At 46.2% G+C, this 116,161-nt stretch overlaps 4 protein-coding genes across 18 annotated transcripts; 3 read left to right on the top strand and 1 right to left on the bottom strand.

Annotated features, from left to right (window-relative positions):
- The first annotated feature begins 7,530 nt into the window (after positions 1-7,530).
- Positions 7,531-12,247, top strand: LOC139322273 (glutathione S-transferase theta-1-like). Its single transcript, XM_070951325.1, has 6 exons — positions 7,531-7,732; positions 8,009-8,071; positions 9,492-9,567; positions 10,110-10,260; positions 11,057-11,233; positions 12,030-12,247. Exons 1-6 carry the CDS (start codon positions 7,621-7,623, stop codon positions 12,228-12,230), a joined length of 780 nt encoding a protein of 259 aa, XP_070807426.1. The 5' UTR covers positions 7,531-7,620; the 3' UTR covers positions 12,231-12,247.
- A 6-nt stretch (positions 12,248-12,253) lies between these two features.
- Positions 12,254-20,227, top strand: LOC139322272 (glutathione S-transferase theta-1-like). Of its 3 annotated transcripts, XM_070951323.1 has the most exons (6): positions 12,256-13,148; positions 14,487-14,572; positions 17,204-17,291; positions 18,566-18,716; positions 19,351-19,527; positions 19,616-20,227. In XM_070951323.1, the coding sequence occupies exons 1-6, from the start codon at positions 13,027-13,029 to the stop codon at positions 19,814-19,816; spliced, it is 825 nt and encodes a 274-aa protein (XP_070807424.1). In that variant the 5' UTR covers positions 12,256-13,026; the 3' UTR covers positions 19,817-20,227. The 3 variants fall into 3 exon arrangements, with proteins under 3 accessions (XP_070807423.1, XP_070807424.1, XP_070807425.1); XM_070951322.1 differs by having other exon boundaries at positions 12,254-13,148; positions 19,351-20,227; XM_070951324.1 differs by lacking the exons at positions 12,256-13,148; positions 14,487-14,572 and adding an exon at positions 14,686-16,549.
- Positions 20,228-21,206: 979 nt separating this feature from the next.
- On the bottom strand, positions 21,207-23,810 carry LOC139322157 (D-dopachrome decarboxylase-like). Of its 4 annotated transcripts, none has more exons than XM_070951148.1 (4): positions 23,435-23,810; positions 23,166-23,341; positions 23,046-23,082; positions 21,207-21,773 (listed from the first exon to the last, which is right to left on the bottom strand). In XM_070951148.1, exons 1-4 carry the CDS (start codon positions 23,540-23,542, stop codon positions 21,741-21,743), a joined length of 354 nt encoding a protein of 117 aa, XP_070807249.1. In that variant the 5' UTR covers positions 23,543-23,810; the 3' UTR covers positions 21,207-21,740. The 4 variants fall into 4 exon arrangements, with proteins under 4 accessions (XP_070807249.1, XP_070807247.1, XP_070807246.1 ...); XM_070951146.1 differs by having other exon boundaries at positions 21,207-21,770; positions 23,014-23,082; XM_070951145.1 differs by having other exon boundaries at positions 23,014-23,082.
- Positions 23,811-23,834: 24 nt separating this feature from the next.
- On the top strand, positions 23,835-114,761 carry CABIN1 (calcineurin binding protein 1). Of its 10 annotated transcripts, XM_070951135.1 has the most exons (37): positions 23,835-23,919; positions 24,007-24,099; positions 27,641-27,754; positions 28,909-29,043; positions 29,284-29,464; positions 30,211-30,340; positions 31,614-31,763; positions 36,476-36,753; positions 37,651-37,819; positions 38,007-38,140; positions 51,196-51,413; positions 52,998-53,076; positions 53,323-53,513; positions 53,758-53,907; positions 54,500-54,694; positions 57,507-57,743; positions 68,141-68,303; positions 69,316-69,437; positions 71,642-71,803; positions 72,303-72,509; positions 73,798-73,943; positions 76,139-76,400; positions 76,477-76,737; positions 79,530-79,681; positions 82,236-82,414; positions 86,103-86,147; positions 92,904-93,086; positions 93,298-93,599; positions 94,976-95,089; positions 102,143-102,306; positions 103,235-103,331; positions 103,405-104,052; positions 104,581-104,655; positions 106,344-106,665; positions 113,013-113,168; positions 113,396-113,622; positions 113,895-114,761. In XM_070951135.1, the coding sequence occupies exons 1-37, from the start codon at positions 23,917-23,919 to the stop codon at positions 114,063-114,065; spliced, it is 6,615 nt and encodes a 2,204-aa protein (XP_070807236.1). In that variant the 5' UTR covers positions 23,835-23,916; the 3' UTR covers positions 114,066-114,761. The 10 variants fall into 10 exon arrangements, with proteins under 10 accessions (XP_070807236.1, XP_070807238.1, XP_070807239.1 ...); XM_070951137.1 differs by lacking the exon at positions 86,103-86,147 and having other exon boundaries at positions 23,836-23,919; XM_070951138.1 differs by lacking the exons at positions 23,835-23,919; positions 24,007-24,099 and adding an exon at positions 24,159-24,336.
- Positions 114,762-116,161: the final 1,400 nt, after the last annotated feature.

Here is a 116,161-nt window from a genome sequence, read left to right on the forward strand (position 1 = left end):
ACAAATGCCCAGATTATGCAGAGAGCATGCATGTGACATTTCTATTACTTAATTTATTAAACCTCCTGCTTAAAGTGAAGGATGAGCCTTAATAAAGGAGGACTGTAAGGCCTGGCCTCTCCCCCTTATTCAAGAAAGTAAAACACTCTTGAAACTTGGTATTTCAGAAGGAACCTTTTATTGAATAGAGGTGATAGGGTGAAAGAGAAAGCAGGCTCTCGAGGGCCCTCAGGCCATGCAGTTAGAATAAAGGAATTAGAAACCCCTCCCAACAGTCTGATGTGGATTCAGCCAATCCACAGATGCGAAGATGTTATTGTACCAGCTGCTCTGAGAAAGTGATAAGGGAACTTTTTCAGGGTTATCTTTCCGCCGGCTCTCAAACAATGGAATCCACATGGCACACCCTCCCCTTATAAAACATCTTAAATATTGTTCTAGCATGCCATTAGTCTGTTCAACCCCCCCCCATTTGTCTGGGGGTGATGGGAGGAGCTTAGGCCCTGGGTGGTGCCTAATAAGTTCAAAAAAGCCTGCCAAAATCTTGAAGTGAATTGAACTCCCCTGTCAGAAATAATCCTCTGGGAAGCTCCATGGAGGCGGTAGATATGAACCAGGAACATTTTTGCTAATGCCTTAGCTGTTGGGATTTTTGGGCAGGGGATAAAATGGACCTGTTTGGAGAACAGGTCTGTTATTACCCAAATAACTATTTCCAGCGCTTTCAGGCAGTTTGAGAATGAAGTCCGTAGAGATCTCTCTCCAGGGTGCTGAAGGCTCAGCTACTATCTGCAAAAGTCTGGGGGATTTTCCTTGCCAGCTGCAGCAGAAACAGGGCAGCTGGCCATGTAGCTTTCTATGTCCTTTTTCAGGGATGGCCACCTCTTTTGATGAGGTGCAGAGTTTTTACAAACCCAAAATGTCCTGCTAGTCTGGAATTGTGGCATTTTTTCCATAAGGTCCAGGTGTTGGGTTGCTGGAACATACAGTTTTCCTCCTACCCAAGCTAAGTCATCTTTAATCAAGCTGTTGTTTTTGTGGGTTTTGAACCATTCATCATGCAAATGGCTTTCTTGAATGCCTGGGTGGTGGCATTGTCAGTGGGTTGGTCTTGTTTGGCCTGTGCTCTTTAATTGCCAACAGGGTTTGGAGCAGAGGTTTTATTACCTCGGCTTTTGTACTATTTTATTGGGGTTTCCTGGAGAGGTGTCTGCCAGGAAGTTTTTCCCCCCTGGGAAATATTTACGGGTGAAGTCAAACCGCTTAAAGCAGTGGTTCTCAACCTGTGGGTCGGGACCCCTTTGGGGGTCGAACGATCCTTTCACAGGGGTCGCCTAAGACCATTGGAAAACACATATTTTCAATGTTTTTAGGAATAATTTTATGGTTGGGGGTCACCACAACATGAGGAACTGTATTAAAAGGTCGCAGCATTAGGAAGGTTGAGAACCACTGGCTTAAAGTATTGCGCCCAGCATACTTGTTTGGGGTAAAATTTTCTTGGGGTTTTGAGGGCTTCTAGATTTTTGTGATCAGTCCAGACTTCGGGATTTTATTCCCCTCCAGGAAATGTCTCCAGGTAAGGAGAGCCCAGCGTAGTGTAAGCTTCCTTCTCCCAGATGGCCCACCTCTGTTCCATTGCAGTTAATTTTTTGGAAGTGTAAGCACATGATTGCCGCTGATCCTGTTCATTCTTTTGGAGCAAAACGGCCCCTACGGCTACATCGCTGGCATCAGCTTGTATGACAAATGGTTTATCTGGATCTGGGTGTTCTAATACAGGCTCAGCTGAGAAAAGTTGTTTAATTTTTTTGAATGCCGCTTGGCATTCCATTGTCCAGTTTAGTGATTGCCTGGGTTTTGGTTTGTCCTCCCATTTTGTTTCAAGCAGGTTAGTAATGGGGAGGGCAATTTTTGCAAAAGCCAGGATAAATTGGCAGTAAAAGTTTGCGAATCCCAAGAAGCTTTGTAACTGTTTGCGTGTGCGAGGTGGCTCCTAGTCAACCATGGCTTGCACTTTTTGCGGGTCCATCTCTATCCCTTCGTGGGATATTCGGTACCCTAAATAGTCTATCTTTTCCTGGTGGAATTTGCATTTGGAGAGTTTTGCATACAGCTTTGGGGAGCAGATTTTGTTTAGGACCGCTCAGACCAATTTTACGTGCTCCACTTTAGTTTCAGTGTATATTAGAATGTCATCAAGGTAAACCAAAACTCCTTTATATAAATGTTTGTGAAGCATCTCGTTAATTAGTTGCATGAAAATGACTGGGGTGTAATCCGAATGGGAGTATTTTAAATTGGTAACAACGCAGTGGGGTATTGTGTGCTGTGTTCCATTCATCCCCTACCCTTATTCTGATGCGGTAATACATCTCCCATAGGTCCAGTTTAGAGAAGATTTTTCCTTTTGAGAGGTGTGCCAGCATGTCCTTCATAAGGGGGAGGGGGTACACATTTTCTATGCTCGCCGTGTTCAAATTTCTGTAGTCTATGCAAAGGCGTAAAATGCCATCCTTTTTTTCACAGAACAGTACTGTTCCAGAAACTACGTGATTTTTGGTCGTGTAAGATCGATAAATCCCCTCACCAGGTTTTTTGTCAATGAATATCCTCAGTTCTCAAGGGGACATGCTGTACATTTTTGGCTTGGAAAGTTTGGCCCCTAGTAAAATTTCAATGGCACAGTCTGTGGCACGTTGGGGTGGGAGTTTGTTGGACCCTTCCTCGTTGAATACCTTGGCTAGGTCCCTGTATTCCTTTGAAATCCCCTGCGTTGGCATGGCCCAGCCAGGCATTGCTGTCTCTTTGTTCTCCCCCCTTTTGGCTTTATCCTCTTTTTCGTCTGCAAATATCACGTGCTTTTGGAATTTTACGGTCTCTTGTTTCCAGTTTATTTTAAGGTTTTATTTTTTTCAGCCACATGAGACCCAAAACTAGTGACCATTCCATTCCCGGGGCTACTATAAACGTTAGGGTTTCACCATGGTCTCCCAGGTTTATTTGCACAGGTTCTGTGGTAAAAACGGCAGGCTCCCCTCTCCCCCCTGTCGGCTACTGTCCTGTCCAGCTGGCAGAAAGCGATGGGGGTTTTTAACTTTCTTAAATGGATCCCCAGTCTCTCTACTGACTGCAAAGGAAATCTCAACATCAAAACTATGTGTGGTGATCAAGAGTAGCAAAGCTTGCTTGCTTTGTATTGCGTCCACCGAGAGCGCCCCATTCGTTATTTAACCCTTTAGTGGAAGTCTAAGGTGGTCTGCTGGTCATTGTGGTGAGCTTGTGTATCCTTTGCAGAATAAAATAACTCACATTTGCTGAATTGGATGTCTGCTGGTCAGGTTCAGGTGGAGTTTGTTTGTTTTTTAATTCCTTTGTTTAATGGAACAGAACAAAAAGAAAATAATATATAGCCAAAAAAAGAAAACAAAGTAATACTAAAAATTATCTATATGGGCTTTCCATACAGGTATATTAAATTTTACATATGAAATGTGTTTGAATATTAGTGGCTCGGTTTGGTAGTTAGGCTGTTGGTTTGAGCTCCGAGCTCTGCAATTTGGTTGCAAATGTTTCGTCACTATTCGAGGACACATCGTCAGTGCGTTTTGAGTCAGAACACAGGTCTTTAAATACCTTTTTATGAAGAAATCAGACCACGTCTCAGTAACAACAGCCAGCCAATCAAACAGTTTGAAATCAGACCATGACTCAGAACTATCCAAACAAACAATGTTCAGACTAATTTGCATCTCACAAAAAGTTATTTAAAGACCTGACAGTTGAGCACAATTCTAAACACACTGACAATGTCTCCTCGAATGGTGACGAAACGTTTGCTACCAAATTGCCAAGCTCGGAGCTCAAACCAACAGCCTAATTTTCCATATATAGTCATCTATTTCCTCAGTCTCTCAAAACCTGGACAGCGACAGTAAAATAGTCAGACCAGATAAAAATAGCAAAACACAAAATGAACCTGGCCATGCAGATATTCAACAAAAAGCAACTCATCCCAACTGAGCAGTGCCAAATTCTGGGCAGCAATGCCACCTCAGACAACAGAGGCCATAAAGCAGGCATGCTTCTTGGGACACTGATGGTAGATGTCATTGTTTCAAAGAGGAGCCGGCTTCCTGTTGCAGGTCTTCCAGGGCAGAGAAAAGTAACCAGCTTTATGCCCCAAAGGTCTGTATAGGTTCCCAAATATGTTGAATTGCACCCAGAAGCTCATCAGTCGTGAATGCAATTTGCACCACAGGGGTGTCCTGTGGGATCTGCTGCAATCTCTAATCTTCAACTTGGCTAGAGCATGTTGCAGTTCTCCAAATAGAATCCAGGTCTCAGGAAGGGGGCAATGGTACCCCAGGCAAATCTGGGCAGAAGCCATCCCAACTTTAGCTGCTACCCATACAGTCTTTGTTTTAGGGCTCCTGATATTAGGAGAGCTGAAATCCCACAACCCCTCTTTTTTTTTAATTAAATATTTATGCTGCCCATCCTCCCTATAAGGCAACTTTGAGTGGTTTACAGATTATAAAAAATAGAGAAGTAATTAAAATATTCAAAATTTAAAACTGCAAAAATCAGGACTGAGGGACAGCATAGGAATGAGGTCTTATCTTGTCAATTACCTCCAGCCATGAGTTCCCTCCCTCTGGGCCCTCTTATTGCGGTAGGCTTCAAGCCGGTTCTTCCCATCCAGATCTTCCCAGCCTCCAGGCAAAGGCAATAGCACTTAGACTTATATACCGCTTCACGGTGCTTTTACAGCCCTCTAAGTGGTTTACAGAGTCAACCTTTTGCCCCCAACAATCTGGGTCCTCATTTTACCAACCTTGGAAGGATGGAAGGCTGAATCAACCTTGAGCAGGTTAGAATTGAAGTGGAGTGAGCTGTGAGTTAGCCCTGCAGTACTGCATTGTAACCACTGTGCCCACCACGGCTCTTAACATCACAAGTTTGTTTTTTGTGCTTTTTTGAACTATATATACAGTCAGGTCCAGAAATATTGGGACATCGACACAATTCTAACATCTTTGGCTCTATACACCACCACAATGGAGTTGGAATGAAACAAACACAATGTGCGTTAACTGCAGAATGTCAGCTTTAATTTGAGGGTATGTACATCCAACTCAGGTGAACAGTGTAGGACTTACAGCAGTTTGCATATGTGCCTCCCACTTGTTAAGGGACCAAAAGTAATGGGACAATTGGCTTCTCAGTTGTTCCATGGCCAGGTGTGTGATATTCCCTCAATACCCCAATTACAATGTGCAGATAAAAGGCCCAGAGTTCATTTCAAGTGTGCTATTTGCATTTGGAATCTGTTGCTGTCAACTCTCAAGATGAGATCCAAAGAGCTGTCACTATCAGTGAAGCAAGCCATCATTAGGCTGAAGAAACAAACCCATCAGAGAGATAGCAAGAACATTAGGCGTGGCCAAAACAACTGTTTGAAACATTCTCCAAAAGAAGGAATGCACCGGTGAGCTCAGCAACACCAAAAGACCTGGGAGACCACGGAAAACAAGTGTGGTGGATGACCGAAGAATTATTTCCCTGGTGAAGAAAACACCCTTCACAACAGTTGGCCAGATCAAGAACACTCTCCAGGAGGTAGGTGTATGTGTGTCGAAGTCAACAATCAAGAGAAGACTTCACCAGAGTGAATACAGAGGGTTCACCACAAGATGTAAACCATTGGTGGGCCTCAAAAACAGGAAGGCCAGATTAGAGTGTGCCAAACAACATCTAACAAAGCCTTCACAGTTCTGGAACAAGATCCTATGGACAGATGAGACCAAGATCAACTTGTACCAGAGTGATAGGAAGAGAAGAGTATGGAGAAGGAAAGGAATTGCTCATGATCCTAAGCATACCACCTCATCAGTGAAGCATGGTGGTGGTAGTGTCATGGCGTGGGCATGTATGGCTGCCAATGGAACTGGTTCTCTTGTATTTATTGATGATGTGACTGCTGACAAAAGCAGCAGGATGAATTCTGAAGTGTTTTGGGCAATATTATCTGCTCACATTCAGCCAAATGCTGCAGAACTCATTGGACGGCACTTCACAGTGCAGATGGACAATGACCCAAAGCATACTGCAAAAGCAACCAAAGAGTTTTTGAAGGGACAGAAGTGGAATGTTATGCAATGGCCAAGTCAGTCACCTGACCTGAATCCCATTGAGCATGCATTTCGCTTGCTGAAGACAAAACTGAAGGGAAAATGCCCCAAGAACAAGCAGGAACTAAAGACAGTTGCAGTAGAGGCCTGGCAGAGCATCACCAGGGATGAAACCCAGCGTCTGGTGATGTCTATGCATTCCAGACTTCAGGCTGTGATTGACTGCAAAGGATTTGCAACCAAGTATTAAGAAGGGAAAGTTTGATTTTTGATTATTATTCTGTCCCATTACTTTTGGTCCCTTAACAAGTGGGAGGCACATATGCAAACTGCTGTAAGTCCTACACCGTTCACCTGAGTTGGATGTACATACCCTCAAATTAAAGCTGACAGTCTGCAGTTAACGCACATTGTGTTTGTTTCATTCCAACTCCATTGTGGTGGTGTATAGAGCCAAAGATGTTAGAATTGTGTTGATGTCCCAATATTTCTGGACCTGACTGTATATATTTTAAATTTGATTTATATGCCACCCTTCTCCGGAGACTCAGGGAGGCTTACAATGCGTTAAGCAATAGCCTTCATACTTTTGTATATTTATACAAAGTCAGCTTATTGCCCCCACAAACTTGGGGCAATATAATCTTATTGATCCAAAGTCAATAAAAATACAAGACGCCAGAAACTGGGACATTTGGTTTCTGTTTGGACCCTTGTCTCCCAGAGACTAAACTCACCAAAGCCTGCCATCTTGTGATCTCATGAAAAGCAGCCATCTGGAGCACTCAGTTCCTCTCCTTGTCTGGCATCCCTTCTCTTTTTTTTCTCTGTTTTCTTTATTATATTCTAATGTGTCTTTTTCTTTGCTATTTTTCTCCATCTTTTTTTAATTTATATTAGTTTTTAGGCTTGTAAATTGTAATCTTTAATAAATTTATCATTCCCATCTAACAATTTTTCACCTTTTTTCCACTTCAAGAAATTTGCCAAGATCTTACTAAGTCTTCCATTTGATTTAAGCATATTAAATCAAAATCCAGTACTGTGTGATGAGAAATACTCATTTCTTGTTTATTTTATTGTAACATCCATTGTGAATTGGGGCTTCAAGTAAGGCCAACTAAGCGCTGGCACTTCCAAACAGCAGGTGATATTTGCCACAACCAAGAAATCTCATAATGCCCCCTAGAGATGACACGCACACCCTCCTAACCTCACAGCAGGTCATTGTGGGCTGCTTTCCCCAGACTCCCTTCCCCTCGGCCCGCCCTGTTGCTACTCCCTCGTCTCCACAAGAGTTTTGGTTTTCCTTTTTCAAAAAAGTTCCTGCCTGCCCCTGAGGGCGGAACCTGGTCTGGCCTGGCTCCCAGTTTTCTGCTCTTTGCCCTGTTCTCCCTTCTGGGAGAGCCTTTCGCGGAACTAGGCATGTGAGAACCAGCCTCCCTTCCTAGGACTCGACCACTCTGTCCATCCAGCTGGCAGAAGAATGGGGCTGGAGCTCTACCTGGACCTTCTGTCCCAGCCCTGCCGGGCGGTCTACATCTTTGCCAAGAAGAACCACATCCCCTTTGAGCTGAGAAATGTGGAGCTGTTCAAAGGTGAGGAGAGCCCCACAAGGGCGCACATAGGGGGGAGGGACTTTTCTCAGCTGGGGGGGATGGAGATGAAGCCTCCTTCAGGGGGACCCCTTGGCTCTCTGGGCAACAGTTGGGTGGGCCTTGCCTTGTTCGATAGATTTCATGGGGCCCATCAGAAACAGGAGGGGACTCTCCCACATGGCGATAGGAGAGTAGCCTGAGCAGGTGGGGGTGCAAACTGGAGGGAAGGTCTTGCACTGAAAACCCTCCGTTATGCTGGTGCCTTCCTCTTGCCAGATTCTATCCTGGGGACCAAGGTGCCTGGAGCAGAGGCGGAAGGGGGGGCAATACCCCCATCAGGTAAGAGGAGCTCAGGCTTTATATGAATGGAAAACCGAAGTATGGTCTGCATGGGCAGAGGGGGGGGGTGTCCTGTAATTTGGCATTCTCTGATTACTTTTTCCCAAATGGGTGGAATCAATTTCAGTTCGGCTCCAGGCAGAACTGTGAACTAGGACACCTCTTGGCACCTCAGCAGAGGAGAGGAGAACACAAGGGCTGTTTACTTTCAGAGTAACAGTTGAGCACCTGCTCACAAAGTGTGATATTGTCAGGGATCTCTTCTTGCTGAGTTGCCTTAACTATCAGGAATCTGGCAGGATCTTCCCACCAGCAGCTGTTGGAAATGCCTGCCACCATTTTCCTCCTTCGGAGCTTCAGGTGCGCATGGCGTGTTCTAACAAAGCCAGGATGACGCACTGGGGAAAGGAGGGGGATGTAAATAAGTGCCTGCCCCCAACAATTTCACTCAAATCTCTCATGCAGTGGTGCCAAGTTCCCTGTTTGCTATGCAAATACAACTTGAAAGGGTCCAAAGGGCCATTTGAGGTTGCAAAAAGAGCATTTTTCTGCACCCAAACTGGACGGGGTTCTTCCTCCAATAAGATAAGTGACCTGGTTCTTGTACTTTGCCTCTGTGGCTGCTCAAAGCACCTTTCAGTGTCTTATTCAGCCCAGTCTTTCTGGAAGTAATCCCAGTCCAGGGCACTCTGGATCTCTTGTGACCTGGCAGCTCATAAAAGGATCTTTATCATATTTGCATTGCTACTGTTGTTTCTGGAGAGATTAGAGATGCTCAGAAATAAATAAATCCCAACAGTCATTATTCACTTTCCAAAATAAACCTTCAGTGGTTTCCTCATTCCTATCTTGCTTACCTGCCCTCCCAAAGTCAGCTTGGGTTCCAAAAAAAACCTGAGGCAGGACAGCCCCTCCATACCTGGACATTGTTCTATGTGGTGGTTTCGGTATCCCTCCCTGTCCCGCAATTTCCAACAAGTTTGATGGGCCCCAGAGTGAGCCCTCTTCTCATCCCGGTTCCCATGGAATTTCTCTTATGGAGCCTTTATGCTGGTGTTTTCCCACATGCTGCCATCCCCAGAACAAACCTTCCTGTTTGAGTAAGCCGTGAAAAGTGTGAGTCTGTGGGTAGCTACGAAGTCTGGAATACAATGCTCCACTCACATTTGTAATTTAAAAGTTGTGACTGACAGTATCCACAATTTTCTAGTCAATTTCAACTGCAGAAAGCAGAGTTCAGGCAGTTCTCACTTTACAATCTCAAAGGGACACTTGTGCAACTTATTAGCAATCCATCTTTTAGCTGTAATTCAGAGAAGACTTGGGTGGAAGGAGATGTCTGCTCTCCACTCCAGACAGACGTAGCCAGGAACTTAGCCTCCCTCAGGCCTCATGGTGGCATATCTGCTTTGACTTCAAGGGTCGCTGTGCAAGGAGGGCACAAGAGTGAAGAAAGTCCCTGTCTTGAAGGATGAGACCTTCATCTTGGCAGAAGGGTAAGGAGAGTTTCCCCCACCCCCGTTTCTCCTTGTCTAAAGCCATGTTTGGAGACCAGTGGGAACATCTGCAGGTTTGGGATCGGGACACAATGGAGTTACAGCTAAAGACATTAATTCTGGAAGTTTCTTTTTATTTATCCCAGATAACAAGGTATTCATTCCTGAGTTTGATTGGACAGTGGGAGGGTCAGAAATTGAGCAGAACCGGCGTACCTCTCTGTGGTACCTTATTTTACATGAGACATCTGGAAATGTTCTGGAGAACTTCAGTAGACCAGATGGACAATTGAAAGCCCAGAATGTCAAGTTTCGAGGTCGTCTCAAATAAATTGCATTTCAAACAAAGTCTTTGATGACACAGAATATTTTTGCTTGTCTCAGTTGTTTCACCTTGGACAATCCACATTCTGCTTTGATTAAGCCAGATGCTCAGTTGTGTTTTGCTCACGAGCTCCTCCTCTGCAGAAACTAACTCCTGCCTTCCTTTTGTGATCCTTTTGTGAACCTGTCCTCCTCAATTTCCATGAATCCGTGGTCAGCACAGCCATCCTTTTGTATTTGAGTCGCAAGTACAACACCCCAGACCACTGGTACCCATCTGACCTACAGAAACGAGCAAAGGTGGATGAATACCTATCATGGCATCAGGCTAACATCAGATCCAATGCTCCCAAAACAATGTGGATTAAGGTGAGAATTTGAAGAGTTTTATATATATATATATATTTGTTTGTTTTTTTGTTTGTTTGTTTGTTTGTTTGTTTGTTTGTTTGTTTGTTTGATTTATATGCCGCCCTTCTCCGGAGACTCAGGGCGGCTTACAATGTGCTCAGCAATAGCCTTCATCCTTTTGTATATTTATACAAAGTCAGCTTATTGCCCCCAAAACTGGGTCCTCAATTTACCTACCTTAGAAAGGATGGAAGGCTGAGTCAACCTTGAGCCTTGGCGAGATTTGAACCTGCAGTAATTGCAGGCAGCTGGTCTTAATAACCAGCTTAATAACAGGGTGCCTTAGACCACTGTACTACCAAGGATCTTGAAGAATCTGGAGGTTTGGGAAGCCTCAGCTTGACCCAGAAGATTTAAGATCTGTTTCTAATAGTTGAAACAGATTAAGATGACAAAATGGCAAATGCTACAGGCGGTTGAATAGGTTCTCTCCCCACATTCCCCCCTCCTCCCATCTCTATCCTTACTATAAGCTGCCATGTGGTTCAAGGTCAAATATCAGCATTCGCAAGCACAGTAGTTTCTCATCCAAAGGAGGGACCTCAGTAGTTCCTTCCCTGGAACCCACTATGTTGAAAAGGGAGCAGGCCTTTTGTTGACCATCCATCTATCCATCCGCTTTCAGAGGAACACCACAGTTTGTGACCTCAGCGGCATGAAGTGGCCACTGCTAAGAACCTGACCCCAATCTTCATCTTCCCAGGTGGGCCTGGGCTGCTTTTTGGTAGGGATGACCAGTCTCCTCCTGGTGCAGGTGCTGATCCCCCTGTTCACGGGCCAGCCACTCCCGGCAGAGAAACTGCAAGAGGTGATGGACGGGCTGGCCACAGCGCTGGATCAGTTTGAAGGGTTGTTTCTCCAGGACAAGCCCTTCCTGGTGGGCAGCGAAGTCTCTCTTGCGGACCTGGTGGCCATTGTGGACCTCATGCAGGTGACCTCGAGGGTGCTGGGCTCTCATCCTCCCCTGTGCCTGATTGCCCTTCAGCGGCAGAGGGCCAAAGTGCCAAGCTCCTCAGGAAAGGAAACTCACTAACAAAGCAATGGAAAGACCCGAAGAGGGGTGGGCATGGGCAGGGGGAAGAACAGCCAATGAGCTACAGGCTAATGAAGAGGGGGCTCTGATGATCGGTTGCTGGGTCCTTCCTCTCAAAGGTGGAATGGGGCTTTCCCAGGTGCACATTGCCTGCCCTTCCAGCTAGACCAGACTAGGAAATCCAAGGCCTGCCTGCTAAAACCACTTTTATTATAAAGTCAGAGGGGCAGGATTTGGCAAGTCTGAATGAGCTTCCCACTCCCTCCCTTTGTCTTCATAACATCCAGGAAGGGTCTCGTCTGAGACTCTTACTCGGATTATAATCTTAGTCTGGACTAGACAGATTTCTCCTCTCTGGCCATTTATTCCTCTTCCTCTGCCCGCTGCACTCCTTGACATGAAAGGGCATCACTAGCTGCCCGCAAAAGGAGTCCCCTCCCTTCCCCACTGCAGAAGCAGTCTCCAGGCAGGGAGATCTGCATCAGAGCACGGCCAGCTCAGCTGGGGCAAGAAGGGAGGAGAGCAGGCACCCTGGGGGACCAGAGACAGGTTGTGGGGCCTGGGGGTCTGAGCAGGTTCGGTGGCACAGGCTAGAGAACCGACAGACCTCTCTGTGCGGAGGGCCCTGATCTTCTGCCAGCTGACCTGATGTTACCATTTGCCAGCCTCCCCATTTCCTTCCCTGTTTCTGCAGCCTGTGGGCGTCGGATGTGACATTTTCAAAGACAGGCCCAGACTGGCAGAATGGCGCAAAAGGACAGAAGACGTGATTGGAAAGGAGCTCTTCCTGCAAGCACATGAATTGATCCTGAACATTAGTAAACTGAGCACCATACAGATCGATCCACAGCTGAAGGAGCAACTGGCCCCCGTTTTGTTAAAGATGATGAGATGAGTAAAGGGATTTCAAAAGAGAGGATAGTGTGACTATCTCTGGGTTTGTTAACTTTTCATTTAGAATTACGTCTATAAGAGGCTATCCTGGCAAAAGCCCCGTCAGGCGTCCAGTAGCCCCATCAGGCGTCCAGTAGCCATCGCATGAGCTCCACTGTTATGCTTGAGTCTTCCTGATCCCTGGAGACTGGAGACAAGCTGCAAAGTCCCCAGACCCTCTGCCAATCCTCTCTTCTGCCCAGACTAGGGGTCTGGGTGTTCCCACAGAAAACACCAGGAGCCACAAAACCTGGATGGCGTGACCAACTCAACGTCACTCCCTCCCACCCAGTCTTTCTTTCTTTTTCTTTCTTTCTCTTTCCCCCTTCTCTCATTTATTTCCCTCTCCCATTCTCTCCCTCCAGCTCTCTCATTTCTCTCCCTCTCTCCCTTCTCTCTCTCTCTCATTTGTTTCTTTTTCCTCTCTCTTTCTCTCCCTACATTATTTTCCCATTTCTCTCTCTCTTTTTCTCATTTCTCTCTCCCTCATTTGTTTTTTTCTTTTTCCTCTCCCTCCCTCCTTTTCTTTCTTTCTCTTCCTTCTCTCTCTCATTTGTTTCTCTCTTTCCTCTCTCTCATTCTCTCCCTCCATCATTTTCTCATTTCCCTCTCTCGCCCTAGCGCCCCTGGGGTTTTCCCTGCATTGTCCACAACCGGCTGCTTTTTGCTATTCTGTGTCCTTCACAGGCTTCTCAGTGCCAGCCGCGGTCCCCTTCGTGTCAGCTCAGGAAGGGAGGAGCAGCTGCCACCACCACCAAATGCAGGGAGGGAAGAGCTCTGGCTCTCCTGCACAGCGCAGCCGGCTACTCACCTGTATATGCAGTGGCAGCAGTGAGAGGAGGAATCGCCATTGCTGCCACCGTGATCCTGGGCCAGTAGGGTATCCTGCTTTTGTGTGTGTGTGTGTGTGTGTGTGTGTGTGTGTGTGTGTGTGTGTGTGCGCGCGTGCGCACGCGCGAGAAAGAGAGATGAGAGAGAGAACGTGGAAGAATTCTCATCTCTCCCCTTCTCCTTTATGCAGCGGGAGGGCTGCCTTGAGTGCAAATGTGGCACGAAGGCAAGTAAGTACAGGGCTGCTTCGCTCCTGCACGAAAGCTCCGGCCATTGCCTTGCCATGTCCCCTCTTCATGCATTGCCTTGCCATGTCCGCCTCCCCCCCCCCCCCCCGCAACTCTTCAGCCAAGTGCAGTGGACACAAGCTCCAGCCCGAAGTGGCGGGAGGCGAGGGCTGCCTTGAATGCAAATGTGGTGCCAAGGAAAGTATAGGGCCGCTTCGCTGCTGCACTAAGGCTCCAGCAACCCTCCTCCTCCTCATGACACCCTGGCCATTTATGGCAAGGCCAGGAGGGTGCGCAAGAGCTTGGCCAAAGCACAGCAAAGGCATGTGCAGGGCAGGCAGGCACTTGCTTGAGGAGGGTCCCTACACTTGTGTGTACCCTCCCGACCTTGCCACAGCTGGCCAGGGGGTCGCCCCACACACACACATACACACACACGGCTTTCATTGAAAAGCATCCTCCGGGCGGCGAAAGTCCCCCCTGCACGTTTTAAAGCCGCAGCTGGGCGCTGCAGGCCTGTCCCCTTTCTGCTGTTCCGTCCTACCAGATCCCATTCCCACCCTGCCAGCTCTTGTGTTAGCGAGGCCGGTGTCAGTCACAGCCAGGTTGGGCCGGTGTCTTGGGGCAGAGAGCAGGTTGTGCGTCTCCCCAAGCTACGCCCGGCACCAAGGGCTGGAAGAAGCTCCAGCAAGAGTGAGGCACCAGAGAATCAGCTCCATTCACTTCTCCATCTCCCACCATCGCCCTTACCTTCTCAGGCCAGGCGAGAGCGACTGGGAAGGGAGGGGGAGGGGAGGGGCCAGCAGTGGTGGTATCACCCACAGGGAGCCACAGCAGAGGGCCCAAAGAGCTGCAAGCAGCTCCGGAGCCGCAGGTTGCTGACCCCCGGCCCAGACGAAAGAAGCTCATTCATTCAAACCTTTATTGTCAGAGTACAACATGTGTACAATAATATTGGGTGAGCCTCCCTTCGTGCACCCCCCGCAACCCAATACAACTCACAGGGAAAGACAGGGGGAAAAAAATCCCTAACCCAGTGAATCCTACTAACAAACACACAATCCTACTGTACCATGTGAACTTATTGCACATCACGCCGGCCCCACAAGTCAGTCGTACTATGTTGTTGTAAAGTTATTTTCCATTCAGAAGCGTGACAGCCCACGGATAAAAACTGTTCTTCAGCCTGTTTGTGAAGCTGCCTATGCTTTATATCTCCTTCCCGACGGCAGGAGTGCTGACCAGGGTGTGAGTCATTCCTGAGGATTTTCCTCACTCTTTCCTCACTCTCTCTTCTGGTGGAGCTGAGAGGTTCAGTGAGGTGTGTGCCCAACCCAAGTCAGAAAGGGACAGGAGCCACAGGGGCTTCTGGGGAACCTCCAGCTCTGGTCCCAAGGCCTGTTCCCTCCTTTCTCTACTCCTGGCCTGGGGTGCTCAATGCCGAGGATGATGGGCCTTGGGAAGGTGGTTGACCCGGAGCCCTCCTGCCCCCCTGCCTTCTCCCTATGCCCAGGCCTGCTCATCTGGGACAGGAAAGGTCACGTCATAGTGGAGACCAGGCCCATTTTCGTCCACCTTCCTTGCCAATTCCAGCCTGATAGCAACTTTGTGGTCCATGTAGTCACCTTTGGAGAGGAGTGACCAAATTGTTGTTAGTTGCGAAGTCGTGTCCGACCCATCGTGACCCAATGGACAATGTTGTTCATGGGGTCACGATGGGTCGCGATGGAGTAACTAAATGGTTCCTATTATTTGTGTTACTACTTGGAGAAGCAGCATATTATAGTGGCTAAGGCACTGGACTGGGTGCAGGTGAACCTGGGTTCTGCTGCTGCTTAGGCAGGGAAACCAGCTGGGTGACTTTGAGCCACTCGCCCTCCGCCCTCTTCCGCTTAGCCTGAGAAAAGTCCTCCTCAGGGGAACAGTGAAAGCCATGCCCGGTCAGTGCAACGGCAGGCAGACCCCCAATCACACAGCTCAGAAAAACAGCCACATCATCTTCTCCACTTGACCTGAAGTTACATGCAAAGTTGGATGTTTCAAGGCATTTGGAGGCAAAAGGCGGTTGATGCCAACAGGTACAGCAGTCCTCAATTTACAACAGTTCATTTAGTGACCATTCAAAGTTACAATGTCACTGAAAAAAGTGACAATTTTTCACACGACCGCTGCAGCAGGTCGTGATCAGAATTCAGATGCTTGGTCACTGGCATGTATTTATGATGGTTGCTGTGTCCCGGGATCATGTGATCCCCTTTTGTGACCTTCTGACAAGCAAAATCAATGGAAAAGCCAGATTCACTTAACGACCATGTTACTAACTTAACAACTGCAGTGATTCACTTAACTCTGGCAAGAAAAGGCATTAAATGGGGCAAAATTCATTTAACAACTGTCTCACTTAGCAACAGAAATGTTGGGTCCAGTTATGGGCATACGTCAAGGACTACCTGTACTTTTCACTCAGCTGCTGCCTCCTGCCATGGGCTTCCACCCACTGAAGGGCTGCAGTGGCTGAACAGGCACCCAGGGGGGGGGGAGGGGAATGTTGGAGTTTTGCAGACCTTTCAATTGACAAAACTGAGGAATCTCAGTTTTAACTCACAGCAGGCTAAGCTTGGTTAGCATTAACCTAGTTGGAATTTTTTAGTTTAGAGTATCACGTGACCCCAGAAAACCAGGTGAGCATAGCAGCCAGATTAGCTGTGCTACTAAAAACATAATTTAAACTCATGGCTCGAGAGGAATTCACTTTAAGGAGAGCAGAGACCCCCAAATGCTTCAGTAAAGCCACAATTTCTATTGCTGATTTCCCATTTCTTGTGGGAAGGGGATTGAGCCATGCACATGGCTCAATGTCCCTGGCAGCAGAAGGGCCCACATTGGCTACTGCTGCCACATCCACTGGGCTCCATCCCACCCTGGATGAGGAGGGATGCCAAGCCCCCAAACCCCTCACACCATGAGAGCAGCCACAGCCTACCTAAGGGCTGCCCACCCGGTGGCTCGGACAAAGGCCTGGCCTGATTGGCTATGGGGCCGCTTGTTCCATCAGCCAATCAGATGCCTGAGGTTTCCGTTGGTTCCACCCACTTGTGGCTGGTCCTCGCAATGGTGCTGGAGCTGTACCTGGACCTGCTTTCCCAGCCTTGCAGGGCAGTCTACATCTTTGCCAAAAAGAACAACATCCCTTTCATGATGAAGCCTGTTGAGATGCTGAAAGGTGGAGGGGGGAGGAGTTCCCCTGCAAGCCCCCTTTTCTCCTGCCCCTCTCCTTCCCCCCAATCTTCTTAAGGCTCCCTGCCTTGGGGGCCCCTTAAGGCTCCCCACCACCTCCAGGAAGTTTCAGAAGTGACCAGCAGGGCATGAGGGTCGTCTGCAGGCATCTTCCCAGTTGGTGGAAATAGGCTTTGTGCCTTGACCATGTTGGGGGTGGGGGCAACATTCTGTCCTCCCCATGGAGCAGACTCCAGCTACCCCATCCAGAGGCCGGCCCTTTCTGAGGCACCAGAGGGGCAGACAAGCAGCCTGAAAGTTCTCCGAGATCTTGGAGCCATCGGGGTCTTCCTGCCCTGATGCAGGAGCCCTCTTGAGCACAGATATCATGGTGGAGGCCAAAGAGAAAGGGCTTCCCGCCAGCACCTTTGGAAAGCCTGGAAGCTTTGGGGATGGAAAGAGTGGGAGGAGGCCCATCTGGGATTTGGGCCCTCAACCCAGCCGGAGCCCCTGCTACACCCCCCTCCTGGCACCCGAGCTGCAAGCTCTTAGTTTTGAGGACTGAGCTCAGCTAAGGAGCGGTGGGGAGGGTGGGTGGAAAGCCCGTTTTGCTTTGCGTTGTGGACTTTTCTTTTTGGCTGACATGGTTTATCAATGTTAGGGCAACACTTCACTGAGGAATTTAACAAGGTGAACATCCTAAGAAAAGTGCCTGTCCTGAAGGATGGAGATTTCATCCTAGAAGAGAGGTGAGGATTCCTGATGAGGAGTGGGGAAGCAGCCACCCCCGCTTGGACCCACTGAAAGATCGCTAGAAGAAAGCAGCATTATTGGCTTGGTGGAAAAGCAGCTGGATTTGTGCCCTCCAGCTGGAATAAAAAATTCCAGTTGCAGCTGGGCTGGTGACAGCGGTACCCGCAGCTTGAGAGCCAGAAGCGTAAGAGGTCTCTTCCAATTTGGGGCCTCCTAGACACCCGGCCAAAGGGCTGGTTCCCACAAGCTCTCTGGCTGCAATGCTAACCAAGTTCCAGCCAACAAAAAGCCAAGCTGAGGCCAAAGGGATGAAATCCTGGTCTGCTTCCGCTAATTCCAAGGAGGGGCTGCTCAGATGCACAGGACGGGGGTGCACATGGCAGCAGCCACTGTGTACCTGGTCAGCTGTTGCAACAGAAAGCCTGGCCTTCCCTCCAGTGAAGCCACAGCTCAGGGATCTGGGCTGAGCATGGGAACCAAGCAGAAATGCTCAGCCAGGTGTGCTTGGCTTTGCCTTAGCAAGATTGAGAGGTATGCATGGAAGGCATGCTTGGACATACACCCCCCCCCCAAGGAAAGAGTGTGACTGCCTCCCACTGGGGCAATTCGGGTTTACCCAACCTCCCAAAGAGAACAACCAAAGACGGCCAAGAGGACTGAAGGGCAGCGCCCGGAAAGGCTCTGGGATGGCTCTCCTCTTGGAGGCCAAATCCAGCCGAGGGCACTGAGGGGATGGGGGCCAAGCTTGTAAGGGGCTAGTCCCAAAGAAGGAAGAGAGTCCAAATGCCTGGCTGAATATAGTGGATAGGATTTTACACAGAGGAATGGCAGTTTCTGCCTTAGCAAGGACAATGATCTGGCATCCAAGCAGCCCCACCCCACGCTCAGCGTGTGAGGCCACAGCTAAAGGCAGCATTCTGGGAATACGGTGCCCACTTAGCCAGCACACAGGAGGATGCTAGGACAGGCAAGGCTGGCAAGGTCATTGGGGGCCGAGAGGGGGGGGAGAGGTCAGAGCAGTTGGCAGAAATCTGGAGGTCTATCTGGAGGGCAGGGCAGGGCAGAGCAAGAGCCCGGTTAGCAGAAGCAGCATCCCAACGGCGGCAGCTGTTGGCTGGCAGAATGGCTGACCTTTGGAGTAGAAGGTTCAGTCTGGCCAAAGAGGCAATTTGATCCCGCCCTGAGCAGTAGATTGGGCTGGATGATCTCTTAAGTGCCTCAAAGGGAGCAGTCTTTTACCTGCCTTGGCTCTTTGTCTTCTGCTCACCAGCACAGCCATCCTTCTCTACCTGACCCGGAAATACAACACTCCCAGCTACTGGTACCCACCCGATATGAAAAAGCGAGCCCGTGTGGACGAGTACCTGGCCTGGCAGATCAGCACAATTCGGGCGGGCACATCCAAAATCCTCTGGCTCAAGGTGAGATTGGGCCTCCTGCTCATTGGCAGTGCAGACCTCCCCAAACTGGATCTGCACAGCCTCCAATGTCCCAGGAGGAGGAGAAGGGAGGGCTGACTTGGGGAGGGGGCACTTGGAGATGCTTTTCCCACCAAATCCACTGCAGGAGTGTTAAAGGCAGAGACTGAGGGGGGGGGCATCCCCATATAGAAGACAGGAAGCCACAGGGAGCAACGGAAAAGCAACCTAAGCTCGGAGAGCTGCATGTGTCCCAGCCAGTTCGGCAATGGCTGGCAACTCACAGATTAATGAAGCCCATGCAAGGGGCACCCTTGGCAATCAGATCATTTGGGGGCGTTGTGTGCCACTCCCAAACACACCTTCGTGCAGACGTCAGTGCGAGGACCAAGGCAGCAGGGGCCCATCTCCTCCTTACCCCTCCTGACAGCAACTCCTTGGATCCGCTGGCACTCTCCTCAGAACAAGGGAGACACCAGCAAAGGAACCAAACAGCCAACCTGGCAAGAGCCTCCTCAGGACCAGCCCTCAGGGAGCCCCATTCCCAGCCCAGCCCTCCACAGCCTCCCTTGGCACCTGCCTGGGCGAAGCTGGCCCCCACTCTTCTCCCTCTCTTCTGCATGTCTCTGTGGGGCAGGTGGTGATCCCGCTCTTTGTGGGCCATCAAGTGTCCCCAGAGAAGCTCTATGAAGCAATGGAGGAATTGAACCTCGCCATCCAGAAGCTGGAGGACAAGTTCCTGCAGGATAAGCCGTTCCTCATTGGCCCAGAGATCTCCCTGGCTGACCTGGTGGCCATCGTGGAGCTGATGCAAGTAAGCCCCCCCCCTCGCCCCAACAGCCAACCTCCGAAACTCGGGGTCTTCCAAAGCGGACCCCTGCCAACTGCTGTGCCTCCTCTAGCCCTTGGGAGCTGGCTGCGACATCCTCGAGGGTCGCCCCAAACTCCAGGAGTGGCGCAAAAGGGTGGAGCTGACATTAGGGAAGGACCTCTTCATGGAAGCCCACAACCGGATCCTGAACCCCCAGGAACTGAAAAGCATCATCATTGACCCACCCTTGAAAGCACAGATGAAGCCCCTGCTCTTGAAGATGCTGAAATAAATATTGAAATATATCAATAGGGCTTTCCCTCTCCTTGCATCCTCCTCCCCACCCTGTAGCCCTAGTTTCAGGTTTGGCTTCCAATGATCCTTGCTCCAAGCCCCTTTCCTTATTGCCTGGCTCACTTCAGCCAGGGGAGGCACTGGAATAATTCCAGTTGGCATAAGCACATTGCCATCTTTGAGGCGGGCTACTGAGCAACTCCCCTCCCCCCCGCTACCCTGTGCAAGTCCAGATTCTGAATGAAGGCTGCAACACAGGTTCAGAAGGAAACAAGTACTTTTTCCAACAATGGATAAATATTAGAACTGCAGATTATTCATCTTCAATTGTCCTTGTTCACAATTCTTTAGGAAGTGTATATTGTAAAAGCATAATAAAGAATAAAATCCAGTGATAAGATAAAATAATTGTAATATTAAATATATACCACATGGAACAAGTAGCTTCCAGGTTCTAATTCCAAAAGATTTTTCCAACACCTGGGAATGGAAGCCTCAATTGGCCCAGGAAGTCTCTCAGTAAGAGCCTCTACCAGCAGGTGAGAAACCCCCTTATCTCATGGGATGGGGGCATCTGGAGGGGTGCAGAGACCTTGAGCCAAGGCAGCTTTCAAGGCTTGGGGCCAGACCGGGGAATGAACCGGTCTGATCTTCCGTTTGGCCAGATCTCTGCTGGCCTGATTTAGATGAATGGACATTTCCTATCGTGTGGCAGCGATCCAAAGAGGGATTAACATGGAGTGGCCCCTCAGCCCAGCAGGTTCCTTGAGGAAATATGTGAGAGTGGACGTAAAGCAATCTGGCCTGTTTCAAAGCACACCAAATGATGCACCTGAACCTTTAGGGCTGTACCCCTCACACTGCGCAAGCTCCCAGTTTGGCGTAACCTTGATTCCTGGTAAATATTAATGTTGTGATTTCTGAAAAATGGTGGCATGGTTGCTAGCCGGTCTACAGCAGGAAACAAATGAAAATTAAAAATGCAACCCCCAACTCTCATTTGTGGCCTTAGAAAACACCAAACAATCCCTGCCCATCAACCTTACCCCACAGTGCAGCTTCTCTCACTTTCCATCATCCCCACCGCACCCCGAGCGTGCATTCACCCAAGCTATAAAAACCCTCCGGTTCTGCTGTGGTAGGACAAGGTAGGCAACAGGTATACAGGTGAAGGTATAGAAGAAGGATCTTCACAGGCCATAGGTGGTGTGGTGAAGCTGATGAGAACACCACAGATTTTTTTCCCCACAACTTTGCCCAGAGCTCAGACTTGCTCTAGGCTGGGATCCCCCTTGAATTGTTGAATTGCCTCAGTTGTTCACTCTGGAAGGTAGAGATCTTATCACGAAGGGAGTCTGAACAGGGGAGACAGACAGAGCACGAACAAGTTCAGTTCTTTGGTTTATTTTAATTTAGGAGTAAAGACCTGCACGGCGCTCTGCTTGGAGTTCTTATCGATCAAATATGAAGTTGCTGGTCCTCAGGAAAAAAGATAATTGTCTTTAAACTACCTTTACAAAAGAGACACAGGAAGGCACTTCACTGATTAAGCAGGAATCCAAGTATGACTGATGGACAATTATTATAAAGATCAAGCTAAAAAGATCAGTGGCTTTTGCAGTTAGAAGATCTAACTAAGCATTATTTTTAGAGCACCCAAGTGAGACCCAAGAGACATTGTTGACTTAATTTCAAAGTCCTTTACCAAAGGTTCTTGAACAAACTTGGGAATCATGGGGCAAGAGGAAAAATACTTTGGTGAATCAATAACTATAAAAGCAGCAATTAATGACAGAAAATAATCTTGCAATGGACCAAAATGGAGACGCAAAGTGCCATAACTAAGTATGCAAACAATACTCTGAATTTCACACGCTGTTACAATCCTGTTTAAGATTCTTCCAGAGATCAGATGTTTCCAGCTAAGGAATGTGAGACATTATTTCTGATGGCTGCTGGATAAAGGATAAAGCAAAAAATTCAAAAAAGAGGACAGTACAGATACTCATCGACTCCATAATTGTTCCAAATTATAACAGCCCCCCCCCCAAAAAAAGCTTAGGATCCCATTTCGAATTTATGGCCGCTGCAGAGCAACTGCAGTCATAATGCTCCGATGACATTGCAGGGATGCTGCAGGACACTCATCCCTGGCTATCTTCACTGCCCCCCCCCATTTTGCCCCATGGGGTCCCTGTGAGCCTTGCACTGCTTTCCTCCCAGCCTCTGGCTCAGGGTGCCGTCCCAGTTCATCTCTCCTACTGAAACTGGCAAAGAAGCCACCAAAGAAGCTGAGCCCTCTTTGCATTCAGAGAGAACGGTGGCTAACTTTAGACTTCAAGATATTGATTAAAGGGATTTCTGATGGCTAAAACCCATAATAAATAAAATGGATTTGTTAAAGAGGATTCAGGCAGACACCACCCCAGCCTCCCATGAAATAGCAGAGTGCCGCTCTACTCTTCCTTGGTGTAAACCTGGCGTTGTTGGAAGGGCAGAGAAGAGGCTAGGGGGGGGGGGGGCGATGACCTCAGAAGCCGAGGCCTGCTGGAAAGGGCAAGGCTGAGGGGAAGGGGCTACGCGGGAGACCCCGTGACTCCTCAGGGTCATACCTGCCACCGGTCATCCGACCTGCCCTCCAAGTTAGCAGGCAGCCCTTTGCACCCCTGGCGACCGTCCCACCGGGAGGGGACCGACTCGGTCTCTCTGGGCCTGGGGCAAGGCCGTGGGACCAAGGGGCGCAAAGGCTGTCCCCCCACCCGCCCAACTCCCAGGAATCCCTGCCTGCCTGCCTGCCTTTCACGCGCAGCCCGGCTGCCACCTGACGAAGCGGGGCGGAACGGGCCTCCCAGCCTGCCCAGAGGCACCCCCGACTGCGCTTCCTTCTCCCAGGAAAGCCGGCGGGGCCCACGACTCCTTCCACCCCCGCGTCAGCCACGGCCGGAGGCTCCCCAGAGAAAGGCGCGGAGAACCCGGGAGACTCGCGGAGAGGCCCGGGCCCCTCCCCCGCCCGCCCGCCGGGCTCCTTCCTTCCCAGGTTGGAAGGCGCCCCGAGAGAGCCCGGAGGCCCCGCGCTCCTGGGCGCCCTTCCCGCTCCCTCCCTCCCTCCCTCCCGGCCGGCCCCGAGGAAGAGGCGGAGGCGGCGGCGGCGGGCGCAGCGCTTTATTGGGGCGGGGGGGCGGGGGGGGCTCTCACAGGAAGGTCATCACCGTCCCCTTCTTGCCCACCTGCCAGGGCTCCAGCGGGTGGAAGCGGATCAAGATCCTGCGGGAGAAGCGCAGAGTCAGAGCCGGAGACCCTCGGCCGCCGTCGCTGCCCGCCCGCCCGCCGCGCCCGCATCGGCTCACCTGTCGGCGCCCAGCCCCAGCTCGCGGGCCAGGAACTCGGCGAAGTGCGCGCTGTGCGTCCGGTTCTGCTCGGCCGAGCCCACCGCGCCCACCGCCCAGACCGAGAGCAGCGCGCCCGGCGCCGCCGAGCCGCCCATGGACAGCGCCAGCCCGCCCTTCACCGTCGCCGCCACTCGCTGCGGGGAAGCGGCCGGGTCAGCCGGGGACGGAGGGGGGGGCCGCCCCGCAGCCCCCCCCGACCCCGCAGCCCCCCCCCCGACCCCGCGTACCTCCTCCGGTTTGCCCAGGATGGCGGCGGCGGCGGCGCTGAGCCGGGCGGGCAGGTCGCGGGGCAGCTGCGCCGGCGGCACGCTGGTCTCCAGCTCCACGAAGGGCATCTTGTGCGGCGCCCCGGAGGAGGGAAGCCGCCTGCCGCCCCGCCGGCCCTGCCTCCCGCGGCGGGAGGGGCGGGGACGCTCCGCCTTTTCTCTGTATAAGAAGCTACTCCGAGCCTTCGGAACCCCCGCCCTGCCCCTCCCTCAAGGGAAAGGAGCCGCTTCGCGCTTTCACGGATAACATTAAAGCAACTCAAGAGAGAGGCCCCGAGCCGCCTTTCCGAGGCGCTCCGATCTCGCCCGAAGGGCCGAACGCTGCGAGAGCGGCCGAGGCCGGAAGGGGCGTGCCGCAGGGCGGTTGGGTCCTCGGCAGCCAATAGGCGGCCGCCTTGCTGCCCGGTGGCGCGCCGGCGGCTGGGACCCCGGCTTCGGCCAGCATGGTCCGTGTCTCCCGGGGGCCGCGGGGGAGGGTCCCGGGGGGAGGGTCCCCGGGGGGCCTCCGCGACTGAGCGCTGCTGTCTCCGCAGATCCGGATCGCCGCGCTCAACGCCAGCTCGGCCGTGGAGGACGACCCCGAGGGGACCCTCAAGAGCCACAAGTCGCAGACCAAGGAGGCGCAGGTGACTCGCCCGGCGGGCCTCCCCACTCGCGGCCTTGTGTGGCTCGCGCGCTGGTTCTGAGAGCCGCGGAAGTCTGTGGGCCAGCCGCGTTCCGAAAAGGCGCTAAAATCCTTTAGTTTTATTTGGGTGGCGGATTCCTCCTCGCGGGCAATAAAGCCCCTTTTCTGGCCTCCCTGGGTGGTGGGCCTGAGGGCTCGAGGAAGGCATGCAGGTTAGATGCCCACACCGTCTGCTGAGGTCCGTCAGCCTGATAAACGGCAGTTACGTTGTATTGGTTTTTTTAATGATCGCTGCCTATAAAATACGTAGATACTGTCCTTGTGCCCCCGAGTGAGGTCAACCGGGAGCTGCTTTTATAGACCTCAAGTATTGCTCTGGTTATTGATTTATCTTCACTGATTATATTTTACTGTAATCAGAGGCCAGATGGGGGGATCTGGAAGACTCTCTTCCAAACCGAGAAATCTGTGTCCAAGATCACAGATGTTTAGATTAGATTAGAGCCTAAATGTTTTACTGTAGCTAACACATAACAACTCCAGAAAGTTTTGTGGTCTCCTAAAAATAATATCAAATAAAATGAATCGTTTTGGTAAACAAATGCACTGTTGCAAAAGTGATCCTGGTGGAAGATCAACAATAAAATCAGTAGAGAGTCTGAGAGGGGAGGGAATGGCTGGTTTAGCCCAGATAGCCTTGGCCTGGTGACAGATGTGATATATGGGATGACAGACATGGTTGTCTGCTTGCTCCTTGCCACCAGAATATTCATTGGACTCTCTAAAGATGGTTTTAAAAGAGCCTGTGATTGATTTAGTTACGTTGAAACTGTAAAAAGAATAAAAATTATGTGTTCATATGGTATTAATTTGTTTTAGTAATGATTGATAATCCATAACTTAAGATCATAATGGAGCCTGCCCATCATGATTATTAATCATGACGGTTGCAAAACAGGATGGCTATGTGACTGACCAGATTTTCCAGCCATTTTGCAGCAATTGTTAAGTGAATGTGACAATCATAAAGTGGCCACTGCAGTCGATAAGTGAACACTGTGGTCACAGTTTTGCCAAAAATAGGAAGTTAACAAATCTGGACCATAAGTAGCTGCCAGGTAGGTCTGTTACAAGGACAGTTGTAAATCCAGGGCTGTAGGAGATGAGCAGGCTGAGCCTGGGGAGTGGTGGGGAGGAAGGTGTCAAACTCATCATCAGTTTGGAGTCTATGCCCCTGTAGATTTGGGTCTGGCCAGACTTTTATCTGGCATCAAATTGCCATGTCCATTAGTAATTTAGATTCTTGTGTATAGGTAGCATAAAATAAATTTGTAATACTTTCAAACTCTATCCTGGTTCCTGATTTCTTATTCCTGACAAGGACCATCTGTACAGTAGTGCTTGAAAGTTTGTGAACGTTTTTGAATTTTTCTCCATAAATATAACTTAAAATGTGATCCCAAAACTACATAAAGAGAACCCATTAAACAAGTAAGCCAAAAATATATTTTGCTCAGTAAATGAATAAGTAAAATGGTTTTGCCTCATTTATTTAATTGGATTCTCTTGGTTTAAGATGTGTGGAGAACAGACTATGTGTTAGGTCATATTTAAGAAGAAAAAATGACAGTTCAAAAGGATCTCTGCAAACTTTTAAGCATGTCTGTATTCTGGTTTACTGTCTATGACAGGTCCCCAAGCCCCCAGGCCACAGATCAGCACTGGTTTGCAGTGCACCAGAAACCAGGCTGCACAAATGAGCAAAGCCCCATCGGTGCACACATGGGATGCAGGTAGTGTGTGAAATCACACCCCTCCGGTCCACAGAAAAAAACCCCACTCCATGGAACCGGAAAAACCTCTCCCAATGGAACTAGTCCCTGTTGCCCAAAATGTTGGGGGCCGCTGCTCTATAAGATTGTTCATATGGTAATACTAAGATATTTTGGTTTAGATATACAAATGTACCCCAGATTTGGAACTTACTGCTATGGATTTATCCAACTTGGAACAAATGAAGCAGACCATTGTTCTGTATTGGAAAACAGCTCAGGATCAGAATAAAGCTGGAAGGGACCTTGGAGGTCTTCTAGTCCAGCCCCCTGCTCAAGCAGGAGATTCTATACCATTTCAGGCAAGTGACTGTCCAGTCTCTTCTTAAAAACCTCCAGTGATGAAGCACTTGCAACTCCTGAAGGCAAGCTGTCCCACTGGTTAATTGACCTCACTATTAGGAAGTTTCTCCTTAATTCCAGGTTGCTTCTCTCCTTGATTAGTTTCCATCCATTGTTTCTTGTCTTGCCCTCTGGTGCTTTGGAAAATAAATTGATCCCCTCTCTTTGGGGCAGCCTCTCAAATACTGCTATCATGTCTCCCCTAGTCCTTCTTTTCTCTAGACTAGCCAAACCCAAATCCTGCAACCGCTCTTCATATGTTTTAGTCTCCAGGCCTTTAATCATCTTAGTTGCTCTTCTTTGCACTTTTTCCAAAGTCTCAATATATTTTTTGTAATGTGGTAACCAAACTTGGATGCCCTGTTCCAGGTGCATCGTGTTCCAGGTGTGGTCTTATTCAGGGTTTATAAAGCAGTATTAATACTTCTCGTGACTTTGATTTTATGCCTCTGTTTATACAAACAAGTATTGTATTAGCTTTTTTTGGTTGCTGCCACACACTGCTGACTTATGATTAAGTGATCGTCCACTAAGACTCCAAGGTCCCTCTCACACTGTTTTTGAGCCAGGTTTTGCCTAATCTGTACTTGTACCTTTGGTTTTTATGCCCAGGTGTAAAACCTTGCTTTTCTCCACATTAAATTTCATTTTGTTGGATAGGACCCAAGTCTGTCAAGATCTTTTTGGATCCTGAGCTTGTATTTTGGGGTGTTGGCTATTCCTGCCAACTTAGTGTCATTTGCAGATTTAATGAGTTCCCCTTCTATTCCCTCATCTACGTCATTTATGAACATATTGGAGAGTACTGGGCCTAAGACGGAACCTTGTGGTATCCCACTGCTTACTTCCCTCCAGGTAAATGCATTTAGTACCATTAAGGACTACTCGTTGAGTATGGTTTGTCAGCCAGTTACAAATCCATCTGATGGTGATGTTGTCTATCCCACATTTTTCTAACTTACCAAGACATAGGTTGTGGTCTACTTTGTCAAATGCCTCACTGAATCACAGCATACCATGCCTCGGTATGGTGTGATTTGGAGGGGAGTTTTGTGTTGCTCTCTTGCTAAACATGGGGGAGGTCTGGAAGAAAATTCAGAAGATGCCCAGCAGTTGAAAGAAGCAACCGAACCTCCCAGGCATCTTCTCTGAAATAGAGTGAAACCTTGAAAGAGTTCCACTCAAAACAGCCCTATTGCCTTTCATCACTGAGCAAGACTCGGAGAAGTGTGTGTTTGTTCTGAGCATGTGTGCATCTTGTAAATCTGCTTAAATTAATGTCTTCTTAAGATTTCAGAGTTGCAGGAGCCTTGTTCTTTTTTCAGAGTGGGGTGTTTAATCAAGCGCACTGTGTCTCTGGCTCTGTAGGAAGCAGAAGCCTTTGCCCTCTATCACCAAGCACTGGACCTTCAGAAACATGACCTCTTTGAAGAGTCGGCCAAGGCCTACCACCAACTGCTGGAGACTCGTCTGTTACGCGAAGTCAGTGAAGAAGGGACTGATTGATGTGGTGGTGGGGGAGCTTCTTGTGGGAGGTGGTATCTTTGGCTCTACTGCCACTGAAGATCTCTTAGTGCAGCAGTCCCAAACCTTTCTGACTTGCCCCAGCGGGGGGGGGGGGGGGAGGGAGGGAAGAGAGGGGATGCTTCTGTGTGAGTGGCAGGCGCACACACTGCTCCATTTGTGCAAGTGGCGGGCACAACCCAGCCTCTGCTTGTACAAATGGAGCTGCGAGTGGCCCTGCTTGTGAAAGTAGAGCTGTGCACATGTGCTTGTCTTCCGCTCGTGGGCCTGGTTCCCAACAGGCTGTGGTCCGGTACTTGGCCTTAGCCCAGGAGTTGGGGTCCCTGTCTCAGTGGGTTGCAATCTAAAGAATCTCTTTATAACCATTGATAAATCTAGGAAAAAGAGAAAGCTTTATTAGGGACCCTTTTCAGAAGCTAGTTAGCAATGATGTTTGCAGAAAGGATAGATGGGAACTAATCTGTAAGTGGGGGGCTTGGTTCTGGATGCATCTTCAGGCCGAAACCACTTCAGGGATTCCCTATATGGGAAGATCAGAGACAGTTTCCTTTTAGAGTATTTTTCTTTCTAGGCCAACCTTGAATTTGCTATTGATTTTTTTAACACAAGAGAGACAGAGAGAGAGGTGCTTATGGTTTTCGTTGGTTCCATGAGCAGGAAGGGCCACTCAGAAGGCACAATCAGCAACACGCTGAGCTGCTGCCTCTCCTTGGGGATCCCTTTTCCATAGGGATCGATTCATAGGGAGCTTCATCAGCAGGAGAGCAGGACTGGTGAGCAATCAAACAATCTCCAACCCCACATGCCATTTCTTTCCAATATTCGGCCTGACTCCCATACATCCTCTTCCTGGTCTTTCCCCCAATGTCTGAACAAGAAAGGGGGTTTCTTGCCTTTTAAAAGCTGGTGTGTGTGTGGAATTCCTCCTAGAACCTCAGATCCACTTTGGGGCTTTGAAAGCTGAGTCCTCCTGGCTTTAGTCATGGCCGCAATGGATAGCAGGGCTTGTTTTATATCTTGAATTCAGGAAGCAGCCATGAAAGATCATTTGGTGATCTTTTAAATCATCATTACAGACAAAACATTTTCCTCCACTTCCTTCTGATTTTCAGGCAGTTGCATCTGGAGATGAGAGGGAGGGGTTGAAGCATCCAGGCTTGATGCTGAAGTATTCAACTTACAAGAACTTGGCCCAGCTGGCTGCCCAGCGAGACGACATTGAGACAGCTATGGAATTCTATCTGGAGGTGAGCCGTTGAGTGGGTCAGTGCCTGGAATAATTTCCACTGTTAATTTCAGCTCCCCTCTCTCTACAAAAGGGTAGCTGAAATTACCCTACCAAAATGAACTGTTGGCTGCCCGCAATCCTGGGCTGCCGTCTGCTCAGTGCCCTAGAGCCTTGGGAAGGTGGGGGGGGGGCAAGCAGTGGGCAACCTCTAGCCTCTGACAGTCCAGTTTACCTGAAGAATCTCTTCTGTGTTTCCCAGGCTGTGCTGCTTGACTCCACAGATGTCAACCTATGGTATAAAATTGGACACGTGGCCCTCCGGCTTACTCGTCTGCCCCTGGCACGGCATGCTTTTGAAGAAGGGCTTGCATGTAATCCAGATCATTGGCCTTGTTTAGATAACCTCATCACTGTCCTCTACACCCTCAGCGACTACACAAGTAGGTCCTTCCTGCTTTTCTTAATTTAGAATTTCTTGTAGTGTTGGAGACAAGCAGTCTTGGAAATTGCAAGTAGGAGGGTTGATTAGGACCAGTACATAGCAGTTATGCATGCCTCCAAGTTATGAAACATGCTTAATATATGTCTATGATGTTTTGTTTTTAAGCTTCTTTATATCTTAATTCCACAGTTAGAAAAGGACAGATTGATGGCAAAGTTTCTCTCCCTCCCTAATGATGCTCATGCAGAAGATGATTGTGTTATGTCTTTATTCCTCAATCTCAGGGGAATCTAGACAACCATCATAAACATCTTGTTCAAATTTGCAAGTGTTGAAAAACGTGACTTAAAACTGTCATGGTGTCCCTGTGGTCACATGATCAAAATTCAGGTGCTTGGCAACCATCATGTATTTATGACAGATGCCATGTCCCAGGATCATGTGATTGCTATTTGTGACCTTCTCAAGGGGCTTCCAACAAGCAAAGTCAAGGAGGGAAGCTGGTTTTACTTAATAATTACAAGAAAAAAGCTTGTAAAATTGGACATGGCTCACTTAATGAAAGTATTGCTTAGTAATGTAAGTTCTGATCTCAATTGTGGTTGTAAGTCAAGGATCAGGATGGTTACCATGCATAGATCTCAACAATATGGCTAAGTTTATTTTGTAACTTCTGTAAAGAGCTAGCACAAAGGAGTCTGGAATGCATTAACAGATGTCTTCTTTCTTTGTTGATATCCTCAGCGTGCTTATATTTTATTTGCAAAGCGCTGGAAAGAGATAACTGTTACAGCAAAGGACTTGTTATTAAGGAGAAGATCTTTGAGGAACAGCCGTGCCTCAGAAAGGACTCCTTAAGGATGTTTCTGAAAGGGTAAACAACTTTCTTGTTTTCACATTTGGTGTTACTCTGAAAGTCGTCACAATTTACCGTCCTGAGATTGGCAGACAAAGTGGCTCGCCAGGTTGAGGGAGTGTTTATAATAAACTTTCTATAACCTTGCAGATTGGTGTCTGGTGTGTTCTGTTCTATAGAGGATTAAATTTGTGCTCAAGATTGCAATATTTATCCTGTCTGAATTCAGAAATAGATTGGGTGTGAATTTGCAAATAAATCATGTACCAGGTAAAAAAAAGGCTATTGGTTACTTCAGAAATTTGATATTAGGGAAAATATTTGGTAGGTAAATAAAGCAATTTTTATTGATTCAGAAACCAATAGCTTTATATTTAATTATACATTCCTAGTTCATTCATGTGCGTCTCATCAAATTCATTCATCTGTTTCATGCTGTATTTTATTTCAAGATTCCATTAATATAATACAATTAAAATCATCCAGGCATCATCCATGGCCCAGTAAATTGAATATCTGGAGCATTTTGCTTGGGTCTTCTACAAATTTCAGCTGGAAAGGAATAAATTCTCTTCTCCCTAAAGAACTTGTGCAGTGGAAGGTTGACTTTTTTCTTTCTTTCTGTTAGCCAGAGCAGTGGACATGGGTTGTTAAGAGATGTTTTCAAAAGCCTAATTTATGGGGAAAGGACATCATTGGCTAAGAAGGCAGCAAAATGAATGCAAACTTCCAACCCCCAACTTGTGCTGTGATCTCCATTCCCACACCAAATACATGTAGTTATGAATGTGAACAGGGTGTATTTAAATCCTTTTTCCTGGTTGCCTCCTTTTCCTAGACCACAGGAGTGGTGGAGACGGTCAGGATAAATGTTTGTAGAATAACCAAATCACAGAGTTGGAAGGGACTTGGAGGTCTTCTAATCCAAACCTTGCTCCACCAGGACACCCTATACCATTCCAGACAAGTGGCTGTCCAATCTCTTCTTAAAAGCCTCCAAGCCTCCTGCCAACACTGAACATTTTTAAGAAATGTTTAGCTTTTGTGAAGTGTAGCAGCAGTGAAGGGCTGGCCACACACCAGCACAAGAGCAAGAGATTGGCAGTGATGCAAGTAACAGATTTTTGGCCACTGCTCAGTACCAGTGTCAGATTGTGACTACTATGCTGATTTGCACCTGTAAACTATTGCCTAAAGCTGATCCTCCTAGACAGGCACTGGTGGGATTGGTTGATGCTCGAACAGCAGCAAAACTAAATAATTTACTTGTTGAAATCTGATTCTTTTTCAGTGACCTGCCAGTGTGTGATGTGCCTGTGAGTGCATCAGAAACACAAACAATCCTGGAGGAAGCCCTGGAGCTGCGCAGGAAAAGGCAGGCTTTGATGGCCCGGAAGACTGAGCCAGACCTTAAGCTTGCCCAGCCCATCTATCTGTTCACGTACGTTTCTGCTCAGTGTCAGCTTATTACAAAGTTACATCATTTTGATAAAAAGCCAAGTTGAATGCTATTTCTTCCTAAGACTTCCCCAACCAGTTCTTGCAACTTAATACTTTGTGGGTGAGACATGCCCTTTTTCTCTGGAGTCTCCTAAAAGGTGTCGTGAAGATCATGTCTCCCACCACGGCAAATAGGCAGGGATCTCCTCACTCTTGCCTGGATCCTTCCCAATCTTCGTTCACATATTGTCAGAACCTCCAAGGATTAAAATCAAGAGTTCTCCATCAGGATGGGAATGTTCTGGAGTGGTTGATGGTATAAAATTCTTTAGTCTTCTCTCCCTTCCTTGGTAGTCATCCTAGCAGATGGAGAGGGAGTTCATTCATAAGACCTGTACCTTAAAACTTGTACCTTACACACACGGCAGTGTGCCCTTGCACGTAGATACATTAATAGGTGTGCATACATACCCTAAGATTACCAAATAGGACAGTCAAAGAATTTACCCTTTTAGCCAAATGTACTTGTGTACTACAGGATTTTAGCTGCTACCAGAAAATTAGCAATAGACTCTGCCAAACTCTTGTTCCTGTGAAAACATTAAATAAGCAAAAGTTCTCCCTGGGAACTTAACTAATAAATGAGTATTAATCGTGAGATGATCCATAAATTTTGGATTAACAAATTAAAAGAAAATTGCTTTTATTTTGTTAATTGCATATGGTCGTTCTAAGGTGGGCAATGAATTATTCATGTCATAAAAGCTGAGGATGTTTTTGTTTCAGGGTATGTCACGGGGACTAGAGGTTTTGTCAACTGAGCTTTGAGACTCGTGCTGGGGCCCATTTTCAGGGAACTTCTCTCTAGCAGAGTGTGTGCTGTTCTGTGTGTGGTAATTATAATGCCTGTTCTTTGTGACTTTTTAGATGTTGATTGGGGTGTGTTGATGGCTGACTTCTAAGTCGTTGGCTATCATTTGCGTGGGCTGCCCAGTCCTCGCCTTCTAAGTACTTGATAGGCTGGTGGTAAATGAGCATTCCTGTTGACTGACGAGGGGCCTGTTTCCCAGGCTTCAATCACTTGCTGTTTTTGTGCCTGCTTGTCCAACAATCTTAGTAACTGCAAAATTGAATGTGTGTCCTTGTTCATTGCAGCGTGAGGCTACCAATGAGTCTGGGTCTCCTCATCTGATTGCTCACTTGTGTTCTTGCAATCTGGTGGTTAGCTTCCTCCCCGTCTGTCCTACATAGTCACAAGGGCAATCCACACAGGGAATTTGGTAATTACACTGGAAGTATCTCTCACCTCCAAGCAAACTTTACAATGCATGATTTGTCCTTCCTATAGTAGCCTCTGGGCAGCGTGCGATGCCCACTTGCAAATCTCGGAAGCTGTGTTCCACAGCTTCTGATATGTTTTTGTTGTATGGCAGGGTGTGCCATGTGGTTGGTCTTACAACTTGTTTCTTCCTTTCTCTCCCCACCGTGTTGCACAGACATCTTGTGACAAATGATTGTGGGTACCCATTCTGCTTGAATTGTTCAAGTAGGTACCTGCTCTCCAGCTGTTTGGCTTGCTGGGTACTACAGTGGGTTCTCACCCTGCCTTACAGTGTTCTGGTACAATACTTTTGGTGTGACAGTGGATGGTTGCTGTTGAAATTCAGAATCTGTGGAATGTTGGTGGCCTTGCAATAAACTGTGGTTTCTAGGCCTTCCATCCTCTTGTCCGTTGACAAGTACATCTCAAAATGCTAACTGCCTAACTGTTTCTTCCTCCATTGTGAACTGCATGTCTGGGAAGATGGAGTTCAGTATAGTAAGAAAGTCTTTTAAGTGCATTTCTCTTGATGATGACGAATGTGTCATCTACATAGCACCACCAGAATTTAGATCTGTAGTTCTGAAATGCACAGCGTTCTAGTTCATGCAGGACTGTTTCTGCAATGACTCCTGATATTGGGGATCCATAGGTTTTGTTTTATTTTATTTTATTTTATTTTATTTTATTTTATTTTATTTTATTTTATTTTATTTTATTTTATTTTATTTTATTTTATTTTATTTTATTATTTTATTTTATTTTATTTTATGTTATATTATGTTATTTATTTTTATTTATTTTACTTCAAATTTATATACCGCCCTTCTCCCTAGGGACTCAGGGCGGTGTACAGCCAAATAAAAACACATAATAAATACATTAAGAACAGATTAAAAGGAAATATCTCAATTTGGCCCAAAATTTAAAAAGACAAACAAATTGAAAATCATTTAAAAGATTTGTTAGGCCAGCCCGGCTTGTTGGAAAAGGTAAGTTTTAAGGGCATGGCAGAAGGAACGGAGGTCTTGGATTCTCCTTATCTCTGGGGACAACTGATTCCAGAGGGTGGGAGCCCCCACAGAGAAGGCCCTCCCCCTGGGGGTCACCAGCCTGCATTGCTTGGCTGATGGCACCCCGAGGAGGCCCTCTCTGTGGGAGCGCACGGGTCGATGGGAGGTCGTCGGTGGCAGAAGGCGGTCTCGAAGATAACTAGGTCCTATGCCATGGAGCGCTTTAAAGGTGATAACCAACACCTTGAAGCGCACCTGGAAGACCACTGGGAGCCAGTGCAGCTTGCGCAGGAGCAGTGTTATGCGGGAGCACCATGCAGCTCCCATAATTACCCGCGCGGCCGCATTCTGGACCAGTTGGAGCCTCCGGGTGCTCCTCAAGGGGAGCCCCATGTAGAGAGCGTTGCAGTAGTCCAGGCGAGAGGTGACGAGGGCATGAGTGACTGTGCGCACGGAATCCCGATCAAGAAAGGGGCGCAACTGGCGAATCAGGCGAACCTGACAAAAGGTCCCCCTGGCAACAGCCGTCAGATGTTCCTCCAAGGACAGCTGCGTATCCAGGAGGACACCCAAATTGTGCGCCCTCTCCACGGGGGCCAAAGACTCGCCCCCGATAGTCAGCGATGGAGTCAGCTGACTATATCGGGATGCCGGAAACCACAGCCACTCAGTCTTGGAAGGGTTGAGCTTGAGCCTGTTCCTCCCCATCCAGACCCGCACAGCCTCCAGGCACTGGGTCATCACTTCAAGGGCATCGCTGGGGTGGCCTGGGGTGGAGATGTACAGCTGGGTGTCATCAGCGTACTGGTGGTATCTCACCCCAAAGCCACGGATGATCTCGCCCAGCGGCTTCACATAAATGTTGAACAGAAGGGGCGAGAGGACCGACCCTTGCGGCACTCCACAAATGAGAGGCTTCGAGGTCGACCTCTGCCCCCCTGTCAACACAAACTGCGACCGGTCGGAGAGAAAGGAGGAGAACCACCGTAACACGGTGCCCCCCATCCCCAACTCTTCCAACCGGTGCAGCATGATACCATGGTTGATGGTATCAAAAGCCACTGAGAGATCTAATAGGACCAGAAGAGAGGAGCAACCCCTGTCCCGAGCCCTCCAGAGATCATCAACCAACGCGACCAATGCCGTTTCCGTGCTGTGCCCAGGCCTGAAACCCGACTGGAATGGATCCAGATAGGACGTTTCCTCCAGGAATTGTGGGAACGGTCGTGCAACCACACTCTCAACAACCTTCGCCACGAAGCGAAGGTTGGAGACAGGACGATAGTTAGCCAATACTGCCGGGTCCAGGGAGGGCTTCTTGAGGAGAGGCCTCACCACCGCCTCTTTCAAGGTAGGGAAGTAACCCTCACTCAACGAAACGTTGATAATTCCCTGGAGCCAGCCACGTGAAACCTCCCAGGAAGCCAGTACTAACCAGGAGGGACACAGATCCAGTAAACATGTGGTCACATTAAGTCTCCCCAAAATCCTGTCCACGTCATCCGGAGTCACAAAGTCAAACTCTTCCCAGATAACATTCTCAAGACTATTCCTCGTCATCCTGCCCAGATCTACCCAGTCAGAGTCCAAATCCCGCCGGATCTGAGCGATTTTGTCATACAGATATTGTCCGAAATCCTCAGCCCTGCCCTCCAGAGGGTCCTCCCGCACTCCCGGTTGAAGCAGGGAGCGGGTCACTCTGAACAGGGCCGCCAGACGATTTTCTGATGACGCAATAAGAGCGGAGAAGTAATTGGACTTCGCCGCTTTTATCGCCACTAGGTAGGTCTTAATATGCGACTTTACCAGTGTTCGATCAGATTCGGCGAGACTGGCCCTCCACTCTCCAGGTGTCTTTTCCGGCGCTTCATCTCCCTCAGCTCCTCAGTGAACCAAGGAGCCGCGAGGGATTGGCACCGGGTCAGAGGCCGCAAAGGCACGACTTGATCTAAGGCTCCACTAGCGGCCTGATCCCAGGCCGCCACTAGGTCCCCGACCGAGTCTTGGGCTAGAACCTCAGGAAATGGCCCAAGCTCCATCTGGAATCTATCAGAATCCATCAGGCGCCTGGGGCGGACTCATCTTGTAGGCTCCGCCTCCCTGCGGCGGGGTGTAGCAGTTCGAAGATCTTGGCGAAGGAGCGAGTGGTGATGTTATGTTGTTTTATTTTATTTTATTTTATTTTATTATTTTATTTTTTTATTTTATTTATTTTATTTTATTTTATTTTATTATTTTATTTATTCATACAATTCACTTTTGAATGTGAAGAAGGTGCGTTGACAGTATTGGAGTAGCTTCATGATTTGTGGTGCTGGATCCCACAGCATTATCCTGGGACACATACAGTATGTTTTTGTTTCCCTGTTTTCCATGCAGGTGGAAATCTCTAGGAGACAGTCTGATGGCCACTTACTTGCATCTCACAACTTGTGAGCCACCTCGTCCAAGCTTGGGCAAGCGAATTGATCTCTTGGAATACCAAGATCTGGACCAGCACCTGGAGAGCCAAGCAAATTTAGCCCCCATCAGTGTTCTTCACCCCAGCCCTGTCAGTTCCAACCCACTAGTGTCTTTGACTGAACCACTCCTCACGTATACACCACTGACTCCTAACTTCCCCAGTTTGACTGTACTGGAATCGGTAAACTCTGCAGGTGAGGAAGATCTTTGCAAGAGGCATCATATGAATGGGAAGTCCTTCCTTGCTGAATAGTCTGTCCTTCACTGAATAAGCTGTAGAAGAAAAAAGATGGCCACTTAGTCTTGACTACCACTTCCAAGTGCAGTGGGGGTTATTTTATTTTATCTTTACTTTTACTTTACTTTATTATTTTATTTTATATTTTATTTTATTTAATACAAAACGCAACGAACCCCCAACAATTCATAACAAGTTTATATTGCTATAGTTTATATAGTTGTAGCAGAAAGAGCTTGCAAATAAACCAGACTGTCACAAACAAGCTGATTGATAGACAGGCTGTAAGATTCTATACTAGATCAAAAAAAAATCTCTAACCTCTTGAAAATAGCATGTTAATTACAAGAAATGGGGGTTTATTAGCAAGTCATGCCAGCCTCACTTCATCTTACGTTTTCTTCAGGTAATTTTTTTTAAATCTTGGAATTATTATATACACAAAAAGTGTGTGTGTGCAAAATCCCAGCTGCCAGCTCTTTACCTGATGTTGGCTTTCATGTGCATCGAGTTTTTTCCAAGAACCCAGGACAGTGATGGCAAACTTTGGAGCCATGTTTGCAGAGCCCAATCAGAGGCTAGAGAGCCATTTGTCAGGAGTGTTTTGTTTGGGTTCCTGCCTTGAGCAGGTAGTTCAGCTTGCCCTCTGTGGCTCCAGGTGCTGTCGCCTCCTCTGCTTGAGATTTTGGAGCTGGAGAGGAGGCAACAAGGTCTCTGTGGGGCCACCTCTGATCAGCCTTGAATTTGGGGACAAGAAACCCACACAGAAACATAGATTTTGTCAATAAAAAAGTCAGGGAAAATAACTTGATAGAGACTGCTTGTTAATCCAAAACTCTTTGGCTCTTCTCAGGTGATGCTTCTGGGGGTGACAAATCTAAGAAAGGGTTGAAACGGAAGAAAATCATGGAAGAGAGTGGCGAAACAGCAAAGAGACGATCAGCTCGAGTCAGGAACACCAAGTGCAAAAAAGAAGAAAAAGTCGATTTCCAGGAGCTGCTAGTAAAATTCCTTCCTTCTCGGTGCGCATCCCCATTCCTAAACATGTGCTGGTTCTAGGAAAAAATCTGGGAGGGGGTAGAAGGTTGTTGAGAGGGCTTCAGTGGGGAGGCATAGCCTTGCAACAGTGGATCAGATCGCCTGGCTACCTTTGCTGCGCAGTCAGGTTCTCCTGTCTGCTTCTTCAGTGCTTTTCTGGTGTGCTTTCAGTCTGAGGAAGCTGGATCCAGAAGAAGAAGGTCCATTCAACAACTATGAGATCCAAAGCACAGCAAAGGAAGAGAACTCCCAGCCCCTGGGCTCCCATAGGATGTCCCTTGACCTGACAGTCTGCATGGAATCTGGTAAGATTTTTTTTCTGGTTTGTCTTTTTCTGTAGATGAGATCCCTGTAAAGATTTACCTCCACTTTTTTTTAAAGTTTTTAAAAACAACCCAAAAAACAATCACACATATATAAAAACAAAACACATCAAGACAATGTATTTAACATTACATACCGTCAATGGTAATTTTACAGCATTTCGTACTGATATACATATTTTGCTTTTGTATTTCTCTATTCTATCATTTCTATTTACTTCTCAATAATAGACTAATCACATTACTCCAACGCATATATATACATATATTATAATATTCATTGTTCTTATCTACACATTTATATTCATTTATTTACATCTCTTTATTTAATGTTATTCAGTTACTCCAAGTTTCATCAGTATTAAGTTAAACATTTCTTGTTCTGATTTCTATTTTCGAGCCAACTGTACATTTTATTCCATATTTCATAATAGTTCGAATCCTCTCTCTTTCAATTCGATAGTCATTTTATTCATCTCAGCGCATTCTAGAATTTTCCTAATTACTGCTTCGTCTGAGAGTACACTGTTTTGTTTCCAACTTTTTGTGAATGTGATTCTTGCTGCAGTGAGTATGTGTAATGTAATGTATTGAAGTTTTTTGTTCATTTTTGAGTCCAGTATTCTTAATAAAAACAGTTCAGGTTTCAAATCTGTTTTTTGCTTTGTAATTTCTTCCAGTCATTTTTGAATTTTACACCAATACTTCCTTCTGATGGGGCACTTCCACCACATATGATTGAATGTTCCAGATTTATGGTTACATCTCCAACAATTGGTTGATAAATTTGGGTACATCTTGGCCAATCTCGCTGGTGCCAAATGCCATCTATAAAACATTTTATAAAGGTTTTCTTTGTAGGCAACTGCTGTTACGTGTTTGTAATTCCTTTCCCATAGTTTGTCCCACTGTTCTAACTCTATGCTGTGGCCAAAATTCCTAGGCCAGATAATCATCATTTCTTTTACAACTTCATCCTTCATTTTATATCTTAGTAAAAAATTATATAATTTTGTAATCATTTTTCCTTCCATTCCTAGTAAAATATTGTCCAACTCCAATTGTTTCTCATATATGCTGAATTAGTCTTGATTCTTTTTTAGTCTTGTTTTGATTTGTAAGTAGGGCCACTATTCTATGTTTATTCCTTGTGTTTTCAACGTTTGCACTGATTTTAATTCTCCTTTCTTGTTTAAAATTTCTGAGTATTTTACCATTTTACTGAGGTCTATAGTATTTGGGTGTGTCATTGCCTCCATTGTCGATAACCAGTTTGGGATTTTCGCATAGTGATTTTTTTTTATCTTTACCCAGACATTGTGTAGGGAATTTCTTATTATATGCCTCTAAAAATATGAATGTGTTTTATTTTTACCTTCCCATAGAAACCCGGGCCAACCTATTTGGAGATTGTGTCCTTCTAATGCTAATATTCTTTTGTTTTTAAGTTATTTATTTATTTATTTATTCAATTTATATGCCGCCCCTCTCCGAAGACCCAGGGCAGCTCACAATACACTCAAAAAATCACTATAAAAACACTTAAAAATTAAAAACATTAAAACCCATTCACACCATTCATGGCCAGATCTCGTCAGATCGCAAAGCGAGATCAACAGCCCCAGGCCTGCCGGAAAAGCCAGGTCTTCACCGCTTTTCGGAAGGCCAATAGGGTGGGGATGGTCCGGACCTCAGGAGGTAACTGGTTCCAGAGAGCTGGGGCAGTCACAGAGAAGGCCCTTCCCCGCGGGCCCGCCAGTCGGCATTGTTTAGCTGACAGGACCCGGAGAAGACCAACTCTTTTTATCAGGTTCGCCTGATTCGCCAGTTGCATCCCTTTCTGGATCGGGACTCGTTACGCACGGTCACTCACACCCTTGTCACCTCACGCCTGGATTATTGTAATGCTCTCTACATGGGGCTCCCCTTGAGAAGCACCTGAAGGCTCCAACTGGTACAGAATGCGGCCGCGCGGGTGGTAATGGGAGCAATGTGGCGCTCTCATGTAACCCCCCTCCTGCGCGAGCTGCACTGGCTCCCAGTGGTCTTCCGGGTGCGCTTCAAGGTTTTGGTTACTATCTTTAGAGCGCTCCATGGCTCAGGACCAGGGTACTTACGAGACTGCCTCCTGCCACCAATAGCCTCTCACCGACCAGTTCGCTCCCATAGAGAGGGACTCCTCAGGGTGCCGTCGGCCAAACAATGTTGACTGACGGCCCCCAGGGGGAGAGCCTTTTCTGTGGGGGCACCTACCATCTGGAACGGGCTTCCCCCGGAGTTACGAAACATCCAAGACTTACGCATATTCCGCCGTGCCCTGAAAACATTTCTATTCCAACAAGCTGGTCTGGCCTAACTCTCCCTTTTTAATTGGCTTTTAAACTGGCTTTTAAATTGGGTTTTAAACCTCTTTAGATAAATTTGGATGTTTTTAATCTTTGAGCCTAAATTACTTAATCTGTTTCTTAATAGTTTTTAACTTCTATATGTATTTGTATTTATTATGGCTGTTCACCGCCCTGAGTCCTTCGGGAGTAGGGCGGTATACAAATATGAAAAATAAATAAATAAATAAATAAATAAAACTCTGTGGGATCTTACCGGTCGCTGGGAGCTATGCGGTAGAAGGCGGTCTCAAAGATAATTTGGCCCTGAGCCATGTAGGGCTTTAAAGGTAATAACCAACACCTTGAGAGAAAGCCCTGCCACTTTGCCAAATTGGTTTATAGATGGTGTGCTATCCCTTTTTTATCTTCTAGTTGTTGTATTAGTTTCTTTTCTTTTTCTTTTTTTAATTTATAAGCCAACCATCTCCCCAGTTTTTTCGCATTTTCAAAGTAGTTTTGTTTGGTTGCTCTAATTTTTTGCGCTATTAGTTCTTGTGTTAAATCTATGTTTAATTATCTCTTTTTCGTCTCTAATTTCCTGGTTATGGGGTTCTTTCTGCATTTTGTCTTTTAATTTTCCCAATTTCTCTTGCAATTCTGTATATTGTTTCTTTTTGTTTTTATTTCTTCATATAGTGTATGCCATTGTAAGGCCCTGGGCATAAGCTTTAGTTGTGTCCCACAGATTTTGAATAGTTGTCTGTTCATTCCAATTTTCCTGTAGGAAAAATACTAATTCTTTTTCTATGTATTGAACGTATTTTTTTTTCTTTTATTATCCTTTGATTCATGGTCCATCTCTTTTTTCTTTTTTCTTGCCCTTTCCATTTTACTATTAATGGATTATGATTTGCCCAAATATTTGGTTTTATTTCAATTTCCTCTACATTTTTTCCTGTTTCTGGATCCATCTGGACTATGTCTATCCGGGGCCATTGTCACTGCGTTATTTTATTTACCAGCTGAGCTCATTATTTCTGGACTATCAGACTTTCCGTACCTTGCCAAGAATTGTTATCAGTATTCTACGACGCATGTCGGCATTCCTTCACTTGTTTCACACACTCTTTCCTTTGTTCTCTTTCCAGAAAGGTCCGGCTGAGAGATAGCCGGCAAAAAGCTATTTCAAAATGTAACCAATTACTTTTCTTAGTTAGTGAGGTGTTTTATTTTCTTTATAACAAATAAATGAGTTTTATTAGAAACTTTTCTTCGTGTTTCTTTTTCAGAATATTGCAACAAGGAGGAGCCACGATCCATCCTCTAATTAACCAGGGTGATTTGTCCCAGAGCCAAACATGGGATTAATCAATGCCCTGACATCCATGAATTGTGTGGGTTGGAAAAATATGTATATTGAGTTTTTTGTGGGTTAATTTCTCTCCAAATATCTTTCAAACGTAGCTCTCAAGTCATTTCAAAGAAAGTCTTTGGTAATGGTCTCCTTTCATAATTTTTTTTACTTCCTGTTTTATAGCCTTATTTTGGATCAACCACCACGTTGAAATCTCCTAATAAGCATACGTTATCCATTTCCAATTCTACAATTTGTTTATGTAATTTGCTGTAATATTCTTTCTGTTGAGTGTTTGGTGCATATATGACTGCAATTAATGTTTTTTTTTATTTTATTAATACCTCAATCAATAATGTTCTTCCCTCTTTGTCCACATGTATTTGTTTGGGTTTTAACTGGTCTTTTATATAAACTGTGATTCCTCTTTTTCTTACTTCAGATGTGGCCAGGAATAATTTGCCTAATTTGGGGGCTTCCAGAAGATTACCTTCCCCTTTTTTCATATGGACCTCCTGTAAACATATAATGTCTGTGTTTTGTTTTTGGAGTTTAGCAATTACTTGTCTTCTTTTTATTGGTGAATTTAATCCATTTATGTTGACTGAAAATAATGTCACTTCTTCCTCCATTCCACTACTTATTTGTCGCCCTTACTTCCCTCCTTTGTCTCGTTTCCCTTTGCTTTCTTGTTCTCATTCCTTCTCTTTCCCGAGTCTCAATATCACTTCTCTCTCGTATCTTGTTCCAGTTCCTTTTCCTCTAGCTGTTGTTCCTCTTGACTTTGTGTTTCCAGTTCTTCTCTGCTGTCCGATTCTTCCTCTATATATCGTGCATAGAATTCCTGGGCTTTTCCTATTGAGTCTCCTTATTTTCTTATCCTGCCATGTTATTAGCAGTCCTTCTGGTATCAGCCAGCGAAACATTATTTTGTTTTTTATTAATTGTGTGGTAAGGAACTGGTAGTCTCTTCGTTTCTCTCGAATTCTCTTTTGTATCTGTTTGAAGGTTATGACCTCTCTTCCTTTGTAAATCAACTGATCGTCCCTCATTCTTCTATAAACTTTGTCCCTGACCGCTCTTTTCGCAAACCTTATATGTATCTCCTGTGGTAATCTGTGTCTCCTAGCGTAATTCGTTTGCACCCTGTATACTTCCATCAATGTTGTTTTTTAATTCACTTTTATCCATTTGTAGTGGGTCAGCTAGAATATCCGTCATCAATTTGTATAAACCTTCTTCTCTTCTCTGTGATATTTTGAAACCTCAGGTAGAAGGCAGATCTCTCTAATTCCAATTGTCTCTTCCAAGTCTGTTTGCCGCTATCAATCTCTCTTCAGTTTCTTCTATTTTCTTTTCGGTTTGTTCTGTTCTTACTAGTTCTTCTTTTTTTAAATATTTTATTGTGGTTTTTCTTTTTTTCATAATTCCAATACATAAACGATCAGACAGTGTTACTTTTCCACAGGTTAGATTAATTTTTCCTATATGTTCTATAATACCAAATATATATATACAGGTGAAACTCAAAAAATTAGAATATTGTGCAAAAGTTCATTTATTTCGGTAATGCAACTTAAAAGGTGAAACTAATATATGAGATTATTACTCATTACATGCAAAGCTAGAGAGTTCAAGCCTTGATTTGTCATAATTTTGATGATTATGGCTTACAGCTCATGAAAACCCCAAATTCACAATCTCAGAAAATTAGAATATTACATGAAATCAATAAAACAAGGATTGTACATAGAACAATATCGGACCTCTGAAAAGTATAAGCATGCATACGTACTCAGTACTTGGTTTGGGCCCCTTTTGAATCAATTACTGTCTCAATGCGGCGTGGCATGGATGCTATCAGCCTGTGGCACTGCTGAGGTGTTATGGAAGACCAGGATGCTTCAATAGCTGCCTTCAGCTCTTCTGCATTGTTCGGTCTCATGTCTCTCATCTTTCTCTTGGCAATGCCCATAGATTCTCTATGGGGTTCAGATCAGGCGAGTTTGCTGGCCAATCAGGCACAGTAATCCCATGGTCATTGAACCAGGTTTTGGTATTTTTGGCAGTGTGGGCAGGTGCCAAGTCTTGCTGGAAAATGAAGTCAGCATCCCCATAAAGCTCGTCTGCAGAAGGAAGCATGAAGTGCTCCAAAATCTCCTGGTAGACGGCTGCATTGACCCTGGACTTAATGAAGCACGGTGGACCAACACCAGCAGATGACATGGCTCCCCAAATCAACACAGACCGTGGAAACTTCACACTAGACTTCAAGCATCTTGCAGTGTGTGCCTCTCCATTCTTCCTCCAGACTCTGGGTCCTTGGTTTCCAAATGAGATGCAAAAGTTGCTCTCATCAGAGAAGAGGACTTTGGATCACTGAGCAACAGACCAGTTCTTTTTTTCTTTAGCCCAGGTAAGACACTTCTGACGTTGTTTGTTGTTCAGGAGAAGCTTGACAAGAGGAATACGACATTTGAAGCCCATGTCCAGGATCCGTCTGTGTGTGGTGGCACTTGATGCACTGACTCCAGCCTCAATCCACTCCTTGTGAAAGTCCCCAACACTTTTGAATGGCCTTTTCCTCACAATCCTCTCCAGGCTGCGGTCATCCCTGCTGCTTTTTTCTTCCACACTTTTCCTTCCTTTTTCTTCCACACTTTTCCCTTCCACGTAACTTTCTATTAATGTGCTTTGATTCAGCACTTTGGGAACATCCAACTTCTTTTGCAATTACCTTTTGAGGCTTTCCCTCCTTATGGAGGGTGTCAATGATGGTTTTCTGCACAACTGTCAGGTCAGCAGTTTTTCCCATGATTGTGATTCCTACTGAAGCAGTCTGAGAGACCATTTAAAGGCTCAGGAACCCTTTGCAGGTGTTATGGCTTAATTACCTGATTAGAGTGGGACACTTTGAGCCTAGAATATTGAACCTTTTCACAATATTCTAATTTTCTGAGATTGTGAATTTGGGGTTTTCATGAGCTGTAAGCCATAATCATCAATATTATGACAAATCAAGGCTTGAACTATCTCGCTTTGAATGTAATGAGTCTATCTCATATATTAGTTTCACCTTTTAAGTTGTATTACTGAAATAAATGAACTTTTGCACGATATTCTAATTTTTCAAGTTTCACCTGTATATCTTAAACTTTACACTAATTTTCATCCATTTTTAATTCGGTTATCAATCTACCTGTACCAATTATCCCACATCGTATAGAATTCTGAATCCTCTTTTTCATTTAGTTCTAATGTTAATTTATTCATTTTAGCACAATCAAATATTTTTTGAATAATAGATTCCTCAGGTGGTATATTGTTTCCTTTCCAATGTTGTGCATATGTTATTCTCACTGCTGTGCGTATGTGAATGATTAAAATATCTTGCTTTGTTATCATATTTGGTCTTTAGTACTCCCAGGAGAAAGGTTTCTGGAATCAATTCGATTTTATTATTAATTAATTCTTGTAGCCAATTTTATATTTTACTCCAATACCTCTTCGCTTCGGGACATGACCACTACATATGAAAGAAGGTATTTTGGTGATATCCACACTTCCAGCATTTAGGGCTTATGTTCGGATAGTTTTTTGCCAATGTTGTAGGTGCTAGCTGCCATCGGTATAACATTTTATATTGGTTTTCTTTGTATGATGCTGCTTTTGTTAATTTATAGTTTCTATTCCAAATCATTTCCCATTCATCCAAATTTATATTATGTCCAATATTTCTGGCCCACTCTATCATTGGTTCTTTTACCACCTCTTCCATCCTGTCATAGTCTAATAAATAATTGTATAGTCTTGATAATATTTTTTTTCTGGACCTACCAATAGTTTCTCTAATTGATTTGCTTCCATCTCAATGCCACATTCTTCTATGTCTTTTTTGTATCTGGGTTGTATCTGCAAGTATGGCCACCAGTCAGTATGTATTCCCTGCTCACCTAGGGTCTGATTACTTTTGAGTTTTCCTTGATTGTCTAGGATTTCTTTATAACTAATCATTTTACTAATCTCTATTGTATTGGGATATATCATGGCTTTCATGGTTGATAGCCAATTCGGGATTTTCATATACTGTTTCCTTCTAATTTCCTCCCATATTTGTATTAGTGCTTCTCTAATCTTATATCTATGAAAATATGTTTTGGTCTTATTCTTCTTATCCCACATAAAGGCGTGCCATCCTCTTTGTAGGTCATGTCCTTCCAAGGTTAGGATTCTTTTATTCCTTAAATTTACCCAGTCTCTTATCCATACTAAAATGGCCACTTTGTGGTATGTTTCCCAATCCGGGAGTCTAAAACCTCCCCTACTTCTAGTGTCTTGTAATGATTGCAATTTCATTCTTGCTTTTTTCCCAGCCCAGACAAATTTCCTGATAATTTTGTTGAATTCTGCAAAGAATTTTTTATCTAGTATAACGGGTATCGTTTGAAATGAGTACAATATTTTGGGCATGTTCATCTTAATAGATGCTATCCTGTCCAAAAATGACAATTGCAGTTTCCCTCATTTTTCCAAGTCCTTTTTTATTTTTTGAACCATGGCTATATAATTATCTTCTTTTAGAGCTGAGCATCTTGCTGATAACCAAATCCCTAGATATTTGATTTTTTTAACTATTTGTAGATCTAATTCCTTTTCTAATTCTTTCTTCTGTATTGCTGTTAAATTTGTAACCAATAATTTAGTTTTCCCTTTATTCAATTTAAATCCAGCCAGTTCCCCATACTTTCCTATTTCCCGCAATAGTACTGGGCCCGAAACCAAAGGTTCCTCGGTAATGCTATGTCATCCGCAAAAGCCTGTGCCTTATATTCCTCTCTTGTAATCTTTAATCCTTTTATTTCGCTATTCTTCCTAATTCTATTTAGCAGGGTTTCTAATATCAAAATGAATAACAATGGTGACAGTGGGCAACCTTGTCCTTATGTCAGCCTTGGAAGCCATATTAGGCCGGAAGCTTCAATGCTGCCATCTCCTCGTGTGTGGGAAAGTAGGGAGGGGGGGATTTAGGAGAGGAGAATTAGTAGACATAATAGCATTCTTCCTATTGGTCAAGGTCAGGGGCTGAGTCGAGGTGGAACAGACGTTGATTGGAGCATATGACCGACTGGGGAGAAATGGGATGGTTTTGGGAGCTTTGAATTACTGAAGGAAAGCCCAGGCTTTTCAGATTTGGAATTTCCCAGATGTGCCAGTTTGCCTATTCTAGTAAAGAGGACTTTGGAAAATGCTTGCTTCCGTGACTTTACTTGGAGAGGGGTTTTTTTCTGGAACGCTGACATTATCCTGAATCTCTCCCTAAACCTAACAGCACCCCATAAGGGGGCTGTCAGGGGTACTGAGCCCCAGCATCTACCTAAACCCTGGGTAATGCAAAGACTCAATGAAGATGGAGGAGAAAGGAGAAATCGGAGGGAGGCTCGCCAGGGGCCCGAATGCTCAAGAATTTGCCGATCCCTTGCTTTCTCTTGCTGAAGAAATGGGACGAGCCATGGAGGCTGCTGAGGCGTCAGATTCCTGGAAGAGTTTTCTTTTGGAGAGGGGTTTTTTTCTGGAACACTGACACCTTATTTGAAAGGTGTTTGTAATATCCCCATTTAATATTATTTTTGCCCTTTGTAGTTTATATATTGTTTCTATCATTTTTTTCAAATTTAATTCCAAATTTCATTAATTTAATTTGCTCAATCATAAATTGCCAATTTAGATTGTCAAAGGCTTTTTTGGGCATCCAAAAAAACAAGGGCCATTTGTTTCTCCGGATGTGCTTCATAGTACTTTAGGGTATCCACAATTATCCTTATATTATTCCTTATTTGTCTATCGGGAGGAAGCTATTTTGATTTGAATGTATGATGGCATTTAGTATCTTTTTCAATCTTTTTGCAATTATATTCATAAAAATTTTATAGTCCATGTTTAAGAGGGAAATCGGTCTGTAGTTTTTTATCTGTTTTTGGTCTGTACCTTCTTTCAGAAGTAATGTAATATATGCTTCCCTCCACAATTCTGGTATTTTTGCTTCCAGTAAGGCCTCATTACAAATCTCCAATAATTTTGGTTCTATGATTTTATCTAATTTTTTATAATTTTCTCCTGGGAGACCATCTGGGCCTGGTGTTTTATTGTTTTTACGTTTCGAAATTGCTCCTCTTAGCTGTTATGTTAAATAAAGAAATTGTTATTTCTTTATTTAACATTTCTCTTTCATCCTCTCCTACTGGTGGAATCCTTTCCTCCTTTAAGTAATTTTCAATCTTTTCTATCGGTATCTCTTCTTCATTATAAAGATCTGTGAAATATTCTTGTGCTATTCACATTTTGTCCTCCTCTTTGTTCTGTAGTTCCCCCTTTGTATTTTCCAGTTGTTGAATAATCTGCGCCTCGCTTTCTTTCTTCAGTTTATAGGCCAACCACCTGCCCGTCTTGTTTGCATGCTCGAAGTAAATTTGTTTAGATTGTCTTAAGTTTTTTTACAGTCTCCTCCCGGTCTAATATGTTCATTTTATGTCTCAATAGTGTCAGTTTCTCTTTTACTATTTTGTCTCCTGGACTTAATTGAAGTTTCTTCTCCATGTTTCTAATTTCTTCCTGAAGGGTATTGTGTGCCTTCCACTTTTCTTTGTTTTTTTGTGCATTGTATGCTATCTGTCAGCGTTCCAGCGCTGGCATATGAAAGGAGAGGAGAAGCTTGAACTTTTGCCTACTTAATTCCTTTGAAGATTCTGTCTCCTCGGAGATGGGAGGAGGGGGGAACATTCCTGTGATCAGACGGAGATGGGATGAGGAGAGTGGCTTGGAAGATAGCCAATGAGACGCAGAGAATTGGGGATCGGAAAGGGAGGGCTTGGGCAAAGGTCAGTGCTGACCGCGAAAGAGCCAGGGACAGATCACTATGCTCAATAAAGAGAAAATTTCCTCAAAGATCAGCAGTTTGGAAATTCATTTATTTTGAGATAGCATCGAAACCTGACAGTTATCCCCCTTATGTAAGCTTTCATGGTGTCCCATAAATTAATTACAGAAGTGTGCTCCTTTTTGTTTTCATTAAAAAATAGTCTCAATTCTCCCATTATCTTTTCTATGTATTCCTTTTCTTTTAAAATTTGTAAATATAACCTCCACCTCCTGACTTTCCTTTTTTGGGGGGCTCTCCAGTTTACTTCCAACGGGTTATGGTCTGCCCATACATTGGGGGTAATTTCTATTGTTTCTATTCCCAATCCCAATTCTTTATTTGTCCATAACATATCTATTCTGGACCACGATGCATGAGGGTTAGAGTAGAAGGTATACTTTTTTTCATTGGGGTGTAGGGTCCTCCAGATATCTGTAATTCTTCTACCATATTAAAAAAATGTTATAGGTAATATGTTCCTTTTTTTCTATTGTCTTTACTGCTATGGTAATCTTCTTTTATGTCTATTATCCCATTGTAGTCCCCCACAATACAAGTGTTTCTGTAATCCATCTTAATTATTTGTTCATGTAGTTTTTTATAATACTTTCCCTGGTTTTTGTTTGGTGCATAAATAACTACTAACAATATTGGTAGAGTTCCTCTCTTTATTTCCACCATTAGTGTTCTTCCTTTAGGATCCGCATATTTTTGTTTAGCAACAATCCCTCCCTTAACATATATTGTGACCCCTTTCTTTCTTTTTTTTCCAATAGTGCTGAGTATACTTTCCCTAGGGGGACTTCCGGTTGGTGACTTGCGGCGATATGGTGTCGAGTGAGTGATCGCTACTCCTCGACACCCTTTATCAACGCGTTTTGGGGATCCCTTTGGGGGCGCGGGTCCCCGAGAGCCCTGAGTATACTTTCCCTAATTTCCTATACTCCAGATATCTTTCATCTTGTTTCCGTATATGGACCTACTGGAGATATATTATATCTATATTTTGTTTAGCTAATTTTGTAAATATCTGTCTTCTCTTTTTTGTTGCATTCAGTCCATTCACATTTATCAATAGAAATTTCCAGTGTTCCATTTTTGAATTCTCTGTCAAGTATTAGTATTTATTCGCCCTTGTGACCCTTTGTATTCTTGTTTTGCTTCCTTTTGTGTCTCTGTTCTCTCTTTCTACTGTGTTTTTCTTCTCTGAAAATCCTTCTTTGATGTCTCATTGGTTTGGGATTTCTTCTTACTGATTTATGGTCTCCACTTCTTCTTTGCTACTCTGTTCCTCTTCAGTTCCTATCAGTTGGTCCAGAAAGTCTTGCGCTGTCACTAGGCTATCTATTTTTAGCTTTTTTCCTTTACCAAAATTTTTGTTTCTCTTCGTTGTCGTCTTGACAGTTGAAATTTTTCTGCTGATTCATTCTTTATCTGCCCAGTCGCCGCTCAATCTCTTACCATGAGTCCTCTGACCCAAAAAGACCGATCTCACTTCTCAAAGTTCTGGTAGTTTTACGGTGTTCCGGCAGATCCAATATACTGACACTGTCTGTTCCAATATTCTTCTCTTCCCACTGTTTATCAGCTCATCGTAGCCTCGGGTCTGCCATTCCAAAATGACAGACACATTCGCGCTGGATCGACAAAGGCGTCCGTTCATGCAGCGAGCACTCGCCCCTTGCTTCACCGCCCTCTGAACTCCCTCTCTAGTTCGCAGTACCCTCCAGGCTTTTGCGCCCCTAAGGGTTCCCAAAACGCGAAAAATCCGGGGTTGAAGAACAGGGATCGCTCTCCTTTCACCGTCTCACCACAAATCATCAACCGGAAGTCTGTTCTGTTCTTACTTACATTTTTCACTTTTGTATCTTTTTTTTTTTTAATTTGATTTATATGCCGCCCTTCTCCGGAGACTCAGGGCGGCTTACAATGCGTTAAGCCATAGCCTTCATCCTTTTGTATATTTATACAAAGTCAGCTTATTGCCCCCACAAACTGGGTCCTCTTTTTCCTATCTGCCGATACTTCTGCCGCTTCTCACTTTCTGCTTCCTCTCATATCTTGGTCAGGCCACCACATCTCTGGACCTCGCCTTGACAGCTGGTCTCTTCTCCACCAGTTTTCAGGGCTCTCACCATTTGTAATGGGGCATCGCTCCTCTCCACGTCACCTCTGGATATTCCCCTCACTATAGCTGTCCCCTCCAAGGACTTGCTTTGCCGTTACTGGCTTCCAAAACGCAGAAAATTGGGCAGGGAGAATGGAGTCTAGTTCCCCTACACCACACCAGCATGGCGCCATCCCGGAAGTCCTGATTAACCTCCACTTTTATTATACTGTTTGTTTTTCTTAAACATCAGCTTAATCTATTGATCTATTCATTCCGTGAAAATCAGCTTGTGATGGACTCACACACACAAGGTGGCAATTTTTCTTCCAGAGAAGCAGGATGTTCATAAGTTCCTCTTGGCTAATTTGAACAACGGAGGCATCCTTGAACTGATGATGAGATACCTGAAAGTCATCAGCCAGAAGTTCCTGGTCAAGTGGCCACCAGGCTTGCCCGAGGTTGTCCTGAATATCTACAACAACTGGAGAAAGCACAGCAGCAGCCTACCCAACCCACTATTAAGGGACTGTCACAACCAACACATCAGGGTAAGGATCACCAAGACTTTGGGGCAGCAAAATCACATTTCTTCAAGCTTCCCATTGGCTTGCAAGCAGTCTTCACACCAAGACTGGAACACTGGGAAAGGCGTTTGCAAGCTGATGGGAGGCTTAAAGCAATGCAGTGTCACTGCCCCAAAATCTTGTTGGCTTGCAAGCGCTCTTTGGCCAGATCTAAACCACTGTAATGCAAGATGAAGAGAGATCTCGTGCTACTGATCTTGTGTGATCTCGCACTACAGTATTTTAGGCCTCTGTTCACTATGAACCAAGGCCTGCACAAGACCCATGGCAAAAGGCTTTGCAAATGGAGAGGCTGCAACATTTGTAACTTCGGTACTGGGTCGTAAGTACTGGGGGGGGGGGGCTAGGTCATAACTTGGAATGGTCACTAAATGAACCGTTGTAACTGGAGGATTACCTGTCTTTCTACTTTGAAAGAGTAACCAAGGGTTTAGAAGGCTCTGCAGTGGGCTCCCTTTTGCCTGTCAGAGCCCCCGTGGCAAAGGAGAAGGAACGGGTGCTCAGCGGGCACCATGCAGCAAGTGCAGCACAGCGTCTGCTCCATTTAAATGAGGCACACAACTGAACTATACAGTGTTGTATGTACAGAAGAAGTAGGAGAGACCAGAAAAGTCACGTGGTTTGATGAGGAAAGAACCTGGTCTCTGAGTTCCATTCATTTCTTTTGAGGAGGACAGTTCTGTGGTCAGTTTCACATCCAGCTTTATTAGAGAAGCCTCATAGAATTGAACCCAAGTCCAAAATGGTTTGTTCTAAACACAGTTCCATTGGATGGTGTGCTCTCTGCCAGAGAGAACATGGGAATTGATCTCACCAGCTCAGAGAATCACATACCTTAATTAACAAATAAGTTTTAGTAGCCACTAAACTCCTGAACTGAAAAACTGTCTTAGAAGCATCACTGAATGCTCTGTTCCTTTTCAGTGAGGAGCAGCCTGAGCCCCTTCTACCTTCCAAGCGATGAAGTGCCTTTCTGTTACTGGAAAGGCCAGTGTCAACTTCGAACCAAATCTGGCAGCAGCCATTTTTCTGTTCCTCAGTTGCCACACAGAGGGGAAAGGGGGGAAAGGAGGTTGAAATGCCTTACTAGACACAACAGAGAGCTTTCTCGTGAGTACCACAGTCATCTCTACTGGCAACAGATAAGGTCGGGAAAGAAGTGCCTGAAGACACCGCCAATTAACCCAATTGGCCAATGTGACCTATGACACTTGGGGATGGGGTTGTCTCTTAGTTTAATTATGCTGAAACCGCGGGAAAGATTTAGAGTGGGTTTTCCTTTGAAGATGTGCCGATATGAAGTACCCAATAAAGAAGAATGTTAAGAAGGATCCTAGTCTGAGAGTTCTGATTTGATTGGGCTCGTTAGTCAGAGCCTTGATAGCCAGATTTTGGCAGGCATTGCAAGTTAGCAGGAGTGCTGCTGATTAGAAGAGCTGATTTGAACTACTGGGTGCATATAGAGAAAAGAGTAGACAAAAATCCACCCTGCCCACCCATATTGTCCAGCACCCCCTTCTTTCTGTCATTCCTTTGCCTGTATTTCAGGAGATGATGCTGATGAGTCTGTCCTGCATGGAATTGCAGCTGGATCAGTGGTTGCTGGCCAAAGGGAAGAGCTCCATGGGTGAGTGAATGAGGGTTGGAAGATGCTTTTAGAGGTGGGGTCTCTTTGCTTACCAGAGGGCTGGCTTTGGAGGGGAGCTTGGCAACACTTGGCATGCTTCGCCCGAGTAAGTTCCCCGGCTCACAAGAATGGAAGCAGAGAAAGGAATGCTGCTCCCCAGGAGTCTCTGCCTGCAGAAGGGGGCTTTGCATTCCCTGCTTCAGGCTCCCGTTTCAAGGGGCTAAACAGGGAAAATGCTTCTTCCAGTATCTCCCAGGAATGGTCCCGCAGCCAGCTCAGCAAATGGCAAATTTGGGCCAGACTTTCCAGGCACCCACTTCTTGGGGGATCTGCTGCAGCTCTCATTCGCTTCTTCCCAGCGGGACCTCTTTGAGGAGAGTTGGTTGCAGTTTGCCGTCCGAGTGTATTGGCTGAAAGCTCGGTTTCTGGCTCTGCAGGTTTGTATTTTGCTGCAGCCAAAGGCTCTTAATGCTCAATTTTATATTCCTCGCAAGACAAGTTTAGAAAGGGGAACTCCAGGCGTTTGCACCTGATCAGAGCAAACGTGTCATGTAAACGTACCTTAAGATGGAACTGGGAAGTGGCCCTTGAGGTACGTGCTTTATGAGCGCCCCAGTTGGCCTGAGGGGTTGATGATGGTACTGGAGGAAGAGGGAGCTGAAAGCCATGTTGCTCCTGCAGGGTGAAATGGAGCAGGCCCTGGAGAACTATGACGTCTGCACGGAGATGCTTCAGCATTCTGCTGTCCTCGACGCCGACCCTGACAGCAACAAGAGGGTAGTGATCAGACTGCCCAACCTCCATGTTGACTCTGTGGTTTCTTTGGAAGAGGTAATGTCACCCGGTTACCTTTTTGGTCATCTTGTTGGCTCCGAGCCATGCTTATCATCTCCCTTTTGCAGCTGCTCTTGCCATAAGGGTCTCATCTGAAGCCTCTGCACTTGCACTTGAGTTGGCATTTTGCGGTTTGGCAGGTCCTGGCTTTATCTGATATTTATCTGATATTTGGCTTTATCTGATATTAAAAGAATCACCTCTACTTTGGAGGAGATGCTTGATTCAAATGCTCTATGCTTCTGGATTTAAGAAATGGTGACAGTAGTTTTTAAAAATTAAAATAAAACGCTGTTCTAAGAATGTCTGTCCACCTCAGCTGCCTGTCATCTTTCCACTGTGCATTCTCTGGAGTTCATTGAAAGTAAGGAAAAGAGGGAAGAGAAGTTCTCCGTTTGCTGTGGCTGGCTTTCCATAGTAGAAAAAACAGAACTAAAAGATAGATTGTGAGCCAGCTTCTGTGGGATATCAGCCACTGTCTTATGGTATAATGACCAGATGATTGGTTATTGTGGTGAGTGGTGTTGCTTTTTAACCCCAGGTAGACATTAGACTGGAGTGTGACCCATCTAGTGTTTCATTCTTGCAGATCGATAAGAATCTGAAGTCCCTGGAGAGATGCCAATCTCTGGAGGAGCTTCAGCGCTTGTACGAGGCTGGGGACTACAGGGCCGTGGTTCAGCTGCTCCGTCCAACGTTGTGCCTCAGTGGAGGCAGCAGGACGGAGCATTTGGAGTTGGCCATCTCCATTCCAGAGAGGCCAGCTCAACTTCTCTTGCTACAGGTGAGTTTGATGTTTTTTACTTTCAGGTAGATTGGTGTAAATTAGCATAAAATGAATGCAACATGATCAGCTATGAGGAAGAATTGCTGAAAAAGGATAAACGTGACCTCACAGCATTAATGCTATTTCACTCCTTTTGTAGAGTGTAGGGAATTTAATGTCTGCCAGGATATCAGATTATAATAATTGGCAGAGAAGATACAGCTGGAGAGTAACATTTGAGTAATCCAGCTGGCAAATGCCCATAAATTAAAGTAGCATACTAATGGTATGGTTCTTACAATCATTAATCCAAAAGATTCTTTAGAATTGATAAAGAATATATACAATATTCAACAGTTTGTATTTGGGATTAACCAAGATAAGTCCATCTGGAGAAAAATGCAATGAATAACAGGGTTTAATAATAGTATTAAGCCTTTTATATAAAAAATGAAGACTTATTCAGAAATAATTATACACCGTATTTCCCCAAAATTAAGACCCCATCTTATATTTTTTTTGAACCCTGAAATAAGTGCTTGGCCTTGTTGCCATGCGCTCAAAAGCCCGATTGGGTTTATTATCAGGGGATGTCTTTATTTTGGGGGAAACGGTATCTGAAAAAAATTCATAAGATAGAAAAATTAAATCTTTCTTGGTAAGGAAGAATATCTGTAGTAAAAATGAATATGTTATCAAAGATATTTTTTTATTTCAAATGATCCCAATCGGAACAAAGAAAGATCATGGAATGAATGATGTTGATGAAATCTTCAAACTCTCCATGGAATGGTCAGAAACTGGTCGAAGCTTGGTTTCAGCATCTTCAAATCAGTATACGTTAAAACAAAAATATGAAAATAAGGTGGCACAAAAGATTTGACCAAACTTGAAAGGCTTATGACACAAAATCAGGGCATCTTTGGGGATTTATATATAAGTTACAATTGAAACTTATTACAACTTCTACAATTCTACTTATCTTCTACGATAAGAGCCTTGGTAGTACAAGGGTTTAAGGCACCCTGTTATTAAGCTGCTTAAGACCAGCTGCCTGCAATTACTGCAGGGTTCGAATCTCGCCAAGGCTCAAGGTTGACTCAGCCTTCCATCCTTTCTAAGGTAGGTGAAATGAGGACCCAGTTTGTGGGGGCAATAAGCTGACTTTGTATAAATATACAAAAGGATGAAGGCTATTGCTGAGCACATTGTAAGCCGCCCTGAGTCTTCGGAGAAGGGCGGCATACAAATCAAATTAAAAAATAAAAAAAAATAAAAAAATTCAGAAACTGAAGATGTGAAACCTTGCATGATTAAATGGATGCTAAATTTTATCCATTCAACAAATATTTTTGGAAAAAAAATATCAAATTCACAATGAATATTACACTTACAGAAAACTAGCATAATATTTTTTGTTACTATTGATATATTACTCCAGTTACGACTCTCAAATGGTCCATATTTTTTTAAAAACTTGGAAATGTAATAATCAGGTTGGATTTTTCTTTATATTTGGTGACAGTCTCAAAAAGCTCAACAATTCTGGAAGATGATTCACCATAGGATGAAATAAATTTTTAAGTACCGACTTTCCATTCTTGCCAAGGGTTTTTCTGCTAAGAAGCACCAAGCCTTATATTCCTACAGAGTACACCAAGTGGGCCTTACCCAGGATGACCCCTGCTGGGACTTTCTCCACCTGCTTCTGGCAATTATATTCAGTTCCTTCATTAGAGGGTTGGCAGGTTAAATTTGGAGAGTGCGATACTTCTGTTAAATTTAAAGTTTGATACTTTAATCTGAAATTATTTATGGACTGGAATTTTATCCAGAGACTTCTGCCATATTTCAAATTCAGATTTCTTTTAACATAAGATTGTAAAGGACTAGATTTCATCTGATTTGCAGAGTGCATAGTGCAAAGCTAATATGTGACTTTCTTTAGTGTTTCCTGTGAGAATAAAGATGTAATGTTTTCTTTTTTCTTTCAACATGCAACTTGTATAATCTGTACATATTTTTGTATATACTAAAATGTTTCAGAAAGCCCAGGATTGTGTGCCAGACAGTATGAATTGGTGTGCTCTAGGTTCTTGTGGGTGCATGTGAAAATGAGAAGGCTTAGGTTGGTGATAATGGCATATTGTGTTTAGGTGAAAAGTAATGGCAAATTAGAGGTAAATTTAGAGGGAAATTGTGCAACATTCTGAATGAATTTTCTGGAGGGAATTTCTCTTACATGACATGAATGGTCGGAGAATAGCTGAAATGGGTGACTGCTTGAAAGGAGATTCCTGTCTGTGTCTGTCTGGATGGATGGAAAAGAAATGAAAGTCCATTGTGTACCTGAAGAGAACAATGGTGAAGGTGGGAGGAGGAATGCCTCAGTGTATAGAATTGGGGGGGGGGGGCGCGCATTGGTGTTGTCAGTTGCAAGGAACAAGCATTTGTCTAAAAACTAGCTGCCCACTTGGTCATCTGGAAGAGAAAATGGAGATGTCAGGAGCAACCTTGGGAGCGGGGTACTTAAGGAGCAGGATTGAGGTCTGCTGCATTTTGTTTTCTACCTCTTTCCGTGATTTAATATTTCTTGTTCTTCTGTGTGTCTGTATGCTTTGCATAACACTGCAGACCCCCAAAAGAAAGGGTGTGATAGGGATAATGTATAACCTGCAGGAAGCAGCACAGATGCCTGTAGAGTCCAGGGTTTATGGTCTTTCTGGCCTTGCTCTCCTGGTGTGAAGGAAGCAGCTTTTCTGTCTGATGCAACTCATCCTTCTCTTCCCTGGGGTTTTTTATCTTCTACCCTCTTCCTGATATTCTCTAGGACTCCCTTCTTCGACTGAAGGACTATCAGCAGTGCTTGGAATGCTCCGAAGTGGCCTTGAACGAAGCTTTCCAGCAGATGATCAATACGACAGCCACCTCGGCCAAGGAAGAGTGGGTGGCCACTGTGACTCAGCTGCTCCAGGGCATCAATCACTCCCTCTCAGCAGACAGCAGCAGCCTGAGCGAAGTTTCTGCCCTGCCGAATCTCACCCGATTAAGTCACAACCTCATCCAGGTAAGGGGGAGGGGGGGGCTAACCCCGCAGCTGCTGCAGTTTACACACTAAGAGCTCTGTTTGGAGCAGCAGCCAGTCAAAGAGCACCCTTGCTTATATTTACAGTACCACAAGTCTTACAGAGATATATCTATGTATTGTGATAACATTTTGTAACATTTCATATCGGACCTCCAGATACTGATTGCAGGGAAAACCACAGCAAAAAGGGACACATCTCTGGGGAAAGGGGCAAGTCTTCCACTAGAGCCCTGTAAAATGTTCTTCGGAGCATAATTTGGTTGGCCAGCAGCTCAGCAATCATCTTTTTACAGGTAGTCCTCACTTAATTACCACTATTGGTCCTACAACTCTGTCACAATTCTTGATCAATACATGTCACCGCACTGGACTTATGATATCAGTTCTGCTGTGGTTGTTAAATGAATCACCTGCCATAGTTAAGGAGACATCATGTGACCATGAGTTGCAATTTTACTGCCAGCTTCTCCATTGACTTTGTCTTTTTTTTTTTAATTTTTTATTATTATTAAAATATAAACACAGATATAAAGACAATACAATACAAAGACAAACAAAAAACCCACCACCTACAAACCCACCTAACATTTTACATTTACGCTTTTGTCATCAACAGAATATATGTCATTGAGCTTATATAGTTTAATAAAGAGTAATTATTAAATGTCTAATTCCAATGTTATAACTTTTCACTACAAATTTACATTTCTTATGGGTTCATCTCCTTGTGAAAGTCTTTACCCTAATTTCTGTCCTCTACATTTTTGCTGATTTTCCTTTCCAGCCATTGATACCATTGGTGCCATACAAGATAGTATTCGCTTTCTTCCTTTTCCTGGAGTTCCAGCGTCAATCTGTCCATTTCAGCACACTCTGTTATCTTTGCAACGATTTTGTCTTTGGATGGGAGTTGGTCTGATTTCCAGTTTTGTGCGAACAGTAGTCTTGCTGCTGTCAAGATATGTATGATGAGATATTTCGTTTCCTTAAGATGTTGTGCTGTTATCATGCCAAATAGAAAAAATTCTGGACTGTTTTCTATTTGAATGTTCGTTATTTCTTCGATAATATTTTTTATATCTTGCCAATAGTGTTGGGCTTTCCTACATTTCCACCAAGTGTGATAATATGTCCCCTTTTTTGATTTACATTTCCAACACAACGCCGAAGTGTTTGGGTGTATTTTGGCAAGTCGGGCTGGTGGTAAGTGCCATCTATAAAACATCTTAATGAGGTTCTCCTTGTAAGATGTGACTCTTGTCATTTTTATGTTCTGCTTCCATAATTTCTCCCAGTCTGCCAATTGAATATTATGTCCTATGTCCCTGGCCCACATTGTCATATTATGTTTAACTGTTTCTTCTATTAATTTGTCTCTCAAAAGGTAGTTATATGTTTTAGTAATCATTTTCTGGTCTGCTCCTAATAAAATTCTGTCCAGTTCGTTCAGATCTTTTGCAATTCCATATTTGATTTTATCCGCATTGTATCTTGAGTGTATTTGAGTGTAGTGCCACCAATCAATATTTATATCGCCATTTTGGAGTTGATGTCTTGGAGTGAGTTCTCCTTCATGATTCAGTAAATCTTGGTATCTCATCATCTTTCCGATTTCAAGGGTATTTGGAAATATCAATGCCTCCATCGGGGACCACCATTTTGGTATTTTAGTATAATAAGTTTTCTTAATTCCCTGCCAAATCTTGAAGAGTGAGGCCCGAATTATGTGTCTTTGGAAGTACATGTGTTGTTTGTCTGGTCCATCCCATAGGAACGCGTGCCATCCTCGTATGAGATCAAAGCCTTCTAGATATAACATTCTTTTGTCATCTAATCTCATCCATTCTTTAATCCAGGTCAATCTGGCTGCTTTATAATATAGCTCCCAGTCTGGTACTGCAAGGCCTCCTCTGTCTCGTGTGTCTTGTAGCGCTTTAATCTTAATTCTGGCCTTCTTTCCCTGCCATATATAGGTCATTGTAATTTTGTTGAGATTTTTGAAGAAGTCCCTTCCTGGATGTAATGGTACTACCTGGTATAGATATAGTACCCTCGGTAATATATTCATTTTAATTGAACTGATTCTGCCCATCAATGACAATTGTAGCCTGTTCCAGATTTCCAGGTCTCCATTGACTTTGTCAGAAGCCGTCTGCAAAACTCACAACTGTCGATTACATGACCATGGCATACTGCAATGCTTGTGAATATGCGCTAGGTGTGACTAACAGAAAGGACTTTGGAGGTCTTCTAGTCCAACTCCCTGCTCAGGCAGGAAACCCTATACCTGTGATGGCGAACCTATGGCACGCGTGCCACAGGTGGCACGCATAGCCATATCAGTGGGCACGCCAGCTCAGCTCTAGGGCACATGCGCTCGCCGGCCAGCTGATTTTCGGGCCTTCTGGGCCCACCAGAAGTAGGGAAACAGGCTGCTTCTGCCTCCAGAGGGCCTGGGGGAGGGGGGGGAATGCCCATTTTTCTTTCTTACCTGGCTCCAGATCCTCTCTATTTATCTGGGAAGGGCAAAAACAGCCTTTCCCACTCCCTCGGAGGTTCTCCAAAGGCCTGAAATGGCTCATTTCCCAACTCCCGGTGGGACAGGAAGTGATGTTTTTTGTTGTCCCCAGCCTCCAGAGACTCCTAGAGAGGCTCCTAGAGACACTTAGAGGGACTCATAGAGAGGCTCTGGAGGCTGGGGACAGCAAAAAATGTCACTTCCTGTCCCACCGGAAGTTGGGAAATGGGCCGTTTCAGGCCTTTGGAGAGCCTCCGAGGGAGTGGGAAAGACTGTTTTCGCCCTTCCCAGATAAATAGAGAGGATCAGGAGCCAGGTAAGAAAGAAAAACGGGCCTACCAGGCCATCACGTGCCAGGAGCCGGGGGAGGGAGGGGAGTTGCATGCACATGCGCAAGGCAGAGCGCATAGAATTATGGGTGTGGGCACCCATGCATGCGACCCTCCCCCGCCCCCCCCCCCCTCCTGGCACGCGATTGCAAAAAGGTTAGCCATCACTGCCCTATACAGACAAGCGGCTATCCAGGCTCCTCTTAAAAACCTCCAATGTTGCAGCACCCACAATTTCTGGAGGCAAAATCGTTCCACTGATTAATTGTTCTAACTTGTTAGGAAATTTCTTTTTAGTTCTAGGTTGGTTCTCTCCTTGATTAGTTTCCATCCATTGCTACCTTCTGTTTCCATCTGTCCTACCTTCTGGTACTTTGGAGAATAGGTTGACCACTGCTTCTTTGTGACAGCCCCTGAAATATCGGAACGCTGCTATTCTGTCACCCCTAGTCCTTTTCACTAGACTAGACATAACCAATTCCTGTAACCGTTCTTCATATGTTTTAGCCTCCAGTACCCTTGTCATCTTAGTTGCCCTTCTCTGACTCTTTCCAGAGTCTCAACATCTTTTTTATATCATGGTGACCAAAACTGAATGCAGAATTCCAAATATGGTCTTACTTGGAAGGCCTTATAAAGTGGTATTAACACTTCACGTGATCTTGATTCTATCCCTCTGTTAATGCAGCCTAAGATTGCACTGGCTGTTTTTATTTATTTTTTTATTTTATTTTATAAAATTTGTATGCCGCCCTATCTCCAAGGACTCAGGGCGGCTCACAACGACAGTCGACCAAGCGACTGTTAAAAGCAACGAATATACATAAAAATTTAATTTTTTTTAAAAAAAAATTAAAATATACTACCCCATCAGTCCAGGCCAGGGGACATAAATAGCCAGGTTTTCAACTCATGGCGGAAGGTGCGAAGGTCAGGGGCCAACCAGAGCCCCAAGGGAAGTTGATTCCAAAGGGTGGGGGCGCTCAGAGAGAAGGCTGTACCCCTGGGAGTCGCCAGCCGACATTGTCTAGCCAACGGCACCCTAAGTAGGCCCTCTCTGTGAGAGCGCACTGGGCGATGGGAAGTTGACGCTGGTTGCAGGTGGTCCGACATATAACCTGGGCCTAAGCCATGAAGGGCTTTATAGGTTAACACCAGCACCTTGAATCTCACCCGGAGGGCAACTGGCAACCAATGCAAGCCGCGCAGGAGTGGCGTAATATGGGAGTATCGGGTCCCTCCTGCAACAACCCGCGTGGCCGCATTCTGTGTCAGCTGAAGCCTCCGGGTGGTCTTCACGGGCAGCCCCAGGTAGAGAGCATTGCAGTAGTCGATCCGGGAGGTGACTAGCGCATGAGTGACTTTGTGTAGGGCATCTCGGTCCAAGTATGGGTGCAACTGGCGCACCAGGCAAACCTGGGCAAACGCCCGCCTGGTCACAGCCGTGATATAACCTTCCAGACTCAGCCGTGAATCCAAGAGGACGCCCAAGTTGCATGCCCTGTCTACGAGGGGCAACACCTTGCCCCCAATATACAGCGTTGGAACCTCTCGCTCGGCCCGAGATGCCGGTATTGACAGCCATTCGGTCTTGGCTGGGATAAATCGAAGCCTGTTATTCCCCATCCAGATCCGTACCGCCTCCAGGCACTAGGACATCACGTCGAGGGCATTGCTGGGCTGGTTCGGGGTGGATATAAAAAGCTGGGTATCAGCATACTGATGATACCCCACCCCAAAACCACGGATGATCTCTCCCAGTGGCTTCATATAAATGTTGAACAGAAGGGGCGAGAGGACCGACCTCTGGAGCACCCCGCAAGTGAGGGGCCTCATGGCCGACCTCTGCCTCCCTGCCAACACTGCTTGCGTACAACCCGAGAGGTAGGAGGCGAATCACCGTAAAACGGTGCCGCCCACTCCCAACCCCTCGAGGCGTCGCAGCATGATACCATGGTCGATAGTATCAAAAGCTGCCAAGAGATCTAATAGGACCAGGACCGAGGAATGACCCCTGTCCCGAGCCCTCCAGAGAGCATCCACCAGCGCGACCAATGCCATCTCCGTGCTGTAACCGGGCCTGTAACTCAATTGGCACGGATCGAGGTAATCTGCTTCATCCAGGGCCACCGGAAACGGACGTGCCACCACGCTCTCAACAACCTTCGCCAAAAAGTGAAGGTTGGAGACCGGACGAAAGTTGCCCAAAATGGTTGGATCCAAGGCAGGTTTCTTAAGGAGTGGCCTAACCACCGCCTCCTTCAAGGCGGCAGGAAAACTCCCTCCATCCAAGGATGCCATTATCACTGCCTGGATCCAACTGCGTGTCACCTCCCGAGCTGCATAAACCAGCCAGGAGGGACACGGGTCCAGTATGCAAGTGGTCGCACTCAGCTTCCTCATGATCCTGTCCACTTCCTCTGGGGTAATAGGATCGAACTCTTCCCAGACAACAAGACCCGCCGCCTCCCCACCGTCCGACCCCGCCCAGTCAGAGTCCAAGCCGTCCCAAATCTGAGAGATCTTGTCCCACAGATGTTGGCTAAACTCCTCGGCTCGCCCCCGCAAAGGGTCCTCCCCCGCCCTTTGATACAGGAGGGAGCGGGATACCCTGAACAGGGCAGCCGGGCGATTATCTGCGGACGCGATGAAGGCGGAGAAGTATGTACGCTTCACCACCGCCATCGCCTCCAGGTAAGACCGTGTAAACGATCTTAGCTGGGCTCGGTCAGGTTCGGAACGACTAGTCCTCCAATGGCTCTCTAGGCCTCTCCTCTTGCGCTTCATCCCCTGAAGCTCCTCAGTATACCAAGGAGCAAGCCGGGGTCTGCACCAGGTCAGATGCCTCAAAGGCACGACACGGTTGAGAGCCCCAGCAGCCGCCCTATCCCAGGCCTCCACTAGGTTCTCGACCGGGCCGTGGGAGAGAGAGAGAGGAATCATCCACGCTCCGTCTGGAACCTCTCAGGGTCCATCAGGCGCCTGGGGCGGAACCAGATGGTCAGTTCCGCATCCCAGCAAGGTGGGGCAGCATTCTGGAAGTCCAACCGGAGGAGATGATGGTCGGTCCATGACAGGGGGGAAGCAACAAATACCCCCCCACCGTTTTTGCTACTCCCACATACTACTGGCTAAATGATTGTCAACTAGGACTCCCAAGATACCTCTCACACTTACTATTGAGCCAGGTACCACCTATACATGTTTCCCCGAAGATAAGACTGGGTCTCATTTTCTTTTGGTCCCAAAATAAGCACTAGGGCTTGTTTTCAGGGAATGTCTTTTTTTATCATGTACGGGAGGCCCACTTCTTGTGCTTGTTCGCGGGGGGGGAGGCAAGAGGCTGCGTGGTGCGCTAGTGCTGCTGCCACAAGGCAGGGGGTGGAGCTTCCTCATGCGCCCTGCACCAGTTTACCCCAGGGCCCCTGCAGCCAGGCCACTCATGCCCCGACACCTGCCTCGCCTTGCAGAGGCGGCTCCAGCAGCCCCATCCAGCAAAGACCCTGCATGACCACAGGTCCAATTCCGCTTGCTCGTGGCCACAACAGAGCAGGAAGCCAAGCAACACACTGGTGCTGTGACCACGAGGCAGGGGGTAGAGCTGCTCCATGCGCCACACACTGGTTTACCCCAGGGCCCCCGCATCCAGGCCATCCACGCCCCGACACATGCCTCACCTTGCGGCCGCACCAACACCAGCACACCACTCAGCCTCCTGCTCTGTTGTGGCTGCAAGCAAGCAGAAGTGGGCCTGTGACCATGCTCATGCTGCACATGGCTGTTGGTGCTGCTCCCGTGCAATAGGTGTTGGGCTGTGGATGGCCTGACTGCGGAGGCCCTGAGGTAAGCTGGTGCAAGGTGCATGAGGCGGCCACACACACACACATACACTGCCTCGTGGTCACAGCACTGCAAGCAATCAGATGTAATGGCCGGCCAGTTGGCTGTGCAGGCTCTTAAGTAGGGCTTATTTTTTGGGTAGGGCTTATATTATGCCCACACGTCAAAACATGCTAGATCTTGAAGACTTCCGGTTTGCTGCTTGTCCCCGCTGGACGCTCCTCTGGGATCGTCGAACCCACTGCCTGTAAGAGCCGCCTTTTTCAGCGGAATGGCGGCTCGAAAAAACTCCGTTTCCATTAGGAAACGGAGATAGAGCCGGCTGGGGTGGGTAGAGTCCTCTGCCTAATCCCAAAAGTTTTTTATTTACTTTTGGGAGGGAGCGGAAGAGACTCCCCGTATCCCCAGCCGACGCTCCGGGCTCTGGGAAATCTCTGCTACACGCAGAGCTAGGGGGCAAAAGCAAGCCTGTAAATCTGTCAAATAAATTAATTAAAGAAGATATGAGCTGGACCTTTGATCCTGAAGCGCAAGTATTCCTTTTATTCTATTTTGCCTAAGAAGTGAAGTGAAGGGAAAAAAGTTTTTTTTTTAAAATGGCGATTGCTGCTGCGGCTTGAAGAGAGGCTGAAAGGGAAACTCCTTCCGTTTTCAATTACAAAGTAGCGGAATGAATACTTTTGGCTGTAACAAGGCAAAATCTCACTCTCATTTCTGTTTTTTTTTCTTTTTTTTTTTTCTCTTTGAGGATCTGATATTGATCTTGGTTGGAAAAAAGTTTTTTTTTTTTTTCTCTCTCTTTTCCAGTAAATTTTGTCTGCGTGGAAAAATGGCACTGAGACTTATAAAACTAGACAAACAGGCAGTGGGGGGGGATTCCCCCATTAATAAATTACATCAACAAGTTTTAACTCTCCAGTCACAGAAACCTGACTTTAATATAATAGAATTTCTTCTTGAGGAGATTGTAAGAAGGGATGAGATTGTGAATCAGCAACTTGAAAAATTTAAGTTGGAAATCAAAGAAATTGGTGAATTGGTGAAATCTAAGTTTGGCTTTTTGGATCGAAAGATTTTAAAAGTAGCTAATGGCTTAGCAGACTTTATGACTCAGTTGAAAGCAAATACTAATTCTAAAATGAAAGAAACTGAGGAGAATTTGGATGACAAGATCCAAAAAATTAAAAAGGATTTGGCAAACATTCAGGATAATAGTTCAGAAGACAAACTTAAAATGGAGGCTGATCAAAAGACTGTTATTGAAGAAAATGTACAACAGAGGATTGAAAGAGAAGTTTTAATGATCCAATACAATTTTACAGAATATGCAATTAGACTGAGAGGTTTGCAGGAAGATGACAGAGATGATTTAAGGAAGATATCTTCTGAAATTCTGGCTGGGATTTTAAAGGTTCAACCTGATGAAGTGTTTTGCAGGATTGACAGAATTTATAGAATAAACTCCTGGTTGGCAAAACAAAGGCAATTGCCTAGAGATGTGGTGATTTATTTTACAGACAAAGAAATTAGAAATAATATTGTCTAGAATTCTTATGACTCTGCTTTGCAATTTCGTGGAAGAAAGATTTGGATTTTTAAGGAACTCCCGCCCAAGATGTTAATGGAGAGGAAGAAATTTGGTTTTCTAGTGAATGAGTTAAAAAAAAGGAATATTCTATTTAGGTGGGACGTCCCAGTTGGTTTAATATTGAGACACCAAGGAGTAAGATACCAACTGGATACAGTCGAAAAAGCGGAAGAATTTTATCAAAAAAATTTAAAAATAAATTTAACATCTTTAGGCATAACACAGGACAAGCAAAAGGAGTTGGAAATAAAGGGAAAACATCAAATTACAGAGGCTGTGGTAGATAAACTGTCTTTGGACTCCTTGGATACCCCAGCTGGACTGTCTATAAATTTGAGAGCAGTGTCATCTGATTCTAATGTGATGAACTATCAACTTACAGACAAGTGCGTAAATCAACCAGTTGATATACAAGTGAAGGAAAAGACATATGAGATAATAAAACAAAACCAACAAGATCAATTTACAAAGCAGAATGACAACCGATCAGCTGATACACAACTTGTAGGAAGGAAATCTGGATGGAAATGCAACCCGCAAAAGAAAAAGAAAAGAAACAGATCTCGTAGAAATAGTAGTTTCTAAACCAAGCAACAGTGAAGCCAGGGATTTTAAAAAAAATAAATGAATATGTGAAAAGATATTGGAGGCGAATTATCGTTTAATACTATCTTGAGGAAAGTGGCAGATCTCTGCAATGCCGTGATTTTGGGATGTGGAAAGAGCCTTACATTGTTGGATTTGAACTATCTATTTTGGATTTCTTTTACCGATAAATATATTATATCTATTTTGAGTTACAAGGCAAGAGAGTCATGCTGGGGCATGCAGAAGATCTGGCTGTTACCCACAAAGATGATGGGGATTTATAATCCTGATGAAAACCACAATTACAACTATATGGAATATAATTATAATGTCACTCGGGTGGTTGTTTTTATTTTTATATATACATGAGGATATTCATTATTGATGGGGGCAGAAGATGACTGAAGATTTTGAATAAACTGTTGCACCAGGATGCTATGTTACCCTATTATGGATGATGGATTTAACAATCTAGTGGAAAGACATCAAAGAAGATACTAAATGAATTATAAATTTAAAGTTATTGTCTTTTTTTATAAAATGGAATGTATATATAGACATATGTATATTTTAGCAGAGTGGGCAGTGGATTATATTTAGAATTGTAGTGCATGGTAATCTTGCAGGAAACTGGGTTGAAATAGGCTAGTTTAGTGATTGATTAGTTTAAGAAAAAGGATTTTTAAGTCATATATTTTGGGGAGTGGAAGAATCGGATAGAACTGAACAAATGTTAAATTTGGAGAAGGCTGCTTTGAAATGTTAAATTAATATATATAAAAGTAAAGGTTATGTTGTTGTAATAATAATAATATTTTATAAGTTTGGGGGAGGAGAAAAAGGGTAGATTGTGAAAAGCGGAGAAAAGCGGAGTTATAAGAATACTTTGCTAAGGGTCAGTACTTTGAGGAGTGAGTAAGGGCATGGTAAAATATTATGTAATTAATTATGAATTAGCTTATTGTTGTGAAGAAGAAGTCACAGGGGGGGATGGGTGGTGAGGGGGGGTTAGGGAAGAAGGGAGGAAAAGGGGGAAAAACTTGTATTTGAAAAACTTTTTCAATAAAAAAAAAAAAAAACATGCTAGATCTTATTTTCGGGGAAACGGGCTACTTCCCAAGTCATAATCACATAACCATGGGGATACTGTCACAATTGTAAGTTTGTTGAGCAGTCCTAAAATTACTTTTTCAATGTCTCTGTACCTTTAAATGGTCACTGAACAGGGCAGTCATTAATTGAGGACTGCCTGTACTAGATTCTGCAGTCCAATTTTGCAGCTTTTTCTGCCTGGAGCTCCTACAGCATTTAGGTGTCCGTCCTATGACAGCACATGAGATCGTACATCTTTGAGGAGGGGATGAGCATTCTGACAAGTAACAAAGCGTTGCTCGGGTGCCTTTAGTGATGCTCTCTTCTTGTTGCAGCTGAATCTCAAACACCTGAACTAGAGGACTGAGACTCAATTACCTTTGTGGCTTTAATTTGCTGTGTCTCTTTCTTTGGCGATTAGATTGTCAATTCCAGCATGGTAGTCCAGGAGGAACCCAAAGAGCCATTTGTGTCCTCAGTGCTTCCCTGGATTATTCTTCATCGGCTCATTCAGCATGAAGAAGAAAACGTCCAGCCCCTTTGCTGCCAACACGAGGAGCAGCTGCAGAATCCACAGGAAGGAGGTGAGTCCTGGTGCTTCTTTTCTTTTCTTCAGGGTCTCTTTCCTCCTTCCCATCCTTCTGCAGTCCTCTGGCCCGATGCCTGTCCTCTTTAAAGAGTCCCAAAAGGGATGCAAGGTGGTATCTACAAACGCCTTCAAGATTCTCTGGTGTGATCTGATCTGAGCATGTCAGAATGTCATCGGGTACTTCATCCTATGGTTTTCTAGCGACAAGGTGCATCAGGTTTACAGCCGAGGTTCCCAAACAGATCTCAGCACTCTTAGTGTCTCAGTAATTTTGCCTATCGCCCCATAATTCCCAAAACGTGCCACAATGCCAAAGGTACTGCAGCAACCTCACAAGAGCCTGCAGCGTTCAGTCTGGGAACCAGAATCTACTGTATTGCCACAATCCATTAAGGAAGTTGCCTGATCAAAAATGAGGTAAAGTCATTCTCTAACTTTCATTTTTGATAAATCCATGCTGACTTCATAATTCCTTATCTGATACCTGGAAGCCACAAGGTCTAATGGAACATGGCAAATTGAGGCTGAACCCCAGCATGATTGACTGGCTGTTTGACTGGTAACCACGGTGTAATTACCTGACTCCCCTCCTTGATCTTGAGGATCTGCCTTAAGGAGGAGATCCCCAACTTGGTTTCTCAGTTCCTTCAAAATCAGTAGACGCCATGGCCGGAGATGGGTTTATCCAGCTTCAGGGTGGCCCTTCTTGGAACCAGAAGGTCTGCTAACAGCTACTGATGCCCTCATTACCTCCAAATTGGTACTATTAGTGCATAATGCAGCAGCTGCATGCTCAGGAGGGCAAGGTGATCAAGTTTAAGCAGTTTGGTAGACTATTCTGAGTGATTCCTTTGGGCTGACTGATTTGTTCCTTGCTTTGAAAGACTTTGTTGGAGCAGAAATATGCCTAAAATGCTCTATTAAAATGAGAAACTGCTACCTGAAGTTTGTCACCCATCCTTCTAAAGTTGATAAAGAGTTCTACTTATTTCTCATCTTATTTTCAGTGTCTCCAATTCAAGACACGCCTATGCTGCCCCCTTCCCTTATGTTGCTGAACACAGCCCATGAATACCTTGGAAGGAGATCCTGGTGCTGTAACTCAGATGGAGCTCTGCTTAAATTTTACGTGAGTAGAAATGTCAATTTCTTTTAGTATTGATCGCTTTTGATCTCATCCTTGATATAATGAGGTAATTGTCTTGCATCTTGCATTGTTCAAAAAATGTAAGCTGATCTCTCCCCCTGTTTACAGGTGCTTGACATCCAACCTTTTCTGAATATCTTTAGAAAAATCCAATATAAATAAAAAAGAATTCTTCTGCTGAATTAATCTCATATTGAGACCATAGGAAATGACATTCCTTAAGATTCTATTCCATTGGTTTGTAGGATATTCCAACTCTTTTTCCCAAGTTCTTGCAAATTACCAGTATGTCTTTCAATGATATTGCTTGGTTTTCTATAAAAATAGTTTGCTTAGAAAAACCTGTAGAACATTTTCCTTCAAAGTTTTCTTTTGTATTTCATATGAACATTACTCTTCCTAAAATCTGTTTTGACCTAAAATCAGTCATTCTAACATTGCGTAATCCCAAAGTTCTCAGCACTTTAATATCCCAGTCTAGGGGAAAGGAGGAAATTACAGTAAGAAAAATGAAGACGTTTGCCTCAACTGCAGTTTAGGTTCTTCATTTGTCTGCTTAATTTCTCTTTCTTCTCTTTACTACCTCACCAATATTTACTAGGTTTTAAAGTATATAAATGCAATACCACATGGTAAATTTCTTATATGTGCAATTTCTTCTGTAAATGTTTTGAATTTCTATTGATTCCTCTTTACTTAATTAAAAAAATATTTCATTTCTCTGCTCAGACGATAACTCTTGGTATCTTGTTTGCATTTCTTTGATATAGCTGTTATGCTATTCTGCCTTAGTCTCTAGTTTGTCATATTTATCCTCCATGAATAAGTCCATAATTTATGGAAGATGTTAGATTTTTCTATACTTGTCAATTCACTGTCTGTATTGTGCCTCTTGTTGCTCATTTTTAATGAAAAAGGAACAGTTTAAAATTCATGTTCATTAATTTTCATAAGTTTTCATAAATTCAGAATATTATGTTGTTAAGAGTAATTATTATGTTTCATAGTTTCCTTAATGGTTATATGTAATATAACATTAAAAAAGTATTTGAAATATTATTTCATAAACTCAATTAAAATGATAATTTTTTTCAGAACAATCAAAACAAGTATTGTAAAGGTCCTTTTAAATTATTTGTAAAACCGTATTTAAAAATAATTTGGAAGTCTCAAGTAACGATATTTATACTTGAGTATCCTCTTGTAATAGCAGCATATTGAGTTCAGTAATTAAAGTCAGTAAAAGAAAATATCATGACAGTTAATGAGGTCTGTTTTTGCCAATCTGAATACCTAATTTTGCTTTCCCACAAAGCAAAAAAAGATACGTCAAGAATGCATACTTTTGATATAAATCACCACTATTTGTTCAGTTTATATATTATCGTTGTAAAAAATTAGATTTATAGAACCTGTGATAAATTACAGAGTTTAAAATTTAAGTCAGTAAATCTCAAACTTGTAAAGAAAGCATAAAATACAAAGGAGTGTTACAAAGAAATTGATTAAGTACTTGATAAGAAATATAGTAGAATAAAAGTCTGTTAATCTATTTGCTGCTGGATCTTTTTCTTATGGAAAAAGATGATAAAATTTGTAATCCACCAGGTTTATTCAGCTTCAGGCTATCCCTGAGGGATAATCTGCTGCTGTGTTCTCTGTCTCAGATTATCTTTGTCTGATAAAATCTAACAGATTACCTCTTGTATAATTGGTTGAATAGTGATGGTACCAGTGTTTGAGAATACTCCCCACTTGGCTGGACCCTGCAAGTCAAAAGGAATCCCAGATAACGTGGCCAGGCAGTGCCCAGTCACAGCCCTCCTGAGCAGAACGGCCATGGCAACGGTGGGAGCTCTGCCTGGGAATCGGTCTGGATTCAGCTCCCTTATTGCCATATTTAACCTGAGTTCATAACTGGGCTTGGTCAGAATCAGTTTCAGAATTTCTCCATGAAGGCTTTTGTCTCCTGGAGTATCTGCTCCACAAGGTAGATCGGGATAAAAAAAACAAAAAAAATTGTTCTCCTTTCCCCATCTTGGCCTTTGCTTCCCATTTGCACCCCTCACTGTGGCTATGTGTGCTGCATATTTGTTAAAGCAGCCCACCTTCCTGAACACCCAAACAAGATCTTTGCTTACCCTTAACTGTACGTTCTTTAACCTAAACATCTTTTTCTGTTCTAGGTGCGGGTTCTGCAAAAAGAGCTTTTAGCTTCCACCACAGAAGACACCCACCCTTATAAAGAAGAGCTGGAGACGGCCCTGGAGCAGTGTTTTTATTGCCTGTATGGCTTCCCAAGCAAAAAGAGCAAAGCCCGGTATTTGGAAGAGCATTCTACTCAGCAGGTGAGGCTGTCTGGTGCTCAGGAGCAGAGAGGCCTCTTGGCCAGAGATCCCTCCAGCATTTATGACACTGCCATGGGCAAAGCTTATGTCCTTTTTTCTGACAGTGGTCAGCCACAGGTTTCTACGACACCTGCCTGATGCCCATCTTTTTTCCTAAATTGTGTCTCAAAATGTAACCAAAAAGGTTTAATCACAAATAGTGAAAAGAAAGCTAATGATATTGTCAATAAAATTAAGCTTAAAGCAGCTCTGTCTGTTCAGGACTCTGAAAGATCATTGCACAGTAATTCCTCAGAATCCTACAAGGTAAGAAATCATATAGGTTATGAAATCCAACTGTCAACCTGGCGCTCAGTGCAGGAATCCAAAGTGATCTACTCTCAACAGATGCTTGTCCAGGCTTTGCTGAAATGAATGGAAGAAGGAGGAGCCTCTTGGGTAATTTTCACTTCATGCATTAGTTTGATCAATGCATATTTAAAATCTCTTTCTTTCCAAGGTGGAATTGATCTGGGAAGATTCCCTATTCATGTTTGAATATTTTAAGCCCAAGACCCTTCCTGAGTTTGACAGCTATAAAACCAGCACTGTCTCTGCTGACCTAGCCAACCTTCTGAAGAAGATGGCCACGATTGTCCCTCAAACAGATAAGCCTATGCTGAGATTGGAAGAAGTGTCGAGTTACATTGAAGGGACCTTGAGCAAGGTACGAATTACTTTGCTTCTGGGAATGCTTCATAGGAGTCACAAGTGCTTTATTTTCAGACTTCAGAAGAGAGCTGGCTGGAGCTATTGCATGAGAAAGACAGAAAAGCTTTGGGTGCAGAGAGAAATGGCTCTCCTTTTCGTGCACTTACAGTAAGCAGGTCCTACAAAGAAAGAGATTAAACTCTGATCACTGCTGGTGCTGCTGGGTTAATGAAATGTCTGCAAGTCAACAAAGAAGCTCAGAGAGCATCAATTAAACCCTGAGCTCAGAGATTCACTTCTGTTGGGTCCAACTCAGTTTAAGTATCCTTGTTAGAAACCTGCATAGTCTTGCTTTAAGAAAGCCAACATTGCCCCATTATCCATCTGATTTTACAGCTTCTGAGATTCAGTTGGAATCCACTTCTGTTATCTGTTATCCCATGTCCTGCATTCTGATTTTTTTCTCTTAAGATGCAGTTTAGGGTGTTTGAAGTATGTTAATTTATGTCATCTTAGCTGCCTTTTCTCAAGGCTAAATATACCCAGCTCAATTAATTTCTTTTGGTTTTCTATCTTCAGATCATTGTTGTTATTATTCTTAGTACATATTTCAATTTCATAGAATTATAGGATGTAAAGATTGGAAGGGATCTTGATTCAATCCAGCCCCCTTGCATTATCCCTGGCATTCAACTTCTGTTTAAGGGCCCCTCCATCACCTGAGAAAGTCTATTCCATTGTTAAGCATGTTTGACAATCCAAAATCTGCCTTCTTATAATTGAGCCCCCTTGTTTAGTCATCTGTTTGTTTATTCTATGCAACCAATTTCAACAAATTGATTAAAAGTGGTTGAGGTCATGTTAATGACTCGGCTGATGGCTTTCCGAAAACTAGCTAAAACAGCTTTTCTGGAGACCATTTTGGGAATGCCATTCCTATTTCTACAGTGGATTATTAATGCAATATTGTCTTGGATTTAGTATGATTTTATTGGTGTAAACTGCCAAGAGCTCATGAAGATTATACAAGCGTTTAAGGACAGAAATGCCCACTGATGCACTGGAGGTTTCAGTCAACCCTTAAACAACAGTTGCCTGTTCACTTTCTCTTCTTTTGGCCGTTTCTGGCCCTCCAGATACCTTTTGTGAATATCTTTGCCTTTGCTAGTCTCCTGAAGGCCAGCCTGGATCCTAGGAGAGTTTTCCCAACTGCTCAGCAGTCTGGACAGCTCTCCCCACCAAGCTTCCCCGATCCCTGAACCAAGCCCAGGGGTGCCTGATGTGGTGTTTCTCTTTGTTGCCAGGTGCCAGCCCTCCCGGAGGGTGCCGACTTCTCTCCTCCAGTGGTGACCGAGCTATACTACCTCCTGGCTGACTACCACTTCAAGAATAAGGAACAGTCCAAGGCCATCAAGTTCTACATGCATGACATTTGCATCTGTCCAAACAGGTTAGGCTGACCATCTGCTCAGAGGGGAGCCTCTGCCTACTTGCAGGATGGTGTTTGCGTTGTCTTCCTTTAGCCCTACCCACAGTCTACATTCCATGAGCACCTGGACCTCCAGAAAATGGCTGCTGCAGCTGTTGTTGATCCTGGCGGCAGCAGCAGCTTCTCTCCTGGGCAAAGCCCTTCAGTGGGAAGCAGGTGATGCCGATACCACAGCAGGGAATAAGGGCTGCCTCCTCACCTCCTCCATTGTGGAGAGAGGCATCTCCTCTTTGCCTACATCTCCTCTTTGATCTGTTTTGCCCTTGAAATGAAAGGATCATGAAAATGCTTGATGTGAGCACAGGTCAAAATATGGATGGATGTTTACTGGCTTACTTTTACATCTGTTCAGTGTAACTGATGATATTTTGATACAATACATATCTTGTGTTAATTGAATTGCAGCCTTCCAAAATCAACCCCATTCCTATATTTTATCATTGAAACCATGGAAGATTTTCATGGTTCAGAAGATTCTTAGAGCCATCAGAGGATATTAAATTCATTTTTAAGAAAGTGAGCCAGGAAGAACATTCGTGTAGGACTCTGTGATTTGGGACTGATTTCCAAAACTGTAGGCTTGGGAAGTTCTTTCAGCTGCCTGAAAATGCTCCCAGAGCAGCTTTCAACTAGAAAGCTGATGATACCAGATGCTTTAATTTGGATCCTGGACTGAGCAGGAGGTTGGGTGTAAATTGCCCCTTTCAGCTCTTTTGATTCTACACAATATGTTTTTGTTTATAAAATTAGTACTTCAGTTGGATCTCCTTTCATTTTTAACTTCACAACAACAACCTTCTCAAGTTAATTGGACACTGAAACAAAACAGTTTATATTCCCTTTGCTGATAGAGAGCTTAGAATAGGAATTAGTTTAGATTCTCAAAGGGCTTAGTTCTCATAGGAAAATGGATATTATTAGTGTGGCATTAGAGACACAGATTTAAGCACTTTCATGTACAAGTTCAGGAAGTCAAGGTTTGGGAATGGATGACAAGACAGCTAAAAAGGATTTGGACAGCAAACAGCTAGTAAAGATGGACTGCTGGCTTTATTTATTTATTTATTGGTTCGATTTATTTATTGGCCCTTCTCTGGAGACTCAGGGCGGCTTGCAATGTGTTAAGCAATAGCCTTCATACTTTTGTATATACCTGCTTAGTAGGGCTTTTGGCCTTCCCTAAGTGGTGTTCTTTTTGTATACAAAGTCAGTTTATTGCCCGCACAATCCGGATCCTCATTTTACCTACCTCGGAAGGATGGAAGGCTGAGTCAACCTTGAGCCTGGTGAGATTTGAACTTGCAGTAATTGCAGGCATCTGGCAGCTAAGTGCTACTTAACAGCACTTTAGTCCGCTGCACCACCAAGGCTTTAATGAAGGAAAAGGAAGGGCTGGCAAAGCTGTGTTAAATTGGACTGTGTTTGCCCCACTCTGGCTTTGTTTGGCTCTATCTGAAGACAGAAGGGAAGTAACAACATTACTATTGTTGAGCACATTGTAAGCCGCCCTGAGTCTCCGGAGAAGGGCGGCATATAAATCAAATTAAAAAAAAAAAAAAAAAAAACTAAAGGACAATTGCAGACCAGCATGGAGGGCACATAGAGAGTTCCAGATGCTCAGGTCTTTTGCTAGAGGAAAGGTAGCAGACAACAGTTGCTAGCCAAACTGAAGAGAGGACTGTCATTAATCTGTGTGATACACACATACATAACCTCTAAAATTTGTAAGGTTTTTAAAAAAAAAGACTGGTGGGCACACAGATTAAGTTTGTATCATAATCTGGACCTCTATATACATGCTTAGGATTCCTCTGGGGCCAGAGGGAAAAAATAGTTTAAAAGCAAGCAATAGCAGGCTGTCTTGCCAACAGAGAAAGAAGAGATGCTCTACTATGGAAGGTCAGGCAATTGTATTGTATTGTATTGTATTGTAATTGTATGTTGCATTTACAAAGTTTAGCTGAAAAAGCAGCTACTGCTATATGTTATCAGAAGCTGGAATAAACCCCTGAAGGTTATTTGACTCCTCATTTGGTCCCTGAGTCTGTATGCCCACCCTCTGACAGTTCCCTTGAGAGGACCATGTTGAAAAGCCAAGTGCCTTGTGGGATCTCAATGGTCGGCCCTCCTGGGACTGGCTGTGTGTTCTCTTTCAGGTTTGACTCGTGGGCGGGCATGGCCCTGGCCCGGGCCAGCCGCATTCAGGATAAGCTGAACTCCAATGAACTGAAAAGCGATGGCCTCATCTGGAAGCAATCCACCCCAGTGCTGAGCTGCTTCAAACAAGCCCTTGAGATCGATGGCTCGAACCTCTCACTCTGGATAGAGTATGGCACCATTTCCTACGCTCTGCACTCGTTCGCCTCCCGGCAGCTGAAGCAGTGGAAATTGGAGCTGCCCTCAGAGGTGGTGCAGCAGGTGGGGATGGCTGTCATGGCACGAGGGGCTTGCCACCCTGCATGTGATTTGCTGCTGAGCCAGCTTCCTCTTTCAGATGGAAGAGCGGCGCAACGGCATGTTGGAAACGGCCAAGCACTGCTTCACTTCAGCTTCCTGCTGCGAGGGTGACGGAGACGAAGAGGAGTGGCTGATCCATTACATGCTGGGGAAGATTGCGGAGAAGCAGAAGCAGCCCCCTGGAGTCTACCTCTTTCACTACAAGCAGGCGGGTCACTTCTTGCATGAAGAAGCAGCACGGTACCCCAAGAAGATCCACTATCATAACCCCCCAGAGCTTGCCATGGAGGCCCTGGAGGTAAGGCAAGACCCAGACCCACCAGTCACCTACTGCTGACCCCTAGGTGGCCTGTGGTTCAGGTGAAGCCTCCAGCTGCTCTTCCTCTTTGGCCTTCAGTTGATCAGGGTCTTGCAAGTTGCATCAGCCCAATAGAGGAGGCTGGCCAAGTTTGAGCCTCTCTTCCCCTGGGGGCTGCAGCAGGCAAGGGGCTTGATGTCTATCCTGGACTGTGTCATCTTCAGAAAACTCTAAAACCTGGGATTTTGAGAAAGCCTGCATTCCTGTGCATCTCCCCAATCTGGTTCCTACTTTCAGCCCCTTCTAGTCCTAACTGGGGGTGAGGAAGGTTCAAGAGAAGCCTCTCTGCCGTTCTTGTAATTTAACGCTGAGCCCCTTTGGCTGGATGATTCCACTTTTTTAATATGTAATTCAATGCAACAGACATACCCAATACCCTTCTCCTACTTTGGTCACAACAACCAGCACCCACTTTGGCTGAGTGACAGCGATTGATTGGCCAAAAGTCACCCAGCCAGCTTTCACGCTAAAAGAAAGGATGGAATCCTATTTGGCAAAGAGAGTGAACTGGGTGGGACACAGCCACTTTGGGAAGAAGGTGCAGGTGCCCTTCTCAAAATCATCTGACTAATGTAATACAAGTAGTCCTCGCTTAACAACCATTTGTTCAATGGTTGTTCAAAGTTACGGCAGTGCTGAATAGTACTTAATACTTGGGTCTGAAGTTATAGCAACCCCCCACGCTCATGTAATCAAAACAGGCCACCCACACTACAACCACTGGGGCATTTCAATTCCCCTCCACCCTCTTATCTTCCCCCCACCCACCCCCATCTCAGCCTTTTCGGCCATCTTCTGCAACAGGGCATGGGTGGCACAGTAGTTATAATGCAGTACTGCAGGCTGCCTGCAGTTTGGCAGTTTGATTCTCACCAGCTCCAGGCAGAGTCACTGCCTTCCATCCTTCTGAGATCAGTAAAATGAGGACCCAGATTGTTGGGGGCAATTTACTGACTCTACAAACCGCTTAGAGAGGGCTGTAAAGCACTATATAAGTGCTATTGCTATGGGGCTGAAGTAGAAGCCCACAGCTTCAGCAGTCTCGGCCAGCCACACCAACCCTGGGCCTGTTTCAGTCCCAGCACCACCACCTCAGGCCCTATGACATAAGTAGCCACCCCAGCAAAAAGGTTAGCGATGTATACACTTGCCCTGCCCTGCCCTCTGCAGACCTTGCTGCACCCAGCTGTCCTTCACCATTTTCCTCCTGTTGCCCATGAGTTGTGCTCAGCCTGACCTCAGGCAAGGCAGCTGCTGGTTGTGCTCACACCATTTTCCAAATAGAATGGGATGGGATAGGATACTTTATTTGTCTCCAGTGCAGAAGCTGTTAGTGTACAGTAGATTGCAAAACAACAGAGTAATAATAGTTGTAATAATGATATCAGTAAGGGGGTAGTAGAGAAGATGAGAAGGATCATAATAATGCTACAATCATACAACATGGGTAAGTACATAGACATAAGACAGCACTCTGGGAATTAGGTGTTCAGCAGAGTGATGGCATGAGGAAAAAATTCCCTGTTTTTGTTTTAGCATGCAATGCCCTGTAGTGGCATGCCAAAGGGAGGAGTGGAAGCAGTTTATGTCCAGGATGTGAGGGGTCTATAGATATTTTCTCAGCCCACCTCCTGAGCCTCGTAATATACAGGTCCTCAATGGAAGGCAGATTGGTTGCACTTGTTCTTTCTGCAGTCCTGACTACTGGTATCAGTTGGTCTGTACCTGTCCTGTTTGATTGCTGTGCTAAACCAGTTATTGAGGTACAAAATGACAGACTTAATAATTCCTCTGTAGAACTGTATCAGCAGATCCTTGGGAAATCTGAGCTTTCTGAGTTGGCACAGGAAGAACATTCTTCGTTGTGCCTTTTAATGATGGTGTCCATTTCAAGTCCTGGGAGATTATAGAACCCAGAAACTTTAAGAATTCTACTATTCATACTGTGCATTCGAATATAGTAAAAGGTGATAGAGTAGGAGGGCTCCTCATCTCTACAGTTTGAAGAACAGGCACAACCTTGTTGCGATGTTCAGGAAGGGCTCAAGCTCTCTGAAGGCTTTCTGAAGCATCATGAGAAGGTGTGCACCATTTGAAGAGCAGCGCAAGGGCCCTCGAGAGAAGACCTAACACGGGCCAGGGCAACATGTTTCATCTTGCAACAGGACATCTTTTCTGTCTGTTGTAGTCTTGAGATACGTTTCTCCCCTCATCACTGCGGTGATGGGATTTTCTGTATCTCCCTCAATATCATCATCCTTCCCCTCTACGTGTGAGGTTCCCCATCACTGAGAATAGCCCTTTCCCAACTGAGAGGAAGAGGAAAGAAGCTGCCTTGAGCTGAATGAAAATCAAAGTCCACCTGAAGTCTAGTGGCTTTCCCAGCCACCTTGTAGGCAGGTACCTCTGCACAGCGTGGCAGATTGGTTGATTGAGACCTTTATACATTGGCTTTATTAGACTGCCTCTTCAAGAACAATAAGAACTCAACTGCCATGCTGGGCACCACAAAAGACATGAAAGGCCTCTTTGTCCAGCAACTTGAAGGGTTTCAACTGCCCTGAGAGGCCCAGTATGGTCCTACCAGATGGGCACTGCCAAGAAGGCTCACTCCAGATCCCTTTAGGGTGGATCTGGCTTGCCTTGCTTTTCATTCTCTCTTGTGTATGGATTTTCTCAGATGGCTGGATTCAAAGGAGAAACTTTTGCCACAGTGAGTTTCTTTCCGGTAGGTCTACTTTCGACTCCACGCATCAATCCTAAAACTGGTGGGAAAACATGACTCGGGAGCAGATGCTGAGCTGCTGGTTACTTTTATGAAGGAAGCTGCTGAGGGCCCCTTTGCCAGGGGAGAGGAAAAAAACACCCCCAAGCTCTCTGAAAAGTGAGTCTCTTTTGTTGCTGGCTACAGCCATAGGGGGGGAAATGGGCAGAGCTTTCTGGGGTGGGGTAGCAGTGGTGGTGCTAAAAGCAAACCTTTGAAGACATATTACGGCATTTGGACATTTTGAATTGCCCAGTTTATACTTTATACTGGAAAAGGATGGATGCTAAATGAAAAGCTCTGCTGAAATCTTCCCAGGCCTCTGGACAGCCGGCTTGACATAAGAAGAACCATCCTCTGTATCAGTAAAAGTCTCTCGGAACTTTGCTTTGCAGAGCTACCAACGGGGCATCTCCAAGAGACACACGCCGGGGGTCCCAAAATGAGGATCCAGGCAGCATGCCTGAGGCAGGGAATTATGGGAGGGAAGGGTGGAAGTCCCACCCAGTTCCCTGCTCCAAGTGCTGGGGCCCAGTCTTGAGACTTGGGTGTGTGGGGCAGGGCTGGGAGAGCAGGAGCAGGTCGTCTTCAGCTGTAAAAATCATGGCAGGAGGTGGGGGCAGTAGGGTGTAGCTGATCACTTGAAGCCATGCTGGATCAGAGATTCCTATTGGGACTTGATGAAAATTCCTCAGTGACCAGTGGATATGCTTCCTCTAAGTGCTGGAGATCCTTGCTAAGAGGCTACGGCTAAGCAATCAGGTTTCTGGCTATTCCTGGCTATTTTGTTCCCACAAAGACCAAAAAAATTCAAATACAACATTCCTTTTCTTTCTTTCTTTTTTTACATTTTAAGATGTATTGTTTGGAAAGTTGGTTTTGCTCTCTCACCCAGTTGTCACCCAGTAACACAAAGGGCTGTTCAAGTATCTTACAGAAATTCCTTGTGCTCTGTGCAGCTGGGCAAACAGCTGCTAAGCAGCAGCTGCCATCCTTATGCCCCTTTTCCAGTCTGGGTAAGTCAGGGTTTAGGTGATCCAGAGCTGGCAGAGTTTTGCAATTTTTATCAACGACAATCATCTCAGGGATGGTGCCAGTTTTGGTGCCAGATCTCAACCACGTAGAAAACCACAGAAAAGTTCCTTTACATTATTTTCAGACCACTTATTAAAATGGGTGCTGGTATTCCTTGAGAATTTAGAATTGGAAAATAACTTTTGCATAAAAACAAACGTGGAATAATTTACAGAGGAAAGTCTTCAAAAGTAACTCAGCAGAATGTAAATTACATATCACCAAAATAAACCAGACTGATTTTAATAAGCCAGTCTAAAAATAACTGGTGTAATTTTAACATGATTTATTAGGGCTGCAGTCTTTCAATACAGGCAGTCCTTGACTTAACAATTGTTCGTTTATAGACCATTTGAAGTTAACAGCACCGAAAAAAGTGACTTATTACCATTTTTCACACTTAGGACTGTTGCAACATCCCCACCGTCACATGATCAAAATTTGGATGCTTGGCAACCAGCATGTATTTATGATGGTTGCTGTGTGTCAGGTTCACGTGATCACCTTTGGGACATTCTGACAAGCAAAGTCAATGGGGAAGCAAGATTCACTTAACAACCGTGTCAGGGAATTGCGTAGCCGGTGTCCAAATAAAGTCATAGACACTGACATGAACTTATAGTTTTATATAAATATATTTACATCAAACAAGATAGTCAGGCAAACGAACATTGTCAACACAGCAGGAACATCATGAGGTAAATTAACCCAGTTAACCGCCGCTGCGTGTTCTGCCTCACTGCATAACCCTTCACTGCTCCAGCTACTAAATTTAAATATCTTAAACTATGTTACTAACTTAACAACTGCAGTGATTCACTTAACAACTGTGGCAAGAAAGGCCTAAACTGGAGCAAAATTCACTTAACTGTCTTGCTTAGCAACAGATACTTTGAGCTCAACTGTGGGCCTAAATTAAGGATTATCTGTATTCTGATTTCCGAAAAGTGCATTGAGTTACAAGTATGTAGCGCTTTCACTCAGTAGCCTCCTACGCAGACCTCCTGCAATGGCATCGGCAACATCACAAGTGTAGCTGCTGGGCATCTGTCACTATGCAATGTAGGATGTGCGGCTCCATCACCACAACCATTACATTCAATTAATTCTTAGGTGACTATAATCTGAGCCTGAATATGAGAGTTTTCAAAAAAAAAAAAAAAAAAAGCCAAAATTATGCGTTAGTTAGGAGGGCATCCAATCCTGAAAAAGCTGCCAGTCCTTGGTTGAGGGAAATAAAGAAGAAGGAAGTAGCTAATGGGTGGATTAACTGTGTGTGTGTTTGGGGGGGGGGGGGAACGAGGGCTATAAACATTTGGGCACATTTCCTGGGCAGAAGTCAGAAAGTGGGTGCGGGGCAGTCAGAGGGACCTGTGGGCAGCAGGAGGGAAGGGGAGTAGCCTTGTGGGATATGGAAGCAAGAGAAAGAGCATTAATAAGGGGCCTGCAAGAATCCAGACATTTGCATGGGGTTCTGTCACCTTGTCCAGCTGTGACGGTGGTCCTGCGCCAGGCACCCTGCCTCTCCAGAGTGCTTGCTCTCCCAGGAGCCATTGTGGGCCCTTCCGCTCTTCACGGTCTCATCCTCTTCTTCCCCCAGGGAAAAGCTTTGCATGGCAGATGAGGACTCGCATTCTTCTGCAGGAACTCTGCCAGGCCCCGGGACTTCCCTGCTCTCTTCCTCTGGTCCAGGTCTGACTTCCCCACCCTACACAGCCACTCCAGTTGACCACGATTACGTCAAATGTAAAAAAAGCCATCAGCAGGCAACACCGGATGGTACAGTCCCTGTTCTCAATACTGTCGGCACTTGGAGGTGCTGGACTCCTGGCGGGCGGGTGGGCTCAATTGGCAGCTTCCAGGAGGGCGAGGGGTCCAGGGTAACACGGGCAATATTGTTACTCATTAACCCCTTCAGTTTTCCACCCCCCCCCCTCTGGTCTAAACAATAGGAGGGTCTAGTTAATGCGTTTCCTGAGGTCCAAGGCTCTGGGCATTTCCCAGAGTCCCTTCAAAAATCCAAACTTCTGCCCATATCCTGAGTGCCCCACATGGGATTACTTCAACTCCCAGGATTCCTGGCTGTCACAGCATGGTCCCTTTCTTCTCACAGGTCAGCTTAGTACCACAGTGGATGGGCGGCTTGTTCTGCTGCAACTGGATGGGAAGTGGTTGCTTGTTGGGATGGGCCCTGATCCACCAGGTAGCCTTGAAAGGATCTGCCTCTTGTCACAGAAAGCTCTGCCATCTCTTCCAGGGAGCACAGGAGGAGTCTGCCACAGGTCCTCCAAAATGCTCCAAAAGAGTAAGCGGGAAGGGGCCTCTGCTTAACAGCCGCCTGCTTGCTTTGTGAGGCTTCAGTTGGATCTTGGGCATCTAGGTGGAGATCGCTGCTTTCCTTATCTGGAAAATGCAAAAACAGCCTCACCGCCAGGCTGTTTCCTGACCTCTGTAAGCCAAGCAGGGCTTAAGGCTGAGCATGCAGATGTAGCCTTTCCGGGAATCAAGAGGCAGGCCAAAGTCACAGGTTCCCTTCCTGTCTTCTGTTGCAGCCATCGCTCGTTCTTTCTTGGCATTCAGTCATAGCTGGAGGTGATGCCCTCCACCCACTAATGATAGATGCCTATTTAGATTTAGATTTTATTTGATTTATATAACGCCCTACTCCCTAAGGACTCAGGGCGGTGAACAGCCACAGATAAAATACATAAATACAAAATTTAAAAGCAAAGTAAAACCAAATTAAACAATTTTGGCCCAAGACAGATTTAAAACACCCCAATAATTTAAAACAGATTAAAATTTACATTTTAAAAAGGGAAAAGATTAGGCCAGGCCAGCCTGATGGAATAAAAAGGTCTTAAGAGCGTGGCGGAAGGTGCGCAGATCCGGGATCCTCCGTATCTCCGAGGGGAGCTCATTCCAGATAATAGGTGCCCACCCCGGGGGCCGCCAGTCAACATTGTTTGGCCGACGGCACCCGGAGGAGCCCCTCTCTATGAGAGCGTACCGGCCGGTGGGAGGCTATTGGTGGCAGCAGGCGGTCCCGTAGGTAACCAGGTCCTAAGCCATGGAGCGCTCTAAAGGTGGTAACCAAACCTTGAAGCGCACCCAGAAGACCACCGGGAGCCAGTGCAGCTCGCGCAGGAGAGGTATTACATGGGAACGCCATGTCGCTCCCATAACCACCCGCGCGGCCACACTCTGCACCAGTTGGAGCCTCCGGGTGCTCCTCAAGGGGAGCCCCATGTAGAGAGCGTTGCAATAGTCCAGGCGGGAACTTTCTTGCAAATATTCCCCATGAGGATCTGGGTGACCGATCCCATCTCATCATTTTGGAATAATTTGGATCAGAGACCTGGACATTTGACCTTTGGTGGACCTGGGCCCATTCACTAGGATGCATTCCCTTTGAGATGCTTCAGCATTGTTTTCTTGGTATTTTTGCCACCATCTACCTATTTTCTCATTTCTTTGTCCATGATCGCCCCATAAAACTTTTTTTCTGAGAAGCCTTCTCTTCTGGAACATGTTAGGTCTCTCTTTCACTATTTGAAAGGATGGGCTATAACTCCTTAAATCCAAGCAGCACATGCTAGAAGCAACGACAAATGAGTGACCACTTTAACTCAGAAGACAGAGTTTTCCAGGGGTGCTCTTGGGGGACCTTCTCTGAGCAGGGCCAGAGGAAAAGTGAATTTTGGCAAGTCTCAGCGATGAAACTGCCACAGTTGGAAGGCAGTGGGGCAAGAGAAATCCTGATAACCAAGCCATAGAGGGGAGAAAGGGAACTGTTTCAGTTTGCCATAAATACTTAGGAGTATTTATGGATCAAAGATAAAATGTGGTTGCAGAAGATCATTAGGAGCCCTAAAAGGGGGGGGGTGTTGTCTTTGAGGCTGCTTTTCTCAGCTGGGCCTTTATGTGAGCAGAGAGGCCTGGAATGCATTTTGTGCTGGAGTTCACCAAGACATACAGAGCACTCCTTCTCTAATTTTCCCCCATGAAAGTTCTATCATGTAGGTTGCGCTGAGAGAGAGATTAACCCAAAATAAGCCAGGGCCTCCATAGAAATGAAGGCTAGAAATGTGCTCTTGGAAATCAGAGAAAGTCCGTTAAGGAGTGATCACATGTTGTCTGCAGTCCACATGGTATTTTGGTGCAGCTCAGAAGACAGAATGAAAGCTAGTTTCTTGTCTTATCCAAATCCATGACTGGCTGCAGACATGATTCAGCACCTCTACAGCTTCACCTGGGCTGGGTGAGTCAGAAGTGTTGAGCTTCGGCTGGTCACCCTCAGGAAGGGACTTTCTGCCTAAATTAAATGGCCCTTTTTTTTTTTTAATTTGATTTATATGCCGCCCTTCTCCGGAGACTCAGGGCGGCTTACAATGTGCTCAGCAATAGCCTTCATCCTTTTGTATATTTATACAAAGTCAGCTTATTGCCCCCACAACTGGGTCCTCAATTTACCTACCTTAGAAAGGATGGAAGGCTGAGTCAACCTTGAGCCTTGGCGAGATTCGAACCTGCAGTAATTGCAGGCAGCTGGTCTTAATAACCAGCTTAATAACAGGGTGCCTTAGACCACTGTACTATCAAGGCCCTTAACTCCCATGGCCACCAGCCAGCTGAAAAAGTTGACGGTTGTTTCGTGGCATTACTCTTCATTGCCCTGTGAGCCAGTTCACTCAGCAGTGTGTCCTAGCAGGCCTAATGGCTTACTAATAAATATTAGTGTCTTTCTCCAACATGAGAAAAGCCATTTCTATGGCATCAGAATTTCAGTTAGGGTTTTCATCTAAACAGATCAAATGTCATCAGCTTAGAGTTCCAAAAAATGAGGCTGACCTGCTCTTTCAGAGGGATGGGCAGAATCATCTGGTAATGCCAAGAATTGTTTCAGTGTCTTTGAATATTTAATCAAGGAGAATAGGGAGGCCTCCTCTATCGTTGCCTCTGCAATGCTCCCCCCTGGTTTGAAACAGTGGAGACTGTCAGACCAGTCTGTTCCTTATGCCAGTGTCCACAAGATTTGGCTTCTCTCCCTCATTTTGATTGTGACTCAGATCAACCATAGGGCTTTAAGAAAATCACTGTCTTGTCAGCCCAACCCTGTGGTTAAGGCCGGGACACAGAAATGGACTCCTGCAGACAGAAGCAGCTTGACTTGGCCACATTTGCATTGGATTTTCAGTGACACAGCCAGAGAGCATGAAAGAATGCCTGCCTTTTATTACGACAGAATGAGAGAAGACAACTAGAGAAAGCACATCTGGTTGAACATGTTAAATGCTAAAGAGACGCCTATCTTCGGCCTGTTTTTGATCAGCGCAGTCCGTGATATAGAAAGGAATGGGAAGTGTCTAAATTGAAATTGGTTACCCATGGCCAGACCTGACATATTTGCCTGCTTTCCCTCCTCTCCCTCCCTCCCCCCCCCCCACCCCTCTGCCCTGCTGTCCAGCTGCCTTCATCAGTCAGCAGGATCCTGCTTCCCCGGGCCTTGAAGGTATGGAAGATATTCCAGGGGAGCCAGTGTCATTCTTGTCACTCTGTGCCTTTGTTCTCTCAATCATGGCTGTTTTTGTTTGTTTCTGCTGTTTTTGTATATTCATGCTTTTGTAACCAATATTGCCTGTGTTGCCCTAACCCTGTTAAAAATGATTCATACACTTTCCTTACTTGCTTGTTGCCCATCATGGCTTGCTTGAACATCACAGCTGCAACTGATGATTTGGCTGTGCAAATGTTGGAAAAGCCTACAATGGCAACAGCCTTCTAGGTTCAGCTGCTGCACCCTGCATTGGCTTGATGATGGCTGGGTAGACTTGGGCCCCCTCTCGCTTTTCTGCTGAATCCATTCCTGTTTATTCTTAACCTGAGCAGTTGTTTTGAATATGCATAGTTACATTTCTGGAAGAAAGGACTGTGGGTAACAGACAAGTCCATTTGCAAAAGCATCCCCTAAAGCAGTGTTTCTCAACTTTGGCAGCTTAAAAATGGGCTTTGCTGACTTGGGAATTCTGGGAGTTGAAGTCCACCCATCTTCAAATTGCCAAGGTTGAGAAACACTGCCCTAAGATGACCAGGCCAGACTTATTCCCAAACCGGGCCTGCCATTGTATTGAAATGGGTGTGGCAATCTGCTTCAAGAAACCTTGAAGCCGAGTCAAAATTAGACATTCGGTCTTGGTGCCTCCAAATTGAAGAACTGGGACCAATGGATCCAGATCAGGATGGTCTACAGCCTGACTGTTTTAACTATCTTTTTTTGTTGGGCAATCAGATGCTTTTATCCCATTTTTCACCCAGGAAAAGCCCACCATGGCTGAATCAGAAGGCCAGGCAGGGCCGGAACAGCTATTTGTCTTTACTCCATTGGGGGAAGCAATGCCTGCTCCCAAACTGACATCACATCAAAACCATATTACAGCCACTGACAGAAAAGACAAGATCATAAAATCGAACACATAACAAAACATTCAATAAATTATCCTGTGTAAGTGAGCTTCCCTCTGCAGGTAGTCATTCCATTGTGCCCTTCTCATGGCATTTCCATGTTGCTCAGCACAGTTTCACCACAGGGAGGGGACTTAGGGATTTCTGCCACAATATGAGGCTCACAAAAAATTGTTCAATACAGGACTTCCGGTCGGCACCGCAGGCTCCATGGACGGTCTTTTAAGACCGCCAGCCCTGTGTCTTCGTAAAAGCTGCTTTGACAGCGCAAACCGGCTGTCTGGCAGCTGAAAAACCTCCCCTTCGGGAAAAGAAGGAGAGGAGAGCCGGTGGGCGAGAGGAGAGCTCCCCGAAAGCCCTCTGGAATATTTCCAGAGGCTTGGAGGGTGAGAGCTCCCCAGTCAGCCTGCCAAGAAGCTCCGAAGCCAGGACGACTCTGCGAAAGCAGAGCGAGAAGCCACGATCCGATCCTGCTTTCAAAAGTGAGTTTGACTGATTACAAGCACAGGCAGAGCAGAACAGGAGAACAAGCTTTAAAAGTACAGAGCTTAACTCCGAAGTTACTTTGTTTCAAACTGAATTTCATTGAGCTGGAGGCTGAAGATGGCATCTTTGTTATGGTTTTGAAAGTGAAAGCCAGAAACGAAAGTGCTTATTGAGAACTTTGCGCTGGGAGAGTGGATTAGCTGCTTATTAACTGCTGGGAAGTGAGAGCTTGTGGAGAAAAAAAAAACTATCCTGCCTGATAAATTAGAGACTATAAATTACAAACATTTTAAAGTTGTTTAAGGGACTTTGTGGCTTTAGGGGAAAAAAAAGATCTCTTTAAAAGGGGGGAAAAATGGCTTCTAAACAAGTGAAACCAGGAGTTGTTAAAGGAGGGGGAGGTTCTCCAGTTGTGTCAGTGGTGACACAGAAAGCACAACTTCCGGCTGATTCACAGAGTCAGAGTCAGGAGGCAGCACTTAATGATTTTAAAGAATTTATGAAAGAAGCCATGAATAATCAAGCAACAGCAATGAAAGAAGCTATGAATAACTTAACATTACTTGTGGAAGGGAAATTAAAGAAAGTTGAGGAGGATATAAGTTCAGTTAAGGAAGTGGTTGCAGAGAAACACAATGAAATAAGAGAAGATATTGTTTATGCTGTATCAGGATTGTCAAACCTTGTTATCCAGCTTGATGGGAAAGTTGAAGAAATTAATCAAGCCAATTTAAATTTGGAAAGCAAAATGGGAGATGTTATGACCAGAACAGAGAAAGTGGATGATGAATTGGTAATGTTACAATACAGGTCCATGGAGTTTGCTTTGAGATTGAGAGGCCTGAAAGAAAATAGTAAAGAAAATTTAAAAGATATTTGTGCTGATGCTATTGCAGAGATAATTAAAGAAAGACCAGAAGATGTGGCAAGCCAAATTGATAAAATTTACAGGGTTAATTCCTGGCTGGCAAAACAAAGACAGCTGCCAAGAGATGTGGTGATCTATTTTACAACCAGGAGGATCAGAAACGATATTTTACAAGCTTCCTACAAGAATAAAGTTCAGGTGGCTGGGCAAGAGGTGGTGGTTTTGAAAGAGATTCCTCCAAAGATGCTGAGAAGTAGAAAAGACTTTGGCTTTTTGGTAAATGAGCTGAGAAATCAACATGTGGCATACAGATGGGACGTTCCAATTGGTCTATAATGGAGAAAGATACCGGTTAAACACAGTCTGGAAGGCAAAAGACTTCTATGTAAATGTTTTAAAGGCTGGATACCCACCCTCACTGGTGGGGGAGGGAGAGGAAGAAAATGGAGATGTTACAACAAGAAAAAGATGGAAAACAGATATAAACCTATGCTGAAGTTGCAGCTGGAGGAATTATCATGGAAGAAGATTTGGATCTTGGAGGCTTACCTCCAACTTTGGAACCACCCAAGAAGGGAGAGCCGAAAGTACAATGACTGACCCGATCAACTTATAAACTTCAAGAACAACAATCAAAAAGGCAACAATCTCAAGATTTATCTCAAGAAGTCCAAAAATCAGAAGCGGGGGGGGGGGGGGGGCTAGGCCAAAGAATAAGGTGGAGGAGGAGCTTCAGCTGATGCTCATACGGCTTCGAAAGGCTAAAGATGGCAACTAAATTCCTATCTTGGAATGTCAATGGCCTAAATTCACCACAAAAAAGAAAGAAAGTATTTCACTACTTGAAACAATTTAACAATGATGTTATTTGCTTGCAAGAAACACATATCAGATTATTAGATCAAAAATATTTGATAAATTCAAGATTAGGTACACATTTTGTGGCATCAGCGCCAGAGAAGAAAAATTGGTGAAAATCTCAGCGTACTTGAAGGACTATACACAAGAAACGTATCGGAATGGAGAAGATGGATTGATTATATTCAAAATAAGTATCAGACAAGAAAATATCAAATAGCTTATGAATAAACGTTAAGTATTAGAAGTATTATGTTATCTATAGTGGAGTTAAGGTTTCAGGGGGGGAGTTAGTAGTCTGAGGATAAGTAGTTTAATCTATTTTATGATTGTTAAATGAAATACCTTGTATTTTGCTCTGGGAAGTCTGGGGGGGAGGGGGGATGAGGGGAGGGAAAGGGTGGGGGAAACATGGGGGGGAAGAAAATTTTTGGTTTTTTTGTAAAACTTTTCAATAAAAAAAAATTGTTCAATACAGCTGGCAAGATTTTTTTTTATGGATGTAAGACTGCCCTCTTAAATCACTGTCCTATGTGACTCTAAAACTTTTGGGAATTTTCCCTGCAGGATGAAGAGAGACCTTTAAAGTGAGTTCTTGGAAATCACCCCACACACATGGAGGATGTGCAAAAATAACAACACTTTGCAGGCACCAATCCATAGGATTGGTGGGTATCTGATCTAATGCCAGGGCCCACCTTGCTGGTATAGTCAAAGTGACTAGGCAGAAAAAACAACATTATATTTAGCTATCTTTTCTACAGCATACTCTATCTGACCCATGATTTAGGAGTAGATGATGTTGATCCCATGGTGTTCAGCCATGTCATCTCTTGGTTTCCTAATTTTCTAGGGACCTGATACTTTCTCAACAACTTCTCCTAAAGTTTGTAGTTGCTATTCTTATGCTAATATAAATTTCTCTGCTTTCATTCTTTGATGCTTTGATTTCCCTGATGAACACTTTTATAATATTTCCTAATGTGTACAAAGCTTTCTGTTTGTATGCAAATTTCAGAGGGATGAAGACTTTCCCCTAGGTTTTAATTACTGCCACTGCACTCTGAGGAACTAGAGGGAACAAATGGCTTTAGAGTGTAGAGGATTCCTTCTTATAGGAAGTGCTTTTCACAGCAAAGCTCCACCAGAGAACCATCTTACCACTTACTAAATTTCCCTGTTTCTTAATGATCCTTTCCTCTGGCTGTTTTCATCAAGCAAGAAATGGCAGAGCCAAAGCAAACAGCTCCATCACTTCCACTTTCCTGGCTCACAGGAAATAAAAGGTATACATCATAACTAGATAAGCAGTTGTCAAAAATGACAGAATAAGTTGAGGTCTGCCAAAATCTGCCATTTAATTCTGAGCAGAAGTGTTATTTTGTCTTACAATAGGCTGCCAAATCCATTTCCTCTAGTTCTTAATTCTGGTAGCAGCAATTTGTTGTGTGAATGTGATTGTGATTGTGACAAAAAAGTAGATTTCATCCCTTAATATGGGTTCTATCCTGTGTTGGACTGGATTGTGTTTCTCCTTGGGTTGGATTGCTTTTTCACCCCTCCCTCTAAGCTTTCCAGGCAGTGGGGGTGGGGAATAGAGCCATCAGCTCCTTTCCTCAATGTCCAAGGACATTCTCCCAGACCACCCATTTTTTAATAAATCACCCCTCTGAAATGGCAGGAATACCTCCCCCCCCCCCCGTCCAAATGGGTGTCCAGAGTACATGGGTGCTCTCAGTGGCCTCTCTGTCTAATTCCCCCTCTATTCCTACAAAGGTTGGACAAGTCTAAACCCAGCCAGACGTCTATATATCTGTTTAAATATAGCAGGTACTTTCCAAAACACCATCCTCCAATCTTGCAGAAAAAGCAGCCCATATTGGTAATAGAAGCCCCGGGCCCTTCGCTGGAGGGCAGCTTCTGCATAAGAATACTTTCCATGCCAACCTTGAGGCCACATCAAATAGCTTAGGTTGGATATTGATACCTCATTCCGCCCCTCCAATTACTAAAAGATTGATAGGAGCTGGATCAAGGAGCCAGAATAAACAAAGTTGCTTTCCCTAAAGATGAAAAATGACAGTTTAGGATGTTTCCCTCCTATGTTCATGGCTGAATTGCAGGGTGTGTGTGTGTGTGTGTGTGTGTGTGTGTGTGTGCGCGCGTGCTTCCTAGAGAACTGCTACCTCCTGCCCTTGCAAGGAGGCATCCTGCCCTGGGACCCTCCTCCCATTCGCTAATACTTTCTGGGCAAACAGAGCCAGTCTTTTGTTTCCTAGTGTCAGAACAGACCGAATGAATTTTCACCAGAAAAAATAATTTATGGGAAAAATACTTCTGTTCATATCTATATGTGTGTGTTTAGTCCAGCCACAACTAAAAATGATCATTTCCCTGAAGTACCTTGCCAAAAAAAGAATAAGAAGTAGGCTTGCAGTCAGCTGTTGCTGCAAAATTTCCCCTTATGTCAAGCATCAGTGTTGCTTGCTTCCTACTATCCTGCATTTAAGATTAGTTTTGGAAGATTTTTGTCAGTCAATGTAGGAGGGAGATTAGCCAAACCAGGGGGAAGAGTCAAATGAGGAATTAGTCTTAAGTCCATACATAGGCGCAAAAGGGCAAAGTCTGGCCCTCCTTGAATGCCTTGAACCGTATCTGGTCTTACCTACCTGCAAACTGTCAGTCTTCTCCTATGTAGAGGCTTGAGCAGGAAACCAGTTAATTGAACTCTTCAGGTGTGGATCTGCTTGTTCGTACCTGACTGCCAAAAACTGAGCAGCCTTGCAGATGTTTGGGTTTTCACTATTCTTTGTAAGAGGGGAACCTAATCTTAGACCTCCTGTAGCCCTTTGAAAACTAAGGATTATTCATTAATAAAATGTCTAAGAAGATTTGTTAGACAATTTGGGTTACAGCTGCATGTATGCTTGTTGAGGGTGGTGTGGTGGAGGGAGATGTCTTCCTGGTGGGCTCAGCATTTCCAGAACCAGCTTAGCACACCCACGTTGCCTTTTGCTTCTGAATGTCAGCCACTTAACGATTTCTCTGGTTTGTCAGGACAATCTCCCATTCTGTAGCTTCTCAGCCATCCTCAGATGAGTTCTCAATTTACCCTTTCATTATAATCATTTCCTTGTAAGTTTTAAATGTCACTCTCATTGCTTGCTATACTGTGCACGTCTTTATTTAGCTTACAAATTGAGGATAAGATATCTGATGAAAAGGAGCATCTTCCCCAAACGCTTGTAATGCAATAGCTGCTTCCATATTTAAGGAGCCAAGGCCTTTGGCTTTGCTGCAACTGATTGCCATAGTCAGCTGAACGCTAAGAGCTTTAAAATATCCCTGCCATTACAGTTACTTCTAGCTGAAAGTTTTAAAATTGATATACAAAAGGAAGAAGTGTTAGTGGGCTGTAAGAGGAGAGCCTCCATGGTGAAACAAATGAGTGGATTTGTTGCTCTTTGCGTTACTAGACACCGAATGCTGAAATGGAGGGGGGGGGTGACAGCAGCCGCTGTCTGGAAAAAAAAGGGGAGGGGGGTGTTGCCGCCAAAGCACTGTCTCACCTGTGTCCCTGTTTCTCCTGTGCAGACAGAAGTCAGGACAGCACGGCGGTGGGGCTCTCGGACTCCAATTCCACCCAGGACACCTTTATGGAGCTTGCCAGCCTCCCGGACAACAGCAAGAAGATGTTTCCCGAGGGGAGGCCCTTGGCTTCCTGCTCGGACGCCACAGCACCCGGGAAAGAGAGCTTGGCACCCACAGAGGACAGGGGTAAGTTGAGCAACCCTGGAGCCTTTGGGCCTTGTGCCAGGGAAGGAAAGCCTGAGGCTCCTTCCTGGGCTTCTGCTGCCAGAGGTGAAAAGGCAAAGCTGGGGCCAGGGGTGCCTCTCTGCTCTCCTTCTGCCTACCTACAAGGCAATTGGGGATTTGGGTGAGCTGGATCAAAGGGAGGGTAATGTTGCCTATTTTCTGGCCCCTCAAGGGAAGCTGGAAGACCCCCTGGGCAGTCCTGATGCCTGCCGTGCTGCGGAGCAGAAGCCCCCTCCGCAGGGACATTCCAAAGCCTCTGCTCCCCCCCTCCCCCAGAGGGACTCCAAGAGACCAGCAGAGCCCCTCTGCACCAGCCAGTTCGGCCAGGGCCTCCCCACAGACCTGGAGGAGCAGCGCACTTTCCTGACCGAGCGCTGCATCACCGCCTTCCACCTCTGCCTCAGCCGCTTCCCCCAGCACTACAAGAGTCTCTACCGCCTGGCCTGCCTCTATGCCTGCAGTCCCACCCATAAGGTAGTTGGGGGCCAGGAGTCTGCAAATGTAAGGGGAGGGGACAAGGCCAGGACAATTAACCTTTCACAGAAGGAGAAAACAGGCCAGGACCCTTGGACATATACAAGGACCTTGGAGGGCTCTACCTGCAGAAGGAACCTTGGTAACAGAGTTGGATTCAGCTCCAAAACAAGGTGGGGGGTCCTGAGGGGTCAGTGAAGGGCAGCACCACGCAGGGCAGTTGTGCCAGTGGAGGGGAGCCAGCAGAGTCCCTCTACCAACTTCCTGCTCCCAGGCCTCTGGGACTCTGCTAGTCCATCATTATTAACTTGCAAGGGCCTTTTAAGGACTAGAAACCTAGTCTCAAGAGGAAATAATATAAAAGATGCCTGGGAAGCCTGGCTTTGCTTCTGACATACATACCAGTGGATGTTTGACAACCGTCTTTGGATTTTTTTCCTTTGGATTCAGTTTCTTTGGATTTTTTTTCTTCCTTTCAGAGGGTAGGGAGAAGCTTTTTCCAATCAGGGTTGCCTTGCTCTTGAATAAAAGATGGATTTTAATTTTAAAATGTACCAGGAGTCTCGTACTTAGGTATCAGTGTATGGGAAGAGAGCTCACCCTGTAAATCAAGAGAATCTGACGATCTCAAACATGAAGATTCAGACTAAACGGGTGAGGTGTGTTCCCAGCCACAGGAGGTTTAGCACCCATGCAGAGTTGCTCTTTCTGGAAAGGATCCCACACACCTGACTCCCCCATCCCTATTGCTGGCCACCTTAATTAAAATCAATATTGGGCCAAGATGGGAGAGCTGTGGACACCCTGCGTCCCTCTTTCCAGGGCACAAAACTAGGTAGTGCCCAACCTGGTGCAACAAGAAAGGCCGGGCCCATCACAGAATATGAAACAGCCTCCCCACGTTACCCCTGCCCCCTTGTCTCCCGTTCCAGGCAGGGACCTTCTGTACCAAATAACAGGGAGGGAAGTAGAGCAAGACGTTTGGTCTGGGTGGGATGAAAACCTGCCTTCCTTTTAGCAGCCAGAAGCAGGACTGAGAGTCCGGAGCATCTTTGGGACACCTGATCACCAGGAGAAAAACTGTCTCCAGGACCCTCATGGAGGCTCTGCTCTACCCAGCTCTCCCACTGAGGAAAAAGATCTATGGTTCTGAAGACTGAATTTTGTCTCTGGGAGTCCCGGTTACCTCTCCCCTCCCCCTCTCCGCCTTTCAGCTTTGCCCAGGGATGGGAAATGTGTGCATTAGGTCAAGAAGTGGTACCTTGGGGAATTTTGAAGGAGGGAGGGGTGGAAAGAGGGGCTGCAGCAGCTGCACAACCCTGGCTTCTTCTTCCTGCCAACCAATTTGTTCTTTTCTTGCACTCTGTCCTATATAGAATCTGCCGTGGGCGCGCGATGTGCTGCTAGGCAGCAGTCTCCCCTGGCAGCAGCTGAGGCACATGCCAGCACAGGGTCTCTTCTGTGAGAGGAACAAGACCAACTTCTTCAACGTAAGTGGACTGCCCGGGCTGCAAACAGGGTGCTTTCTCTGGCTTTCCCCAGTTGCTTGTATCCTTTGCCTCAGGCGAGATTCTAGGTAGACAGGCCAGGACCCAGCAGGACCTCTCTGCCCTGGACAGTTACCTCCTTGCCCCACGCCTCACCTGCAGCTCTGGAGCTGCTCCCTTCCTTTCCTGTTGGGCAGCAGGAGGGCGGGCCTTGGGCAGCTCTGTCCAGCCTGTGACTTGGCTGAGCAGAGCAGCATCACTCCAGGGAGGTGGTTGCTTGAGTCAGAGCAGCATCTGTGTCCCCAGAACAAGACATTTTATACCTCCCTACTACAAATAAACTAATGGCAGGAATTTGGAAGCATTTCACCCCCTTCCATGGAGAACAAAAGAAATATTTAAAGTTTTATGAGGATGCTCTCCAAGTCATGGCCTTGAGAGCAGTTGATATGAATGTGGCTGGCCAGAAGTCCAGTTCCTAAAAATGCCCTTATGGGAGAAGAGTTGTGCTACTTTGTGGCAAAGGAGGTTTCTGTCTAGTTACACAGACCAGTGGGAGGCAGGAGCTGCATTGCCGTTTTTACCCTTTGAGACTCTTTGTGGTTCAAACCCTCTCATGGACCTTTGCCCTTTAGATGAGTATAAGGGTGTTAGCCCCAGCAGCTCTCCAGGCCCTGGTGCAGAGATTACAGGCAGGGAATCGAGATTCTATCTTCCATTCATCTCACTGGGATATAAAGGAGGTATTCAGTTGGTTTGCACTGGTTCGCGTGAACTGTTGGCAGAAATTTGGTCAAGGTCACCGAACCAGTAGCAATAGCCGCAGTGGTGAAATCTAAAACTGGTTACTACCGGTTCTGTGGGCATGGCTTGGTGGAGGGGTAATGTGATTGGGTGGGTGTGGCTAATTTTTTTTTACTTTTAAAACCATTTTTTCTGCAACCTCCCAGCGAAAAAATGCTTTCAGCTTGGATCGTCAGAGGCATTTAAAGGAAAAAAACTTTTCAGCCAGCTGAGTTGCCTGATCGGCAGATGGTTTTTGAAAAACCCTCTGACGATCAGGCAACTCAGCTTGGATCGTCAGAGGCATTTAAAAGAAAAAAAGCCTCTGATGATCGCGCAGCTCAGCTGGGCATGGGGGGGGGCAAGGATTTTTGCTCCCGGTTCTCCATATCACCCGCCTCCATCGCTACCGGATCGGGCGATCCGGTCCGAATCAGGAGCATTTCACCCCTGAATAGCCAGCTGGCCACACCCCTGAACCAGTCCCCCAGTCGCTGCTCGCTTGCCCCACCCGCCATGTTCATTGCCGCCATGTTCTTTGCGCACATGCATCCCATTGCCTTGCAAGTCCAATGGGATAAGCAAAGAACATGGCAGCAACAGCAGCAGCTTTTTCTATGACTCCAGTACTTTTCGGCAGCCTGCAGCCAGCCACCGCCTCTTTGAGAGCCGCTTTGTAGCTGCGGCGGCTGACTGGGGGCCACCGAAAACTCTGGTCAGCTTGCCTTCCGGACTCTGGACCAGCCACCACAGAAGGTAAGCAGCCCGAACAAAGAGGTGGGGGGGGGAGGAAGCAGGGCTAGGGCCAGGGTCGCTAAAGGATGGGAAACGGGGGTGACTGGTGAAGGGAGGGCGGGGATAGATAGGTGGAAATTCCAAAAAAATTCTTACCTTTTCCTGGGGCGTGGCTAGGTGGGGGTGGGGGGGTCATGTGACTGAGTGGGCGTGAGCGACATCAAGTTGTCCACACCCACTCAGTCACATGCCTCCCCCCCACCTAGCTACGCCCACCGAACCAGTAGTGAAAATTTTTGAAACCCACCACTGGGTCTGCCATGTGAGAAAGGGAGCCCCCACTGCCAGAGACTTATGCCTTTCAGTCGCATGGAAGGGGAGATGGAGATGCAGATGCCTCCAGAAAAATGCCCAGAATAAGGGGATGTTTCTTGCTTACTGCTCAATTGGTCCTAGTTACAAAAAGTGAGAATGGAGCATATGGATAATGATATTTTCTTTTTTTTTCTTTTTTTATATAAATTTTATTAAGTATACAGTTTAAAAACATTGGACTTGGTGCGACTTGTCTGATACATACTTTTCTAACACTTTTTCTTTCGCATATATTACAATATAATATCATGCATGTTCCATATATACTTTTTGTACAATCTCACTTCAATTACATACCTATTCACTTCAATTAGATACAGATAATGATATTTTCCAGGAAAAATAATGTATGGAAATGCATAGTTGTGGTTCTACAAAAACCACGTGATAGAACACCAGAAAGCCCCACAGGAACCCCCTCTGCACATCTCTTCCCTTTGGACACGATCCATTTATTCTTTCTCTGCCCTCTCTTCTTTGGCATGGAATGGAATCAGAGTTGAAAGGGACCTTGGAGGTCTTCTAGTCCAACCCCCTGCTCAGGCAGGAAACGCTATACTATTTCAGATAAATGGTTGTCCAATCTCTTCCTAAAAACTTCCAGTGTTGGAGCACCCACAGCTTCTGAAAGCACGTTGTTCCACTGATTAATTGTTCTCACTGTCAGGAAATTTCTCCTTAGTTCTAGGTTGCTTTTCTCGATTAGTCTTCAGATGCTTTGGAGAATAGCTTAACTCCCTCTTCGTGAGAGATACTTAGATATTTGAACACTACTATCATGACCCCTAGTCCTTCTTTTCATTAAGCCAGACATACCCAATTCCAGCAACTGTTCATGTTTTAGCCTCCAGTCCCCTAATCATCTTTGTTGCTCTTCTCTACACTTTCTAGTCTCATTTTTTTTTTACATTGTGGTGACCAAAATTGGGTGCAGTATTCCAAGTGTGGCCTTACCAAGGCATTATAAAGTGGTATTAACACTTCACATGATCTTGATTCTCTCCCTGTTTATGCAGCCTAGATCTGTGTTGGCTGTTTTGGCAACTGCAGCACCCTGCTGGCTCATATTTAAATGGTTGTCCACTAGGTCTCAAAGATCCCTCTCATAATTAGTACTGTTGAGCCAGGTACCACTTATACTATACCATTTGGTTTTTCTTACCTAAATGTAGAACCTTACTTTTTTCAGCACTGAATTTCATTTTGTTAGTTAGATAGCGCCCAGTGTTCAAGTCTACCAAGATCCTTCTGTATCTTAAGCCTATCTTCTGGAGTGTTGGCTATTTCTGCCAGCTTGGGGTCGTCTGCAAATTTGATGAGTTCCCCATCTATCCCCTCATCCAAATCATTGATAAAGATGTTGAAGAGTACTGGGCCTAAACTTGGAGTGCCCCACTGCATACTTCCCTCTGTGTAGAGTTTGGTTGGTCAGCCAGTTACAAATCCATCTGGTGGTGATGCTGCCTAACCCACATTTTTCTATCTTATCAAGTAGTAAGTTGTGGTCTACTTTATCAAATGCCTTGCTGAAGTCCAAGTAAATTATATCCATAGCATTCCTCTAGTCCACTAATTTTGTCACTGTCAAATAATGCAGTAAGATTTATCTGGCATGATCTCTTTTGTCAAAAGCCATGTGGACTTTTAGTTATGATTTTGTTTGCCTCTGGGTGTTCACTGATTCATTGCCAGACAAATCTTACTGCATTATTTGGCAGAATCCTCCCTGGTACAGGCACTGCCTTCTTCTGCCTCCCACTCAGAGGTGGCCTCGGGGCACAAGTGTGAACTGCAAAAGAAAGAGCTCTAGAAGGTTTTTGATAACTTTAGTCCAGCAGCCGGACTTCCCCTTTGTAAAGGTTGAGCTGGAGCCCCCTGGTCAGTTCAGCCTGGAAGACAGAAGGCAGAACTAGCAGGCTGAAGTATCGCGGGGTCTTCATCTGCCTGTCTAATGCTATCTGGAGTTTTTTCTGGGCCGCTCGGGGTCCCTTCCGGGAAGCTCTCATGCAGTGGCGTGAAGCACTGCCTAGGAGGAACAGAGGCAAGGGGCAGCAGAAGTGAGAAGGGAAAACCGTGGGGTCCAAGAGTCTCTCACCCAGCCAGCCAACCCCCGCAGCTTCAGGGCACTGAGCCTGAACAGCGTTACTCGGATGGCTTTGTTGAGACAGTGAGTTGGATGAGTTCACCCAGCTGCTTCACCCGCATATGAAACAGGAGTGGAAAGAGGACTGAGCCCTGCAGCCCCCCACAAAGGAGGGGGTGCTGGAGGCTGCATTGTTCTCTCCCATCAACCGGAAGGAGGTGCTGCTCACCTACCCTCAACTCCAGACCCAGTTCAGGATACCATGATTGACGGTATTGAAAGCTGTTAAGAGGTCAAGAGCAAGGAGCATCCCACGCCCTCCGGAGGTCATCCAAGAGTGCCTCTGGGTCTCAGACCCAGGCCACTTTCTCTACCATCTTCCCTAAAAAGGGAAGGTTGGAAATTGGATGAAAATTGTCCAGAACGATGGGGCCTAGTGATGGCCCTGGAGGTCTCCCTAAAGAGCCAGTGGGACTACCCCTCCCTTAAACTCAGATGGAGGCCTTGACCAGCCCAGAGGGCATAGATCTGCACTGACAGCCCCAAAGACCCAAGCCACTTCCTCAGGCCCCACAAGATATTATAGCTGCTTCCCAGTCTTGGAAAGTGACTTTATTTTTTTTGTGAGCAACAACTTAAGCCCTGCAGTTGCCTGGTGATACGGGGATGAATCCAGATCGCTAGGGCTCCCCGTCCAAATGAGGGCATAACCAGCGCTTTGGCCAAAGATGAGCAATGTTCCCTCCCCCTCTGCTGCTCAGGCAAGAGTCCCAGTCCAGGGCAGAGTGGCTTGTCCAAGAGAAGCACTAACTGCTCTTTCCCTGGGACGAAGAGCAGCTCCACCTTGCTCGCTTCTCCCTGTCCTGACTGGCAGCCTCCAGGCACCTCTTGGGATTTCCACAGCCCTCCAGTCTGGCCAGCGGTGTGTGACCAAGTCTCACAGCATCTGGATGATGCCTCTTCTCCCGCTGACGTGTCACGTTTCCCTTCAGGATCAGGAGGTGCATCCCCTCTTCTTTCTGGATGGTGGCATCTCGCTCTCTCTGAGAGGCTTTGGGGTGCCACATGACAAACTCCAGATAATGTTGTATAAGGTCAGGGCCTTAGCTTCTCTGGAGTGAGGTTGCTGCTGTGGAGGATGTCATGTCATTCCCTCTCCTGCTCTCCGTTCCAAAATCCTGTGCAATGGTCAGCTCCCCACCTGGTCAAACGGGGGGTGTTAAATTCAGCTGAACCTTCCTTCCTGAAAAAAACCAGGGCCCCATCCCCTGAAGTCCAGGAATTGGGGGCGGCGGGGGGGGGGTCCTTGGGAGCAAGTAGAGGCTTCTTCAGAAGCTCCGTTTTCTGCCCGAGGCTCGGCTGCTGCCCTGAGAACTGAGGCGCTGGCCTGTGTTGGGGGGGGTGGGGGATGTGCCTGAAGACGAGCCCCCACTCGGCCCCTCTTTTTAAGTGGGGGCTTCCTCCCCGCGCTCCTTAAATGATTGCGCGCCAAGAGGCTTTCGGGCCGGAGGCGCCTGCCGCTCGCTCCTGCTAAAGCGTCCCTTCCCCGCGCCCGTCCAAGGTGCCTCCCTCGGGGTTCCCGAGATGAGGGGCAGCTTCTCCCCTCGATTGCAGGTGCCGTGGGGATGGGAGGCGCACCGGGGGCTTCGGGAAGGCGCCGTCTCTCCGGGGCGCCCCAGGCGGAGCGGGAGGACGCGGCGGCGTTGCAGCTGCAGGCAGACGGAGCGCAGCGCCGCCCTCCTTCGGTTCCCGCGGGGGCGGCGCGGCGTTTCGTGGCGGCTCCGCTGGGGAGGTAGGCGGCGCGCGGGAGGGGCCTGGGCCGGTCCAGGGGAGCTTCGCGGACTGGGCCGGACGCGGAAAGAGGCGGCCAAAGGGCGGCGCAGGGCGAGGCCGCGGCGGCCGCGGAGCCACGCGCGGGCGCCGCCCGGAAACGGCCGCAGTAGTGGCGGCGGGGGCGGAGGCAGAGGCGGTGCCACAACACCCCCCCCCCTCCCGTGCGCGCGTCTCGCCCGGCCGCGGCCGCTCTTCGGGAACTGACGGGGCGGCGGGCCGCTGTTCGCGTCCGTCCGAAATGGTGAGCGGCCGGGAGGGGAGGAGGCTTCGCGGCCGCTCCCCGGGAGGGAGGGCGGCGGCGGCTGAAGGGCCAGTAGGCCGGTCTCGCCCCCGCCGCGCTCGCTTCCTTTCTGGGCGGCTTCGCTTTGAATTCCGAGCGGCGGCCCTCCCGGGCGCACTTGCGGCCGCTTCTCGGTGCCAAGAGATGCTGGCGCAGCCGCCAAGCCCGACTCGGGCATCCCGAGTCACCGGCCTTGAAGCGGCCCTGCCTTGCTTCTTTCACGTACAAGCCGGATTTCAGTGCCCGGAGATTGACTGGCCCGCAGGACCAAGGGGCCCAGAGGTCGAGAGAGGGCTGGGGGGGGGGGGGAGGAACTCCAGGTGACCAGGCCTTTCAATGATTGGCGCCTCAGGATTGCAGCGTCCAGTCGTGTGAATAGTCGGGGGAGGGGTGGCTTGGAGCAGCCAGCGGGTATCCTGGCCCTTAAGAGCCCCTCAAAGGCAACAGTGGCCTTTCCAAATCATCCAGGGAACCTCCGCCGACCTTTTAAGGACTCGACAGGCCTCCTTTGGATCCTCAGCTGCCCATTTCCATCTCTGGATGCAGGACAGGTCCCTCCATGACTTCCTCTGAGTTAGCTTTAACTTCTTAAAGCATGGCCCTGGTCTTGCCCTGTATTGGTAGCAGCTTAACCAACATTTGCTGTTGGCTCTCTTGCCTGTTTCTTCCACAACTGACCACAGTTAACTAGGACCCAAATAATCAGAAAACTTCTCTCCCTTTATTTCTTTAAGCTTGAATAGCTGAGTTCAAAACAGAAGTGTAGATTTCTGCAATCACACATGCCTTGTGCTGGGAAAGGTGATTAGCGGTGAGCAAGTTTTCTCCAGTGGCCGCCTCACCCACAGCTGGAGACTAGATGGGAAAGCCAACCTATCCAAGAGGCAGGATCCTCTGCCTGCCAAAGTCAAAGGGGGAAAAAGCATGTCCCATTAATGACTGTCTCTTCCTTTTGCTTCCTGTGCAGGGAATATGGCGCATCCCCGTGGATGAAATCGACCGTCCTGGTAGCTTCGCCTCTCATATGAACCGCTCCATTGTCCTGCTGCTGAATGTGCTGTCCCAGCTCAAAGATTACCCCACCTTGCTGAAAATCTCCTCTATGCTGCAGAGGACCCCCGACCAGGGAAAGTGAGTGCCCTGTTCCCTCCGTGAGGGAAGAATGGAACTTCCTAGGCTTTGTTGATGGGGGAGGGGGAAGCTTCTCCCTGTGCAAATGGCCTCCCCAGCCCCATAGGAAGGGAAGGCAAGCCCTTCTCGGTAGCATTCACAAAACCAAATATGGCTTTCCTTGTGTCACCTGTGCCTTCCTGAGCTGGGAGTTGAGCTTTGGGGCTGGGAACCCCAAAGAAGCAAAAATACCAAACAAACCTGCAGTTCAAAGCTTAGCACACCCAAGCGCTTCTGTGCTTCTTCCCAATTATCTTGTTTCTGCCTCTGATTAAGGAGTTGCTCATTGATGCTACTGGCCCTTTCTCCAAATTGTCAAAATAATTTTGAATAAATGACACTGGCTGGACTGAAACTTTCTTTGAGGAAAAGGGGACAGTTGGGTCAAGCAGAGGGAAGTGTTTGTTAGCAGCCTTTGCAAATTGATAGCATAAAGATTTTTTATTTTGATAGAAATGGAGCCCTATTAAGAGATCATGTCCTGTAGTCAGGGCAAAGTTTCATCATAAAATTCTGGCAAGGCCAGTTCCAGAAAGAGGAACACAAACAATCCTCCATTGGTCGTTCTGTTCTTGGGATGACAGGACGCCAGTAATTGTTCCTTCAAGGCTTTTAGACTTCCAGGCTCTGTTGCCATTTGGAGTTGTGTGGCTTTAACTTCAGCCACACAACTCCATAAGTGGGCCGGTGACTAAGGATAGAAAGTCTCACTGGAATTATGGAATGTTTTACTCCACCCACGATTGAATCTGAGTAGCTACTTCCCTGTAAGGTGGGCCTGGGAGAACGTGATGGTGCAGTGTTGTGTGTGGCGGGTGGCTTGGATCCCCTTGAAATGATGGGCAGTTTCTCCATCTAACCTGTATGGCTTCTCCTTTCCCAACTACAGGAAATACTTGCGGGATGCAGATCGCCAGGTTCTTGCCCAACGCGCCTTTGTTCTCACCGTGATGGTGCTAGAGGACATGTTGCATGAGCTCACCGAGGTAAGTCTTCCCACACCGCCTGCAATGCAGACTCTCATGGAAATTCAGCCAGCTAACTCTGTTTGCCTTGAAGGTCTCCGAAGATCAAAGTGGTCAGGGCTGTGACATTTTGGAGGCAAGAATGACTACTGATGTCTTTCACAAGGCAAGTGCGGAGGATGGCCAAGAACCCCTGCCCCCAAAAGCAGTCCTGTCCAGCAGGGAGGGGGCATCTTACGTCACTGAAGATGTGGCCCAAGAAGAAGGCCAGGACCAGCCTCTCACTGCCATGGAGCCAGACGAGGGCAAGCCGGATAAAACCCCGAAAGAAGCATCTCCATTGGGCCCTGCTGAGCCCATGGAATGCGACCACTTTTCTACTGAGCCTGAAAAAATGGAAGCCTCCTCTCTTTATTCTGAGCCAGCCCAAGTGCCCTCTGGCAAGGTCTGCAAGGACAAGGCCCCTGAGAGCCGGACCACGGCAGAGTTGTCTCTGGAGGACTTAAGCATCAGCTCCAAGCACCAGCAGCTGGAGGCAGGAAAGGCCCATGGCCAGGCCGGCCCCACAGAGGAGACCAGCCAGAAGCCCAACCGGAAGAGGAAGCTGGCCGGGGACACAGAGTCGGGGAAGACCCTCCTTCTGGACGCATACCGCGTGTGGCAGCAAGGGCAGAAGGTCATGACCTACGACCTAGGCAAAATTGAGAAGATCATGTCTGAGACCTACATGCTCATTAAGCAAGTGAGTAAAAGGCTGATGAGCTACTGGCTTGCAATGGCAGCCACAGCTGGGCTCGTTTCCCTCTTGGCATCCGGGGATGGGTGAGGAAATGGAAGCATCACCCATTGGCCAAGAGAGACAGCAGTAGCAGAGGCCTTGCTAATTTCTTACTGATTTCACCCCAGGGTGCTTCACAAAAACATATGTTTAAAAATAAATGACCCAAATCGTCCTTAAATAAAATAAGCAAGCACTGTCCCAACTGAAACAAAAATCATTACAAAAAGGAAGGCACGTAGCCAGCCATGAAAAAGACAGTCTGTTCCCAGAGGAATTGTCTCAGAGGCAAGCCCATTCTTTCAAGAGAAATCCCCCACCCCCCAGGTAAGCTGCCAAACCCCTCTTAGGAGAGAGCTCCACCAAGTGGGGAGGGCTAAGACTTGTTCTGGGGGAATCTTGAGCAGGGCCTTCCCAGACGGGACTGGCTGAAGATCTTTTAGGAATCATCTTCTGACTGCTTTGGCTCCCTAATGTAATTTCTGCCCACAGGTTGACGAAGCGGCAGCTCTAGAACAGGCCGTCAAATTTTGCCAAGTGCACATTGGCGCTTCTGCCCAAAAACAGGTAAGTCCCCAGCTGGCCTCTCCTCAGCCAACGTGAGAGCTGCTCTGTGACTGCTGCTGGGAGCCTAGTGTAGGATGGGAGAGCTGTGCCTGGTCCTTCCAGCCCTTGGAGTGGCTCTGCTGGGCTTCAGGTCGGCCCTTCCCCTTCCTCTATGCCACAGTTGGCTTGCTCTGCTGTGATGTGGCCAGAGGCAGGGCAGTGCATGAGCCTCTTCCTCTCTTGGACGGAGCCCTGAAAGCTCTCCAAGGGGGTCCAGCAAGAGATGCAGAGCATCCAGTCTACAAATAGCTCCATGCACTGAATAGCTGCTTGTTTGCATGGTCCATGACTCCGTGTTTGGGGTGTTTTGGTGGAGAACACAGCAGGTTTGTTGGACTTTTGGACTGGCTGCCTGGCTGCCTCTGCTTCAGCCTGGGGGTCAGAAATGTAGAGATTCCGATTGGTTCTCATCTCATCTTGTCTCTGGGCTCAGTTTAAGGCCAGGTTACATTTGTACCCAGAGCGTCTCCCTGTCCTTTATTTCTTTATGTAGGTTTCTTATTTCTAAAGCGCCCTCAGAGCAGCTGGCTCTTGAATAAGCCGCTTTTCCTCCCCACTACCCCAAGGGAGAAAAGCAATGGAATACTTTTATTGGAGCTCCGAAAGTGTCGGGGAGAGAGGTGGCATGCAGTTAGTGGCTCTGGGAAGTGTCCTGGCAACGCTTCATGGAAGGTGGCCCTTTGGGACTGATTCCGTGGCTCAGGATGCCTCGGTCCTGACATGTCTCCTCCAAACAGAAAGCTGCTCTCTTTTTTTGTTCCATTCCTTTCTGGAGGGATTTCGGTTCATAGCCACATCTCCCAAAATACATCATTTAGGAAAAGGCAAGCTCTGTGCCTGGATTTTGGAAGCTTCTTTAGCCTGATCCATAGAGGCCTTTAGGGTCAAGGGTGTTTTGGCCTACCAGTGGCCAGCACAGCTGGCAGCAGATTTGGACAGTGAGGAGGTTAGAGAGGAATGTGGGCCAGTCCTGGAGTCTGGGGAAGGCTTGGACGATGGCCCTGAGTCAGAGACAGAGAGGGGACCAAGGCCACCTGATAGTTCTTTGCTGCCTCCAGAATCTCCAGAGTCTGACGTCAGTGAGGCAGAAGAAGAGCGCGAGCCTGTTCCCAGTGTGCGCATGCGCAGAGCTGCGAGGAGACAGGAATAGTTAAGGAAACAGGGTCGACTTGAGAGTAAGGCTTAGAGATGATTGGCCCCTTCCATAAGACATAAAAGAGAAGCGAACAGGATGTGAGCTTTTGCAGGAAGCTGTTAGTTTATCTGGCTGATTCAAGATTTGAAAATTTTGTTTGTGACTCTGTGCCAAGTTTAGCCTTGCCCTGTGCCTGGAAATTAGCTCTGGCAGTATTCCACGTGAGATAGGTGGGTGTTGATAACCTTCCTCTGAAAGACTGTTTATCAAGCCTTGCGGACTGTAAATGAAAGTAATTTACAGCCTTATGAATTAAAGAGGTTTGCTGGGACTAAGTTTATGCTGTTTAATTTCTAAGGAAGCCTAGGTCAGAACAAAAGGTGCAGCTGAGGGGGGGCAGTTAAGAAATGCACTCAGTGGAATTTGCCAATGGGGTTGGAGTTGGGCCCTGCATGCAGTTATGAACCCACCCACCCACCCGTTGCCCTGCCTTTCCTTTTTGTCTCTTTTCTAGTCAGCTGGAGATGCTCCAGCCACCCCAAAGTGCCCCAGAGATAATAGGGACCACTTCTTTGCTGCTGCCCCTAAGTCTTTGACGCCTCCCATGGGAACTGCTGCGGACGCCACCTCCTCGGTTGCAGAAGCTCTGCCCAGACCAGCAGACCAGCAGAGCAAGCCCAAGGCAGCCTCGCCCTCTTCCTCGTCCTCCTCGTCCTCCTCTTCCTCCTCCTCCTCCTCCTCCTCTTCCACCACCGGTGGTCTCCTCCTGCCACCACAGGAGCTGGCAGGGGTGGAGAACATCAAGGAGATGCCTCCTACATCCAGTCTCAAGCCTGGTGAGTTTTTCTCTTGTAAAGACGTGCTTCTTGACTGCTTGGTCTGTGGTCTCCTCACAGAGTCTCTTCCTGTGGTTGGTGGCAGCTGCTTTAGGCAGCCATGGAACTTCCTTTTCAGAATTGACTTGTTTGAAGTAGTCAAAGGATCCCTTTGCACTGGGCACTAAAACCCAGCTAAATTCCAAGCACAGCAGTAAATCTATGTAGGAGGAAGGCTTGAGAGCATAAATTGCTTTCCAGGCTTTCTTAAAAGCTGGCCTGGAAGGACTGATGGGCCCCAGGGGTGGAGAGCCTCTCTCCCTGGCAAGTGTGGGACGCCTCATCTCTTGCGCATCTTCAGTGGTGAAAGTAGCCGTTAGGCAACATGGTGTCAAACCAACTGAGGCTTTCAAGAAAACCGAAAAACTGATTCAGAAATGCAGTGGTAGCTGAATACATCCCTCTCTCTCTCTCTCTCTCACACACACACACACACACAGAGAGAGAGAGAGAGAGAGAGAGAGGGAGGCATCCAGGCTCTGTTGGAAGGTCCAGACTCCTTTTCCTTCTTGTCGTCATCCCCCCAATCGAAGCCTCTTTGAAAGGAGTACTGCTTCCAGTATTTCAGTTCCTGCTGCTTTCTGGTGCCACCTGTGCCCTGTCCTGAGAAGGCCTCCACTCATTCAGAGTCTGGCCTTCCTCACAATCTCTAAATACCTCACCATGGCCACATCGAAAAGTCTCTTTTCTCTTGGAGTCAACAGACAAAACAGCCCTTCATCCAGCTCACAACACAAAGAGGGGCATGGAGAATTCAGTGAAAATCCTGGTTCCTTTTCTACTTAAATAAATTCTGCCTGGAATTTATCCACCGCCCGCCCACCCACCCTAACTGTCCACAGCTTGGAAGTCCTCCATCATGATGTCCAGTGCCAAGATCAGAGATTAACCTATCATCAACACAGTATTCTGCCATCTAGGGATTGTATTCTCCTGTCCCAGGTTCATTTTCCTGAGACATGTTTTACACCCCTGAAATGGTGAGTGTCTTTGGTTTAACAGCTCCAGAGAGCACATTGGCCATGTTGCAGTAGCTAATCATTGGAGGACTGATGTGCGTTGAATTTTTGGTGAAGAGATTTCTGGCATGTAGCGATGGGTCCTTCAGGTTGCAGGAACACATAGACCACATAACCTATGGGAGAAAGACCACAAAGCACTGTTATGCAGCAAGTAAGATGAGGTCCTGGATTCTCTCCAGCTCTAAGCATTGTGGCCTCACCTGACTAGATTCAGTCTGGCATCCTGTGTACATGAATCTGTCCACTTGGTGTCTGGAAAGCTTCCTGGAAGTGCTTTGAGATCCCTCTGAAAGTAGGATGATTCCTTAACAGCCTCTGCAAATTTCACATAAGGGCTGCATTTCAAATAATTTCAGCATGAGAACTAAGCCCAAGTTTTGCTCCAAAGCTTGAACCTGAGTTTTCATGCCTAATTTTAGCTTTATTTGATGCAGTCAAGTTTGCTGCCATTTTGGATTTTTACATTTCATTCTTTCACAAAAGGCTAAGCATTTCTTAGTGCTCTGCAGCTGAAATCCTCAGTCTTCCAATGTATGTTGCTCTCAGTTAGCCACATAGGCACATAACACATTTTAATTGGTTAAAGTGTGGGGTCAAGACGGGATGGGATTGGCCCTTCCAGCTTCCCAGTTTGCTGCAGTGCAAACGCTAAAGGAGGTATTTTTCAACATAGGCAGATTCAACAGGCTGCTAAAAAATAAAAAATGCCACAGCAAATTTAAGTTCCAAACAACTATGATTTCTGCATTTTCTTCTTTTGTCCTCAAAATGCAAACCCATTCTTGTCTGCTGCTGCTACCAGGGTAGCTCGGACCCTGTTCTCCATGCCAGTCCTGAAGAGAGAGTAGGCTCTTGGACACCAGCCTCTGCCCCACAGACAGCTTTCAGCAGGAAAAGCCAGAGGGCTCACTAGGCAGCTCAGGGGCAAAGACGTCACCCTGGGAACTCTGCAGGGATTCCTCTGCTGACCCTGGAGCTGACCAGTGGCGAGGCCCCCCCCCCCCTCCCATTGCCTGGTCAGTGTGCCTGTTTTGTGCTTTGGCCTCCTACTGGGGCTCTCCTAGGATTTGAGGATGGGCCGTTCCTGTGGCTGGCACTGTTCATTTAGCAGCAGAACCAGAGGGGATGTTGCCCATGACTGCTCCCTTCACCTCTTCTGGGCAGCCCCTGATGGGAAACACAGTGATGCTGTTGAGCTGTACACTTCCTGGAACTTGTGCATAGGGTGAATGTCTTGATCAGCATATAGATGGCAAGATCCTGGTACGGAGTGGTGTCTCTTTGTCTTAGCATGTCACTTGTAGGTTGGAATCGGGTGGGTTTCACTTACCTTTGCTACCGGTTCGTGCATGCTCGCGACCACTTCTGCGCATGTGCAGATCGTATTTGATGACGTCCAGATGGGTGGGCAGAATCTCCTGCTGCTGCTGCTGCTGCTACCGGTTCGCCTGAACTGGTCCGAACTGGTAGCAACCCACCACTGATTGGAATTGCCCTTCAGTCCAGGAAGCCCCTCCCAAGATGCTCCATTGGACAAAAAGGTGGAGCCTGGGCAGCAAGAAACAGCCTTCAAAAGCAGTGAAACCTGAACAGGGAATATGAGAAATAAAGTAGCTAAGAGCCTATAACCCATTAAAAAATCAGGTGATTTCAAAGGGTTAGGGTTAGGTTCGTTTGATCTGGAAGACACAGAAAGGTGTGTCTCTGGCAGCTAACTCACCCTTCCCTTGATTGCTGGCCAGGCTCAGTGGCTGATGAAGCAGGACCCAGGATTTCTGGCACTTGGATCCTTTACTTCTTGCTTCCTTTAACAGAATAATAAAATTGGAAGAGACTTTGGAGACCTAGTCCAACCCCTTGCTCAAGCAGGAGACCTTATACCATTTCAGACAAATGGTTGTCCAATCTCTTCTTTAAAACCTCCAGTTTTGAAAGGTTTAAAACCTCCTTTAAAACACTTTCAGAGAAGCATAAAAAGATATTGAGTGCAGAGAAGAGCAACTAAGATGATTAAAGGCCTGGAGACTAAAACATGAAGAATGGTTGAAGGATTTGGGTTTGGCTAGTTAGAGAAAAGAAGGATGAGGGGTGACATGATAGTAGTATTCCAGTATTTGAGGGCTGCCACAAAAAAGAGGGGGGTCAACTTATTTTCCAAAGCACCAGAAGGCAATAAACAATAGATGGAAACTAATCAAGGAGAGAACAAACCTAGAACTACGGAGAAACGTCCTATCAGAAAGAAAAATTAACCAGTGGAACGGCTTGCCTTCTGAAGTTGTGGATGCTCCATCACTGGAAGTTTTTAGGAAGAGATTGGACAGTTGCTTGTCTGAAATGGTGTAGGGTCTCCTGTTTGAGCAGGGGGTTGAACTAGAAGACCTCCAAGGTCCCAAGCCAGCTCTATCTTCTGTGGATCCAAGTAAAAAGGGTTGCAACAGAACTTCTAAGAATGGCTGTGGGACTCCTTAACCTTGCCACAGATCTGCAACTCCATGGGCATCACGGGTTTCCAATTCTCTTGGGATGCTTTACCTGTGGCACATGAATACAGACAAGTAGCGTCTCCTCATCTCCCAGAAGGGGTTATAGCCCAATTAGATGGATCCGCCCCAGGCGCCTGATGGATCCTGAGAGGTTCCAGATGGAGCTTGGGCCATTTCCTGAGGTTCTAGCACATGACTCGGCCGAGGAGCTGGTAGCCGCCTGGGACCGGGTGGCTGGTGGGGCCTTGGACCGAGTCGTGCCTTTGCGGCCTCTGACCCGGTGCCGATCCTGTGCGGCTCCTTGGTTCACTGAGGAGCTGAGGGAAATGAAGCGCCGGAAAAGACACCTGGAGAGCGGTTGGAGGGCCAGTCTCGCTGAATCTGATCGAACACGGGTAAGGTCGCATATTAAGGCCTACCTAGTGGCGATAAAGACGGCAAAGTTTAATTACTTTTCCGCCTCTATTGCGTCATCAGGGAATCGTCCGGCCGCCCTGTTCAGGGTAACCCGCTCCCTGCTCCATCCGGGAGTGCGGGAGGATCCCTTGGAAGGCAGGGCGGAGGATTTCGGACAATACCTGTATGACAAAATCGCTCAGATCCGGGGGGATTTGGACTCTGACTGGGTAGATCAGGGCAGGGTGACGAGGAATAGTCTTGAGAATGTTATCTGGGAGGAGTTTGATGCTGTGACTCCTGATGATGTGGACAGGATTTTGGGGAGACTTAGTGCGGCCACATGTTCACTGGACCCGTGTCCCTCCTGGTTGGTACTGGCTTCCCGGGAGGTTACACGAGGCTGGCTCCAGGGTGTTATCAATGCTTCGTTGAGTGAGGGTCACTTCCCCGCTGCCTTGAAAGAGGCGGTGGTAAGGCCTCTTCTTAAGAAGCCGTCCCTGGATCCGGCAATATTGGCCAACTATCGTCCTGTCTCCAACCTTCGCTTCATGGCAAAGGTTGTTGAGAGTGTGGTCGCGCGACAGTTTCCGCAATTCCTGGAGGAAACATCTTATCTAGATCCGTTCCAGTCGGGTTTCAGGTCTGGGTACAGCACGGAAACGGCATTGGTCGCGTTGGTTGATGATCTCTGGAGGGCTCGGGACAGGGGTTGCTCCTCTGTTCTGGTCCTGTTAGACCTCTCAGCGGCTTTTGATACCATCGACCATGGTATCATGCTGCACCGGCTGGAAGAGTTGGGGATGGGAGGCACCGTGTTACGGTGGTTCGCCTCCTTTCTCCGACCGGTCGCAGTTTGTGTTGGCAGGGGGGCAGAGGTCGACCTCGAGGCCTCTCATTTGTGGAGTGCCGCAGGGATCGGTCCTCTCGCCCCTTCTGTTCAACATTTATGTGAAGCCGCTGGGTGAGATCATCCATGGCTTTGGGGTGAGATACCACCAGTACGCTGATGACACCCAGCTGTACATCTCCACCCCAGGCCACCCCAAAGATGCCCTTGAAGTGATGTCCCAGTGCCTGGAGGCTGTGCGGGTCTGGATGGGGAGGAACAGGCTCAAGCTCAACCCTTCCAAGACTGAGTGGCTGTGGCTCCTGGCATCCCGATATAGTCAGTTGATTCCATCACTGACTATTGGGGGCGAGTCGTTGGCCCCCACAGAGAGGGCTCGCAATCTGGGAGTCCTCCTGGATATGCAGCTGTCTTTGGAGGAACATCTGACGGCTGTAACCAGGGGGACCTTTTGTCAGGTTCGCCTGATTCGCCAGTTGCGGCCCTTTCTTGATCGGGATTCCCTGTGCACAGTCACTCACGCCCTCGTCACCTCTCGCCTTGACTACTGCAACGCTCTCTACATGGGGCTCCCCTTGAGGAGCACCCGGAGGCTCCACCTGGTCCAGAACGCAGCAGCGCGGGTAGTGACGGGAGTAGCATGGCGCTCCCATGTAACACCGCTCCTGCGCGAGCTGCACTGGCTCCCGGTGGTCTTCCGGGTGCGCTTCAAGGTGCTGGTTATCACCTTCAAAGCGCTCCATGGCATAGGGCCTAGCTATCTTCGAGACCGCCTGCTGCTACCGACGACCTCCCATCGACCCGTGCGCTCCCACAGAGAGGGCCTCCTCGGGGTGCCATCAGCCAAACAGTATAGGCTGGTGACCCCCAGGGGGAGGGCCTTCTCTGTGGGGGCACCTACCCTCTGGAATCAGCTGCCCCCAGAGATAAGGAGAATCCAAGACCTCAGTGCCTTCCGTCGTGCCCTTAAAACCCATTTTTTCAAGCAAGCCGGGCTGGCTTAAGAAGAAATTTTTAAATGTTTTTAAATGTTTTAATTGGTAGTGAGTTTTAATTGGGCCAAATTTATATATCTTTTAATTGTTTTTTAATATTTGTCCTGTATGTTTTTTAATTTTGGCTGTACACCGCCCTGAGTCCTCAGGGAGAGGGGCGGTATAGAAATTCAATAATAAATAAATAAATAAATAAATAAATAAATAAATGATAGATAGATAGATAGATAGATAGATAGATAGATAGATAGATAGATAGATAGATAGATAGATAGCCATTGGGGCATGAAATGCTGAAATCCCCCCATATGTGGCCTGAATACAGCCTCACTTTCTTTGACTTGCATAGCCACAGAAACCAGTTCTCTCCAGTAAACCCCAGTAGCCTAACTGCTGTGCTAATGGTCAACACACACTCTTGATCTGCAGAAAGGTCAGCTTCCGGAATGTTCCCTAAGAGCTTCCAATGAGCCTGGAGAAATCTCTTCTTGGGGTTGGGGGGGGCAGTTTACACCTGCAAGAGTAACCCTTACCCTGCTGGATCTCTCTCTCTGCACAGATAAAGAAGAGGAGAGCAGATCGGAGCCACTCCTGGCGGGACTGCAGCAAGATTCCCCCCGCTGCCAGCAGATGAAAATGGCTGCCATCAACCCTTCTTCCGGTCTACCACCCTGGCAGGTGGAGCTGGAGTCTGCAGGACAGATGGGGGGTCCAGGTGAGGAAAGCCTCGATCCTCGCTCGGTTGCATTTGGGGTGTGGGAAGGATCTACTGGATACCCTCCACTCTGCCCTCCAGGCCTCAAAAGGAGGCTGAAAGAGCCGTCCAGAATGTTGCCAATCCAAGAGCGGCCAGTCACTCCAAGGTGCCACCCACCCCCACCCCCTGTGCCTTCAAAGGCCCCTGTGGCTCACTTCTGTTTCTACTGGGGGGGGCGGTCTTAGCATCCAGTTCCAAGACAGAACTCACAGCAGATGGGCATCCCCTGGGGAGGCAGGTCAGCAAAGCCAGCAGCAGCCGAGTGAAGTCCCGCACCTTGCCCAGTGTGCCAAAGCTCTTCATCCCTTCGTCCGTCTCCAAATTCCCGCCTGAGATCACCGTCACGCCACCAACACCCACCCTCCTGTCCCCAAAGGGCAGCATCTCAGAAGAGACCAAGCAGAAGCTCAAGGTGCATTATGTCATTAGAGGAGGGGGTTCTATGCTGAAAGGGTGGTGGGGAGAGGAAGTGGCAGAGAATGGTCCCCTCCCTCCGAACCATGGGGTGACAGCTGGTTTCTCCCCCCCCCCCCCCACTCCTAGAGAAGAGTTACCATTCCTGCTCTGTGCTGGGGCTCATCCCACCAGGAGGGCTGTGCTTGTCCTCTGCGGGTCAAAGGGCCTGTTTCTGATGGTGGGGCTTGGACCAGTAATTGACCCCCACCATTTCTTCTTCCGGAACAGTCTGCGATTCTTTCGGCCCAGTCAGCAGCCAACGTGAAGAAGGAGAGCCTCTGCCAGCCTGCCCTGGAGGTGGTGGAGACCTCCAGCCAAGAGTCTTCTCTGGAGAGCGACTCTGAGGAGGAGGAAGAGGAGGAGGAGGAAGAGGAGGACAATGACTGCATGGACATCTGAAGCATCTGGGCTGCTCCTGGGGTGGGCAGGGTGTGATGGACAGAGAGAGGCTCTACCTGCCTGCCCACTGCCCAGAGAGCCCCCCCCTTACCTTGCCTTGCCTCTGCCTTTGCCACTGCTGCCCCCAGTCTGGCATTGTCCTCCCCCCCTCCGTCCTTCCCCTGGGCTGCTCTTGCAACCCTTGGCATGCTGCTCCTGCTCCTGGCACCCCTGCCTGGCTCTGGCTGGGGGAAGGAACTTTCAGCCATGGCTGAGCAGGGCCAAGGAGTAGCTGTGCCCCCAACCATGCACCCTTCGTCCTCACCTGCTTCTCTCGCTGTTGCCTGAATTTGCATGAAGAGGCGTCGGTCAGGGCATCACTAACCGAGAAATGGAATGGTTTTCGGTACCATTTTGATAATGTCTGTTTTTTTACAGAATGAGGCAAAAAGTGTACATGTTTTGTTTTTTAAGTCGCTGTGGGAAGATTGGTCGCATTTATATGGGAGACAATAAAGAAGACCAAGAATTTTTCTACCGAATGTTGTAATTTGTAGCATAATTAATGCAAATCCTGCACAGGAACCAGGATGTGTATCACTTAAGCCTAAATGGAGTTTATCAGGCTGGGATTCAGTCTGTTGGAGTCATTGTATAAAGGGTGCAATACAGAGCTTTGTATAAATACACATTTTTCTAATAAAGTCAAAGCATGTCTCCCCTGTGCCTCCCAATTCTTTCTATCCACAAGTTGAAATCTTGGAATCTCTTTCTCACTCTGCTGTAGGTCACCTTTCTCTCATTCCACATTGATTCGGGGTCTGTTCTACAGGAGCAATTACACTATGTTCACAATTATCAGGCAAGTTATATTTTGGGGGATTAATTTCATTATTGAACAGCTATAGCTCTCGGTCAATCCAAAATGTTAAAAACCTCAAACCTGAATATTTAAGAAAGTTTTGGCTTTCTTAGGAGAATATTGGGCAACTATTAGTGTGCAGAATTATTATGCAACTAAATTAAAAATTTAAATTTGCCCATCTCATTTATTTGCATCTGTTAAAGTGAGAATAACAACTCAAAATGTACAAATATTTCTGACATTTTTTTAAAAAGTGACCAATATAGTCACCCTTCTTTTCAATAACAGTCATAAGCCTTCCGTTCATGGAGTCTGTCAGTTTCTTGATCTGTGGACGACCAACTTTTTGTGCAGCAGCAACCGCAGCCTCCCAGACACTGTTCAGAGAGGGGTGAACTGTTTTCCTTCGCCATAAATCTCCCATTTAAGAAGGGCCCACAAGTTCTCAATAGGGTTTAGGTCAGGTGAGGGAGGGGGCCATGTCATTATTCTTTCATCTTTAAGGCCTTTACTGGCTAACCACGCAGTGGAGTACTTCGATGCATGTGATGGAGCATTGTCCTGCATAAAAATCATGGTCTTCTTGAAAGATGCAGACTTTTTCCTGTACCACTGCTTGAAGAAAGTCTCTTCTAAAAACTGGCAGTAGGTTTGGGAGTTGATTTTGAGTCCATCTTCAACCCGAAAAGGTCCAACTAGCACATCTTTCATAATACCAGCTTATACCAGTACCCCACCTCCACTTTGCTGGTGTCTGAGTCAAATGGAGCTCTGCCATTACTGATCCAGCCACAGACTATCTGGTCCGTAAAGAGTCACTCATCATCAATCCATAAAACCTTTGAAAAATCTGTCTTCAGTAGTTATTGGGCTCAGTCTTGCCGTTTCAATTTATGTGTCTTATTCAGTGATTGTCAGGTTTCAGCCTTCCTTACCTTGGCCATGTCTCTGAGCACTGAACACCTTGTACTTCTGGCCACTCCAGGTAGGTTGCAGTTCTGGAATATGAGAGCCCTGGAGGATAATGGCCCCTGGTAGCTTCATGTTTGATTCTTCTCAAATCTTTGGCAGTTAAGGTGCATCTTTTTTTCTCAACACATTTCTTGCGATCCTGTTGACTATTTGCAACAAAACGTTTGATGGTTCTGTGATCACACCCTCAATATCTTAGCAATTTCAAGAGTGCTGCATCCATCTGAAAGACTTTTTACAATTGTTGACTTATCAGAGTCAGTTAAATTTCTTTTTTAGC

Source organism: Pituophis catenifer, unplaced genomic scaffold, assembly GCF_029215685.1.
Source record: "Pituophis catenifer annectens isolate HBS135680 unplaced genomic scaffold, rPitCat1.0.hap2 SCAF_10, whole genome shotgun sequence".
Taxonomy (NCBI): Eukaryota; Metazoa; Chordata; class Lepidosauria; order Squamata; family Colubridae; genus Pituophis; species Pituophis catenifer.

Coding starts and splice junctions, on each gene's coding strand:
- LOC139322272 (XM_070951322.1), top strand. CDS start 13,027: ATGCAGGGAGGGAAGAGCTCTGGCTCTCCTGCACAGCGCAGCCGGCTA. Junction 17,292..18,565: donor GATTTCATCCTAGAAGAGAG/GTGAGGATTCCT, acceptor TCTGCTCACCAG/CACAGCCATCCTTCTCTACC. Junction 18,717..19,350: donor CCAAAATCCTCTGGCTCAAG/GTGAGATTGGGC, acceptor TCTGTGGGGCAG/GTGGTGATCCCGCTCTTTGT.
- CABIN1 (XM_070951134.1), top strand. CDS start 27,023: ATGAGTTCCCCTTCTATTCCCTCATCTACGTCATTTATGAACATATTG. Junction 29,044..29,283: donor CTATGGAATTCTATCTGGAG/GTGAGCCGTTGA, acceptor TGTGTTTCCCAG/GCTGTGCTGCTTGACTCCAC. Junction 38,141..51,195: donor GACAGTCTGCATGGAATCTG/GTAAGATTTTTT, acceptor TTTTTCTTCCAG/AGAAGCAGGATGTTCATAAG.
- LOC139322273 (XM_070951325.1), top strand. CDS start 7,621: ATGGGGCTGGAGCTCTACCTGGACCTTCTGTCCCAGCCCTGCCGGGCG. Junction 7,733..8,008: donor AAATGTGGAGCTGTTCAAAG/GTGAGGAGAGCC, acceptor TCCTCTTGCCAG/ATTCTATCCTGGGGACCAAG. Junction 11,234..12,029: donor CCATTGTGGACCTCATGCAG/GTGACCTCGAGG, acceptor CTGTTTCTGCAG/CCTGTGGGCGTCGGATGTGA.
- LOC139322157 (XM_070951145.1), bottom strand. CDS start 23,542: ATGCCCTTCGTGGAGCTGGAGACCAGCGTGCCGCCGGCGCAGCTGCCC. Junction 23,342..23,434: donor TCCTGGGCAAACCGGAGGAG/GTACGCGGGGTC, acceptor GCTTCCCCGCAG/CGAGTGGCGGCGACGGTGAA. Junction 23,083..23,165: donor CTGGGGCTGGGCGCCGACAG/GTGAGCCGATGC, acceptor CTTCTCCCGCAG/GATCTTGATCCGCTTCCACC.